The sequence below is a fragment of the Eschrichtius robustus genome, chromosome 4 (genome assembly GCF_028021215.1).
Source record: "Eschrichtius robustus isolate mEscRob2 chromosome 4, mEscRob2.pri, whole genome shotgun sequence".
Classification (NCBI taxonomy): Eukaryota; Metazoa; Chordata; class Mammalia; order Artiodactyla; family Eschrichtiidae; genus Eschrichtius; species Eschrichtius robustus.
In genome coordinates, this window is record NC_090827.1 from 28,336,695 (window position 1) to 28,449,147 (window position 112,453).

The following is a 112,453-nucleotide window of genomic DNA, read 5'->3' on the forward strand; positions in this document are numbered from 1 at the left end:
CAACTTTCCTGGGAGAATACATGGCATGCCTCAGGCTGTTGCAACGTCACACTGGCCTCTGCCGCTGCAGGCTCGCCCCATATTCCAATTATAATTACCATACCCCTCCCTCCCCCCTGCCTGAATGAGCAAGAGCCCCCTAATCAGCCGCTGCTTTAACCCCGTCCTGTGTGGGTGGGAACAGATGCCTGAGAGCGACCTACATGCAGAGGTTGGGCCCAAACCAAAGCTGAACTCCAGGAGCTGTGCGAACAAGAGAAAGGGAAATTTCTCAGTGCAGCCTCAGGAGCAGCAGATTAAATCCCCACAATTGACTTGATAAACCCTGCATCTGTGGAATACCTGGATAGACCGCGAATGTTCCCAAATTGAGGTGGTGGATTTGGGAGCAACTGTAGACTTGGGGTTTGCTTTCTGCTTCTGATTTGTTTTGGGTTTTATGTTTATCTTAGTTTAGTTTTTAGTGCTTGTTATCATTGGTGGATTTGTTTTTTGGTTTGGTTGCTCTCTTCCTTTTTGTTTTTCTTTTTTCTCTTTTTGTGAGTGTGTGGGTGTATGTTTCTTTGTGTGATTTTGTCTGTTTAGGTTTGCTCTTACCATTTGTCCTAGGGTTCTGTCTGTTCGTTTTTTTTGTTTTGTTTTTTTCTTTTTATGAGTGTGTGTGTGTATGTTTCTTTGTCTGATTTTGTCTCTTCAGTTTTGCTTTTACCATCTGTTTTGAGGTTCTATCTGTTTGTGTTTGTTTTCTTTTCTTTTTTTCTTCTTTTTCTTCCAAGCCATGTGGCTGGCAGGGTCTTGGTGCTCAGGCGGGGTGTCAGGCCTGAGCCTCCGAGGTGGGAGAGCTGAGTCCAGGACATTGGACCACCAGAGGCCTCCCAGCCCCACGTAACATTAATCAGTGAGAGGTCTCCCAGAGATCTCCGTCTCACACTATGACCCAGCTCCACCCAATGGCCAGCAAGCTCCAGTGCTGGACGCCCCATGCCAAACAACTAGCAAGACAGGAACACAGCCCCACCCATTAGCAGAGAGGCTGCCTAAAGTCATACTAAGTTCACAGACACCCCAAAACACACCACCGGAAGTGGCCCTGCCCACCAGAAGGACAAGATCCAGCCCCAGCCACCAGAACACAGGCACCAGTCCCCTCCACCAGGAAGCCTACACAGGCCACTGACCCAACCTCACCCACTGAGGGCAGACGCCAAAAATAACAGAAACTACGAACATGCAGCCTGCCAAAAGGAGACCCCAAACACAGTAAGTTAAACAAAATCAGAAGACAGAGAAATTAGCAGCAGATGAAGGAGCAAGGTAAAAACCCACCAGACCAAACAAACGAAGAGGAAATAGGCAGTCTACCTGAAAAAGAATTCAGAGTAATGATAGTAAAGATGATCCAAAATCTCGGAAGTAGAATGGAGAAAATACAAGAAACGTTTAATAAGGACCTAGAAGAACTAAAGAGCAAACAAACAATGATGAACAACACAATAAATGAAATTAAAAATTCTCTAGAAGGAATCAATAGCAGAATAACTGAGGCAGAAGAACGGATAAGTGACCTGGAAGATAGAATAAGAGGAGATAACTGCTGCAGAGCAGAATAAAGAAAAAAGAAGGAAAAGAATGGAGGACAGTCTCAGAGACATCTGGGACAACATCAAACACACCAACATTCGAATTATAGGGGTCCCAGAAGAAGAAGAGAAAAAGAATGGCTGTGAGAAAATATTTGAAGAGATTATAGTTGAAAACTTCCCTAACATGGGAAAAGAAATAATCAACTCCAGGAAGTGCAGAGAGTCCCATAAAGGGTATCTCCAAGGAGAAACAAGCCAAGACACATATTAATCAAACTATCAAAAATTAAATACGAAGAAAAAATATTAAAAGCAGCAAGGGAAAAGCAATAAATAACATACAAGGGAATCCCTATAAGATTAACAGCTGATCTTTCAGGAGAAACTCTGCAAACCAGAAGGGAGTGGCAGGATATACTTTCAGTGTTGAAAGGGAAAGACCTACAACCAAGATTACTCTACCCAGCAAGGATCTCATTCAGACTTGATGGACAAATTAAAACCTTTACAGATAATCAGAAGTTAAGAGAATTCAGCACCACCAAACCAGCTTTACAACAAATGCTAAAGGAACCTCTCTAGGCAGGAAACATGAGAGAAGGAGAAGACCTACAAAAACAAACCCAAAACAATTAAGAAAATGGTCATAGGAACATACATATCAATAATTACCTTAAATGTAAATGGATTAAATGCTCCAACCAAAAGACATAGACTGGCTGAATGGATACAGAAACAAGACCCATATATATGCTGTCTACAAGAGACCCACTTCAGACCTAGGGACACATACAGACTGAAAGTGAGGGGATGAAAAAGATATTCCATGCAAATGGAAATCAAAACTGGAGTAGCAATACTCATATCAGACAAAATAGACTTTAAAATAAAGACTACTACAAGAGACAAAGAAGGACAGTACATACTGATCAAGGGATCAATCCAAGAAGATATAACAATTGTAAATACTTATGCACCCAACATAGGAGTGCCTCAATACATAAGGCAAATGCTATCAGCCATAAAAGGGGAAATCGACAGTAACACAATCATAGTAGGGGACTTTAACACCCCACTTTCACCAACGGACAGGTCATCCAAAATGAAAATAAATAAGGAAACACAAGCTTTAAATGACACATTAGACCAGATGGACTTAATTGATATTTATAGGACATTCCATACAAAAACAACATAATACATTCTTCTCAAGTGCACATGGAATATTCTCCAGGATAGATCATATCTTGGGTCACAAATCAAGCCTCGGTAAATTTAAGAAAATTGAAATCATATCAAGTATCTTTTCCAAGCACAGTGCTATGAGACTAGATATCAATTACAGGAAAAAAACTGTAAAAAATACAAACACATGGAGGCTAAACAATATGCTACTAAACAACCAAGAGATCATGGAAGAAATCAAAGAGGAAATAAAAAAATATCTAGAAGCAAATGACAATGAAAACATGACGACCCAGTTCTAAGAGGCAAGTTTATAGCAATACAATCCTGCCTCAACAAACAAGAAAAATCGCAAATAAACAACCTAACCTTGCACCTAAAGCAATTAGAGAAAGAAGAACAAAAAAATCCCCAAAGTTAGCAGAAGGAAAGGAATCATAAAGATCAGATCAGAATAAGTGAAAAAGAAATGAAGGAAACACTAGTAAAGATCAATAAAGCTAAAAGCTTGTTCTTTGAGAAGATAAATGAAATTGATAAACCATTAGCCAGACTCATCAAGAAAAAAAAGGAGAAGATTCAAATCAACAGAATTAGAAATGAAAAAGGAGACGTAACAACTGACACTGCAGAAGTACAAAGGATCTACAAGCTACTATATGCCAATAAAATGGACAACCTGGAAGAAATGGACAAATTCTTAGAAAAGTACAACCTTCCAAGCCTGAACCAGGAAGAAATAGAAAATATGAACAGATCAGTCACAAGCACTGAAATTGAAACTGTGATTAAAAATCTTCCAACAAACAAAAGCTCAGGACCAGATGCCTTCACAGGTGAATTCTATCAAGCACTTAGAGAAGAGCTAACACCTATCCTTCTCAAACTCTTCCAAAATATAGCAGAGGGAGGAACACTCCCAAACTCATTCTACGAGGCAACCATCACCCTGATACCAAAACCAAACAAAGACATCACAAAAAAAGAAAACTACAGGCCAATATCACTGATGAACATAGATGCAAAATTCCTCAACAAAATACTAGCAAACAGAATCCAACAGCACATTAAAAGGATCAAACAGCATGATCAAGTGGGGTTTATCCCAGGAATGCAAGGATTCTTCAATATATGCAAATCAATCAATGTGATACACCATGTTAATAAATTGAAGGATAAAAACAGAATGATCATCTCAATAGATGCAGAAAGAGCTTTTGACAAAATTCAACACCCAGTTATGATAACAACTCTCCAGAAAGTGGGCATACAGGGAACCTACCTCAACATGATAAAAGCCGTTTATGACAAACCCACAGCCAACATCGTTCTCAATGGTGAAAAACTGAAACCATTTCCTCTAAGATCAAGAACAAGACAAGGGTGCCTATTCTCACCACTATTATTCAACATAGTTTTTGAAGTTTTAGCCACGGCAATCAGAGAAGAAAAAGAAATAAAAGGAATCCAAATCAGAAAAGTAGAAGTTAAACTGTCACTGTTGGCAGATGACATGATAGTATATATAGAGAATCCTAAAGATGCTACCAGAAAACTACTAGAGCTAATCAATTTGGTAAAGTAGCAGGATACAAAATTAATGCTGAGAAATCACTTGCATTCCTATACACTAACAATGAAAAATCTGAAAGAGAAATTGAGGAAAAACTCCATTTACCTTTGCAACAAAAAGAATAAAATACCTAGGGATAAACCTACCTAAGGAGACAAAAGACCTGTATGCAGAAAACTATAAGACACTGATGAAAGAAATTAAAGACAATACAAACAGATGGAGAGATATACCATGTTCTTGGATTGGAAGAATCAACATTGTGAAAATGACTATACTACCCAAAGCAATCTATAGATTCAATGCAATCCCTATCAAACTACCAATGGCATTTTTCACAGAACTACAACAAAACATTTTACAATTTGTATGGAAACAGAAAAGACCCCAAAGAGCCAAAGCAATCTTGGGAAAGAAAAATGGAGCTGGAGGAATCAGGATCCTTGACTTCAGACTATACTACAAAGCTCCAGTAACCAAGCAATATGGTACTGGCACAAAAGCAGAAATATAGATTAATGGAAGAGGATAGAAAGCCCAGAGATAAACCCACGCACATATCGTCACCTTATCTTTGATAAAGGAGGCAAGAATATACAATGGAGAAAAGACAGTCTCTTCAAAATGTGGTGCTTGGAAAATTGGACAGCTACATGTAAAAGAATGAAATTAGCACACTCCCTAACACCATACACAAAAATAAACTCAAAATCGATTAAATACCTAAATGTAAGGCCAGACACTATAAAACTCTTAGAGGAATACATAGGCAGAACACTCTGTGACATAAATCACAGCAAGAACCTTTTTGACCCACCTCCTAGAGAAATGGAAATAAAAACAAAAATTAACAAATGGGACCTAATGAAACTTAAAAGCTTTTTCACAGCAAAGGAAACCATAAATAAGACGAACAGACAACCCTCAGAATGGGAGAAAATATTTGCAAATGAAGCAACTGACAAAGGATTAATCTCCAAAATACAGAGGCAGGTCATACAGCTCAATATCAAAAAAACAAACAACCCAATCCAAAAATGGGCAGAAGACCTAAATAGACATTTCTCCGAAAAAGACATACAGATTTCCAACAAACACATGAAAGGATGCTCCACATCACTAATCATTAGAGAAATGCAAATTGAAAGCACAATGAGGTGTCACCTCACACTGGTCAGAATGGCCATCATCAAAAAATCTACAAACAATAAATGCTGGAGAGGGTCTGGAGAAAAGGGAACCCTCTTGCAGTGTTGGTGGGAGTGTAAATTGATACAGCCACTATGGAGAACAGTATGGAGGTTCTTTAAAAACTAAAAATAGAACTACCATATTACCCAGCAATCCCACTACTGGGCATATACCCTGAGAAAACCTTAATTGAAAAAGAGACATGTACCACAATGTTCATTGCAGCACTATTTACAATAACCAGGACATGGAAGAAACCTAAGTGTCCATCGACTGATGAATGGATAAAGAAGATGTGGTATATATATATATATATATAATGGAATATTACTCAGCCATAAAAAGAAATGAAATTGAGTTATTTGTAGTGAGTTTGATGGACCTGGAGTGCATCATAAAGAGTGAAGTAAGTCAGAAAGAGGAAAACAAATACTGTATGCTAACACAGATATATGGACTCTAAAAAAAAAAATGGTTCTGATGAACCTAGGGGCAGGACAAGAATAAAGATGCAGAAGTAGAGAATGGACTTGAGGACTTGGGGAGGGGGAAGAGTAAGCTGGGATGAAATGAGAGAGTAGCATTGACATATATGCACAACCAAATGTAAAATAGCTAGTAGGAAGCAGCTGCATAGCACACGGAGATCAGCTTGGTGCTTTGTGACCACCTAGAGGGGTGGGATAGGGAGGGTGGGAGGGAGATGCAAGAGGGAGGGGATATGGGGATATATGTATATGTATAGCTGATTCACTTTGTTATACAGCAGAAACTAACCCACCATTGTAAAGCAATTATACTCCAGTAAAGATGTTAGAAAAAAGATAACAACAAAGAATATTAAAAAAAAATAATGACTGAGAATTTCCTCAAATGAATGTCTGACACCAAAATCACAACATCAAAACAGAGAGGAAAATATGAATAGTAAATAAACTATTTACTATTGAGTAAATCAATATCTCTCAGGAACATTGATGCAAAAATCCTTAATAAAATACTAACAAATCAAATCCAACAATGTTTTGAGAGAATTGTATATCATTACTTAGAGTGATTAATCCCAGACATGCAAGGTTGGTTCAGCAGTCTAAAATCAAATAATTATATCCATTAACAACACCCTAATGGAGACAATTTTTATCATATCAATAAATTCAGAAGACCTTTGAAAAAATCGGGGTCCTGCATATCTGCCTTGTTTTGAAGTCGTCTTCAATTACTTACCCCAAGACATATTTCTAGGCCAGCTGTCACTTATAGTCTCAAGGGCCTTGTTATTATGCAGTGCCTCTAAGCACAGGTTTTCAAATTGTAGTTTCAGGAAAGGGCCACAAGGCGACAGGATTTCTTCATGCCCCACTTGGGTTACTGGGGCAACCTGAGCCTTAGGGAAAGTCCTGCTCCTGATTGGAAATTAGAGTGAAATGTGCCTGTCCGAACACCCAAGGACTTGTGTCTCATTCCTTCTCCCCCCTTACCCTTCATCCCCCGGACGAATTGCAAGGCTTGCAAAACCGCCTGTTGAGTGTGCTGTCTTCTGGAGGTGAGGAGACTCTAAGGAAAGACGTTGGAAGTGGGAACCACACCACCAGGTGAGTGGAGATTAGGTGACTTTTCAAACCTCTTCCAGCCCAGAAGGTCCACCATACTTTGGGTGTCCGAGGCATGTTTTAGCTGTAGCGGGCCTTGCCTGGATCTGGAGATTGTGGCCCCATGCAGTGGGGAGCAGGCAGTACAAGTCCAAGGGGGCTGCATTTGGTGGAACATCTTCCCCGGCACCCCCAGCTCCACAACAGTCCAGCCTTTTGGACCCAAAACAGCTCTAGCTCTAGGGATGTGACACCAGCTTGGGTTACCATCCCTGAATAAATTTCGTAACCCTTCCTGTTTCTTTTTCTAATTTAATTTTAAATATATAATGGAGTATAGCTGTATATATGTATATGTATGTATGTATATGGAGTATATGTATATATATGTATATGTATAATTATATAATGGAGTATAGCTGACGTACAATGTTGTGTTTCTTTTTGGTGTACAACAATTTGATTCACTTATACAAAGACGTCTATATATTCTTTTTCGGATTCTTACATATTCTTATATATTCTTTTTTGGTTATTACAATGTGTTAAGTTCCGTGTGCTACAGGATGGGTCTTATTGATTATCTATTTTCTCTATATAAGGGTATGTGTGCTTATTCAACTGCCTAATTGATGCCTCACCCACACCTTTCCTTCTGGTAGCCATAAGTTTCTTTGCTAAGTCTGTGACTCTGTTTCTGATTTGTAAGTTAGTTCATTTGTATCAATTTTTATTCCACCTATAAATGATATTATATGATTTATCTTTCCCTGTCTGACTTATGTCACTTAGTATGATCGTATCTAGGTCCATCGGAGTTGTTGCAACTGGCCTTGTTTCATTCATTTCATGGCTAATATTCTATTGTATATATGTACCACATCTTCTTTATCCATTCATCCTTTGATGGACAATTTCGTTGCTTAAAAGTCTAGGCTCTTGTAAACATTGCGACAGTGACTGCTGGGGGTGCATGTGTCTTGTCGATTTATAGCTTTCCCCGTATATAAAACCAGGAGTGGAATTGCCGGATCCTCTGGTAGCTCTATTTTTAGATTCTTAAGCAACCTCCCTAGGGTTCTTCAGAGTGGCTGTTAGCAATCTACATTCCCAGCAAGCACGTAGCAGGGCTCCCTTTTCTCCACGCCCTCTCCTGCATTTCTTCTTTTGAGGCTTTGTGATGATGGCCATTCTGAATGGTAAGAGGTGATATCTCATTGTTGTGTTTTTTGCATTTCCCTCTAATTTGGGATCTTGAGCAGCTTTTCATAGACCTTTTTCTTTTCTTTAAAACAAAACGCAACACTGAGTGAAATTTACCCCTTGAAAGCTTGTTCCCGAAATTCCGCCTTGTTTCAAGTCATTTTCGATTACTAACCCCAAGACGCAGGTGTCATTTACAGCCTCCAGGGCCTTTTGATTACACAGTGCCCCCAAGCACCAGTTTTCAAGTTGTTGTTTGGGGAAACGGCCACAAGGGGGCAGGATTTCTTCAAGCCCCACTCTGGTTATTGGGGCCACCTGAGCCTTAGGGGAAATCCTCTTCCTGATTGGAAATGAGAGTGGAATGTGACTGTCCAAACACCAAAGAGCTTGTGTCTCATTCCTTCTCCCCGCTAACCCATCATGCCCCTGACGAATTCCAAGCCGTGCAAAACTGCCTTTTGAGGGTGATGTCTTCTGCAGGTGGGGCAACTCTCAGGAATAGAGGCCAGAGCTGGGAACCCCACTACCAGGAGTTGTGGAAACCATGTATCTTTTCAAATCTCTTCCAGCCCAGAGGTCCACCATCCTTTGGGTGTCCGAGGTATGTTTTAGCTGGTTGTGGAGGGGGCACCTGACCTGGAGATTTTGGACCCATGTAGTGGGACCAGGCAGTACAAGTCCAAAGGGGCTCCAATTGCTGGCACATCCTCCCCGGCTCGCTCAGCCCCATGACAGTGCAGCCTTGGGACCCAAGCCAGCTCTGGCTCCAGGGATGTATCGCCAAGTTGGGTCACTGCGCCACAAGCCATTTAGTAACCATCTCTCTCTTTTTTTGCAATTTAATTGTATAATGGAGTAAAGCTGATTTACAGTGTTGTGTGTCTTTTTGGTGCAGAGCAACTTGAATCACTTATACAGAGACGTCTATATATTCTTTTTCGGACTCTTTTTCCATTGTGGTTATTACAGTGTGTTGAGTCGAGTTCCCTGTTCTCTACACTAGGTCCTTATTGATTATCTATTTGCTCTATATAAGGGTATCGATACTAATTTAAACCTCCTAATTTATGCCTCCCCCAACCTTTCCCTTTGGTCCCATAAGTTTATTTTCTAAGTCTGTGACTCTGTTTCTGTGTTGCAAGTTAGTTCATTTGTATCAATTTTTAGATTCCACCTATAAGTGATATCATACGACATATCTTCCTCTGTGTGACTTGTGTCAGTTTGTATGATTGTATCTAGGTCCCTGCGAGTTGCAGCAAATGGACTTATTCATTTCATGGTTGAGTAATCTTCCTTTGTATGTATGTACAACGTCTTCTTTACACATTCATCCTTCGATGGACACTTTCGTTGCTTCCAAGTCTTCGCTCTTGGTAACAGCGCTACAATGAACGTTGGGGCGCATGTGTCTTGTTGATTTAAGGTTTTTCCTGGATATACACCCAGGAGTGGAATTGCTGGATCCTCCGGTAGCTCTATTTTTAGATTTTTACGGAACCTCCATACTGTCCCACAGGGGCTGTTAGCAATTTACATTCCCACCAACAGTGGAGCAGGGATCCTTTTTCTCCACGCCCTCTCCAGCATTGCTTGTCTTAGACTTCGTGAAGATGGCCATTCTGAATGGTGCGAGGTGATAGCTCCTTGCAGTGTTGATTTGCATCTTCCTAAGTATTAGCGATGTTGAGCACCTTTTCATGTGCTCTTTTTAAAACAGTGTGAGTAAACTTTACCTTTTGAAATTGGGTTCCTGAAACTCTGCCCTATTTTGAAGTCAGTTTTGATTACCTACCACAAGACATTTTTTGAGAGCAGGAATCATTTAGAGTGCTGCAGGCCCTGGGAATATTCAGCGCCCCTAAACACCGGTTTTCATGTTGTTGTTTTGGGAAACAGCCACAAGGGGGCAGTATTTCTTCAACCTGAGCCTTTTGGAAAGATTTGTTCTTGGGCTGTAAATTTCAGTGGAATGTGCGTGTCCAAAACCCAAGGGCTGGTGTCTCATTCCTTCTCACGACTTACCCATTATTCCCTGGACAAATCCCAGCTTTGCCAAACCGACTATTGAGGGTGCTGTCTTCCGGAGGTGGGGCAACTCCTAGGAAAAAGGCTGGAGGTGGGAACCGCACCACCAGAATATGTGGAGACCAGGTGACTTTTCAAAACTCAACCAGAGCAGGGGGCCACCATCCTTTGAGTGCCCCAAGCATGTTTTAGCTGTAGGGGGACTCACCTGTACGTGGAGACTGTGGCCCATGCAGTGGGGAGCAGGCAGTACAGGTCCCAGGGGGCTGCATTGGCTGGAACATCCTCTCCAGCTCCCCCAGCTCCACAGCAGTCCAGCCCTGGGACCCAAATGGGTCTGTCTCCAGGGATGTGACACCAGCCCTTTCACCACACCTGAACGAATTTATTGACCATTTCTCTCTCTCTTTTTTTAAATTGATTTTAATTTTATAACAGAGTATGGTTGATTTACAATGTTGTGTTTCTTTTTGGTGTACAGCAACTTGATTCACTTATACAGAGATGTCTATATATTCTTTTTCGAATTCCTTTCCCATTGAGGTTATTACAGTGTGTTGAGTTCCATGTGCTATACAGCAGATTCTTGACGATTATCTATTTTCTATATGTAAGTTTGTATATACCAATTCCAACCTCCTAATTTAAGCCACCCCCATACCTTTCCCCTTTGGTAACCATAACTTTGTTTTCTAGGTCTCTGACTCTGTTTCTGTTTTGTAAGTTTGTTCATTTGTATCAATTTTTAGATTCCACCTATTAGTGATATCATATGATATTTATCTTTCTCTGTCTGACTTATGTCACTTAGCATGATCATATCTAGGTCCATCCAAGTTGATGCAAATAGCCTTATTTCATTCATTTCATGGCTGAGTAATATTCCATTGTATATATGTACCACATCTTCTTTATCCATTCATCCTTCCATGGACACTTCGGTTGATTCAAAGTCTAGGCTCTTGTAAACAGTGCTACAACAAGCGTTGGGGTGCATGTGTCTTGTCGATTTATGGTTTTTCCCAGATATATGCCCAGGAGTGGAATTGCTGGATCCTCTGGTAGCTCTATTTATAGATATTTAAGGAACCTCCATAGTGTTCTCCAGAGTGGCTGTTAGCCATGTACATTCCCACCAACAGTGTAGCAGGGTTCCCTGTTCTCCACGCCCTCTCCAGCATTTCTTGTCTTAGACTGTGAAGATGGCCATTCTGACTGGTGACAGGTGATACCTCGTTGTAGTGTTGATTTGCATTTCCCTCATAATTTGCAATGTTGAGCACTTTTCCATGTTGTCATTTTTAAAACAGTGTGAGTAAAATTTACCTCTTCAAGTCCGGCTCATGAAATTCTGCCTTGTTTTGAAGTCGTTTTCCATTACTTAGCCCAAGACGCAGGTGCTATTTACAGGCTGGAGGGTCTTGCGAATATGCAGTGACCCTAAGCACTGGTTTTCAAGTTGTTGTCTGTGGAAATGGCCACAGAGTGGCAGGATTTCTTCCAAGCCCAGCTCTGGTTACTCTGGCAACCAGAGCCTTTGTGGAAGTCCTGTTTGGGGGTTGTAAATTAGAGTGGAATCTGCCAGAAAAAACTCCCAAAACTTGTGTCTCATCACTTCTTTTTTTTTATTTAATTTTTATTTTTTCTTGGGGTAACGGTGATATACAATGTTGTGTGTTTTGAAGGTGTACAGAATCTTTTTCATTTATACATATAGATGTATCTATTCATCTCCGGATTCTTTTCCCATGTAGGTTATTACAGAATGTTGAGTAGAACTACCTTGTTATACATAGGTCCTTGTTGATTATCTATTTTATATGTAATAGTTTCTATTTGTAAATCCCCACTTCCTAATTTATCCCTTCCCCGCATCTTTCCCCTTTGGTAACTGTAATTTTATTTTCTACTTTTGTGATTCTGTTTCTCTTTTGTCAATTGGTTCACTGGTATTAATTTTTAGATTCCACCTATAAGTGGTATCATACAATATTTGTCTTTTTCTTTCTGACTTACTTCACTTAGTATGATTACAACTAGGTTCATCTATGTTGCTGCAATTGGCATTATTTCATTCTTCTCATGCCTGAACAAATATTCCATTGTGGACATGTGCCACTTTTTCTTTATCCATTCATTGCTCAATGGACATTTTGGTTGCTTCCATGTCTTGGCTATTGTAAATCTTGCTGCAGTGCACGTTTGGGTGCATCTTTTCGAATTCTGGTCTTTAGATACACACCCAGCAATTGGACTGCCGGATCATATGGTAGCTCAATTTTTACCTTTTAAAGCCGCCTCCATTCTGTTCTCATTAGTGGCTGCTACCAGTTTACATCCCACCAGCAGCATAAGAGGGTACCAATTTCTCCACCACCCCTTCAGCATTTCTTGTTTGTAGATATTTTGCTGATGGCCATTCTAACTGGTGTGAGGTGATACCTCTTTGTATTTTGGATTTGCCTGACTCTAATAATTAGTGATGTTGAGCAGTTTTTCGTGTGCTTTAAGAAAAAAAAAAAACGGTGTGAGTAGAATTTACCTCTTGAAATTGTCTTCTTGAAAGTTTGCCCTGTGTTGAATTTTCTTGTCCATTCCTGACCGCAGGACATTTTTTGAGGGCAGGTGTCATTTACAGCCCTGCAGTCCTTGTGAATATTCTGTGACCATTAGCACTAGGTTTAAAGCTGCTGTTGTGGGAAACGGCCACAAGGCGGCAGGATTTCTCCATTCCCCACTCTGGTTACTAGGGCAACAGAGCCTTTCCTGGAAGTCCTGTTCCTTTGTTGTAAATTAGAGTGGAATGTGCCAGGACAAACCCCCAAAAGCTTATGTCTCATTACTTGTTTTTTTAATTTAATTTTTATTTTCTATCAGAGTAAATTGATTACAGTGTTGTGTTTGTTCTCAGTGTACAGAAACTGGTTCATTTATGCATATACATATCTCTATTCATCTACCGATCCTGTTCCCGTGTAGATTATTACAGACGGTTGAGTAGAACTCCCTTGCAATGAGGTAGGTCCTTTTTGATATATTTATTTTATCTGTATTAGTATATGTATGTTAACCCCAACATGCTAATTTACCCATTCCTCCCACCTTTCCATTTGGTTAACCATAAGTTTGTTTTCTGTGTCTTTCTCTGTGGAACTATGTTCATTGGTATCCATTTTTAGATAACACCTATAAATGACATCATAGGATATTTGTCTTTCTCTTTCTGACTTCACGTAGTATGATTATCTCTAGGCTCATCTATGGTTCTGCAAAGGGCACTGTTTCATTCTTTTTTTGTGGCTAATATTCCATTGTGTACATGTACCACTTCTGTCCATTCACGTGTCAGTTGACATTTTGGTTGCTTCCATTTCTTGGCTACTGTAAATCTTGCTGCAGTGGACGTTTGGGTGATAGTGTCTTTTAGATTCTGGTCTTCTCGGTTGATAGGCCCAGTAGTGGGTCGGCCAGATCATATGGTAGCTCAATTTTTACCTTTTAATGGCACCTCCATTCAGTTCTCGTTAGTGGCTGCCACCAGTATACATCCCACCAACAGCATAGAGGGTATGCATTTCTCCACAACCCCTTCAGCATTTATTGTCGACGTTTTGCTGATTGCCGTTCTAACTGGTGTGAGGTGATACCTCTTTGTCTTTTGGATATGCATGTCTCCAATTATTCATTATGTTGACCATTTTTCCATGTCTTTTTTTTTTTTTAATAAAAAAAAGAGTAAACTTTACCTTGTGAAATTTTCTTCTTGAAAATTTGCCCCGTGTTGAATTTTTTTGTCAATTTCAGACTGTCAGACATTTTTGGAGGGCAGGTGTCATTTACAGCCCTGCAGTCCCTTGTGAATGTTAAGTGATCATTAGCCCTAGGTTTAAAGCTGCTGTTGCAGGAAATGGCCACAAGGCGGCACAATATCTACATCCCCAACTCTGGTTACTAGGGCAACAGAGCCTTCTCAGAAGACATGCTCCTAGGTTGTAAATCAGAGTGGAATGTGCCAGGACGAACCCCCAAAAGCTTATGTCTCATTACTTCTTGTTTTTTTAATTTAAATTTTATTTTCTATCGGAGTAAATTCCATTACAATGTTGTGTTTGTTGTAGGTGTACAGAATCTGGTTCATTTATGCATATACATATATCTATTCATCTTCGATCCTGCTCCCATATAGGTTATTACAGAGTGTTGAGTAGACCTCACTTGTATATGGTGGTCTTTGGTGATTATATATTTTATTTGTTTTAGTATATGTATGTTAACCCCCGTATCCTAATTTATCCGTTCCTCCCACCTTTCCTTTTGGTTAACCATAAGTTTGTTTTCTAAGTCTGTGAGTATCTTTCTCTGTGGAAATATATTCATTGGTATCAATTTTTAGATAACGTCTATACATGATATCATAGGATATTTGTCTTTCTCGTTCTTACTTCACATATGATTATCTCTAGGCTCATCTACGGTGCTGAAAACAGCATTGTTTCATTCTTTTCCGTGGCTAATATTCCATTGGCTACATGTACCACTTCTTGTTTGTCCATTCATCTGTTGATGGCCATTTTGGTTGCTTCCATATCTATCTTGGCTATTGTAAATCTTGCTGTAGTGGACGTTTGGGTGCCTATGTCTCTTCCATTCTGGTCTTCTCAGGTTATAGGCCCAGTAGTGGGTCTGCAGGATCATATGGAATTTTTACTTTTTAAAGGCACCTCCGTTCTGTTCTCCTTAGTGGCTGTTACCAGTTTACATCTCTCCGACAGCATAGCAGGGTATGCATTTCTCCACCACCCCTTCAGCATTTCTTGTTTGTAGACTTTTTGCTGATGGCCATTCTGACTGGTGAGAGGTGATGCCTCTTTGTTGTTTGTATTTGCATGTCTCTAATTATTCGTGATTTTGAGCATTTTTCCATGTCCTTTTTTTTTGTTTTTGTTTTTTTAAAGAGTAACAAATTCTGTTGTTTTAAACCACTGGTTTGCAACAGTTTGTTATGGCAGCCCTAGGAAACAATTACAGGGCTTTTATAATCGGTGAAAATTAAACGGTGTAGTGCTTGTAATGATCTTTCTCCACCTTTCAATATTAAAATGTGCCTTATTCCATATGGAGTAATTTAAGGAAAAGGCATAATGTTCCATGCCACCAACTACATTTACTCAGAAAAACCTGGAACTTTGAAAAATACAACTTAAGACATTAAGCTTTGTTCTCCTACCATTGCGGGGGCTTTTCTTTGTTTACATACATTGCTCACAGACCTTAGATGGATAACTATAATAGATCACTAAGAATAAAGCAACGTAAGAGACAGTGAACATCAATGTTAAATTCAATGAACTTTCTACCAAATATATATATAATCTGAGATGCCAATGAGTAAAAAGAATAGAAACTTAATTTATGCAAACTCAGAAAAGGCTTCTGAAATGTTACTTTAGCTGTGACAGAGAATAATCACTTTAAATGTAATTGCTCTACATTTACTGATAGGAACTAAAATATCTCTTTCGAGCCCCATCTTCCCTTGCCAATGCCCTCATACAAATGTTGAGTTATGGATTTTTGCACTTTATGAAATTGAAATTCCTTAGTGATTTTCAGCACAATCATTAACACAAATAAAACAGATGTATGGCAACTCAATCCTATTATCATTGATTAACAACTGAGAATCATACATGATATGGACAAATAGATGTATATACAATTACATGCATATTTTCATATATGCTTACATTATTTATAGAAACATACATTTACATTAGCTTGAATATTATTATATGATAGTAGACAGATGCACATATAAAGTTAACCTTATTTGCTTAAGAACCAACATATTTTATTGTAAAGAAGTATATATGGAAGGAAAAGAATAGCTGCTAAGAGCTACTTTTTTTTTTTTTTAAGAACTGTTTCTTTTTAAATTTGGGTAATGACAAAATTGATCCTTCAACAGCCTTTTAAAATAATATAGCCTGAAAAATTAAATTTTGTAATTGAAATAATTTACCATCATTATTGAAATTAAGAAAGTATATATTAAAGAGAGTCTTAACTCTTCAGTGATTGCTTTAGAACCACAAAGGCATTACAAAGGAAGAACAGAGACGGGCTCCGTAGTCCAAAAGAAATCAATTCTTGAGTTTCTCAATCCAATACTTATTCCTAAAATCACTATATTCCTTTGAAGTAACTAAATTGAATATAAAAGCAGCAGATAGACGGTAACCACCCATACAGAACATTTTGGTAGACTTAAAGGAGTTTTAGGATATCTGCCTCCATAAATAAGTAGGCAATAAATCAGAAAGACATTGATATAAACATATAATAATAAAACTGAAAGGTCAGAAGGCACATTCTGAAGAATACAATCTTGTAAATAAAAGAGAATGAAGGTTTACTAATAAGGTAAAATTCTCAAGGAATGCTTATTTGAGGTTTAGAAAATTATTTTTTAAATTACACATTTAAATCTTATGCAAAAACAAAAGAATGCTTTTTTAGTGCTTTTTATCACTTAGTTCTAAAAAGTTTAAAAAATTCACAACAGAAATAAGAGAAAATGAAAGTTTCTTCCATTTCAAATATTCTATAAAATATTCTATGAAATTCTATATTCATTTTCTCCTAGTTTTTCTTAAACTTAAGGAAAAAAAAAAAGATGACATTAGTGTAGTATAGAGTTCACTGTAGATTCAGTGCTAGTTTCTTTATCCTGCTTTTCTTCCTTATGTGGTGAATCTAGTTCATTTCTATTTTCCTCCTCACTGGAATCACTGTTCAATCCACCTTCAACTCTGGCGAACTTCTTCTCATGTGAAGAACTTTCACAGGCTTTGTCTGTGGGAACAGCTCCTTTTCTTTGGGGTAAGATAGTGAAAAATGCTTCTTGCCAGTCTCTTGTTTCTAGGTATTCCAGAATAATCTCAAACACTGCAACAAAGACAAACTCCATGTGTTTCTTAACCTAGTCCATCACAATGGTGCATACTTTAAAACACATTGCTTTTGTGTTAAGAGTGCTAGTATGTCCTAATAACTACTTTGTTCTTATTACTTCTTTCTCCTGTATTAGCTGTCAGAGCCAATATGCCTAAGGTTCTCAAGGCTGCTACCTCTTTTGTAGCTTTTTCTCATTTCAGTTCTTAAGCACTCAGAGGTTTACCATTATCTGTTGTCAATTATAATAGACAGAGGACCTTTTTTGTTTCCTTCCTATACTTTGTTCCCTTCCACTTCTTTATCCTTTATTGTGCTAACATAAAACTAGGGAAAAAAAAGGGTTAGCGTTAACCTAAATTTCTTCTATCTTTCCTATATAGTGCCACTCACTCTGGGGAGTGTCTTGCCTGCTGTTTTTTAAAAATACTGTCTCCAGGGCTTCCCTGGTGGTGCAGTGGTTGAGAATCTGCCTGCCAATGCAGGGGACACGGGTTCGAGCCCTGGTCTGGGAGGATCCCACGTGCCGTGGAGCAACTGGGCCCGTGAGCCACGACTACTGAGCCTGCGCGTCTGGAGCCTGTGCTCCGCAACAAGAGAGGCTGCGATAATGAGAGGCCCGCACACCGCGATGAAGAGTGGCCCCCGCTCGCCACAACTAGAGAAAGCCCTCACACAGAAATGAAGACCCAACACAGCCAAAAATAAATAAATAAATAAATAAATTAGTTAATTAATTAATTAAAAAAAAATACTGTCTCCAATGTCCTTTCACTTTAATACACTGCTGGGGGGAAATTTGGATTACTTTATGAGAGAAAAGTAATTTCCACTAATTTAGCAAAAGTCTTAGAAGAAGTCCATTCCTTGAATCAATAAGTTTGTTTCTATAACTCCCTAGAGCCTGCTATAGAGAAATTTTAAAAGCCCAATTAGTAGTTGTGTACTAACAAAAATCTCTACTAAAAAAATTTTAAAAAGCAAAACTCCAGGCAAAGACTTAAGTCTGAGGATGTCTATTACAATGATATTTACAATAGTAAAAAGAAAAAAAATAACAACAGGAGAATGGTTACATTATTGTGTACTTAGATGATGGAAAATTACATAATAGCCACTAACAATGATTCAATAAATATAATAATAAATGAGGGGGAAACACCCCGGATTTATAACATTTTATGCAATAGAGTAAGAATCCAATTATGTAATAAATAATATTATATATGCATAGGAAAAGAACTGGAAGAAAACAGACCAAAAGGTTTCTACAAAGTATTTCTGCGTAGTGAAATTACACCTATTTATTTTTCTTTATACTCGTGTATATTTTCAAAATTTTCTAAAGTATGCATGTATTATTCAAACAAATCATAAATGATTACATTTTATAATTTTGTACCCCAAATTGTGTGTTTTCCAAAGGTGTGTATTTTCTACTTGTCCAAAATGTAAATGTAATGTTATTTTTTCACAGTGTTCACTCAGGTACATTTTCAGTTTATCCCCTTATAGCTTACCATGATTAATTGCCAAAACTTTTCTACTATTCATCTTCACGAAATTTCCAAGGGGGAGCTGTGCATGATCAATTCCATGTTCTGATGCTTGTTTATACGTGAGTCCCTAAAACAAAGATACTGTAACTTGGGCTAGAACATTACATTAAACTTAAAGTCTATGAAAGAATAAATAATTTTTAGGAAAGCCTTTAGTTCAGAGAATATAATCTGAAAAAGTGTGCATACGTTTAACCACTAATTTGGAAACATTCTCTTGACAATAAGTATAGTTAGAATGTTGCTGGCATTTGTCTTAACCAATTTACAAATGAGGAAACCAAAGACATTATGCTCTCTGTCCCATCACAAAGTTCCTCAGTGGCAGAACCAAAGGAAAAACCTGGCTCATGCCTCCTGACTCAAATAGCTTCTCATCACTCCACACTGCCTTTCTCTCTTAAAGTACACAAACTGAATTCCTAGAGAAGCATCATCATTCTTCCCATGGATTTAAAGGATAAAACTATGTTTCAATTACATAACACTAAGAGGCACAAATGGCAAACACAAATTAAATAAAAACCTGAATTGAAAAAAATGTTCAACTGCCTATAAATTTTATTTTTCCCGTTCTGTCAATTAAAAGAATGCTGAATATAAATTTTCTCTCTTCTCAAAATTAAAATCCTTAAAGCCTGGGTCTAATCAGGACTGAAAGAGCCAAAAGACAGAGTGAAGGAGGAAGAAGAGCTAAACTTCTCAACCAATAGGTTGCATGATTTTTAAAATTTTTATAGCACTGACCTCACTGGGTTGCAGTGAGGATAAAGCAAACTACTATATGCAAAATGCTTTGCTTAGCTAGAAAGGTGACTGAAATAGTGTAGGCAGTCAAACATCAACTATCAAAGTATTTACTATCAAGAAAATTGATATTACTATCAAGAAAACTGATATGTCAATTTTAAGTATGAGCAAAAGCAAAAATAAAAACTTAATAGTACCTTGTGATGGTTGTGATCTACTAATCCTCCAATCACATAGGCCTTTGATTCATCTAATTCCTTTAGTACATTAGGTGAATCTGATGTAAGATAAATCAGTTCTTCTTTCTGTATGAATTCACTATAGTGCTCTGGTTTGATGTGGATATCCTTTAAAACACAAGGGGAAAGATGTTATTAATAGGATTTTGTGAAAATTGGCTAAAAATGATTATTTTCTTTTCCCTAGACAAACCCATCCAAAAAATATATGAAAGGAAGTTTGAAAGAATATTATAACAATGTATTATTTATTTAGAATCTACTACCCCAGCATCTTTTCACCTCACATCTCAATTATTTAAGTAGCCTCCTGATGTTATTTCCCTGTCTCTAGCCTCAGATCTCTCCAATTTACTTCCACACACGGATGGTGCACTCATTTTCTGAAAACACTACTCTCATGTTTTATCTTTATCTGTAGAATAAAATTCAAACTCCTTAACTTAGTAATTCTTTCCTGAATATAGCACTAACCTATCTAACTTTCTCTGTTCCAACAAAACAAACGCATTTTTGTCATGTATTTGCTCACACTGTTCTCCAGCCAAAGAATGCCTTCTCCAATTACTTCCTTCTCCATCTACATGAGTCATCTAAAGGAAAGGGCTTACAGATTTAATAAATTCCGTGCATCTGCTTCCACAAAGATACACATTTGAAATCTTCTTCACCAAAACTGTCAGTTCAGAGGTACAAGACTGAACAACAGTTGGCAGTCAGAATTTTGCAAATTGCACCAAAAGAATAAAGGAAGATGCATCACCAGGCTCAGATGGCATTTCTCAATATTTTTTGTGGAAATCAAAAATGAAGCAGGAGACCTCTCACCTAAGATGTATACCTTACTGATTAATAAACAGCCATTTTTCTGGAAAATGGTATATTATAAACTTGGTCCCTATGTTTAACAAGGGCCCCAAGAGGAATATGCATAATTAGAGACCAGCGAACTCACATCTCTCTGGAAAACTGGTGGTATGAAATAATAAATTTAACAAGCCACAAAATAACTGAAAGTATGCCTATTCTAACTTATTATTTCTTAGGAAAATAGGCATGAACATAAAACTTGGTAAATGTACTGTACTTTAAAACTTAAAAAACCTTTGAAAATGTTTTATACTATGGACTATTAATAAAATAAATGCAGTCATGGGATTAGTGAGTGAGAGAGGGAAAGTCTGTCACGCTGAGAACTGGCTTGGAGAAAGGAAAAAAGTGTAGGAATAACCCACTACTTCTCTGAGTAGAATAGGGTTAAGGTTCCTTAGGGACTGGTACTAAAGCCAATCTATTAGTCATCTTTGCAAATGACTGAGAGTAGTTTAGTCCAAAAGAAAAAAAAAATGTGAACCACATATGTAATTTGAAATCTTCTAATAGCCACATTAAAAAAAAGTGAAAAGAAATAGAGGAAATTAATTTTAATAATACATTGTATTCAACACAATATACCTGAAATGTTATCATTTCAACTTATAATAACTGTGGGTTTTTTTTTTTAATTTTAAGGAGATACTTTACATTCTCTCTTTTTTTTTTGGTACTAAGTCTTTGAAATGCAATGTCTATTTGACATTTATAGTACATCTCAACTCAGACCAGTCACATTTCAAGAGTTCAATAGCCACATGTGGAAGTGGACACCATATGGTATAGTACAGATTTAGAAGAAAGAGAATGCAAGTACATTTCCAAATTTTAGAGTGACTTCACTCTTATAAATAATGTATAGCCAGTTTGCCAGGTAGAGACTGCATACAGACCTTTAAATTTTTTCCTTTTTTAAAAAATATGTTCTAAAGTTGGCAGTAAAATAGGGAGATTTCATGAAAGCAAGTACAGATTATATCTCAAGGCTCTTGCTTCTCCCACTGGTAAACTTAGGTACAGTGATACGCAGGGTTTGTAGCTGCTGACTCTTATATTTATTAGTATTGTGTAGAACTTAGGTAAAAAACGTAGACCTTTAAGCATAAAAATACCTTGAATTATGTGAGAGTTAATCTAGTTTAGTTACCTTCCAGTTGACCCATCCTTTGTCATTTTCATCCATGTTCTTTTTCAACTGGCCTCCATGGCTTGTCAAGTAAAACTGATAAAGAGATTGGCAGGTATAGAAAGAGAGAGCAAATGACTATTAAAGTCAATATTTTATGCCCTCATACACTCATCTGATTATCAATGAAACACAAAATATTTTCATTCTGGAAAAAAATAAATTTATGGCACGCTTTAAACATGCAAGAATAAATTTGTGGTACAAGCGACGTGTATTTTTGTGTATCTCCTAACCCACTAACTTCTGTATTCCATCTACATTTTCATCCTGTTTTCTAAGCAGTTATAATCTGCCTCTTGTTTAATGATCACTTTTCTATAAACTTCCTGCTTCCATGTGAAGTTTCCCTTCCCCTTCTTTTGCCACTACAGTTATTTTTTACCAGTCCAAAATCTTCATAATTTTGCTTTGACTCTAAACCCTGAAACCTATTTCAAATCTAATCAAGGGTGAGATGAATATAGAATGTAAAAATATAATATTACTATCACTTGATAAGAAGAAAATATCTAACCAAAAGTATATTAAGATTTTCTGGTTTTTAACATCAGTGAGCCAGAGTTAATTTTTAGGTCACCTAGAATTCAAACAAATTCAGTAAGAAAAATGACCCTACTCTTAAGGGCAGCCAACTAGTCTCACAAATCACTTCCTCATTCTAGCTAATAAAGTACCTTTCAAAATTATTAGTGACTCAAAATCCTTTAAGTAGAAAAAATCTAGCCAACAGACACAATGGCACATATCAGCCAGGGGCAGTTACCCTATTCCACAGAAAGGAAGGAATTGAGAGCTGAGAAACTGGTATGAAAATATGCATATGTCCTTTAATGAAGATGTTCAACTACACAGCAATGAACAGGTCAGTGTGTACAAGACTAATGATGAATGGGCACAATGTGTTTGAGAATGAGGTGAAAAAATGTTTAAAATATTTTATTTTTGTAGAAAAATAAAACATATTTACAAATAGGCATTTCGTTCTCTAAGAAAGATTACCTGTAAGACTCTTTCTTGTAAAAGCAATGAGGATTATCTACACCTTTTCTGAAATAAGATATAAAAGGAAACTGGAAGTTTGTTTTAAATTCCCCAAACATACCTGCACAGGATGCAGTGCTCGTCGATTTTCTGCATAACATCGTTGAATCTGCTTATGAAGTTTCTTAATGTCCTATAAAAGAGTGCAATTTTTAAAGCAATATTTTCAAAATTATCTATGGCCATTACACAATCCGAGTGGAATAGAATAAGCAGAAGGTATGACTAGATAGGGACATTCTTTCTTTTGAAATACAAGTCCTTTCTGATAATTTCCATTCAGTTTTCTTACATACTAATAAAATAATTACCATAAGTCAATACTCTATAAGTGACCCATTATTTCACATTTTGTAGCCACTTAAAATGCAAGTTCAGGAAAACTTTCACTCTTCTTAAGAGACAACAAAAGAAAAAAAGAACTCTCTTATAGTCATGCTATTACAATTTTTATAACTACCAAAGGTTATAAACATATTCCTTTTAGTAGCATTGTTTAAACAACCAGATTTCTCAAACTATTAAATAAGAAATAATTCTATTAAGCCAATCATATTTCTTATTTTCTTCCTTTTGATTAGGATAAATAACAACCCCCCCACAGCTCTTTATGATTAATATGCAGTTACTGAGTTTCATAATCTATTATGGTATCTGTCTTTCCCTCTGTCTATACATATACATATAAATAAAAGCAACTTATTAGCTACTTTAATTTAGGGTCACAGATTTTGAAAAACTTTATTTAAGATGCATTTTAAAGCTGATTTGGTGGTGTTGAATTCCCTTAGCTTTTGCTTGTCTATAAAGCTTTTGATTTCTCCATCTAATATGAATGAGAGCTTTGCTGGGTGGAGTACACATTCCTGCACACTAACAACAGAAGATCAGAAAGAGAAATCAAGGAAACAATCCCATTTACCATCACATCAAAAAGAATAAAAATACTTAGGAATAAACCTATCTAAGGAGGCAAAAGACCTGTACTCAGAAAACTGTAAGATACTGATAAAAGAAATCAAACATATGGAGAGAGATCTAAGATATTCCATATTCTTGGATTGGAAGAATCAATATTGTCAAAATTACTATAGTACCTAAAGCAATCTACAGATTCAATGCAATCCCTATCAAATTACCAATGGCATTTTTCACAGAATAGGAACAAAAAATTTTAAAATTTGTATGGAAACACAAAAGACTGAATAGCCAAAGCAATCCTGAGAAAGAAAAACGCAGCTGGAGGAATCAGGCTCCCTGACTTCAGACTATACTACAAAGCTACAGTCATGAAAACAGTATGGTACTAGCACAAAAACAGAAATATAGATCAATGGAACAGGATAGAAAGTCCAGAGATAAACCCATGCACCTATGGTTACCTAAAGGAGGCAAGAATATACAACGGAGAAAAGACAGTCTCTTTAATAAGTGGTGCTGGGAAAACTGGACAGCTATATGTAAAAGGAAACCATAAACAAAATGAAAAGACAACCCTCAGAATGGGAGAAAATATTTGTAAATGAAGCAACTGACAAGGAATTAATCTCTAATATATACAAACAGCTCATGCAGCTCAATATCAGAAAAACAAACAACCCAATCAAAAAATTGGTAAGAAGACCTAAATAGACATTTCTCCAAAGACATACAGATGACTAAAAAGCACGTGAAAAGATGCTCAACATCACTAATTATTAGAGGAATTCAAATCAAAACTATACTGAGGTATCATCTTACACCAGTCAGAATGGCCATCATTAAAAAATCTACAAACAATGCATCCTGGAGAGGATGTGGAGAAAAGGGAATCCTCCTGCACTGTTGGTGGGGATGTAAACTGGTATAGCCACTATGGAGAACAGTAGGGAGGTTCCTTAAAAAACTAAAAATAGAGCTACCATATGATCCAGCAATCCCATTCCTGGGCATATATCTGGAGAAAACCATAATTCAAAAAGATACAGGGGGGAGGAGAGAAGATGGCGGAAGAGTAAGACGCGGAGATCACCTTCCTTCCCACAGATACAGTAGAAATACATCTACACGTGGAACTGCTCCTACAGAACACCCGCTGAACGCTGGCAGAAAACGTCCGACCTCCAAAAAGGCAAGAAACTCCCCCCGTACTTGGGTAGGGCAAAAGAAAAAAGAAATAACAGAGACAAAAGAATAGGGACGGCACCTGCACCAGTGGGAGGGAGCTGTGAAGGAGGAAAGATTTCCACGCACTAGGAAGCCCCTTCGCGGGCAGAGACTGCGGGTGGCAGAGGGGGGACGCTTCGGAGCCACGGAGGAGAGCGCAGCCACAGGGGTGCGGAGGGCAAAGCGGAGAGGCTCCCGCACGGAGGAGCGGCGCCAACCAGCACTCACCAGCCCGAGAGGCTTGTCTGCTCCCCCGCCGGGGCAGGCGGGGGCTGGGAGCTGAGGCTCGGGCTTCGGTCGGATCGCAGGGAGAGGACTGGGGCTGGCGGCGTGAACACAGCCTGAAGGGGTTAGCGCACCACAGCTGGCTGGGAGGGAGACCGGGAAAAAGTCTGCAGCTGCCGAAGAGGCAAGAGACTTTTTCTTCCCTCTTTGTTTCCTGGTGCGCGCGGAGAGGGGATTCAGAGCGCCGCCTAAACGAACTTCAGAGACGGGCGCGAGCCGCAGCTAACAGCGCGGATCCCACAGCAACAGGGGCGCAGAGGAAAAAGCGGAGAGACTCCCGCACAGAGGCTCGGCACCGAGCAGCGCTCACCAGCCCGAGAGGCTTGTCTGCTCCCCCGCCGGGGCAGGCGGGGCTGGGAGCTGAGGCTCGGGCTTCAGTTGGATCGCAGGGAGAGGACTGGGGCTGGCGGCGTGAACACAGCCTGAAGGGGTTAGCGCACCACAGCTGGCTGGGAGGGAGACCGGGAAAAAGTCTGCAGCTGCCGAAGAGGCAAGAGACTTTTTCTTGCCTCTTTGTTTCGCTGCGCGCAAGGAGAGGGGATTCAGAGCGCCGCGTAAACGAACTCCAGAGAAGGGCGCGAGCCGCGGCGATCAGCGCGGACCCCAGAGACGGGCGTGAGACGCTGGGGCTGCTGCTGCCGCCTCCAAAAAGCCTGTGTGTGAGCACAGGTCACTCTCCACACCGCCCCTCCCGGGAGCCAGTGCAGCCCGCCACTGCCAGGGTCCCGTGATCCCCGGACAAATTCCCCGGGAGAACGCACTGCGCACCTCAGGCTGGTGCAACGTCACGCCGGCCTCTGCTGCCGCAGGCTCGCCCCGCCTCCTCCGTACCCCTCCCTCCCCGCGGCCTGAGTGAGCCAGAGCCCCCGAAGCAGCTGCTCCTTTAACCCCGTTCTGTCTGGGCGGGGAATAGACGCCCTCAGGCGACCTACACGCAGAGGCGGGTCCAAATCCAAAGCTGAACCCCAGGAGCTGTGTGAACAGGGAAGAGAAGGGGAAATCTCTCCCAGCAGCCTCAGAAGCAGCGGATTAAAACTCCACAAACAACTTGATGTGCCTGCATCTGTTGAATACCTGAATAGACAACGAATCATCCCAAATTCAGGAGGTGGACTTTGGGAGCAGGATATCTTAATTTTTCCCCTGTTCCTTTTTTTTGTGAGTGTATATGTATATGCTTCTGGGTGAGATTTTGTCTGTATAGCTTTGCTTTACAATAGCTTTATTTTACTTCACTATATTATAGCCTCTTTCTTTCTTTCTTTCTTTCTATTTTTTCTCCCTTTTACTTTGAGCCGTGTGGACGAAAGGCTCTTGGTGCTCCAGCCAGGCATCAGGGCCGTGCCTCTGAGGTGGGAGAGCCAACTTCAGGACACTGGTCCACAAGAGACCTCCCAGCTCCACGTAATACCAAACGGTAAAAATCTCTCAGAGATCTCCATCTCAACATCAAGACCCAGCATCACTCAATGACCAGCAAGCTACAGTGCTGAACACCCTATGCCAAACAACTAGCAAGACAGGAACACAGCCCCATCCATTAGCAGAGAGGCTGCCTAAAATCATAATAAGGCCACAGACACCCCAAAATACACCACCAGACGTGGATGTGCCCACCAGAAAGACAAGATCCAGCCTCATCCACCAGAGCTCAGGCACTAGTTCCCTACACCAGGAAGCCTACACAACCCACTGAACCAACCTTAGCCACTGGGGACAGATACCAAAAACAACGGGAACTACAAACCTGCAGTCTGTGAAAAGGAGACCCCAAACACAGTAAGATAAGCAAAATGAGACGACATAAAAACACACAGCAGATGAAGGAGCAGGGTCAAAACACACCAGACTTAACAAATGAAGAGGAAATAGGTAGTCTACCTGAAAAAGAATTCAGAATAATGATAGTAAGGATGATCCAAAATCTTGGAAATAGAATAGACAAAATGCAAGAAACATTTAACAAGGACGTAGAAGAACTAAAGAGGAACCAAGCAATGATGAAAAACACAATAAATGAAATTAAAAATACTCTAGATGGGATCAATAGCAGAATAACTGAGGCAGAAGAAAGGATAAGTGACCTGGAAGATAAAATGGTGGAAATAACTACTACAGAGCAGGATAAAGAAAAAAGAATGAAAAGAACTGAGGACAGTCTCAGAGACCTCTGGGACAACATTAAACGCACCAACATTCGAATTATAGGGGTCCCAGAAGAAGAAGAGAAAAAGAAAGGGACTGAGAAAATATTTGAAGAGATTATAGTTGAAAACTTCCCTAATATGGGAAAGGAAATAGTTAATCAAGTCCTGGAAGCACAGAGAGTCCCATACAGGATAAACCCAAGGAGAAACACGCCAAGACACATATTAATCAAACTGTCAAAAATTAAATATAAGGAAAACATATTAAAGGCAGCAAGGGAAAAACAACAAATAACACAGAAGGGAATCCCCATAAGGTTAACATCTGATCTTTCAGCAGAAACTCTGCAAGCCAGAAGGGAGTGGCAGGATATACTTAAAGTGATGAAGGAGAAAAACCTACAACCAAGATTACTCTACCCAGCAAGGATCTCATTCAGATTCGATGGAGAAATTAAAACCTTTACAGACAAGCAAAAGCTGAGAGAGTTCAGCACCACCAAACCAGCTTTACAACAAATGCTAAAGGAACTTCTCTAGGCAAGAAACACAAGAGAAGGAAAACACCTACAATAACAAACCCAAAACATTTAAGAAAATGGGAATAGGAACATACATATCGATAATTACCTTGAATGTAAATGGATTAAATGCTCCCACCAAAAGACACAGGCTGGCTGAATGGATACAAAAACAAGACCCATATATATGCTGTCTACAAGAGACCCACTTCAGACCTAGAGACACATACAGACTGAAAGTGAGGGGATGGAAAAAGATATTCCATGCAAATGGAAATCAAAAGAAAGCTGGAGTAGCAATTCTCGTATCAGACAAAATAGACTTTAAAATAAAGACTATTACAAGAGACAAAGAAGGACACTATATAATGATCAAGGGATCGATCCAAGAGGAAGGTATAACAATTGTAAATATTTATGCACCCAACATAGGAGCACCTCAATACATAAGGCAAATACTAACAGCCATAAAAGGGGAAATCGACAGCAACACAATCATAGTAGGGGACTTTAACACCCCACTTTCACCAATGGACAGATCATCCAAAATGAAAATAAATAAGGAAACACAAGCTTTAAATGATACATTAAACAAGATGGACTTAATTGATATTTATAGGACATTCTACCCAAAAACAACAGAATACACATTTTTCTCAAGTGCTCATGGAACATTCTCCAGGATAGATCATATCTTGGGTCATAAATCAAGCCTTGGTAAATTTAAGAAAATTGAAATCGTATCAAGTACCTTTTCCAACCACAACGCTATGAGACTAGATATCAATTACAGGAAAAGATCTGTAAAAAATACAAACACATGGAGGCTACACAATACACTACTTAATAACGAAGTGATTACTGAAGAAATCAAAGGGGAAATCAAAAAATACCTAGAAACAAATGACAATGGAGATACGACGACCCAAAACCTATGGGACGCAGCAAAAGCAGAGCTAAGAGGGAAGTTTATAGCAATACAAGCCTACCTCAAGAAACAGGAAACATCTCGAATAAACAACCTAACCTTGCACCTGAAGCAATTAGAGAAAGAAGAACAAAAAAACCCCAAAGCCAGCAGAAGGAAAGAAATTATAAAGATCAGGTCAGAAATAAATGAAAAAGAAATGAAGGAAACAATAGCAAAAATCAATGAAACTAAAAGCTGGTTCTTTGAGAAGATAAACAAAATTGATAAACCATTAGCCAGACTCATCAAGAGAAAAAGGGAGCAGACTCAAATCAATAGAATTAGAAATGAAAAAGGAGAAGTAACCACTGACACTGCAGAAATACAAAAGATCATGAGAGATTACTACAAGCAACTCTATGCCAATAAAATGGACAACCTGGAAGAAATGGACAGATTCTTAGAAATGCACAAACTGCTGAGACTGAACCAGGAAGAAATAGAAAATATGAACAGACCAATCACAAGCACTGAAATTGAAACTGTGATTAAAAACCTTCCAACAAACAAAAGCCCAGGACCAGATGGCTTCACAGGTGAATTCTATCAAACATTTAGAGAAGAGCTAACACCTATCCTTCTCAAACTCTTCCAAAATATTGCAGAGGGAGGAACACTCCCAAACTCATTCTACGAGGCCACCATCACCCTGATACCAAAACCAGACAAAGATGTCACAAAGAAAGAAAACTACAGGCCAATATCACTGATGAACATAGATGCAAAAATCCTCAACAAAATACTAGCAAACAGAATCCAACAGCACATTAAAAGGATCATACACCACGATCAAGTGGGGTTTATCCCAGGAATGCAAGGATTCTTCAATATACGCAAATCAATCAATGTGATACACCATATTAACAAATTGAAGGAGAAAAACCATATGATCATCTCAATAGATGCAGAGAAAGCTTTCGACAAAATTCAACACCCATTTATGATAAAAGCCCTGCAGAAAGTAGGCATAGAGGGAACTTTCCTCAACATAATAAAGGCCATATATGACAAACCCACAGCCAACATTGTCCTCAATGGTGAAAAACTGAAACCATTTCCACTAAGATCAGGAACAAGACAAGGTTGCCCACTCTCACCACTATTATTCAACATAGTTTGGGAAGTGTTAGCCACAGCAATCAGAGAAGACAAAGAAATAAAAGGAATCCAAATCGGAAAAGAAGAAGTAAAGCTGTCACTATTTGCAGATGACATGATACTATACATAGAGAATCCTAAAGATGCTACCAGAAAACTCCTAGAGCTAATCAATGAATTTGGTAAAGTAGCAGGATACAAAATAAATGCACAGAAATCTCTTGCATTTCTATACACTAATGACGAAAAATCTGAAAGTGAAATTAAGAAAACACTCCCATTTACCATTGCAACAAAAAGAATAAAATATCTAGGAATAAACCTACCTAAGGAGACAAAAGACCTGTATGCAGAAAATTATAGGACACTGATGAAAGAAATTAAAGATGATACAAATAGATGGAGAGATATACCATGTTCTTGGATTGGAAGAATCAACATTGTGAAAATGACTCTACTACCCAAAGCAATCTACAGATTCAATGCAATCCCTATCAAACTACCACTGGCATTTTTCACAGAACTAGAACAAAAAATTTCACAATTTGTATGGAAACACAAAAGACCCCGAATAGCCAAAGCAATCTTGAGAACGAAAAATGGAGCTGGGGGAATCAGGCTCCCTGACTTCAGACTATATTACAAAGCTTCAGTAATCAAGACAGTTTGGTACTGGCACAAAAACAGAAATATAGATCAATGGAACAGGATAGAAAGCCCAGAGATAAACCCACACACATATGGTCACCTTATCTTTGATAAAGGAGGCAAGCATATACAGTGGAGAAAAGACAGCCTCTTCAATAAGTGGTGCTGGGAAAATTGGACAGGTACATGTAAAAGTATGAAATTAGAACACTCCCTGATACCATGCACAAAAATAAACTCAAAATGGATTAAAGACCTAAGTGTAAGGGCAGACACTATCAAACTCTTAGAGGAAAACATAGGCAGAACACTCTATGACATACATCACAGCAAGATTCTTTTTGACCCAGCTCCCAGAGAAATGGAAATAAGAACACAAATAAACAAATGGGACCTAATGAAACTTAAAAGCTTTTGCACAGCAAAGGAAACCATAAACAAGACCAAAAGACAACCATCAGAATGGGAGAAAATATTTGCAAATGAAGCAACTGACAAAGGATTAATCTCCAAGATTTACAAGCAGCTCATGCAGCTCAATAACAAAAAAACCAACAACCCAATCCAAAAATGGACAGAAGACCTAAATAGACATTTCTCCAAAGAAGATATACAGATGGCCTAAAGACACATGAAAGAATGCTCAACATCATTAATCATTAGAGAAATGCAAATCAAAACTACAATGAGATATCATCTCACACCGGTCAGAATGGTCATCATCAAAAAATCTAGAAACAATAAATGCTGGAGAGGGTGTGGAGGAAAGGGAACACTCTTGCACTGTTGGTGGGAATGTAAATTGATACAGCCACTATGGAGAACAGTATGGAGGTTCCTGAAAAAACTACAAATAGAACTACCATACGACCCAGCAATCCCAATACTGGGCATATACCCTGAGAAAACCATAGGTCAAAAAGAGTCATGTACCAAAATGTTCATTGCAGCTCTATTTACAATAGCCAGGACATGGAAGCAACCTAAATGTCCATCGACAGATGAATGGATAAAGAAGATGTGGCACATATATACAATGGAATATTACTCAGCCATAAAAAGAAATGAAATGGAGGTATTTGTAATGAGGTGGATGGAGTTAGTGTCTGTCATACAGAGTGAAGTAAGTCAGAAAGAGAAAAACAAATACAGTATGCTAACACATATATACGGAATCTAAGGAAAAAAAAAAAAAGGCCATGAAGAACCTAGTGGCAAGAGGGGAGTAAAGACACAGACCTACTAGAGAATGGACTTGAGGATATGGGGAGGGGGTGGGGTGAGATGTGACAGGGTAAGAGAGTGTCATGGACATATATACACTACCAAATGTAAAATAGATAACTAGTGGGAAGCAGCCGCATAGCACAGGGAGATCAGCTCGGTGCTTTGTGACCACCTAGAGGGGTGGGATGGGGAGGGTGGGAGGGAGGGAGATGCAAGAGGGAAGAGAAATGGGAACATATTGTATATGTATAACTGATTCACTTTGTTATAAAGCAGAAGCTAACACACCATTGTCAGGCAATTATACTTCAATAAAGATGTTTAAAAAAAAAAAAAAAAAAAGATACATGCACCCCAATGTTCATTGCATCACTATTTACAATAGCCAGGACGTGGAAGCAACCTAAATGTCCACTGACAGAGGAATGAATAAAGAAGATGTGGTACATATATACAATAAAATAATACTGAGCCATAAAAAAGAATAAAATAATGCCATTTGCAGCAACATGGATGCACCTAGAGTTTGTCATACTGAGTGAAGTAAGTCAGACAGAGAAAGATAAATATCATATGATATCGCTTATATGTGGAATCTGAAAAAAGGGTACAAATGAACTTATCTACAAAACACAAATAGAGTTACAGATGTAGAAAACAAACTTATGGTTACCAGAGGGTAAGGTGGGGGAGGGATAAATTGGAAGACTGAGACTGACATATACACACTACTATACATAAAATAGATAACTAATAAGGATCTACTGTATAGCACAGAGAACTCTAGTCAATACTGTGTAATGGCTTATATGGGAAAAGAATCTGAAAAAGAGTGGATATACGTATATGTATAACTGATTTACTTTGCTGTACACTCGAAACTAACACAACATTATAAATCAACTATACTCCAACAAAAATTTTAAAAAGATGCATTTTAGAGGGCTCCAATCAAGATCGCGGAGTAGAAGGACGCAGAGCTCACCTCCTCCCACAAATACATCAAAAATACATCTACATGTGGAACAATTCTCACAGAATACCTGCTGAACACCGGCAGATCTCAGACACCCAAAACTGCAGGAAAGATCTCCATGTAACTGGGTAGGATGAAAGAAAAAAAGGAATCGTGACAAGACTTGAGCCCCTGGGTGGGAACAGTGAAAGAGGAAAGGTTCCTGCACCCTGGGAAGCCCCTTCACTGGCAGGGAGATCAGCTGGGACAGAAAGGGAGCTTCAGAGGCTTGGAGGAGAGCGCAGCAGCTGGTTTGCAGCAGGCAGAACAGATGGAGACCTGCACAAATGGTCCCTGCCACCGCCCTGCACTCCCCAGTCTGAGATGTGCTTTTGCTTTTGTGTATGGTGGCTGGGTGCTAAAGCTCGGGCTTCAGAGGACAGACCCAGGGAAAGGACGGGGGTTGGCTGCACGGAGACAGCCTGAAGGGGCTGGACTGTGGCTCAGGCCTGCCACAGAAGTGAAGCACCATCATTAAGGGGTGCACAAAGGGAAGGGCAGGGGCCGCCATAGCAGCCTCACTCTTGGTGCACTCACAGCAGGTGTGCTGCTGCCACTGAAACCCCACTGTTAAGGGGCAGTGCCTGCCAAAGCTGCGTCTTTCTCAGTGAGCTCAGCAGGCTCAGCGCTGCCTCTACGAGCTCTGGGAGCACGCAAGTGCCAGCGAATTGCCCACACACAGAGGCGGGGCTGAAATCAGAGGTGATCCCCAGGGACCGTGTGACTTACGAAGCAGGGCTGATATCTGAGCCCTCTCCCTGTGGCTGTGCGATCTGTGGGTTTAGGCCACTGCTGCCAGCTTTGTAAACTCAGTGCCTGCAGAACATCCAAGTGGGCTACAGGTGCTCCCATGGCTGGGGCGGGTCTGGCCTTAGCAGCTGTGGGCTTTGTGGGTGCGTGCATATGGAGTTGGGCCAGGGTCTGGGCTCCATCCATAGCTCCCACGGCAGGTCCAGGTGTGCAACTACTGCAGTCCTGTTACCTGACTTCAGTGGATCTGCACCAGCGGATTTGCGCTGGTGGCTTTGTGAACCCAGCACCTGAGGAACAACAGGGCCAATTGCCTGCATTCCCATGGTTGAGGTGAGGCTGAGGGCAGTGCCAACAACAGTGTACTTTGTGAGCCTGCACAATGGGTGACAGATGACATGACGGAGCACACTTCTCAGCGGACAGCTCTGGCAGAGGAATACTCAGTGGCTCCTCTCCCAGTGGGAGTGCTCCAATACTGCTTACCTCACACTACAGCTCAGAAATGGATCTGGGGGCTTCTACTCCAACAACTGGGGAAGAGACCTTGCCTCCAAAAGGGCTGTGACAACCACAGAGCAAAGAGGAGGCCCTGCTCAATATTCAGTGCAGGCTCTGGCCACCACAACCCCAGTCACACCCCCTATCGAGGAGATAACGGCAGGCATCCATACAAAAAACAGCTCTCTCACCAAAAATATTAAACCCATGCAGGCTACACAAGGACATTCCCACATAAAAATATCTCCAACTATTTAGGAAATAATTGTTTCTCCTAAACTCATAGAGTAAGAGAACTATAAGTAAAATGAAGAAAACAGAGGAACCACTCCCAATGAAAAGATCAAGAGATTGCCAGTCAAAGACAATGAAACAGATTCCTTCAGTCTAATAGACATCAAGTTCAAAAAGGAGATAATGAAAATACTGAAGGAAGTAAGGAAGGCTATTGACAGAAATGCAGATTACCAGGAAAAGGAACTAGAAAATATAAACAGGAGACAAGAAAAATTAGAAAACTCATTTGCTGAGACAAAAGCTGAGCTAAAGTCAACGAACAGCAAATTGAATAATGCAGAAGAACAAATAAGCGATATGGAAGACAGACTAATGGAAATCACGCAATCAGAACAGCAAACAGAAAGCCAAGTGAAAAAAATTAAAGCAATATAAGACGTATGGGGTAATATAAAGCACGCCAATCTACACATAATAGAGATCCCAGAAGGAGAAGAAAGAGAAAAGGGAATCGAAAATATATTTGAAGGCATTACGGCTGAAAACTCCCCAAACCTAAAGAAGTAAACAGTTATACAGGTACAGGAAGCACAGAGTGTCCCAAACAAGATGAACCCAAACAGACTTACACCAAGATGTATTATAATTAAAAAATGGCAAAAGTAAAAGATAGAGTATTCTAAAGGCAGCAAGAGAAAAACAAAGAGTTAATTACAAGGGAACCCCCCATTAGGCTATCAGCTGACTTCTCTACAGATATGTTCCAGGCCAGAAGGGAATGGCAAGATACATTCAAAGTCCTGAAAGGGAAAAGTCTGCAACCTAGGATACTCTACCCAGCAAGATTATCATTCAGAATAAAAGGAGAGAGAAAGAATTTCTCAGACAAGCAAAAACTAAAAGAAAACAGCAATACTAAACATATCCTAAAAGAAATATTAAAAGGTCTTGTCTAAATAGAGAAGTAAGAATCTATACGAAAGAGAAAAATCACAATTGGAAAGTAAATCACTTAAATAAGCCAGTATACAGATTAAAAAAAAAAAAGAAAGAAAGAAAAAATTTCTGTGAAAGCAAGAGAACCACAATGAACAGCAAAAGGATGAACATGAATATGTAAGAGGACATCGAAATCATAAAATGTGGGGAAGGAGAGTAACAAAATGTAGGGGTTTTTTTTTGGAATGTGTTTTAGCCTATATGACTACCAGTTTAAAGGCAGTAGATATAGGAAGAGGTTAACATACTTGAAAAACAGGGTAACCACAAATCAAAAACATATAACAGATTCACAAGAAAACAAAAAGAACACAAGCATAATACAAAAAAAATCATCACATCACAAAAGGAAATACAAAAAGGAAAAATAAACAAAGAAGAAATACAAAATCAAGTGGAAAACAAGGTTTAAAATGGCAATAAATACATACCTATCAATAATTACCTTAAATGTCAATGTACTCCAATCAAAAGACCTAGAGTGGCAGACTAGATAAAAAAGCAAGCGCCTACAATATGCTGCGTACAAGAGACCCACTTTAGGGCAAAGGACACACAAAGACTGAACGTGAGGGGATGAAAAAAGATATTTCATGCAAACGGAAATGACAAGAAAGCGGGGGTTGCAATACTCATATCAGACAAAATAGACTTTAAAACAAAGGCCATAAAGAAAGATAAAGGAGAACACTATACAATGATGAGAGGATCAATACAAGAAGATGATATTACACTCAACATATATGCACCCAATATAGGAGCACCCAAATACATAAAATAAATACTAACGGACATTAAGGGAGAAACTGATGGGAAAACAGTAATAGCAGGAGACTTTAACACCCTACTCACAGCAATGGACAGATCTTCTAGACAGAAAATCAGTAAGGCAACAGATATCGTAAATGATAAAATAGAGCAGTTAGACTTAAATAACAACCAAACATACAAGGAAGAACTTATATCAGTCCTTCTCAAACTCTTTCAAAAGCCTGAAGAGGAGGGAACATTCCCAAAGACACTTTATGAAGCCATTATCACCCTGATACCAAAACCAGACAAACCATAACAAAAAAGAAAATTACAGGCCAATATCTCTGATGAAAATAGATGCAACAATTCTCAACAAAATATTAGCAAACTGAATCCAAGAACACATAAAAAAGATCATACACCATAACGAAGTGGGATTCATCCCAGGGTCACAAGGATGGTTCAACATATGCAAATCAGTCAATGTGATACACCACACCAACAAAAGAAAAGACAAAAACCACATGATATCTCAATAAATGCAGAAAAAGCATTTGATAAAATTCAACATCCATTATGATAAAAACTCTTACGAAAGTGAGTATAGAGGGAAAATATTTCAACATAATAAAAGCTATTTATGACAAACCCACAGCCAGTATAATACTCACTGGTGAAAAACTGAAAGCTTTCCTGCTATAAACTGGAAGAAGACAAGGATGCCCACTCTCATCACTTCTACTCAACATAGTATTGGAAATCCTAGCCACAGCAATCAGACAAGAAAAAAAAAAAATAAAAGGTATCCAAATTGGAAAGGAGGAGGTAAAATTGTCATTATATTCAGATGACATGATACTGTATATAGAAAACCCTAAAGACTCCACACAAAAACTACTAGAACTGATAAATGAATTCAGCAAGGTAGCGGGATACAAGATTAACATACAGAAATCAGTTGCATTTCTTTACACTAACCATAAATTTCAGAAAGGGAATGTAAAAAAAGAATCCCTTTTAAAATTGCATCCAAAAAAAAAAAAATACTTAGGAATAAACCTGACCAAGGAAGTAAAAAACTTATATGCTGAGAACTATAAAACATCAATAAAGGAAACTGAAGATGATTCAAAGAAATGGAGAGATATCCCATGCTCTTGGATTGGAAGAATTAATATTGTTAAAACGGCCATACTACCCAAAGCAATCTACAGACTTAATGTGATCCCTATCAAATCACCCATGATATTTTTCACAGAACTAGAACAAATAATCCTAAAATGTATATGGAACCATAAAAGACCCAGAATTTGCAAAGCAATCCTGAGGAAAAGAACAAAACTGGAAGCATAACCCTCCCAGACTTCAGACAATACTACAAAACTACAGTAATCAAAACAGTGTGGTACTGGCACAAAAACAGACATATGGGTCACTGGAACAGAATAGAGAGCCCAGAAATAAACCCACGCACCTATGGTCAATTAATCTTCAACAAAGGAGGCAAAAATATACAATGGGAAAACAAAGTCTCTTCACCAAGTGGTGTTGGGAAAGTTGGATAGCCACATGTAAACCAATGAAGTTATAACACACCCTCTCACCATACACAAAAATAAACTCAAAATGTCTTAGAGACTTAAATACAATACATGACATCATAAAACTCTTAGAAGAGAATATAGGCAAAACATTCTGTGACATAAATCCTACTAATGTTTTCTTAGGTCAGTTTCCCAAGGCAATAGAAATAAAAGCAAAAATAAACAATTGGGACCTAATCAAACTTATAACCTTTTGCACAGCAAAGGATGCCATGAAGAAAATTAAAATACAACGTATGGACTGGGAGAAAATATTTGCAAATGATGCGACCAACCAGGGCTTAATTTCCAAAATAAACAAAAAGCTCATACACCTTAATATAAAAAAAAAAAATAACCCAATCAGAAAATGGGCAGAAGACCTAAACAGACATTTCTCCAAAGACATACAGATGGCTAAAAAGCACATGAAAAGATGCTCAATATCGCTAATTATTAGAGAAATGCAAATCAAAACTACAGTGAGATATCACCTCACATCAGTCAGAATGGCCATCATCAAAAAATCTACAAATAATAAATGCTGGAGAGGGTGTGGAGAAAAGGGAACCCTCCTACACTGTTGGTGGGAATGTAAATTGGTACAGCCACTATGGAGAACAGTATGGAGGTTCCTCAAAAAACTAAAAATAGAGTTGCCATATGATCCAGCAGTCCCATTCCTGGGCATATATCCAGAGAAAACTATAATTCGAAACAAAACATGCACCCCTATGTTCATAGCAGCACTATTTACAATAGCCAAGACATGGAAGCAACCTAAATGTCCATCAACAGGTGAATAGATAAAGATGTGGTATATTTATACAATGGAATACTACTCAGCCATAAAAAATAATGAAATAATGCCATTTGCAGCAACATGGATGGACTTAGAGATTATCATACTAAGTGAAGTGAGTCAGAGAAAGACAAATACCGTATGATGTCGCTTACATGTAGAATATAAAAATATGACATAAATGAACTTATCCAGGAAACAGAAACAGACTCACAGACACAGAGAACAGACTTGTGGTTGCCAAAGGGGAGGAGAGGTGGGGGAGAGATGGATTGGGAGTCTGGGATTAGCAGATGCAAACTATTATACATAGAATGGATAAACAACAAGGTCCTACTGTATAGCACAGGGAACAATATTCAATATCCTGTAATAAACCATAATGGAAAAGAATATGAAAAAGAATATATATAAATGTATAACCGAGTCACTTTACTGCCCAACAGAAACTAAGACAGCATTGTAAATCAACTATATTTCAATAAAATAAATTTAAAACACACACAAAAAAACAACAAAATATCCAAGAGGTGGAAGCAACACAAATGTCCATCGACACCAGATGAATGAATAAACAAAACGTGGTCTATACATACACTAGAATATTATTCTGCCTTAAAACATAAGGGAATTCTGACACACGCTACAATGCGGGTGAACCTTGAAGACATAATGCTCAGTGAAATAAACCAGTCACAAAAGGACAAATACTGGAGGATTCCACTTACATAAGGTACACAGAGTAGTCAAATTCATAGAGACAGAAAGTAGAATGGTGGTGCCAAGGGCTGAGGGAGGGGGAATGGAAATGGTTGTTCATTCAGTGGGGATAGAGTTTTAGTTTTTCAAGATGAAAAGACTTCTGGAGACTGGCTGCACAACAACATGAATGTACGTAGCACTACTGAACTGTCCACTTAAAAATGGTTAAGATGGTAAATTTTACATTACGTATATTTTACCACAATTAAAAAGAAAAAAAATGCATTTTAGTACATAAAGTTACATCAAAGTTATATTACATATTAAAGCAAAAATTATTCAGCCTAGTTCAGTTACAGGATTTTTCTGACAATGATTCATGATACCTTTAATACCATCAGGCTATCAAAACTGCAGTCAATGATAAGGCGGAGTGGGCTGTAAACAACATCTCTTCGAATACGTTTTCTGTCACTTCCTTCTGAGTTTGATTCCAGTTGACACTGTCGCTCTAATTGCTTTCTCTTGCGTTTTTCCTTCCTCTTTTGTCTAAAATTAGTAATTGAAAATAACTTTCCATTATTTGTATATTCATACATTTACAATACTTTTCTAAATAGACAAAGAAACAATTACTTTTTAAAATTAGCAGACTAAACCATAACAAAATTGCCACTTCCATGGATCAAAAATTGTCAGATATCAGCAATTTTATATAATCTATCTAAAAGCTTTATATAATAAATGAGTTTGCAAAAACAGTATAGTACTTTTTACACAAATTCGAACTATACTAATAATTTTATTTACTATTGGTAGCATGTTAGACGTACTTACAAAACTTTTAAAATACTGAGTTTGAGAGTCATGATAAATTTTACTTTTATCATTCTTCTCCTACATGATTTTTGAGTTACATTTATAACCATATAAAAAAAGTAAAATTTTTATTCAATATAGTTTTGTTAAGTCCAAGCTACAGCAGGCAGAAAGAAAAAGAAATAAAAGGAATCCAAATTGGAAAAGAAAAAGTAAAACTGTCACTCTATGCAGATGACATAATTCTGTATACATAGAAAATCCTAAAGTGCTACCAGAAAACTACTAGAGCTCAACAATGAATTCAGTAAAGTTGCAGGATACAAAATTAATACATAGAAATCTGTTGCATTTCTATACACTAAGAATGAAATATCAGAAAGAGATATTAAGGAAACAATCCCATTTACCATCTCATCAAAAAGAATAAAATACCTAGGAATAAACCTACCTAAGGAGGCAAAAGACCTGTACTCTGAAAACTCTAAGACACTGATGAAAGAAACTGAAGATGACACAACAGATGCAAAGATACCTCATTCTTGGATTGCAAGAATCAATACTGTTAAAATGACTATACTACCCAAGCAATCTACAGATTCAGTGCAATCGTTATCAAATTATCAATGGCATTTTTCACAGAACTAGAAAATTTTTTTTTTAATTTGTATGGAAACACAAAAGACCCTGAATAGCCAAAATAATCTTGAGAAAAAAGAATAAAGCTGGAGGAACCATCCTCCCTGACTTCAGACTATACTACAAAACTACAGTCATGAAAACAGTATGGTACTGGCACAAAAACAGAAATATAGATTAATGGAACAGGATAGAAAGTCCAGAGATAAACCCATGCACCTATTGTCACCTAATCTATGACAAAGATGGCAAGACTATACAATGGAGAAAAGATGGTCTCTTCAATAAGTGGTGCTGGGAAAACTGGACAGCTACATGTAAAAGAATGAAATTAGAACATTCTCTAACACCATATACAAAAATAAATTCAAAATGGATTAAATACCTAAATGTAAGACCAGATACTATAAAACTCCCAGAGGAAAATATAGGCAAAACACTCTTTGATATAAATAGAAGGAATATTTTTTTGACTCCATCTCCTAAAGTAATTGAAATAAAAACAAAAATAAACAAATGGGACCTAACTTTTGCACAGCAAAGGAAACCATCAACGAAATAAAAAGACAACTTATGGAGTGGGAGAAAATATTTGCAAACGATGCGACTGACAAGGGATTAACTTCCAAAATAAACAAAAAGCTCATACAGCTTAATATCAAAAAAACCAAACAACCCAATCAAAAAATGGACAGAAGACCTAAATAGACATTTCTCCAAAGAAGACATACAGATGGTCAAGAAGCACAGGAAAAGAAGCTCAATACCGCTAATTATTAGAGAAATGCAAATCAAAACTACAATGAGGTATCACCCTACACCAGTTAGAATGGCCATCATTAAGAAGTCTACAAAAAACAAATGCTGGAGAGGGTGTGGAGAAAAGGAAACCCTCTTACACTGTTGGTGGGAATGTAAATTGGTGCAGCTACTATGGAAAACAGTATGGAGGTTCCTTAAAAAACTAAAAACAGAGTTACCATAAGGTCCAGCAATCCCATTCCTGGGCACATATCCAGAGGAAACTCTAATTCAAAAAGATACATGCACCTCAATGTTCACAGCAGCACTATTTACAATAGCCAAGACATAGAAGCAACCTAAATGTTCATCGACAGATGAATGGATAAAGAAGATGTGGTATATATATACAATGGAATATTACTCAGCTATAAACAAGAATGAAATATTGCCATTTGCAGCAACATGGATGGACCTAGAGATTATCATATTAAATGAAGTGAGTAAGAGAAAGGCAAATATCTTATGATACCACTTATATGTGGAATCTAAAAAAATGATATAAATGAACTTATTCACAAACCAGAAGTAGACTCAGAGACATAGAAAACAAACTTATGGTTATAAGAGTGGATAGCAGGGGAGTGGGGAGATAAATTAGGAGTTTGGGATTAACATATACATACTACTTATGTATAAAATAAACAAGGACCTACTGTATAGCGTAGGGAACTATAGTCTATGTCTTGTAATAACCTATAATGGAAAAGAATCTGAAAAAGAATATATATACATGTATATACTTATACATATACATATAACTGAATCACTTTGCTGTATACCTTGAAGCTAACACGACATTGTAAATTAACTATACCTCAATAAAAATAACATGTGTTTTTAAAAACTATTCTCATTTTAAAAAAAGTAAAATTGTTTGTGAAAAAAAAAGCCATATTTTTTTCTCTCATCTGCATCAACAATAATTTATTTTCTTCTAGTAAATTTTGTCTTTATACAGTGACAGCTTCAGCCTCACCAAAACCTGCAATAGTTCTTCTAGCAAAATCAATGTTAGTTCTGCTCTCACCAAAACCTGCAATCGTTCTTCTAGCAAAATCAATGTTAGGCCCAAATTTGATCTTTCTGAGGTGGTTATTTTTGTTCCATATCTAGGACATGGATGCTAACTATATCCCTTTTGTAAATCAGTTATTTTAGAAATTGTGCTGCTACTCACAATAGGTTCTGAGTGAGAAAAGTGTACGGTGTAAATTCATCAACACCGCTAAAAAAATAATTTAAAACACATACAATTTTAGTAGCCAATTGACAATGTTAGCTAACAATATGTATAGCCCGAATTTTAATTAACACAATTATTTTTAATGTGTCAAAGGGCTATTTCAAGGTCCAACATTCCAATAGGGGTATATTGGAATATACCGCTGTGAATAGGGGTAGAATACATGCATTTTGATACATACTTGCGGAGTTCTCTTTGTTCTTCCCATTGTTTCTGTTTCATTAGTTTCTTCATTTGCCGTTTAGATATTGGTTCAAACCCTTCACCTAATCCTGGTTTCTGATTCTCCTCTTGGTCTTCATTTAAGTCTTGCTTTCTTTCAACATTAGAAGTCTCACTAAATGCTGGCAATATTTCAGATGACATTATTTGATGCCTCTGAAAAATTGAAAAGCAACTTTGACATGAACAGATGACTTACAAACACAAAAAAAGTAAAAAAAAAAAAAAAAAAGACTGAAGGATGTGATTAAAATAAAACCATATTAGTAATGAATAAAAATGCAAATTTGGTCAATTAATTGTCATTTACTGGCAAAGATCATTTGATGAAATGGGATATTTTCATATAGTACTGGTGGCCATCACACAATTTTTCCAGAAGACTACTCAGACCTGTATGTTTGAAGACCTTTAAAATGGTGATACTCTTTCACATAGTAATTTACTTCCTTAGAATAAATTCCTGTAAATTAATTAGAAATACACACAAAATTAATGCAAAAGGATATGTACTGTTGTTATTTTTAACAATAAAAAATTAGAAACTACTTGAATGTCAGCAAATGGGGACTAAATATAAATTAAAGTTCATCTGTAACACTGGCTTGGAATACTAAGCAGCCAAGAGAAATCATGTTTCCCAAAATTATTTAATGATAAAGGGAAATGGTTATGTTAAATAAGAAAATCAAAGCAAAAAACAATACATAATGTCCAATTTTGTTTTAAAAAAAAATACATACACACGTTTTAATTCTGACCCACCCATGGCTTTCTGCATTTTCTAAATTTTATATAATGAAAATATAGTTTTATAGAAAAATATATACTATTTTTTAAAAAGAGATGGAAGACACCTTTTTGTACTTGTCTTTAATGCTGTCTATACAAGAAAAATATTACTTTCACTATCTGGGCGTACCCTCAACAATTGGTTCTTGACAACAGACATGCTATATATTTCTATCTTTTGGCCAGTGCAGAGAACAAATTTGGTTGCCCCCACCCCAATATATTTCATTGTAAATATGTAACTGTAAATTTTCCACTTAAGTCACAGCTGAAAAACAAAATACATAAGTTGACTCTGTAATCAGCTGTGGAACACTTAGGGCCAACTCAAACATCTTTATTTGGATTTAAACACCCACATCTTCATATCCATTGCCTAGAACTGAACTTGCTTTCAGATTACGGAAAGGGCTAGAAATATGAGATATCTTTTCTCTTTAATTGATTCTTAACATCAAAGCTTAAGAATATACGTTATTTATCCCTACCAAAGACTAAGCATGAAGCTTGCAAATGTTCTATTGGCCTTATAGAAAAATATATGATTCTTCCCTCTTACAGAGGTAGCTAACAAGTCTGTGCAGAGAAGCTAGCATCTAAAAGAAAAAAGAACAATCCCCACAATTCAGATAGTGGAAGGAAAAAACCTTTGCAGAACATAATTTGAGCAGTAGGTTTATTATATGGTTCTTGCTTTCTTTAAAAATGCAATGATATAACAGGACATATGAGGATAACCAAAGCAAACTTAGAAAGTTTACCGAATTTTGACTGAAAGACAAGAAATTTTAAGATGCGTGCTTTAGGGGCTGGAGCAAAAGCCCTGGCATTTTACTAGGTCACAAAATTACTAAGAGGGGAAAAAAACCATTTAGTAATACAAGTAAGAATTCACAAGTTTTCCTAATGCCACCAACCAAACAGTTCTCCTTAGGGAGAACATCTCCTAGAAATGACAACTCAACTTTGACTCTACACTGGAAACTCCACTGGGTAAGGGATAAGTCTGATTTTGCCCAACATTATATTGCCAATACTAATACAGTGCTTGGCACTTCGTAGATGCTTATTATACACTGGTAGAATAAACAAACGAGTGAATATGATATTACAAAGGACTTTTTAAAGTAATGAAAATAGTAAGAGCAAACATTTATTAATTCTTATTATGTTTAATAAAAAACTTATTATCTAATTTACTCTTTATAAAAACCCTATGAAGTAGATAGTATATACCTACTTTGCAAAGGAAGAGGTACAAAGGTTAAATAACTTGCCCAAAGTTAGAAAGCTATTAAATAATTCCTAAGAAACAAGGCACCTAGAGCAAATGTCACACAAAGTAGGTCCTCAAAATACTTGAATGAATAGACAAATGAAGTGATGGAGCTAAGATTCCAACCCACATCTAACTCTACCATGTCCCAGAAATCCAAAGTCTTATTTAGAAAATGAGGATTTCCAAAGAATGTTAAAGAGCTGTGTTGCTTTAACCCTGCTGTTGGAGGGCTCTGAAAAGACCTGTGTCACTGAAACATACGGAGAAAAAAATAGCTCCAGTTCTATTCTTATGCTTCTGCACCAAAAAAGTTGGGACAGACTTCCTAGAGATCACTGCCAAAAGTTCATGTTTTGATGCACCCTGACTCCCAATCTAGATAAAATATAAAAAGGGGAAACAAAAAAGGTACAGCCTCTCTCAAAATCCAAGTTAAGAACTGGGTCTTCTGTGTAAAGGCAGATAGAAGTTTTCCTAGCTTTAAAGTAAAGAGAAGAAGAATAATACAAGACAGAGGATGGGAGAAAGATGGAAGACAGTTTAAGACAAACCCTTAAACTAGTGTTACGGGTGGGGCTCCTCCTTCCATGAAAAAAGCCTGAAAACACGTAAAATTATAGACTATAGCTTACACAAAACTGACTACTCGGGGGAAACCTGAAGGAAACAGACACAGCCTCTTGGCTACAACCTGGGTCGAGCATGAGGTGACATATGAACTTATATTATTACATGATTAGAATTCTGAACCACATATATAAGCTCTGCTGTGGGCTGAGGCACTGAAAAGGGTCATGGGTGAGAGAAACCACAAAATCAGTAGTACAGAGAGAAGTAGTTTGGAGAGGAAAGTTATAATTCCATTCAAGATGAGTCTGCAAAGCAAAATTACAAAAAGACAGAAATGAAAAAAAACCCCAGCTAAATCAACAAGCAGGAGATAAATTCACTCTATACAAATTGAATAGAGCAATGTGAAAATGACTTTAAAATAAGTTTGGTTGAAATCTTTCAGAGCTCATGAAGAGTAATAACCATAAAAACAAAACAGGAAATTGGGACACAAAAGCAGGCATAAAAATAGGAAAACAAGAATCTGTAAAAAAGAACCAATTTGGAAACCAGGAAATGAAGATATAAAAATTTCAACATATGAGACAAACTCCAGATTACCTGGAGTCCAAGAGGTAATTGATGAATTAGAAGACATCCTCAGAATCTAACTCAGAATTCAGACAGAAAAATAGAATGAAAAAATAGTATGTCCGAGCATTTAGACACAAATAACAGGATGAGAGAACTACAGGCCAAAAAGGTAACTGAGGATAAATGTATAACCTTGAGTGCATTCACTAATATTTTTTTTAATCTGGAAAATAAGGTTAGCATTCAATTTAAGAAACAGGAGACAGGAGAAACACAGTAAGCCTGAAAAGATCAGAAGAAAAAATTTAAATATATATTGTGACCCCTAGGATCACTTTTATTTCCTTTCCATAGATAGTACGTTAATAAAAATGGGCAATGAATGTATTCAAAACAATATAGGGTGAAGAAAACATAAGCTAAACCTGCCCATTAAGCTAAATGTGCAAACTTAAAGGCACAATTAAAATTCAGAGGAAACAAATTGCTTTCTTCATGAAACAGTGATTAATATTCTAAGAGAGAATATTTCTATTATCAGTGGCATTTTTTGTTAGTTCTCTACTCTGTTCCAAACTGCAAGTGTTGATTTGCTTTATCATGTGAAAATTTTAGAAAAGTATAGCAATGTTTTACAGCTCATGCACACCAGGGGGAGCTTTCGCCTTTCCTATCTAAGAAGTCTAAGTTAAATCTAATTTGCTTATCATTGCACACTAATGTTTTTAAACAGCCTATCAAATACAGAGAAAGGTCATGAGCTAGTCAACATCATTATCACTACTATTTTTAAAGTTATTCCCAATTAAGAAAATGCACTGTAGTAAGAGAATTTTTTTAAGCTTTGAATAAGCTAGATACATTGCACATTGCACAACAAAAATGATGCTAGCTTGAGATCCTGTAAATTATTGCTTGCAGCATACTTTACATACAAAGATACGTACCAACTCCTACTGCCTACAACATACAATAAGCATTTCACTATGTATTAGCTTAAATATAAACTCCATGGAGTTTTGCATTCCTCCCTCACATGCAGAATATAAACTCCATGGAGTTTTAAGCAAAATATAAACTCCATGGAGTTTTGCATTCCTCCCTCACATGCAGTGATACTCACAGCTCATTTTCATTCATTCACCACGTTCAACAAATTTTGTAGCAATTATAGAAATAACTGCGTGAAATTTAGTTTACCTGGGCATTGAATTTTTTAAAAATGTTTCATTTAGTTGCAGATCCAGGTTATCTGATGGTCTTATAAAATTAACAACTGGATAAGGATGACTAAGGCAATTTAGTATGGGATAAATACATTAAAAAAATAGTATCTCAATCGTCCTTGTATTCCCACTTCTTAGCACAAATGCCGGCAAGGAGGACATACATCATAATGAGTGACCGGCCAAAAGTTAAAAAAAAAAAAAAAAAATTTCATGGTTTTACTGATTGGGCTAAAGTCTTCATAATTTATGACACAGCCTCCCTTCCAGAAAGATCCAAATGAATGTCGGAATAACTGCAGAATGGAATTAAACGACCTCACGGTGATAGAGAAAGAATATCCTTTTTAAAACGCGCGGGCCAAATTTGCATAGCTCGGTTCAGCTATGAGGCCCTTAGGCAGAGGGCTGGGCTGGGCCGGGCTGGGGAGACGGGGCAAGATTTAAAACAAAGAAAAGTAAAGTGAGAAAGTCTTCTGTCGCTATCCTCTTTATATCTCTAGAAAAAGTCCCGAATTTTAACACAAAATATTTCAGTGAAATCCAGTAACACCACGGACTTCTTAAAATCGTCCTCAGCTCACCAATGTGGGGCTGACAGCACCTGCAGCAACTTCGCCCTGGGCTCTCCCCACATTGCAGAGCGCTCAGCGACGTCAGCCCTCTTTGGAAAACTGAGGTAAGGCAGGTTTAAACAGGTGAAGCGACTTGCTCACGCTCTCTAGCCACCAAGTGGCAGAACCACAACTCGTTTTCCGGCCCTTCAAAGTCCAGATTTCCCTCTCCCTTCATTCTTGGGAAGCGCACACCCTTCACACGCTAGAGACCGTATCGCTACCCCCAAGCAAACGTCGACAACCACAGCCCCGACGCTGGTGGGCAGAGCCGCGCCCTACTCTTCTCTCCAGGCCGCCCGCGGGCGGACGCATTCCAGAGGCGGGATTAAACTGTAGCCGACGAATCAAAAATCTGCTTGGCAAGGCGAGGGGGCGCGCTCTCTATGACGTCACTTCCTTCGGAAGCTGGATCTCGGCTGCTGCTTCCAGTGTCCCACTTCCCTCTCCCTCGGAAGCCCTATTGCTAGCGGAAGGCGGCAGTGGCACGCGCTCGGATTATGTCAAAGGGTAGGCGAGCGATAGTCTCCATGCCAAGAGACTTACCGAACGGAGGAGTTGTCGGGGAACCTGAGAGCCCGCACAGAAAGCTTTTTGTAGTGGTCTTTACCACTCCAGAAGGTCCTCTTTCGGAAACTTCAACTCCCAGAGGCAGACACGGTAGCTACGCGTAGGAGGCTACGGAGGTTACGTCTTACGTCAGCTAACTGCGCCAACTCCGTACCCGCAGTGGGAGAAAGGGGCGGGAGTTTATGTGGGGCGGGGTCTGGAGTTAGGGTTTCTGGAGTGGGAGGTAGTTGCGTGATGTCTGTTTTTCCACTTAAAGGCAAGGTTATACCTGCGGCATATATTCACTCATATTTCTGTGGGGATGGCGGGGGATGTTAAGACATTACTACTCTTAAAAATTACAAGTGCGAGATACTGATGAAGGGCTCTTAATTCTTCCGTGTTGGAGATGAAAGCATCTCTTGCCTAAACTATTTGTAACTAATACAGAAGAAGGTTGTCAGTAGCACATGATTTCACACAACTCAAATAGAAAATCAAATTTTAAAAGTGAGTCAAACTCCCAATAAGATGCGTGTAAACCTGGAATGTTTAAGGTTTTTCTTGCTTACAACCGCAAGTCTTACTCTCCATTCATTTCTTGAGCGGTTTTTCATATGCTGTTTTGCAAAACATCAGGTGACATTTCATTGTTTATAATACCTGACCTTATGAAATCTTTTTGCTATATATAGGTCAAGTCAACTGAGGGAGGGCTGAAACATAGTCCGGTATATTGTCATTTTCTATTTAGTTTTTAATTTGGTCCTCCTTTGTTTTGTTTTCTTTTGTTTATTTATTTTTTTGGCTGTGCCTTGCTGCATGTGGGAGCCTAGTTCCCCAACGAGGGATCGAACCCTCGGGCCCTGCAGTGGAAGGGCAGAGTCTTAGCCAGTGGACCACCGGGGAAGTCCCTGCACCTACTTCTACAAGGTGATTATTGCAGAATTTGAAGATAAGAATGTTGTTTGACTCAATGAATAGAAGACTGCCATCTCAGTATGGAAAGAACTCTGAAGTAAATTATTCTTGATATTTGAAAACATCTTAACATGTTTAAAGGTTTCAGTGAACAGAAAATTAAATTCTGAATTTGAGTTTTCTTAAAGAATTGAGGTTTCCCTAAATTTAGTTACAAAACGGAAGTCACTCTTGCTTTAAACCATCAAATTTTACTTGAAAAACTATGTCAGCTGTAACATGGTTGTAAGCCATGTCTGTTTCTTCATTATCTCCAGTCCAAAAGGTCTTTTAACTAAGCATTGGCAGAGAAGTCTGGATCCATTTCTGATCTGTTAGTAGGGCATCTTTTTTCAGCTGCCTCCATATCAGGCCAACGAGTAGCTGAGGGAGGATTAGTAATTGGATATGTAGCCCTTCACATGTAGGTCATTAAACTCAGGCTGGCCATAGTGATGTGCCAGAACCTTCAACAGCTGTTCAGTTGCCCCTCAGGGATCTGTTTTATGAATAATTATATATTTTTTTCAGCGTTAATACCTGATATCCTTAAATATTTAAAACAAAAATTTTAAGTTACTTTAAAAACCCTCATATTTTAACAGTGGGGTCAATGTTTTCTTTTGAGATAGCCATTTAACTTTATAATCATAGGGTGTGAAATTTAAAATGATTCTAGTATCAATCCAAACCAAGCACCAGCAAAAAATGGACAATTTAACCAAAGATATAGAAAGCATTCAGAAAATATAGGAAGGTAAAAATCATAATATGAAATAATCTTATTTTCATTGATTTGTAAAATTCATGTTTAATTTGACATATTCATTGAGTTCCATTTTTTTTGTTTGTTTTAGTACTGTTGATACAAAGATAACTAAATAATGATCTCTGTTCTTGAGGAATCCCTAGTCTAGTGGGAGAGCCAGTGTTACATATCATACAACATATAATGTACTTGAGATGCCTGTACATGGAAAGCAGCAACTAAATGTTCCTGGAGGTGGGGGACATAGTTTCAGAAATTGAATAATTTGCTCCATCTTGGAAAGTAAATAGGAGTTTTCCAGAGATCAAGAAGGGAAAATTTATATATTGGGAAATTAAATTAAATATTGGGAATAGTGAAAGCAAAGACATGTCATAGTTTGGTACATGACTGATAAGCTGTGGGTAGGATGAGAAAGAAAGAGGAAAGAATAACCCTAAGAGTTTTTCTAATTTGGACAACTGTAGGAATGTAGTTCTGTTAACTGGGTCATTTGGAGAATAGTGGAAGAAAATTAGGTTTTGGAAAAATTAGTTTGGTTTTGAATATGTGGGTTCTGGGGAGTCTGCAGAACATCTAGGAAGAAACAGATCTAGAAATTATCAGCACATATTTAGTACTTTAAGCCAACACAAGAGGTTGAGATCAGAGATGCTAGACCATGGGTTACAAACCTATCATATCAATTAGGACTAGAAGGTAAATGAGGGGAGCTATCTAGGAGAACAGTGTCACAAACCTGAGAGCATATTCTCTGTTTAATCAGGGTACAAGTTCCAAGTAGTAAGCCTAATGACATCAGATCTCAATTTTTTTAACAGCAGCCAGAAATCTGGATTTTTACGTGAAATCTGATTTTTAAGTGTTGGCAACTATTTTGTTTGTTTTTAAGTACTGAGCAGGCTAAACAAAACATGTCTTGGACCACAATCAGACAATTGGCAGCCAGTTTGTTAAATTGGACTGTAGATTGTAGTACAGATAAAAACAGAATTTTAGGACACAAAAATGTGGTAATAAATAAAATATGAGATCCTCTAAGATGCTTGGCCTGAAAACATAGGGCGGTCATCACAAGTTATTTTAAGCCGAGTTCTGATGTTTTATTAAGTCTGAGAGTACTCTTCAGCAGGTTGGGGAGGTCTGGAAATAGAGTTACACTTGTGGGTAATTAATCTGAGGCTAAGAAAGCCAAAAAGAACCTAATTTCTTTTAAATGATGTGAAAGGTATCTAAAATCAACCTATCATCTATAATCATTTCAACTTGCATTTGGATTGCCTTCAAAAATATAGAAAAAGTTTTTTTAAATGTTTTAAAAAATGCCTTATTCCCCCCTCTTAAGTTATTGAAGACTCTAGGAAGATGACTATGGAGACAGTGTAGTCTGAATCTCCTCATAAAACAGGTAGAACATCTAGGATAGCAAAACGACACTAATTACAAGAACAAATCATGGCTACAACAAGAAAGAATCCTTATAAAGCTCAAACTATGAACAGGTGGGAGCAAACCACCAACTTAGTATCAGCATCTGTGTAAGAGGAAATAGTGGGAAGACAACAGAGCAGCTGAAGGCCATGAGAATGGGAGGACTTCAAACTGCCAACAGGTATTCACTGAAAAGCAAGGGAGATCGATGTGAGATTAGCAGTAAAACTGACAGACTCTAATTTCAGAGTGAATACAAAAGTATGAACAGGAAGGTCTGGAAGTGCTTGTGGGGTGTGAGGGTCCAAGAACTCTCAAAACTTAACCTGAAAAAAAGCCCAACACTAAGAAGAAACTTCTGGGAGTAGAATCCAAATTGAACAGGACAGGGACAACAGAGGCAAAGAAAAAAGGTCCAGATAAAAGTGGGAGAAAAGAAGAGGAGACGGAGCTAAGAAATGACCAGGATATGTAGGTGTCATTTTATGAAAACATCAGAAAACGAAGCTCTGGAAGCTAGAAAAGCTATTCTAACCACTTCTGTCTCTTACACGTATAGAATAACTTATTTAGCCTAAAAACATGCCATGAAAAGAATCGTAATTGAATCCTATTTAAAGCTGTTATAATAAAAAAGAGAATATGAAGCAGAAAAAAAGATGAAAACTCTAACCCAATATTTCAAAATGAGAAATTTTTTAAATGCTAGGAGATAGAACAACATAAAACAGAAAAACTCAGAAATAAAGTGACTGGAAAAAAGATTTGGATAGCAGTAACAACTCAGAAAAGAATATGAAATATAAAAAGTACACATATATATTTAACATCATACTGGAAGTGTGAGCTAGTGCAATAAGAAGAAAAGGAAATAAAAGGAAGAAGTAAAACTGTTCTCAGGTGACATGATTGTCTATGAAAAACATCCCCCCAAAATCAACCAAAAAACCCCTCATGGAATTAATAAGTGATTATAGCAAGGTCACAGGTGACAAGGTTAACATACAAAAGTCAATTGATTTCCTATCTACTAGCAACGAACAATTGGAACTTAAAATTCAAGAAAACATTAGCACCAAAAAGAAAGGTATAAGTCTAACAAAATATGTACCAGTATCTATATGAGTGAAACTACAAAACTCTGATGAAGGAAATAAAGATCTAAATAAATAAAAGATACTCTGTGTTCATGGATTAAAAGACTCAATATTGTATGGACAAGCACACTTTGTGCTCAGATCTTGGTTTCTAATACCATTCTTCAGTAAAAGGAGCCACTTGGAGAAAGGGCTGATTCTAGGATTGGGGTGAAAACATACAAGATGAGCCTGGAGCATCTTGTAGTGCCAGAAATGAAGGAAATGCACACACACGGACACACACACACGGATGGGGTATGTCAAAGGAACACAGGAGCCAACTGAAAGAGCTCCCGATGGCTAAAGCTGGAAAAATTGTAAATTTAAAAGTAGTATTAGATTATAACCCCAAATATAAAATAAATAGTCATGTGCTTATACAGCTATAAATGATAAGTAAATGGGGGAGAAGAGACAAACCTCTCATGCAGAGAAATTCCAAATAATTTATATAGATGCTCCACCTTCAAGGAGGAGCAACATAATTCCCTACTCCGTAAGTACGGGCTGCTCCTAGTACTTTCTTCCAAAGAGTGCAGTATGGAAAAGAAGGTTAAAAAAAGAGTAAGTTTACAGTGGAGAAACCTGACGACACTTGTGAGCCAGGTGATCAAGGTCAACATCAACAATGATAAATCACATTGATAGTATGTACTTTTGATATAGTGTGATGAAAATGGGACCTCTGGGGTCTTCCTCCAAACCTACAAGCCCACTCAAATCCTGAGAAAAGCATTCCACAAACTCCAATAAAGGAGCATACTGCAAAACACCTGACCTGATCCTGCAGAACACTTCGAAGCTGTCAGTGTCATCAAAAATGAGGGAAATCTTTATATGTGGAATCTTAAAAGAACAAAAAAAGGAGTACAAATGAACTTACCTACAAAACAGAAATAGAGTTGCAGATATAGAAAACAAACTTATGGTTATCAGGGGGTAAGGGGCAGGGAGGGATAAACTGGAAGATTGGGATTGGCATATATACACTACTATATATAAAATAGATAACCAATAAGGGCCTACTGTATAGCACAGGGAACTCTACTCAGTACTCTGTAATAGCCTATATGGGAAAACAATCTAAAAAAGAGTGGATATATGTATGCGTATAACAGATTCACTTTGCTGTACACCTGAAATTAAGACAACATTGTAAATCAACTATACTCCAATAAAAAAATTTTTTTTTAAATGAGGAAAATCAGAGAAACTGTCATGACAACTAATTTTAATGTAACCTGGGTGGGATCTTGGAACAGGAAAAAAAAAGCATTAGATTAAAACTAAGGAAATCTAAATAAAGTAAGGATTTTAGTTACTATGTGAATTATTAATAAATATACCACACTAATGTAAGATATTAATAACGAGGACAACTGGGTGCAGTCTATATGGGAAACCTCTGGAATGTCTTAGTAAATAAAATGATTCTGATCAAAATTTAAGTTTGTTTTCTTTACAGTAGTTCATTGAAAGAAAGCCATCAATTTTCTCCTTTAAATGCTAGAAATTCGGTTTTATGCTGCCAAAATTAGTGTAAAGTTAGACTCCTCTTAGGGTGACTATTATTGACCCATAAGGATTTTTTTTGTTGTTGTCAAATACATGTGTGTGGAGGGGTGGGAGGTGGAGGTAAAGTTTGGTTAATAACTCCATTATGGAAAATGACTATCCTTTTTGGAGAGTCTTAGATTCCATACTTTTCAAACCTAAGTCTTGTTTACTCTTTCTAAGGAAAGGCACTTAGTGCATTTGTATTTTCTCAAAGTGAATTCTTAAACAATACCTTAAAAAATAGTATATGTATTCTATAATTTTTGCCTTGGCATGAAAGAGAGCATCACATCATAAGAATACAGTCCCATAAATTGGGAGATTGGGATTGACATATACACATTATTATATATAAAATAGATAACTAATAAAGACCTACTGCATAGCACAGGGAACTCTATGCAATACTCTGTAATGACCTATATGGGAAAAGGATGTAAAAAAGAGTGGATATATGTGTATGTGTAACTGATTCACTTTGCTGTACACCTGAAACTAACACAACATTGTAAATCAACTATACTCCAATGAAAATTAAGAAAAAACCAAACAAACAAATAAATTGAGAAAATGTTAACTGACAAAAGGCAAAAAAAAAAAAAAAAATACAGCCCTCTCTCAGTATCCATGTGGGACTGGTTCCAGGACCCCTGCTGTTACCAAACTGCGGATGCTCAAGTCCCTTACAGTTGCCCCTCCTGGGTGTCCCCTGGTTCCGCATCTGCTGATACAGAAGGCTGACTGTATTCTTAACCTACCAAAAATATTTTTTCAGGATTCCTTGAAAATGCTAACTCCCTCATTGAATTGAAAACACTATTAGACTTTATTATGACCGCTTAGGGATAACTTGAAGAGTCCCTCTAAGAATTTTTTTTTCATCAATGTGCTTCTTTCTGGAACAGAGTAAAGTGTTCTTATGTTATAAAGACTTTTTTTTTGTCTATAGCTATCATACATTCTGACTTACTATATATAATAGGTTAATACCTTTCCTTCTAACCTTTAGTGGGGTGAAGTTCATTTATCTTCTAATCTAGGAAATGAGTTAACTCCTAACAACCTCTGATACTCAACAGAAACACTACTGTACTTTGGAATCAGTCAGCCGTCTTTATTTCGTAGTCTCTTATTATTACTGCAAAATAGTAGTATAGCAAATATTCCACAGTGTCATGTACTTACCAACGGAATTTCATTGCAATAGCATTGTTTTAAAATCTGTTATTTGATTTTGACCTGGCTAGCACAGATCAATTTTTTCCCCTGGAACAATCTGTTCAGCATGGAACATCTAACCACAGCAATCAAGTGCTCTTTTAGCCTCCATACAAAAGTGTGATGAACCTTCTAAAAGAGAGCCCCAATTAATAATTCTATGTCATCCATAAGAAATCAATTTTCTCTACCTCCTATCTCTAATATTTTTTAAGGAGAATATTGGATCTAGGTCTCAAGGCTTGTTTTTCTATGGTCCCTAAATCATTTTACTAAATAAATCTGAATATCATTTTGCTAACATGTGAAATGATTGTTGTTAGGATATACTACAAAATGTTCAGTGCTTAGCATAGTGTATTGTACATAGCAATTGTTCCATAGATGGCAGCTCTTATTTTTGTATTGCGCTGTTCTTCTGTCCTGCTTCACATGCCATGTAAATAGCTGATTTACTTGTGATGAGATTTGGAGGTATCTCCCCCATATATTGTACAATGTTTGCTCTGCTTGATTAACAGAGCAACCGAGGAGAATGCCTCTCCTTTGGTACCCAGAATTCACTGAATATGAAGACTTTGACATTCTTATTTCAGCTCTGTGAAACAATCTTAAGAAGTCTTTCAAATGTCTTTGTAAAAAGTTACAAGCAAAATATAAAAGGATGATGGTTTTTATTACCAAGAGAAGCAGCCATATTTGAACACCCTATGTTGAAATGACTACTTAATACAGTGACTCATAGGAGCTTTCTAGTGAAAAGCAAATGCTCAATGAAACAGATTTTGTTAGGCAATAGTGATATGCCTTTTACTGGTTGGATTCTGGTAAACACCTGACAACGAACAGTCCTTTACCCAAATAGACATGTATCATGCACCACATGGTCTAACCACAAACATGTAGCTGTGAGCCTCAAATGGAAATACAAAGTTCTCATAAGATTCAAACTAGTCCTTAATTTAAATAAATAAGTATGTAAAGTTTAAGTGACTATAGTGGCTTCATGTCACTATGTATGTAATGCAGAAATTGTGGGAATACATAGAAATCTATTCAAATGTAAAGCAATAAAGCACTTTTACATTATCTTGTATTTATAATACCTACTATTCATAAAAACTTATATTTCTTCAACTGTTATTTTTCTAAGAATAGCCTTTTCTATTTACCCCAGGATAACTTATTATATATAACTTTAAAGTGATTGTCATAACCAACTATTTTATTTTTGTATAGGTATTTTAGCCATGATTTATATATAAAACATGATAAGAAATGAAGTTCTAATCTCAATAGATGATAAAGACAAACAATTTTCACATTTCAGTTCTTTATACAAAAATATATTTCAAGAGGAAATATGCTTAACTGTGAGATTTTTAAATTTTAGATTTCATCTTGTGGCCCTGTCTATAAAGTTGACTGTCTTTTACCTGGGTTGTCTAGAATATTTAAGCTTAAGGTTAGGATTCTAGAAAAGGGTTTGGAGAGAGATGAGGGTAGATTTAGGAACCCATTTTATGCTTAAACACGGCCATAAGTATTTTCAAGTTCATTCAAAAAAGCCCTCCCCAGCACTTTATTCCTTCCCTTGCCAAAACATCCCCACGTGCCCCCGCAAACCACCTCATTTTAGTAGGTTTTATTCATATCAGGTTTATCTTGCACAAGTTTACAAGGACAGAGTTGGTTTAGTTAGTGTGGCCTTAGCCATACTAGGGTATTCACTTTAACTCTAGAGAAGCCTCGTAATTAATTTTCTGTAGCAAAAGTGTTAAGGGCTAGAATCCCCCCTCTGAGTTTCTTCTTAGAAATGGGATTCAGAAAGCACAGGGGACTCCATCCCACCAGTCTGGGGACTCAGACAAATGTTTCTTGTCATAGATATAGCTAGAGGTCTATTATGATAAACTCAGTTGCCTGCTAGTATGTTAATGGTAGACAATGCTGACTCACACATAAGGAGAACCATCTAGGTTTCAGAACTGAATGTTTTATCTAACATTATTTTGAAGTGATTGGTGGTGGTACAAGTTAAAATTTTAAAATTTAAATTCTAAAATTCAGAGTGATTTTTTAATAATAGCATACACATGGTATAAAAATATTCAGATGACCATACAAGACAATAAAATTCAAATTTATCTGAGTTTGCAAATCCTCACCACCGTCCCACATAAAGTGGTAAATGTGAAGACAGGCATTTAATGTTATAGGCATGATGATAATTATGTACTGAGCAGAAAAGTATCACCACCAGTTTTCCTTGAATGCCCCTCAGTACTTCTAAATTTATAGGATGGTAGACTGGTTTAGTTTAGCTCTCAAAAGTGAAAATTTTCTTGATTTTTCTTATTGAGTAAAAAATAAATAAAAAGAGTGAGAGACTGAAAACTACAGCCCACCTAAGTTTAATCATTAATAGTGAGCCCTTCTGTGAACTTAGGTCCTGATTTCGGAGTTTGGAATCTGACCTTTCCCCCAAAGATAACCATTATTGTTGCAGGTTCTGAGGAGGGTCACTCCCTCGCTGCCACTGGAAGAGTCCACTTCTCAGTGACTCCTAACTGGGAACTGGATGCATTAGAGGGTAGCTAGTCAATATGATTCTTCTTGCTGTGTTTTTTCTCTGCTTCATTTCATCATATTCAGCTTCTGTTAAAGGTAAGTTTGTGTTGCTTTCTGCTAAACTTTAATTTTAATCGTTGAGGGAGAAAAGTGTGTGTGTGTGTGCGTGTGTGTGTAGTGAAAGAATTCCTAACTAAGCGATCTTCAAAACCATGTAACTTTGGAATGTTGGTGAAGGCATGACTGGGTTGGAATGAAAAGCAAATTCAAATTCCTACATAAAGAAAACAGAGGTTCCTTTTAGTTTCAGTCCCTCAGACTAGCATGCTTCTTGCTTCATTCTCTCATTCATGGTTTATTTTTAAAAGGGAGAAAAAAGACGCCAACTATTGTTACCTGCTGCTGTTGGTCACTCAATGAATGCAGCGCCTTCATTTGAATTGTAAAAGTAGATTTTAAAAAACCAGTTCTTAAATTTCCTTCTAGTTGCCTAGCAATGTGGTATCAAGAAGAATTAGACCCAATGAAAAAGGCATTTGACTTACCAAAGGATTATGAATGAAATGGTAAAGGCTGTATTTAATTCCATTACCATTCAGAAGTGATAGGACTATCAGACTTGGTGAATTACAGAAAATAAAACTATATGACATAGATTTAAGAAGTAACACTTATCTTTGGAAAAATAGCATTGCTCATTATAGTTTCTATTTTAAGATAAAATTGATTAAAAAACACATGAATTGATAACCTTCAGAGCAAACATTTTGAGTAATGATTTTAAAAAGCTGTATGAAATGTATGAATATGGAATCTTGTTTTAAATCAGCTAGTTTATGCATGCCTTGAATTTCTAGATGTTGCACCTGTAGAATCATCACTTTTTAGAATCTCGTAAGAGGACTCACTGTCAAAGCCAGTTGGCCTAAGAAAAAACTTAGCATGATAGGGTCCAATTTTAATAACTGTGTGCTCTTAGTAAGTGATAAAAAGTAATTCACCTGTAAACTTTTAAAAGGCTTTTGGGATAACTGGCTTTTTTTCGTAAGGTAAAGTTTGTCTCAAGATTTTTTGCACAGAAAATTTCCACATGAGGAAAAGAGACAATCTTTGCTATTGGAGCAATAAAAGGGGCGGGGGGGGGGGTGGTTAAATTATTTCACCTAAGCAAATCACACTTTAGGTTCTTGAACTAAAGATAATATATATTTTTTTACCAGATTCTAAAATGTTCAGTATTTAAAGATACAGTCCTTACTTGGATGAAAAGAAATTTTAATGAGAAAAAAGTAAAGGTTTGTAAATCATATCTGACAGAGAATTGCTATATAGAGAGCTTACATTTTATTATCTGTCAAATAAACTGTTGAATATTGGAAATATGAATGATTCATACACCATGAGATCAAACCAATACCATGATTATTTTGAGAAAAATAATTGAGATATAGTAGTTATTGTGAGCTTCTCTTTTTTCCTCCCATCCTACAAATGAGAACATTGGATAACTTGATGTTTTCAAATACAAATGAGAACATTGGATAATGATGTTTTCAAATACAAATGAGAACATTGGATAATGATGTTTTCAAATACATGCACTTATAAAGATTTAAACACACACACACAGAGCAATGACATACAGGGAAATATGACTTAGAACATAACAGATAGCTACAGTTTTTTGTGTGTAAGTTCAGTGGCAAATCCAGAATTTTAGAACCTGAAGCTTATGCAATTTAGGCTCCATCTTTGAGAAAAGAATACCTACTTTTTTACAAAAATATCCTACTTTTGCAAATGTTACTGAAAAAAAGATATGGCATGTGTACACAACGCTAGGGTCCCCTTCCAAGATCTTGGAAGAAGCCTGGGTAAGTGAGGGCTCCAATGCTTAAGCGTTATTAGCATCATGGTATAAGCTGCTTATGCCACATACCATGAATAAAAAGTACAGGACTTGACAGCTCTCTCTTACCCAGATGGAGTAACTTTTTGTATTATAGTACCATGGTTTAATTATAGATTCCTTGCCCTTTGCAATGATTGACATTTAATAAGCGAACTACATGTGAAGAGTTTACTTTAAAATCAGGCCATTATAAATTTTGAGATATTATGCATCACTTCAAAACTCATCTCAAATTTAATTCTCAATGCAACTATTTAGCAAATCCCCAGATCTGGGTGCATGTTGAGAGAGGTTGGACCATTAAGAGGATGGAGGAGGGGTTTAGAATTAGAATGGAAAAGGGTCTATTTAGAAGAGATATGCTGATATGCTGACTGAATGTTTGGAAGACTCAGGTTTCCCCTACTTTTTCTGAATCACATTTTGTAATGGTGGGTCCATTCTCAGTGCCTTCTTTGGGTTTTCTTTATAGTGATTTTCCTTTTGATAACCTGCCCATACACTTTCTATTTAACCTTGTTACCTCTAAACCTGAACTGCTCCTTCACTCCCAGTCTTTCTCTCAGTCTCTGGCCCTACCATGCTTTTCAGTTCATTCACAATAATCATCTTCCATATTTTCTCCCTTATCCTTCATCCTACTCGTTTACTTCCGGCCTTCTAGTCTTCTGTTGGATTCGTAAATCCCATTACCTATCTTCCTTATCACCAACGCAGGTCTCTTCAAGCCTCACCTTTATTAACTTATCTCTATTTTGTCTTTTTGCTTAAGTCAATGAACTATTATATTGATCTAAGTTTAATTAAAGAATATTTGAAGATATTTCTTAAAAAGTTCAAAATTAAGAGTTTTGTTCCTTTTACATGACTAAAAATTTCACTTGAAGGGGCACCTTGAAGAGGTACTGACTCCTTTTGGGGCTAAAATTGATTTCTCGTTTAATCTACCATCAGTTCCAGTTGCCATTCTGCATACTCTACAGAGCAACACCCTAAGACAGAAATTCAGTCACCAATATAAATGGGACATGCCCCCACTGCCCAGTATTGCCGGATGTCTGAATAACAGAAACAGAAATATCAATAATTATCAAAGAGGAAAGGATAAAAGGGACAACACTTCAGCACCGTCAGCACTTATTTAAACCAGTTTAGGCTTTATCTCCTGTTGAAAGAGGTAGGAAAAAGTTCTAGGAGAACAAAACCCAGTCTTTCCTGTGCTTTATCACTTCCAAATCATAGTCAGGAACTGATATATATTGTCGCTTTTCACATTCTTCTGACCAGTCAAGTAAAAGAAAAAAGAAAAAAAAAAGAACAACATGATAGTTTGGAAAGCTTTGGAATTAAAGAGAGGCTACTTAACTGCAAACTTTTCATAGCTATTTTAATCAGAAGACACCTTCAGGTAGTCCACAAAACTTGAATTTTAGCATATTCCAACATCAAATTCTGCATTATATCTGCTATGTTGGATTAAACGTGGAGTCAGCTTTTTTCAGCTGCCATATACTGCTTACCTTTCAGACTTGCTGTGAGGATTAGATAAGACAACATGTATTTCCTTTTTGCCCTACGTGGAATTTGATAGGTGTCATAAAAAGAAGGCCTCTTTGACAAAAATATCTTCCTGGTCGGAAAGCCAGTGTTTGACCCTGCAGCAGTGTCGCTAGTTAAAATGCAGAAGAGGTGGAGATCGGGGAGGCTAGAGGGAGTCCCAGACTTCATCTCCTGCAAGGTTTCTCCTGACTTTGTCTGCCTTATGTATGTCATACCTGAGGTTCTGCCTGACTTGGTGTTTGGACACAGCCTGCTTTTGTGTACACACTTGGAGACCCCTCCTACACTTCCTTCTCCTGGCTTTTCTTGATTCCTATTAAACTCCTTATTCCCTTTCTTTGAAGGTTTGTCAGATCATGTATAACTTCACCACGCGAAACTCTCCAGTGGCTCCCCATCTCACTCAATCAAATTCTAAATCTATGCAAATGTCCCCCCAAGTCTCCCAGCCACCCATGGGTACCTATTTGACCTCATCTCCTTCTGCTATGTCTTTCACTTAGCCAATCCCAGCCTCTTTGGCCTCCTTGCTGTTTCTCCATTACACCTGCACGAACTCTCCTCAGGGCCTTTGAACTTGTTACTCCCTCTGTGGAGGGGCGGGGGGTGGGTAGGAATGCAGGGAAAGAGGGTAGGGGGATGCTCTTTCCACAGATATCCATGTGGCTAGCCTAAAGTATTTGCCCGGAATATTACCTTCTCACAAAGCTCTTTCCCTTAGCTTCCCAGTTCCCTTTCCTGTTTCATTTGTCTTCATTAGCACTTCTAACATACTTTATAATTTGTTTATGTACTTGCTTTTTTAATCTCCCATCCCTTCCTCATTTAAAGGTGAACTCCACAAAGGTAGAAATTTTGTCTGCTTGTTAACTGGTATAGCCCCAGAGCCTAGAAAAGTGCCTACTACCCAGTAGGTGCTCAGTACATCCTTGGTGAATGAAAGAATGAATGAATGAATTCCTAGCTCACTCCCCAGGAATGGAAGAGTTCAACTTAAAGGTTTATATGTGTATAGTATAGGTAAGAGCATGGTCTCTAGATCCAGACAGGGTGTTAGAGGCTCCGCCACTGATTTCCTGGGTGATCTGGGTAAATTGTATAATCTCTGTGTCCCTCGATTTCTTCATCTATAAAATCAGGCTAATAATAGTACCTACCCCATTAGGTTTTTGTGAAGATTAAATAAGTTAATGTGTATAAAACACTTAGAACAGTTTATTAGAGACAATGTATTTGACCTTTTTTTCCTCTGGACAGTAGGCGCCATAGTAGATGATAGAGACAGTAAATAGTAAAGACTTTTCAGAGGTTTTCTAATTTCTGGCTTTCCAAGTAATTTCACTTCCTTTCTCAGCTGCCTCACTTCTGTCCTAGTCATCTCAACCTCCTTTCCTGTCCCTCTCCCACGTGCATAAGTCCTGAGGGAAAAAAAGTTATGGTTCCCAATTATAGTTAACTAGGCAATGCTACCCTATTAGCACTGAGGAAAAATGTATACTGAAATCGTTTTTTTACTATCTCCTGAGAGCTATGGATAGAAAACATACAAAGACTTTGTATGACCATAAACTGCAAGTCATCTCTGGGAAAGCCTTGATCCTACTCTTTTACATTTCTTTGGGTTAAGATAAACTGACTTGGAGAGTATGTGAACTCCTCCATATATCAATTTTTTTTTGTCATAATACTGACTTGTATATTATTTGACATTAAATTGTCCCTGCCAGGTTAAAGCCTGTGCTAGGATTTTATGTAGGAAAACATTGTTTTATTCAGGAATAGCTAATTTAAATTTACATATCTGTAGCCTTGAAATGTACATTCATACTAAAAGTTTACTAATTAAATTAATAGGATAAATTACGTTAGAGGGTTATTCTTTAAATACTCAAAATATCCAGTGTAAGGGACTGCTTTCTAACTACTAAAATTACTTTGGCTTTGATCTGTTGTATTTAAATGGTATGTTAATAACAAATGTTTTTTATTAAATTATAAAGCAATCTCTGGCTGAATCTCTACTTGAAATCATATTCATTATACCTCAGTAAAGCTGGGGTGGGGGGCAGGGAAGAAATCATATTCATATAATTTAAAGCAATACAATGGTATTTCTTTAAAAAATTTAGTTCAACCAGGGCAATATTTAGATAATCTGATTACTGATTAAGAATACAAACTAAGGTTTTCTGAAATGGAAGCTTATTTCTTTGTTAGTTGTGGTTTTTGTTGTTGTTCAAGCCAATAATTTCAGCAGATGGAGAAGTAGAACCATGTTTCACTTAGCAAAAATTTACTTCCATTAGCAAACGTAAGCTCCCACTGTGTACCACTGTGATAGATGGCACAGTCCCTGGCCTGATGGGTGCCTTACAACTAAGACTTGACTTGTGTCACTATCTTTATGCAGGTCACACAACTGGTCTCTCATTAAATAATGACCGACTATACAAACTCACATACTCCACTGAAGTTTTTCTTGATCGGGGCAAAGGAAACCTCCAAGACAGCGTGGGCTACCGAATTTCATCCAACGTGGATGTTGTCTTACTGTGGAGGAGTCCTGATGGTGATGACGACCAACTGATCCAGATTATGGTGGGCATTTTCTACCAGAGAGGTGCAAAGATTAGATGTCAGCAGTCTTTGAGAAGTGTACCATTCAACAGCACTTGTTTGTACTCTTGGTCATATAGTCATTGAATTTGTTATCCATCACTAAAATAAGTAGAGGTACAATTTTGAAGTTTTTGCTAACCAAAAGTGATCTGATCTTTCCAAATTGTTGATGCAGGCAAACGAAGGTGTATACGGGTGAGTAACTGAAGTATGATGTCCAGTTCTATATGCATATTAATAAGCACATTAAACTAGAATCCATTTGAAGTGTTCTGAAACTAAGGAGTCTAGAATCCATGTTATGTGTAAAGCAATCGAGACCACTCTAACTGAAGGAGGAGATAAATTGTGACCTTCCAATTTTTCTGAGTTCCTTGATCCAACAGGTAAAATTACCAATGAGGGAGTAAACCTATTCTGCATTCTTCTTGAGGACAGAACGAGGTGCTCCCCTGAATGGCAGTGTTTGGTCAGTTATGATGCTTTAGATTTATGTGTTGACAAAGAGGTTCAAATTATATGGCCTCTGGGGCCTGTTCCAGTTTCAATATATGGTGAGCACACACTTGCTTTTCAAGGACCTAAAGGCAATAGTTTCTCCAGTATAGTAAGTTCTCCTTCTACATGTCAGTGTGAAACAGGTACACAGGACCAAGATTTGCTTCATTGTCACTGATAAGTAGTTACTGATATACTTTATAATGAGGTGTCACTGCAATACGTTTATCAAGTGATCTTTGCTTCTTTGGTTGTCTCTAATAGCTGTGTGTGTTTTCCAAGTCGGATCAAAATTTTATCATCCACCTCACTAAGCCATTTCTCAGTAGAACAGTATTTTGCAGAAAACATTCTGTACCTCTTTGTTCAGTAATCAGACTGTTCATTTTAATTTTGTATGTACAAATAAAGTACAGTGGGCAGGATTCCTTTCAAACAAATTGTACAGAAAGTGAAGAGAGCAGGCAGACAGCAGCAGTTCAAAATAAATGGAGAGTGACAATGACATAAAAGAGCTATCTTCTAGCCACAATTATTGTAGACCTGAAGTCAAAGATTTCTTATTTTTTTTAATTTTTAAAAAATTTTATTGGAGTATAGTTGATTTAAAATGTTGTATTAGTTTCAGGTGTACAGCAAAGTGAATCAGTTATACATATATATATATCTACTCTTTTTTAAAAAAATTTTTCCCATATAGGCCATTACAGAGTATTGAGTAGAGCTGAAGTCACAGATTTCCTTGATGTCAGTATTTTTACCTAATTCAAAAATCTAATTTTTAATACCTTCTCCATTCTTTTAAAGTTGATAGTTAGGTCCTACGAATCATGAATTGAGAATGACAGAAGAAATTATGACCAACCTCGTTTATTGCTTTACCATTTTACTTTCTAGGAGACTCTGATGGAAACAGACATAGGAAGTTTTTCTAATAGGTTTCTTTCCATGATTCCAGATAAAAGATGTAAATGTCGAAAATGTGAATCAACAGAGAGGAGAGAAGAGCATTTTCAAAGGAAAAAAGCCATCCCAAATCATAAGAAAGGAAAACTTGGAAGCTCTGCAAAGACCTGTGCTCCTTCACCTAGTCCATGGAAAGGTAAAAGTGATTTTTGGAGTTCCACATTGTTTTTTCCAACTTCATATTTTTCTCTCCTTCAGTAGATATTATTTTAGGTGATCATGGTGTTGCTACTTTTATGGAAAATGGAATTTTTCAAGAACTAATAAACAGAAGTTGCAAATTAAATGTTTCAGAAGTAAATCAAGGCATTGGATTCACTTATATTTTATAATTAAAAGTACATTCATTATTAAATTAGGAAGAATTCAAAAGATATTGTAACACAATAGGTCATCAGAGATGATTGGATAAATTCAGGAAAGTAGACAAATTATGAGAATGAAATGATCTAACTTAGATAAGTGATATTAACTTGTCGTAAGAAATCAATAACTGGATTAAGTACAAAATTGAAGCTTTTGAAGGGGTATGGCATTTCTAAGATAGAGTTGATTCTTTAGAAAAGCATTTAGATTATTTTATAGCTACAACTGAAAAGCATTTTATATGTTAAAGTAATGAATGAACACTATAATATACATTGGAAGTTTGCTTTGAAAATTCTGTAACTGTGCATCTCTTACGGTTTGAGTCTAGTCTATTAAAATGGTCTTAGTATGTTTGGAATTGAAAAGCAATTTTGATCTGTGAATTATCAAGCATTACATATGTGGGTTTATGAAAAGTATAGATGTTATACTGACATGTATAAAAACATTAGTATAAGATGAAAGCTTACTTTTAGGAACTAAAGTAGAAAAACAGAAAGGGATCATTATAGTTAAAACTACAAATCTCTAAAATTTCTTTAGATCCAAAATTTCTAGATTCAAACTAAAAGTGAAAACAAATACTTTAAAATATATATTTCAGACATGAAATATTTTGCTATTCATGATGCTCATTTTTAATAAAGTACTAAAAAGGGACTCACAAGAAGGATTATTATATCATCACTCTCCTATAACCAAACATGAATCACCATTTCAAGAATCCTTCTCTTCCTTCTCCACTTGTTAGAATACTTACCATGCTTCAGGCTTTGCTTGCAGGCCCTTTCTTTTATAAATTTCACACCCTTCTAGCCAGCTAGAAATAACCATCCCTCTTCAGAACCCTCTTAGCACTTTATAGCTCACTCATGCCCCTCATTACTTTCCTTTTGGTCATTTGTGTTCATTGCTAGATTATGGGTTTTGGTGGAGAAAATTGCTGTTCCTCTTTATATTCCAGCCCTTTTACTCCCTTCCTCCCCAAAGCACCCAGAACCAAGCCTTGCACTGACCAACTTGGTGTTCTGAAAGCCTTTCCCAAACCCCATACTCCCCTGAGCTTATTTCTATCCAAGCATTTATCAGTGTGTTGTAATTCTCTCTTTACTTGTCTGCCATCCACATTCAGAGTAAGCTTCTCTTGGGTGGCAGTTGTGTCTTTATCTTGTATATTCAGCACCTCGTTCATAGTGGGAACTCAGTAAATGTTTGTAAATTAAAGGAATGAACAAATAAGGTTATATGGGGCTAAAATGAGTCAGACTGTGAGGAAGTCTGTGCCTATTGTTTGCTTAATAATAGCTAAAACATACTTAGTGCTTAATGCCTGCACTGACTGAAGGCATTACATGAATTCTCTCTTTTTCCTCATGACAGCCCTAGGAAGCAGGTGCTGCTTTTTCGTCCTCTTGTAATAGATGAGGAAACCAAAGTTAAGAGAAGTAAAGAAACTTGCCTAAGGTCACACAACTGGCAAGTGGTGGAGCTGGTATTTAAAACAGAGGGTCTGTGCCGGAAACCTCTATATTTTACTGTCTTTTCGAGCTGGAATGTATTTGGCGGAAAAAAAAAGTCTCTCTGGTTGCCTTGTAGTCTTCTTTTTATTCTTCACTGTATCTATAACTGACTTGATTTTCATATGGCACAACTTTATTAACAACATGAAATACTGTTATTTTCATCTCTGGCCTTCCAGTGTGGCAAGATGCTTGATTTAGAAAATATTAATTGCATTTATAATCTTAACGACAAACCAATCATCTTATAGCCCCTTGGGTAGCGGTTGAGTACAAAGTCTTTCGTTACACATACAAAAGGACTCCGTGCCCTCCCTGTTCAAAGGCTGGGATGGAGCTGCCACATCATTATTTCAGTGACTCCAACGTGCCATTTCTACAGGAGCTATTACTTGTGATGATTTACTGTAGCTACAGGTCAAAGTACATTGTGGTATCTTTCAATTACACAATAAAGTACTTGTTGGAAAAAACATGACCCTGGAGACTAAGAAGCCACTTGGACTTTTTAGCCACATCACTGTCAGAAAGATCATTACTTAAACTATCACTTCATTTTACTATGAGAGAAATTGTGAAAGGGAAGACTGTACTGCTGTTTTCTCAAAGAGTATTTTCTATCCCAGGCTCAATTTAAGAAATTTCTGTGATTTCAAAGATACTCATCAGCATGTATTTTTGTCCTCCCGGAGCCCCCTGTTTTAAGCTCCCACATTTACATTGTAAAAGATATCTCATGGAAATACTTAGATGCATATTTATTGCACATATTTTTTTCCATGCCTACTTATCTCCCCTACTTAAATGTTTGGGCATGACTCTAGTTTTATCTACAAATCATAGATGAAGTCGGAAATATGACAGTTTTCTGGTTAAGACTGACATGCAAAAGATGCCTCAAGTTACAGTACTGGATGCTAATCCAATTAACTAGAATATTACCAGACTTCTATTTCTGCTTTTTGCTCAGTATTGATTACATTAATCATGTGGCTGCCAAGTCTGTCCCTTATTTTGTGTTGTTCCTAGACATTGATTTGCTCTCCGAATCTGGCAGTGTGGCTCCTGTACACACACGGAACCTCCCAAAGAAATGTGGCACCTTGAAAACCTTCTAATTCTTTATATATTTCTTCACTTGTCTGTTTTCCAATGTATCATTTCTTAGCTATGCTCTGTCTTAGATACATATGAAGGAGACATAGCTTCAGCTAAGTAGACCAGATAAAATGACTAATCTCTGTTTGCTGTGATCCTTTTTGTTTATTTTTGCTCTTTGACCAGTTAATGAAAATTTGCTTTCTCTTATTCTTAACGAATGTGTAAATTAAGGGAATGTATAGAAGTAATTTTTTCCTAAGGAAAAGAAATATGTATAATCCCTACTGATTCCAAGGGGAGATTGGCCCTCAAAATTATCCCAGAAGGAGCACTGAGTCTCCTTCCCCACAACCCCCGCCCCCAACCATGTTTAGTTTCCTTGGGTTAAAGTCTTAGTTTGTGACTAGTCTACGATGCTGCCGGTCTCTGGAAGTTTTGGGGACTGTGAATTTAGATAAGAGTCCTGTGCTCTTGGATGTTCAGAGCTCATTTCAGAACTGAATGAAGTAATCAGCTTTATGGCCTGAATATAATAAAACTTACTTAGTTCCTGTTGTGAAATAATGAATTTAAGATTATGGTTGTGTCAGCCGTGTGGATTAAACTTCCAAGTTCTGATTTTTTATTTATTATTTTCTTAATTATCAAAACCCTACTCGATTCTAACAGTTTTGACATTTAGCTAATATGGATACCAGTGCTGTCTTCACTTTGGATCTCATTGCTCTGCACTAAAGGAAGAGAATTTAGGCCCCAAATGTAGCAGGCAGACAAAGGAAAAAGAGACTTGTCCACTTTCCTAGTTCTAGGGAAACAATAAAAGCTAATAGAAGGAATGAAAAAAATTTTTTCTGTCTCACAGTTTACGTTGCTCAGCCTTCCAGGAAAAAAATCAGCATACCATTTTCTTAGGTATCTAGCAGTCAAGATCAAAAGAAGTAGGAGTAACACGAGAGCATTTAACCTTATGCATAGTCTAAAGATTAAATCTGAGACCTGGGTTTCCTGAAATTTTAGGTAAAACTTTATAAATAGTTCAGGCATATTTTGTAGCTTGGAAGCAAAGTGAGGATACTGATGATAGTGTAAGCATTTTTCCCACTTAATGGCTCCTCTCACTTTCTGAAGTATTTAAGGCTCAGACCAAAAAAGTCACAGGCCTTAGGCATGTGTGTATTGCTACCAGTAAGCCCTTCTGACTGTGTATGGGCTCAAGCGATCCAGTTATAAAGCTCTATTAGTCCTGATATTTGCAGATTCCATACTCCCAAATATTTGAAAAGAAAGTTACACTATAATTCCTAAAAGGAAAGAAGACCTAGTTTACAAAATAGAACATCAGAAACTCAGCCTTGGTTCTGAGAAATTGTCAGTGATTTGTTTGAGAATATGATGCCATGGATTTTCAGACACTGAGATCACTATTCCAGTTCCTTTTTAAGCTGGACAAACACAATTCCAACATTTATAGGTTCATCCACTGTAATGACTAAAATTGATTGCCAGATAAAGTACCTAATAAATCTATCACTAGGCAGAGTATATGTAGAAAATAAAAATAGAAAACTTGAGGCACTTGTTAGGATAATTCAGGTAAAGTATTTTCTTCTTCTAAGGGATGAGGGAGTTTTCATGTACACTAAATTGTTCAGATTGGTATTAATTGAATTTATTGCATAATGACTGAGCTTTCAGTTTTACTTGAGAAGTCATGGTTGGTTTTAAAGAGAAATAAGAAGGCATTCAGGATATTTCTGGTAGAAATGCCAGCTATAATTATCATAGACCTTGGGAATTTTTACAGGGAAGCTATATCCAACCTCTCCATTTCTAAATCATGTGACATGTTTGGAGTCAATACAGAGTAAAAAATGACAGCCTGCTTTCCAGAAGATTCTTTGTATTTTTATCCTTGTTTCCTAAACATGAGCTAAATGTTCAAAATGGTATGAGACATCGTTATTACCTCTGTGCCTATAAATCTCGAGGAAGAAACAAAGCTAAGATAAGCCATTTATTTACTAGTGCAGCCAAATCACAGTCACCTTCCTCATTCCAACCTCTTTCCCGCCTTCTAAAGAGAAACTCAAAGCAGCACGTGGGGCAGGCCATGCGGGGTTAGCACCCTAAACCTCAAGTCTTCCAACCTTGTATGTCTCCTTATATCCAAGGCCAACATGAATGCTGTGGAGGGCAGAACATAAATCCTGTGGAATTTTGTCCATGGGCATTTTGGTCACATGTGGGCCCTTATCATAGCCCTTAGAGGCTATGCTGCCTCAGGAGTCTCAAGCATGGAGATTGCCATTCTCTTCCAAGAATCTATTTCTTTGATGTTATTTTAAACCTTGGTTAGTTTTTGTTTCAAGCAGAATCACAGGTAGAGAATGCATTGACATGTTGGAAGAGAATGTTCCTGATTTCTCTTCCTTGGGCAATCCTTCTTGTTTTCACAGAAATCCCACCCCGTATCGGTGCTCTCTTTCCTTCCCTATGTTACGCTCATCATATTCAGAGCCTTCATTAACAGTCTCCTGAAATGTCGTATTTGGACGGTCTAGCTTCTTAGAAATGTAAATAGCTTCTTTTCACAAAAAAAGAAGTCCCAGCTTTGGACTAACAAATCTCTTTCTCCCAGAATTGATAGGGGGTGAGAATCTAACCTTCCCTGCTATTTATTTAACCAAATCTGGTAAATGATGCATTTTTGCTCTATTTATGTTTGTCCTTTTTTTTTTTGCCTAGGTCAAAGAGTTCTACTCATATCAAAATGAACCAGTAGCCATAGAAAATCTCAAGAGAGGCCTGGCTAGTCTATTTCAGATGCAGTTAAGCTCTGGAACTACCAATGAGGTACTTAACTAGTATTATTAAGGATCCAGAAACGTATTTGTCAATAAAGTTACCAAAATTGTTTATATGGGTTTCTATCTGCAGAAATTCAGTAACAAAAGTTACTGCTGTGGTAATGCTTAGAAAAGGTGACTTGGGTGGTTATCTCATTTACATACGAAACGAATTGCCGGTTACCCCAATTTGTATTTGAATACAAGGTAGAAGGAATTAGAATCAGTCATACTAAGGAGACCTATAGAATGACTGAATGATAGAGATGCAAAAAACCTTGGAGAATATTCCAGTGGCATCCCTGTGCATCATTATCCCACGGGGAGCTTATTAAAAATATAGATTCCCTGGATTCACTGCAGAGATTCTGATTAAGTAGATTAGCATCTGTATTTTAACAGTTTCTCAGCTAATGTAGATGCATCGTCAGTTTGAGGAACCACTGGTCTATACAAACCCTCTTCATTTTATAGACGAAGAAACCGAGGTTGAACTAGGGAAGTTTAGTGACTCCTTCAGTACCATACCTGGAGTCAAAAGCAAAGCTGAGTCCAACTTTTCTTGTCTGAATTCAGCCAGTCCATCAGTGGGTGAGAAAATCTGATGGCAAGGCTGGGCCAAGGGAATGCTGGTTAGCTTTCTAGAATGAAGACTGGGGGTGGTGCTTGTAGAGGCCAGAGGGAAGACTCAGAGACACTAAACTGAGTCTGTATTGAGATACATTTGCCTACATTCAAATTGTTGATGTGACTTGTAATGAGTTGAATTAATCCCACAGGTTTTTAAGGATTTTGAATCATACTCATCAAAGCATGTGCACGCACGCACGCGCACACGCACACACAGCCTACATACAGCATTAAAAGTCAATTCCCCTTGCCACATAATTACCCATTTACGAGAGGTTTTGATTATGACCGGGCCATTTGTCCAATTCCTATTAGACATTAGAGAGAAGTAGGAAATCCTTTATTATTCCTGGGGCAATATGAAGGCACTCATAAGACTCAAACAAAGGGAATGGAAAAGAATCCACATGCTGCAGGAAACACTGAATTCTTCTGCCTTCTTAGCTTGTCAGCCTGGGCAGAAAGGCAGTCCCCCATGACATATTAGAACCCCAATTTTCAAGCCACTTCCCACTGGAATTCAAATGGTCCATGTGAGAATGCCAAACATTGTATTTTTGCTTTTCTTTTTAGGTAGATATCTCTGGAGATTGTAAAGTGACCTACCAGGCTCATCAGGACAAGGTGATCAAAATTAAGGCCTTGGATTCATGCAAAACAGAGAGGTCTGGATTTACAACCCTAAATCCGGTATGCTTGCTATCACTTTCTTTGAGGCAACCAAGTAATTACCTTTTGTAGAGATTATTTAAAAATAATAGGTGAATAAGGTAACAATATAATTTGGGAACACTTATAATTTTTAGTTTAGGGTATTAGTTTTATATAAATAGGTTTATCTTAATATATTGTAGGTTTGGGTGAGGGGGAAGTTCTTGTGAAGATTAAAAGATAATTCACTATTTGGCTTGATTCAAAGATAAAAAGCTAATTACTTGTTACAACCACGTATATTTATTTATTTAGGTCTTGGGTGTCACTTCGAAAGCCACATCTGTCACTACCTATAAGATAGAAGACAGCTTTGTTGTAGCTGTGTTCGCAGAAGAGATACATGCTTTGAAGCTGAATTTTCTACAAACAATTGCAGGCAAAATATTATCGAAGTAAGATAATGTTAGAATTTAAGTTTTCTTTACTGTTCTTTGATATATTATTATACTTGGTTTTAAAATATATATATGTGTATATATACATGCACATGTATATGTCGTGCTTCCTTATTTTGACTGAGTTCCTTTAAAACAGTGATTGTCTGTTCATCTTTATTTTTCATATTATCTACAATAATATATGGCATGTAATAAATACTTACTGTTTTAAAATAGAATTTCATTAAAAATAAATTGTTTATTGAATAGAATTTAAATTTTGAAAAGGCAAACTACTTGATTCATTCTCATATATTTTCTAATTTCTCTGTCAAATGTTTTTAATGTTAAGAGTTAAAAAATGGTGGCATTTGTGTGTTCTCGCCTCAGGATTATTTTTTGTTATTGTTGTTAATAAGCACAGAAAAGTTCCATAGTAAAATGATGTGACAGAATTTTTGATGTGATTTATAGTACTTACATATTCAAGCCTATTATTTCAATTGGAGAAAATTTCTCTGGTCAGAATAGTTCTCACAGGCTAAAGAACTAGAATTTCAAATCTAAGAGTATGTATTATTTTCAAATTTTAACTCAGAAGAACATCTCTAGCATTAAATGTAAATTTTATCTTACGTCACTGTTTCTCAAATGTTTCTTCTGAAGTAGCCCTAATGTCAGAGGTACATGGTTGCAAAATCTTGGGAGAAATGCTTCAAACCATAAATGCTTGAAATTTTATTGAAGTCTCCTCTGGATTAGAACCTTGCATTCTACTTTGTACTAGATCCATATTGTTTTCATATATTTTCATATAAAATTAATATTTTTAATTACTTAGGTTTATCAGGTTTCCATTGCTCTATAACACACCACTCCAAACTTAGTGGTATAAAAAAACAGCAATCGCTTGATTATTCTCGCTCATAATCCTGGCACTTGCCTTGGTCCTGCTGGGCATGACCAGAGCTGCTTCAAAGGCTGCTCCCTCACCTGTCTGGTGTCTGGTGTCTGGGCTGGGAGACTCACACTACTGAGGGTCCTTATGCATCTCTCTTTATTTCCATGTGGCCTCTCAACACGGCAGGTTTGGGTAGCCAGACTTCTTACATGGCAGCTCAGTTCTCTCGAGGTATGTGCTGCTAGCATGCCAGATGAAAGCTGAATTCCCTGTTATGACTTAGCCTTACAAGCCACATATTGAAACTTCTGCTGTTCTCTGTGAGTCAGGGCAGTCACAGAGTCCTGCCCATGTTCAGGGGGAGGGATGTAGATTCCACCTCTTGAAGGGAGAGAGGCAAGCTTCTGAAAGAGCATATCAGATAAAAATATTATTGAGGCCAGTTTTGGAAAACAAGATTTCCTAATTGTCTTAGTTAACAAGTGAAACGTGGTTGTACTGAAGACATCATTTTCAGAGAGCTGGGCTAAATCCAAAAGAGGTGACATCACATATCCAGGCAAATTTTCTTTCCTATAGTCTCTTGTCATAATGTTTTTAAATTCCAGACTTAAATTTTCAAATCTTTGAGTAAAATTGTTGCTCCAGAAAAATTTCATAATTATCTTGAGGTTTCTGTTACTGCCGAAGATAGCACAGTTTGAAAGACATGGCCTTACAGAATTTGAATAAATTAATATCTTGTTTGCCAAAAGAATGACAATTAGTAGCTTGTTCACTCAAAAGAATGCTGCTAATGTGATATTTCTCTTCCTTGGTTATGCAGGCAGAAATTAGAGCTGAAGACAACGGAAGCAGGCCCAAGACTGATGCCTGGGAAACAGGTTGCAGCCATCATTAAAGCACTTGATTCGAAATACACGGCCATTCCCATTGTGGGCCAGGTCTTTGAGAGCGAGTGCAAAGGATGCCCTTCTGTAAGTGTGAGCAACTGCGTTGTGTGGCCAGATCATGGAATAATCATGGCTTAAAGTTCTGTTTTCCTTTTGTCTCCAATGGAAGCTTCAGTTAATTTGTAAAGAAAGTTTACAAAGAACTACCAGCCACCACTGAGTTATACTGGCAGTAGCCTAATAATATGCACCTAAGGTGATGCATAATACAACAATAATTAACCAGTGATTACCATCCACTCATTTCAAATAAAAAATCTTATGACTTAAGGAGAGCTTCCTCAAAGCAGCACTTAGAATGCAGTGGGGATAAGGGCCTCATGAAGTTAAGGGGAAGCATGGCATCAAGAGCACAGACAGGGGTCTGAATCCTGAAAGTTCTGCCATTTGGTAGTAATATGTCCACAGGTGAAATGTTTTACTGACCTCAGTGTTCTGAGAATTGCTGTGAGGACTAAAAAAGGATCCCAAACTCTTTGCCTAAATTGGGAACACTTATTTACCATGCCCCAACCTCCCCTACAGTTACAGCCAGAAGTGAGATAGCACATCCCCAAGGCAAAGTGTAGATCATCTTGTAACATTTTTAATCCAACAAAGAGAAATTTCATTTATTGTATGAATCAGTTGTGATGTATGGCCACAGATATGACACTGGGTTCCAGCATTTCCTAATACTTCACCTCTTGTCAGGAGAGCAAACCCTTGGCTTCAGGCTCTGTTTGTAGCTACCAGAAGATGCTCTACCCTTGGCTATTATTAATGTTGAGAAAAGTAGACACATCAAGGACTAATACCATAATTTGCTTAAAGTGTGAGGCACTAATTCCTTGCTAGTTTCTCAAATATACCAAAATTGAATTAAGGGAAAAACAAAATGAGACCAAAAAATAATTGTTCTCACACTTGGTTTTTTCTTTTGTTTTTCTTCCATAAATCATCTCATGTTCTGGTGTAATTTTCTAATGTCATATGAGATGGAAATTATTTAGAAAGGTGACTAATGAAACCAATCATCTTTTCTTATGCTGTTAATTTCTCCCCCACACAGTTATCCAACATTATGAGCCATCTAAGATTTTTCATAACTATTTCTTCATTATTGTGGGAAAGGTTTATGTCTTTGAGGAATTTGTTTTCCAACTTCAGTATAATGTCACCAGTGCAACCCTTTAAAGAAAAAAAAAAAATCTGACTTCGCATTGGTATGCTCCCTGCCCTCAGAAATGACCCAGTAAATCTTTAGCTAAGTACAACTGGAATTTTGTTTTGGAATATCCTCTTAAGATTAGGTAACCAAAAGGGACTTGGAAAAAGAGCAAAATATATATATGTTGCTTATTGGAAGGAATGAGTAATTTAAAAACTGGCAGCATGGACATTATTCTACGAATAATAGAATAAACTATGAAAAATAAGTTTTTAGCTTATTTCTAAGCCAAAAGATGTCATTAATTAGAACTATTTACTATTTTTAAAACCACAGCAGCATAACAATGGTGTATGTGAGAATTACCTTTATCTAAATAATACTCTACTTAACATGGAAATATGAAATGAACAGTTCAGACCCCAGCAATATGTTTTACTATTGTTTGCAAACTATTTACTATTGTTTGCGTTTCATACAGCAGTAAAATAAAGAGAATAGGGAGCTCAAATTATTACAGAAACTGGTTTTCAGTAAGGTTCCAGTACGTAAGAAACCTGATACAATTCTTGAGCAGTTCTGATTTTTTTCCCCTCCAAAATATCCTGTTGTTAATGAAATTTTGGCATCATTTCACTATGGTAGTCAAAGTCTGGCCTCAGATAGAATTCCCTTGTTGTAACCATGGAATGACCCATATGCCCAGAAGTCTGAGGTCCTTTGAGCTAAGTGCTAATAGACAAAAACAGTCCTCCTACAGGGGAATTGTACACAGAGTCAGCAGGCCTCTGTGTTAGCCTCTGAGAGCCACAGGAGTGTGGTACGGACAGGGGGCGATCAGATATATTGAGGTAAGACACAAAAAGCTTCTTTGGCTTGTCAGATACAAAGGAAAGTTTATTTCCGGAAAGAACATCCTTTGTAAATGTGGATGTTCAGAATTATGAATGTGGTATGGGCCTGCGGCCATGTTTTGCAGCTCTCAGAGCACTGGCAGTCCATCAGAAAACACCTGCAGCCTGACAACCTCTCCAAGGCTGAGGCTGTCAGAAGCTTCCTGACCTTCATCAAGCGCCTCAGGACTGCAAAGAAAGAAGAGATCCTCCAAATCCTAAAGGCTGAAAACAAGGAAGTACTGTAAGTGCCCTGAACATTGTGTGGGGTTGTCTGTGGGAAAGCATTACTGGGTTATTGTTTATTAAGCAAGTAAGATCCCTTTTTAACCAACTGCCTCACCTTCCAATCAGTTGTTTTGTTGTTTTGCGTTTTCATTGAACAGTTATACCTCAGTGCGGTAATGCAGTGGTTAATTGACCAGACATGCAATAACAAGTTTTCAGTAGTGACTCAGAGTGAACATTGTTTTTTGAGTATTCATGAGTTTACATCAGGTCTGGATTGGTACATAGATGGGGGGGGCAGGGCTTCATTGTGACACCACGGTGCCTGTGCTGCCTCACTGTTGTGAAATTGTGTTCCCTAGCTATTTATTTACACTGGAAAAGATTTCAGAGTTGATTATAAAAACAAAAAACAAATATGATCTTTTCAGTTGAAAATGTGCTTTCATTTTTATGTGATCATCCCCATTGAAGCCGTGTTTTAAAAAGAAAATTGAGTACTGAGGTAAACAGCCAAAAGAATCCAGAGAAAAGAAATATGTACATCATTTGAATATTTGATGAGAGAGTGCTTTATTTGACATACACAGTAAAGAGAGCTGACTTAATTCCCAAATTTACTTTGTAAATACAAATACGCTTTCTAAGTAAAAGTGTTTTGGTCTTGTAATATAAAATTTGTCTATAACTACAAATTCAACCATATGACACTAATTATCCTAACTAACGATATAGAACATGGCTCAATTCATTTGACAAACAGTGGAAACTAGCCATTAAGATAATAAAAAATAGAAAGTGGCCAAGTTACACACGCGGATGTACACATACACACACACACACACACACACACACACACACACAGAGCAACAGTAGTCACTGAGTTCAAGGGACTCAATTACCCAAGAATAAGAGAATTTAGTTTTTTTTCTGAGAAGTCTGTTTATTCTAGACTGTATTTGTTATTTACTCACCTTGAAGACATTAAAAAAATTGATATGAATTCCATATGACAAACCACAAGTTAGTTGGGTACTATCTTCAAAAATAAATATTTAAACCAGAAGTTAAATATATGCAAAAATCATAAATTCTCAGACTGTTTTAATCATAGAACTTAGGAAAAATATATTTTAGAGTGACTTATCTTTTTATCAAAAACAAAAATATGACAAGACTAGTGCAAAAGTTAGCTATTTAGAACAGAGATTACACTAAGCCTTAGCCTATTTGTATCCTAAAAATTTTAAGGTGGCAATAATTTGTATGATTGCATGATGTAGTTTCTAAATCAGGTTATTTACACAATATTGTACCATATCATAGGTAACACACACGTAACGTAGTACAGTAGAAAAGATACTAGGATGCACTAATATCAGAAGACCTAGTTTTAAATTCTGACTTCCAACGGTATACAACCTTTAAGTAGGTCATTTACATTTAACTTCCCTGAGCCTCACTTTCAACATCCGTAAAATACAGAGAATAATTCCTTCTATTTAGTGTAGGATAGTGAAAGTCAGGGTGGTAGAATGTAACATTTCCTGAAGTTTTTATTATGTGTATCTTATAACTTATAGAATATTAACAAGTATGCCAAGAGGAAAGGCTTCTGTGAGCAACTGAGTTTGAAGAACACTGGGAGAAACCAAGTTAAACAGTTCTCTGCTACAGAAATATCCAGCATCTTTAATCTGATAATATTACGTATAAGTTTCCTTAAACATATTCCAAACTTACACGATTTTGAAAATCCCTTTTCTTAAAGCATTTGGTAGGACTAGTATTGCATGAAAAACACTTTAGGAAACACTGTAATTAAAGACCGTGTACTTCAGTCAGAAAAACCTGAGTTCCAATCCTAGCTATATTTTTACCAGCTATGGGACCTTGAACAAATGACTTGATATCTCTGTTTCTTTATATATAAGGGAGAATATTAGTATTAAACTGATAGAGATGTTCAGTGAGGTGATGGTATTAATACCAGCATATATTTATTGAACATTTACAATGTGCCAAGCACTATTCTAAGTGTTTTACATAGATCATGTAATTTAATCCTCCCAGCAATCCTAAAATAACTACTGTTTTTAGCCCCATGTTACGGATAAAGAAGTTAAAGCAAAAAGAGGTTGCACACCTAAAATTTCTAGTGCAATAATAGACACTTAATAAGTATTATCTCTCTCTCAGTTTGCTTCATTCACTAGGGTTTTTGTTAGGATCAAAATGATATAGTGCAAGAATATCTTTTTAAAAAAGTATAACATATTAAATACATGTATGGTATGTTATGTGAATGTGGAATAAAATATATATCAATACATACCTAATATGTTCATTTGTATGGCAACTAGTTTCAGAAATTTTACCATCCCAAGACTCAGCCAACCAAAGATTCTTGGAGTAGAATATGTAACTAGCACTTTCCTGCAGGAGTTTCCCTCTGCTCACAACTAATCATTGTGGTTGAACTTGAACTATACCATGGTGCTTTTTATTTTTTAAAAAATGAGCAAAAACTTCTCTCTTGGATATAAATGAAAGTTAAAAGAATGTCCCATCTTTCCATTATATGATACTGCCCTAGTTAAGTTATGCATTTGAGAAATGTGTATATTTGCAAAGCTAATTAGAGAAAGAATTGATTTGGGGGACCATAGCTTTTATATATGACCCATATAGAAAAGAGTTTGAACCTAATTTACAATATTATTTATATGATTTTATTTATAAATCTCCAAATTATATTTGGCTTAGGCTAATACAGTAAAATTAATTTGTATATTCTGAGTATACGTTGAGGAGAAAGAAGGGAGTTAAGGGAGAGATTTCAAATAAAATGGGGAAGGGTCTTTGGAGAAAGTCATTCATTTTTCTTTTGTTTAAATAAAAAATTTTTCACTTCTTTAGGAAACGTAAACCAATGGGGTCTATGAATGGTAGCGATTCAAAATAATTTCTTAAGCACCCTAAACCTTGATATCCATGACTATGCCTTTTCCGTAGACCCCAGCTGGTGGATGCTGTCACCTCCGCTCAGACCCCAGACTCGTTAGATGCCATTCTGGACTTTTTGGATTTCAAAAGTGACAGTAGTATTATCCTCCAGGAGAGGTTTCTCTATGCCTGTGGATTTGCCTCGCATCCTGATGAAGAACTCCTGAGAGCCCTCATTGTAAGTCAAATGGAAACTGCAAAAATAAAGGCTCTCGGCTGCTCTTAGGAACGTAGGCAGTAATTAAATTTGCTAGCATCAGAATACAGGCTGAAACTAGAGCCTTCTGATTATTCATATTCAAATTCCTTTGGACTATTTTCTTTCTGTTAATCATTAACTGTACAGTAGATTATTTCACATAGTGTCTTCTTTGTAATTCCTCTAAATAACTTGAACTATACTTTATGGAAATTTAAAGATTGTGTTCACCTATCATATAATGTAACATAGGACAAAATTTCAGAGGGGAGAAGTCTTGATTATGCTTCAAAATTTGATTTTAAAAGATTTATTTTGACTTCAAAAATCTTCATGGTATTTGACGTACAGTACATTGTATAATGTATAATCTTATGCATGTTATACATATATAAGCTATAATTCTTCTGATATTAAAAATTATATTGGAAGCAAAAGCTAGAGTTCTCTTGGATCCAAGGTTTAAAAACAAAAAATGCACTTATTCACTTATGATTTAGGGGAATAGTTCATAATCTTTTTAGAAAATGGGTTTGTTTGAAAAATCTGAAAAATGAGTGAAGCCCCTCATTACCCATACATAAAATTTTACAGACCATTTTTTGGATTCACTGACCCAATGAGCCCAGTCCATAAACCTCTCAGGACTTCACAGACCCATGTTAAAAATACCTGGAAGGACTCTAAGACTCTTCAACCCAAAGCTAGATAGTGAATTTGTAGGTGTCCCCAAAGCAAAATTCAGAGTTTGCAACCTAGGCACATAAAAACAATTTCCTCAGGCTTTGGCTACTTTGTTTCTTTCCTTAAAATATCCCTTGGAAATGTTTAAATGTTTTGGTAACCTATTTTATCCTTGTTTGGCTAATAGAGTAAGTTCAAAGGTTCCTTTGGGAGCAATGACATCAGAGAATCCGTTATGATCATCATTGGGGCCCTTGTCAGGAAGCTGTGTCAGAATGAAGGCTGCAAACTCAAAGTAAGTGCAAATCCAATCTCATTTACCGTATCTATAGTTCTGGACCAATCTATTTAACATTTACCGTGCTGCCCACCATTGGGGCAGAAATCAAATTTGTATGGTTTTTATGACATCAAAGGACTATGACTTCTTATATTTTTCAATTTCCATAATTATTTGAGTTGGCTGGTTTACTTCAGCAATCCTATATCAAATATCTTGGCTAAACACAAAACTCACATACAAAAACATCCATTCAGTAGTATTTAATGAGTGTTTACTCTGTGCTAGGCATGACGCTAATGCATTAATATAAAGATACATAAAACATTCCACCATCCTCAGAGAACTCCTAGTCTGTTTATCAAATGCAAACAGATAAATAATAATATTGAAATATAAAAAGAGTGCTCTGGGGCTTTCCTGGTGGTGCAGTGGTTAAGAATCTGCCTGCCAATGCAGGGGACACGGGTTCGAGCCCTGGTCTGGGAAGATCCCACATGCCCCAGAGCAACTAGGCTGAGCCTGCGCTCTAGAGCCCGCAAGCCACAACTACTGAGCCCGTGTGCCACAGCTACTGAAGCCTGCGTGCCTAGAGCCTGTGCTCTGCAACAAGAGAAGCCACCGCAATGAGAAGCACCGCAATAAAGAGTAGCCCCCACTAGCCGCAGCTAGAGAAAGCCCGCACGCAGCAACAAACACCCAACACAGCCAAAAATAAATTAAAAAAAAAAAAAAAAAGAGTGCTCTGCGAATACTACAGAAGATGCACCAAACTATTCTGTTTGGGAGTGCTGGCGAAGCTGTCACCAAAATGATAATATCAAATAGCTTAGCCTAGAAGAGCTTTTTAGGTGAAGAGATAGTTTTGTGGAATAAAGGACATTCTAGGAGAGATACAATAATGTATAAAAAAACCCGAACTCAAAATGAGCCTGGTATGCTTGAGAACAGTGAGAAATTCTGTGGGGCTGGAGCAAAAATATGTATGTTTGTGGGGCAGACAGGTGGGAGTGCTGATGAAGGAAAGAAGGGAAGAGAGAAGAGAGGTAGGCTGGATCTCTATTAATGGCAAGTTAAGGAGTCTCGACTTCATTCTGTAGAGAAAAGGGAGAATAATGCGGTTTTTAGGTGGTAAATGACACACGCCGATTTTCTTAACCTAGGAAGAAGCAAAATGGTATATAGGCTGGGTGTCAGCTGCATTAGGGCCAGTACGATCTGATCAGAAATGTTTGCAACAACCTGGGCACGAATTAATAAAGGTCTGAATTAACGTAGGTGCTGTACGGTGAGGGAAGGAGACAGATTCAAGAGCCCTTTAGGAGATAGAATTCATAGTATTTAGTGACTGATGGGATGTGGGGAATGAGAAAGAGGTGAGAATCCAGGTGACTGTTAAGCTTCCAGGTTAGGATACTAGATGTATGGTGATGTGAACCACTTAAGCAAAATTTATTATAGAACCTGGTTTGGGGGTGGGAGGAGGGTAGAGCTATTAATTTGTTTTGGCTATGTTTGAATCCTTTGGGACACCAGGTTGAGTTGTCCAATAGGCAGCTGGCCACATCCATCAGTAGCCCAGAAAAGGAGTTAGGACCAGGAATAGAGAGTGACTGAAACCTTAGGAGACAATGGGATTGCCCAAGGGAGGCATATAGAGTGAGAAGGAAGCAAAACAAAGGATTACATTTTTTTTTTTTCACACACACACACTGTATTTTATTTTTACAAGAGATAAATAGACTGACACCAAGCATTGTGCATGGATGACCACAACAAAAGCAACAATGATTGCAATTACCAAACATGAAACACACTCACACTATGTCATAATATTGACATTCAGTCCAGTAATCCTCCACTGTAACAGCTCCTTTACTTTGCGGTGAAAATTGATTTGTATATTCTTTGCCTCTGAGTCCTTGTGGGATTTTTTTCTTTTAATTCAAACAGAAAGTCACAAAAATTATACTCATCCTCATCAGTTCACTCAGTCCCATGTAATTAATATTTTTTTTCATCTTGATCTTTTGTTAGCACTTTTATGAGTTCATCAGTTTTTCATTAGAGTTCTGAAAATGCTTACTCATTCAGTTCAGCAGTACAGTCAGTTACCAGAAACCTGTACTTGTCAGAGTCTTTTCCATGAATTTCTTGAAGATGAAACCCAAAGGATTACATTTAAAGTTCTTCTGATAATGGGACAGCTTAGTTATCACATCTTTGAAGTTACCTTATGGGTAAAGCTGTAAACTATCCACTATCACTGTCATTCAGTTTTGTTAATGTTTTTGAGCAACTTTTAAAAAAATGCATCTTTGAAGGTAATGAGACTTGGCTACCAAATGGACCATAGCAAATGTTCAAATTTTCTTTTCAACTTTCTGCTGTGGAATACTTATCTACCTTTTGCCCATATCAAAGACATCTGGATAGAAAGAAAACGATGTATTCTAAATACAAATTTAAGGCATCTGCTGGGCACACAATCCGCAATACCTTACTGTCCAAAAGGTACCTGTGAAGCTATCGAGTGCTATAGCTTTTCAACATTTACTGGCATGAAAGCTACTGCCCTATGACAGTCTAAATGGCAGCTAGACAGGTCACAATGAGTACTAAACCTCTATTTCTTTTTTCTATTTGTTTTTGCTTACATTTTGATCTCCCTGCATCCTAATTTCTTTTTTCACCAAATTTATATTTGAAAAAATTCAAACCTATGGAAAAGTTGTAAGCATAGCACAATTCCATTAATATTTGTATACCTGCTTCATCTAGATTTGCCAATTGTTAATGTATTGTCATATTTGCATTATCTCATTCTGTTTTATTTCATTTTATATTATTCTGGTTGAACCCTTTGAGAGTAAGTTGCATGCATCTGACATTTTACCCCTAAAGACTTTTACTTCTTATTACTTGAGTGCCATTGCATCTAGGCTCTTATAATGGACAAAATACATATATTTACATTTATTAAATTACGAGTTCATACTGCTACCTCTAATTCTACAGGGTTCTTTCTCTCCTTCCATCATTCCATAATTATACCTTCCTTCTCCCACAGTGAGAACCCTGGTTCTCAAGAACATTAATATCATGATTCATTTGCTCAATCCTAAAACATGTACAAAATAATCTTGGAATTGTTACACCAATGTCATTACAAAAACCAAACTGACTTAAATAAAGTTCAAGACTTCATCACAGTCTTTTTGACCCTTGAATATATTTCACTAAAGGTATACAGTCAGAGGACTATGTTCAAACATTGTTTGGATTCTTTTTCATTCTCTTCTGTTTCGTTATGTTATTACTCTGATATACATTCATGTTCATTTGTTTCTGTTTGAAATCAATTTTAGCCACCTTTCATCCTTGTTGACTTCATTTTATTTCTTGAACATATGAAATAGTAACATGATTCAAAAGTTAAGACTTTATTTTAAAAGTATTCTCAAAGAGGTCTCACTCCCTTTCCTACCCTTCCACCCATTCTCACCTACCTTTTCTATGTAAGCGGTATCATTAGTTTTAGGTTCTCCTTTCTGTTTCTTTTTGCAACAGTAAGCAGATGTACACACACATTTTATTTCTTTTTTCTTGCACAAAATACAGCCTTCTATATACACTCTCTTGTATCTTCTTTTTTCCACTTAACAACATACCTCGGAAATCACCCCATACTGGTTCACAGAGATCTTCCTTCTTCCTTTTACAACTGCCTAGTACTCTATTGTGTGTTAAACTGAGGCACCACAGTTTGTTCTCCCATGTATGGTCATTAGGTAGTTTCCACTATTTTTACTATTACAAATAATGCTTAAACGAATAATCTTAGGCACACTTTCTCTTAATTTTGGAGATATAGCTTCAGGGCCAGGGTATTGGATCAAAATGCAGATTTGTTAGCTTTTGCCAAATTATCTTCCATGGGAATTGTAGCATTTTATGCTTCCACCTGAATGCCTATTTCCCTGTAGGCTCAATAACAACATATGTTATCAAACTTTTGTATTTTTAAAGATCAATCTGGTAGTTGAGAAATGGTATTTCTTTAATTACATTTGAAGTTTAGCATCTTCGTTCTCTTTGGGGGCCTTTTATATCTTCCCTACCCCCCCTCTCTCCCATGGTGTGTGTGTGTGTGTGTGTGCACGTGTGTGTGTACCTGCAGCCTGATTTCAGAGTTTATAAATCCTATAGATGAATTAGATCTTAGGAACCTTTATTTTACAGATGATACTGAAGCCCCTAAAACATACGTAGCAGCAAAGGTAAAATAAGAGCCTAGATGTCCCTATTTCTAATTTGCTTTTCCATTAAACTATTAACTTGCTAGTTCATAGTTTCTAGACCAGAAAACTAAAAGGCCTTTTTTGATTAAAGAATATGTTTGAAAAGTACCTAGCAAAGTACATGCTACATAAAAGGCATTCAAGGAATGTTTTCTGAACAGTATGTCAGCATTAATCAAATTTGGAATCAAGTGGAAACAAGCACTTTTTAAACATTTAGAACAAAACCTTACAGTTGAGTGCTAAGTGCTTTCACCAAAGTTGTTACTAAGGAAAAGGTGTGTGCCACCATTTAGGCACCATCTAACCATTATTTTAGAATTTCAATGAATGAGCAGTTTTAGGAATAATCGATCACAAGGGAATTTTAAAAATAACTTTATACATTCAGAATGTGTTTAAAAGTAAGTGTGCCCATTATTACACTCATTGCTTCTTAATATGTTAATGTATGTACTTTTTAAAAAAACAACAACAACACCTTTATCAAGCTTTACTTGTTCATTTTCATTGTGTGCCTCAGTCAGGCAACCAGTGTAAAACTTTCTAAAACTTTAGGCTGTTATCTTGGACACAAGAGTGAAGCTGATCTTACCCAAGCTTTGTTTAGTATATGGTTATGCATATGTCTGATGTAGAATGTGATTTTTTAGGGAGTGGTAGAAGCCAAAAAGTTAATCTTGGGAGGACTTGAAAAAGCAGAAAAAAAGGAGGACATAATGATGTACCTGCTGGCTCTGAAGAATGCCCGGCTTCCGGAAGGCATCCCACTCCTTCTGAAGTACGCAGAGACAGGAGAGGGGTCTATCAGCCACCTCGCCACCACCACTCTCCAGAGATATGATGCCCCTTTCATAACTGATGAGGTAAATTCTCCAAGAATATGTGCAACATTCACAAAAGGAAAAAAGCGTGCCTAATCACAAGTCAAATGCAAACTTCTCTGAAGTCACCCTATTTTTTTTTTTTCCAAACTAACAATCTCTCTTTCCTGTTAGAAATAACTCTTAAATTGGATTTAAGGCTATTCTGAAGCAGGCTCACATTTTGAATAGATAATGTCCTATATCCTGAAGCATAAATATTGAAGCACATTCTCTTGTTTTATCACCAAATGTAATAGATAATGCTAAGATATAGGAAGTCAAGAGTGTGAAAGGAAGATAAAGCAAGGAGAGCTGAATCTAAAGCTAAAAGATGAAAAACGGTCAGGCAGAAGAAAGGATATGTGTGTTGGATAGAATATGAGAAAGAAGTAGGAGTCTTTCAAGCAGGGGAAACATATGGGTGAAGACCCACAAGTGGGAAAGAGGGTGGAATATTCCAGGAAAAGAAATAAGTCCAGAATGACTGGTACATGAAAAGTTAGGGAAAACATCTCTGCAATATGGTTATGCAGGCTGTACTTGAATGTTTCTGGTGACTAGAAGTTCAGTATTTCATGAGACTTATTCATTATTGGACAACTCACACTGTCCGATTTTTTTGCTCATATCAAGGTGATATCTTCCTTCCCATGACTAACACTTATTTGTCTTAGTTTGGCTTCCCCTCCGGCAGGAGAATTCTACAAGTATTCGAATAGAGACAAAGTCCTCTCTCCTCTTGGGTACCAATGCCAGTTCCTTCAGCAATTCCCTGTTAAATATGATTTCAAAATATCTTCCCCAGGATGAATTCTTATCGTCAAGTGGTCTTCTTAAAATTAATATCAAAATTCAATAAAATACTCCAAATGATAATAACAAAAAAAGAAACAAATTCTTTTCTGAAATATCTTTACTTCCACAAGTTTTAAGATGCTCTTAAATTTTTTGACACTGGAATAACCTGGCTTAAGTATTACCATGTTGGTTCCTACAGCTGCATTATCAGGAAGCCATCCCAACTAAACTTTTTTTTAAGGCAGAGAATGTTTATAAAGTGTAAGATAAACTGCCTGCTGAGAATGATGTTCCCAGTTTGCAACTATGTTTTATGTCAAAGTTGATAAGCTGCAAAATGTGGTAATTAGGGTCATGAGTTTTTGAGATAGACAGACCTACATATGGATTCTGGCTCTGTCCCTTCCTGGTTGTTTTTGCTTAGGTGATTCTTAATTCCTATATACCTGAGAACAAGGTCAACATTTGCAGGAAATAGAAAAAGGCAGAGGAAAGTAGAACTGAAAGAAATATTTATAAATGCCTAGTACAGAACCCCAAGCACTGCATATTGTTAGGCAATGCTAGTGACCAATGAAATTATTTGTTGCACAGAATGTAATGATTTTGGCAAATTTTCTTTTGTGTTAATGTTTTGTTGAAAAAAGAAAATCCTCTAATATGACCTATGGACTTTGGGTGATAATGATGTATCAATATAGATTCATCAAATGTAACAAACGTACCACTGAGATGCAGGATGTTGATAGAGGAGGAGGTTGTATGTCAAGGGGAGAGGGGAGGGATGGAGAGCACGAGGTATATAGGAATTCTATGCTTTCAGCTTAATTTTGCTGTGAACCTAAAATTGCTCTAAAAAATAAAGTCTATTAATTTAAAAAAAGAAGGGAAGATTCTGAGGTACCTCATTGTAAGGAAATGTAGGTTCATATAGCCATCTCTCTCCAGAGCCCCTTTGCCATGTGGCAGTAACATCTTTGAAAATTCTGTGGTTGTTAGGGAATACCATGAGATGCTGCAATAACAAACAAGACTCAAAAATCTCAGCCTCTCATCCACTCTATGGCTAAAGCAGGTAAAGGAAAATGTGGCCCTGAGCTCACTACCGTAGTAGAAGAAAGAGAGGGATAAGATACACCAGTTCTTAACTGCGTTGGCCCAGAAGTTACCCACAGTGATTCTGTTCATGGTCCATTAGCCAGAACTATGACCCCAACATAATTGCAAAGGAATATGGGAATATTGGAACACATGTCTATTTTATGAGCGTTAACTCTTCTGCACGATATCAATTTTAAAAATCTAGATGCGCACTAACTAAGCCTGAACATCTTACGAACAGGTGAAGAAGACTATGAACAGGATATACCACCAGAATCATAAAGTTCACGAAAAGACCGTGCGCACTACTGCAGCTGCCATCATTTTAAATAACAATCCATCCTACATGGAGGTAAAAAACATCCTCCTCTCTATTGGGGAGCTTCCCAAAGAAATGAATAAATACATGCTCTCCATGGTCCAAGACATCCTACGTTTTGAAATGCCTGCAAGGTATGAAAGAGTGCCCCGTCTCTGCTTATCCGAGCTTATTTTTATTTTGATGTGGTGCGTGTGTGGCTAATAATAATGGTGTGGTCTTTATGCTGGGTTATGTTGCATAAAACCAAAGAGTTTGCCAAAACTCCTTGGAGGGCCAGATTAAACAACTTCACTTTGGCGCTGTGATTTGGAACTCTGGGTATGATTTTTTTACTCTAGGTCTCCCGTTCGGTCTGGTAACATCATATTGCCAAATGTTAGCAATGTTTTAAAATCCAACTGTATTTTCAAAAGGATTATTTTTATAACTAGCATCATAAAATGAGGTAGGTTCCCACCAAATGATCTTTCATCTCAACTTTCCAAATGTTAGGAATCTTTGAAGCCTCATTTATCACAGGTTAAATGAATTTACGATTTGAGTTTAAAACCTTAGACATGACCCATGTTTTAGGACTATTCAAAGTACGAAGAATGGAATCAGCAGACTTCACTGCTCTCAGTTACTTATTGGAATCCTCTTCCTTCCAGTTCCCAAGTCTCTTCTCCCAGATTCACTGCTGTCCGTTTTCCTCACTGAAATCAGAGGGCCAGGGAAGGAATCTCTATTTCCCCTGAGTTACATGCCGAGCATTGCCTTCAGGAAGGATCATGTTTGAGTGTTCCCAGTTGAAAAGGGAAACAGACATGGGGGAAGCGTGGGAAATAGGTAAGGAGAAAGGAAATGGGAAAAAAGGCAGTAAAGATCGAAGGAAAGAAACAAGGAGTAAGACTGAAGGGAAAAGAAACAGGAGGAATAAGTACAGACAAAGGAGCAGGGCAAGTAAGGAAGGAGGGGGAAGCAGATCAGAGATGCAGAAAAGAAACAAATTCTCTCTGCAGCCATGTGTGCCCCGGTCAAATGGATTTGATTTCTCCTTCTATTGCTTTGCTTTTGTGAGACTCTGTGGGGGAGATCCTGGGTGTATTTGCTGCCATTGTCTTGTGAACCTAGTGATTCAGGGGACAGTAAAGAGGAAGCAGTGGGGTAGAGAGCAGCCTGGGAAACATGAGGAAGCCATCGCGAACACTGCAGGTCAGATTCTCAAAACTGAAAGCATCAGAGTTGGAAGGGACGTGAAAGACCCCCTCGCTTGCTATCTCTCTCCAGTGTGGGGGTCTAGTCTCCTGGCAGGTGGTGTCCAGACTTTGCTTGCACCTCTCCAGTGGTGGGAGGTTCACCACCTCTGAGGGAACTTGTGTCATCATTTAGAGACGCTCTCCATTACTGCTTTGCATAACTGAAATCTTCTATTGGCCCAGATTTTATTCCTGAAGCAAAGTGGAAGAGATCTAATCATTCACCCACATGCAGGCCCTTTGAATATTTGAGGACTAATCTTCATCTTTCCTTTTTCAGGCTAAAATCTTATAATCTAGTGATACTGGGGGAAAAACCTATAAGATAACCATTCTTCCTCTCAGTGATGTTCTACCTCAGAACTAGGTCCAGATTTCTTGGGTTGATTTTTTGATTTCTTTTTTGCTGAGTTGTTATAATTTTATTATTACTGATATGATTAGTGTTAAGTAGTCAGGAATGGAAATATCTCAACACTAATTAGTTAAGTAGATAAAATAGAGGTATGGGGTCAGGTTTAAGACTTACTTTAGAGGAGACTATTGGGTTTTACTGAGATGTTTCTTTAATTGAAAACTACACAAATATAGAAGAAATTCCTGGGAATTTGCTGTTATATATCATTAGCCAGTGATAACATTAGAGGGTGTAGGAAAACATTTAAAGAAATATTGGGCAACCTCTCCAGTTTGGTACAACTTTCCTTAAAAGTATATACTATTTAACAGTAGAACCACGATGATTCAAAGAACATGTGTTTTCCACTCCTGAGGTGTGTCCATCAGTCAGCTTAAGCCATCTCATAGCTGGCTGTCCTCGCCTTGCTGTCATTTTGATACCAAACTGAATTTCAAATATCCGAGGAATGAAGGGGAGAGCCCTCATCCTGATGCTGACACTCCAGCTGGCACCTCCCCAGTTTTGGAGTGGCATGAGGAAAATTTGGCCCCCTCTTTTTTCCACTGAGGATTTGGGTTCTTTCCAAATCTGGCTTAGGAAACAGCCATTACCATGAATGTGCAGCTTTTTCCTTTTATGTGTTACAGAAAAATGGTCCGTCGAGTTCTGAAGGAAATGTTTGCTCATAATTATGACCGTTTCTCCAAGAGTGGATCCTCTTCTGCCTATACTGGCTACATAGAACGTACGTAACCCAAAAAGGGGTTCTCCCTCCCTGCTCCATCCCCTGCTCGGTATTGCTGGAACTGTTGTTAAATTACAGGTTGGTTTTTTTTTTGTCCTTAGGTAGTCCCCATTCGGCATCTACTTACAGCCTTGACATTCTTTACTCTGGTTCTGGCATTCTAAGGAGAAGTAACCTGAACATCTTTAAGTACGTTAGGAAAAATCCTCTTCATAGTATCCAGGTATCTCATTTTTCATTAATTTTGCTTATTAAAGTATGTAAGAGGTTAGTGTGCAGTAAAATAAAATATATACTAGTGATAACACTATAGAACGTGTAAATTAATGGTGGATCTATCATGTCGCCCATGATTCCATCATCTGCAAGAGGCTGTATGGTTTACAGTCCCAGAGAGAGTTTCAAACATGAACTTGAGGGCTTCCCTGGTGGCGCAGTGGTTGAGAGTCTGCCTGCCAATGCAGGGGACGCGGGTTCGAGCCCTGGTCTGGGAAGATCCCACATGCCACGGAGCAACTGGGCCCGTGAGCCGCAACTACTGAGCCTGCGCGTCTGGAGCCTGTGCTCCGCAGCAAGAGAGGCCGCGATAGTGAGAGGCCCGCGCACCGCCATGAAGAGTGGCCCCCGCTTGCCGCAACTGGAGAAAGCCCTCGCATAGAAACGAAGACCCAACACAGCCATAAAAAAAAAAAAAAAAAAGGGAAAAAAAAAACAAAACATGAACTTGAAACATAAGTTTTCATGTGTTTTGAGTCACTGAACTTGCCAAACATCCGTAGTTTTTTCAAAGGTACACATAGTCACAAAATTGAAGTCATGCCAGTATTTCTCATGTATGTTTTAAAAAATATTTTATTTTTATCCATAGATATATTCCTTGGAGCTCCAGATATTTATTTATAGAATATATTTCCTTCTTTTGGTGTTTCTATGAAGAGACTGATTCCCCATAATAGAAGCTTTCATAATAGAATATGGTTCTCCAAAGAGTCAATCTATATTTTTTCAATATTGCTAAGAGAGAAAAGAATAAAGTGTAGGCATTTGACAACTGGCTGACTTCCATCCCTTTAATTTTACCCCAAATGTGGTGACAATCTCTAAAGGCTTCCTAATTGTGAAATATACTTTCTTTTTAGTTTTTATGCATATCAAATTATAGCCTTCTCAATAAGCTCATTTAAGCTTTAAAAATGATGCAATGTATATAAACTTGAGTTCTTATCAATATTGTATTACTACACTTTGATAGGACTCTAGTTAGGATACCATGCTTTCTGTCCTGAGGAATCACCATCTGTTTTCTGATACGCATTCTGAAATGCCAAATGCCCAGTGGCTCAGGTGCTGGGTCTGGAGGACAGAGAGTATGCAGGACTCCTGAGTGCGGTAGAGATCAGGATGTGAGGCTCCTCATGGTGTTCATCATCTGTTCTTTTACTGGAGAAAGTTTCATGTGGAAAGGTGTGAGTCATGGCTTAGAGAGCTCCACACCCTCTCATAGGGCAGACTGTCCCAACACTTCTCCACCTCTTTTTAGGGGCTCTACAAGATAGCCGATCCACTGTGTATGACAGTTCTGCAGAGACTGAGTCTCTAGGATGACGCCATTAAATGGAAAGCTCATGGTCTTTGCGGTCAGACAGAAGGGGTTTGAGACTTACCTCTGCCATTTGAGCTTTTTTTTTGGCCTCATCTGCAAAATGGATACAATCATATGAACCTCAAAGGGTGGCTGTGAGGATTAAATGAAGAAAACAAACTCATATTCAGGCCTAGAGTTGTTTTTGTTTTGTTTTTGCCTAGCAACTGCAAATGTTTGAGTTTTTGACCCCCGGGAAAGTTCTAGTTGTAGCTCATCATCACGTACAGAACAGGCAGGGAGCTAATGTCATGAATGCTATATCCATTTTCTCTAGGTGGTCATTGAAGCCCAAGGACTGGAGACCTTAATTGCAGCCACTCCCGATGAAGGAGAGGAGAACCTTGACTCCTATGCTGGCTTGTCAGCCCTCCTCTTTGATGTTCAGCTCAGACCTGTCACTTTTTTCAACGGATACAGTGATTTGATGTCCAAAATGCTGTCAGCATCTAGCGACCCTATGAGTGTGGTGAAAGGACTTATTCTGCTAATAGATCATTCCCAGGTAATTCATTCTGCAACTGTTTACTGAATGTACCAGGCATGCTTTAAATGTACTCCATGCTTGGAGTATACAAGACAAAGTTCCACCCACCTTGGAACTCACATTCAAAGCATTTGACCCTCTTGGTATTATTGCCCTTTCTCTTCTTCTCTTTTGCTACAGGTAAATGTGTTTTCTTTTGTCTGTATTATCTGATTAAGACATCTTTTCACTGTTGAGGCAAAAGAAGGAATACTCAACATAATATGAGTATAATATAATGTCATTTATATCTCAATAAAACTAAAAGGCAGTGAGGGAACCGATGTGAACAGAGACAAGAAATTATGGAGAAAATAACCTAGGATTCAACAGAGAAGAGATGGCCTTATCTCTTCACTTGGCTTTCCTGGGCACAAGGGCTTAGATGATATTTTTTTCTGAAGGCAATAGCTAAACTACATGGCTTCACAAGTTACTGATGACATTCATCATGACAACAATGGTAAGATCCAACTAGTGCACCATCCCTGCCAAATTCTTAGAGACACAAGCAACCACTGACGCCAACCACACGTTTAATGGAGACTCTTTGCCCCAAATTCTCATGTTCACAGAACCTTACAAAGGTTCACTCATTGTTAAATAGGATTACTTTCATTCACTTGACCTGCATTCTTCAGAATAGTTTTCAGTTTGCTTCACCCCTAAATCTTACATTACTGTACTAAGGTACGACAATACTATATTCTGTGTGGTAAGATTTAGGTGACCAGGTTACTGTGAGATGGGAGTGGGCTGCCTCATGGAATTTTTTGAGAAACAGAAAAGGGTTAATCTGAATAGCCTTTGAGTTTGAGTGTTTGATGCTTAAAGTTTTTTTCTTTAGTGGCTTGACATTTTCTGCCTTACTAAGCATAGCAATATAAAAACGGAATATTTGCTAAAAAAGGATCTTACAGGAAATCCTTAAAGTGATCAGTTGCACTCTGATTTATATTTATGATATTGAAGATATATGAGGAGATTGGATTAAAATTTACAGACTATAGGACTTGCTTGGGAAGTTTGCTTTTGTGGTTTAATAAATTCATAAGTAATAGCCTAGTTTATTTTTTAACATCTTTATTGGAGTATAATTGCTTTACAATGGTGTGTTAGTTTCTGCTGTATAACAAAGTGAATCAGCTATACATATACATATGTTCCCATATCTCTTCCCTCTTGCATCTCCCTCCCTCCCGCCCTCCCTATCCCACACCTCTAGGTGGTCACAAAGCACAGAGCTGATCTCCCTGTGCTATACAGTTGCTTCCCACTAGCTATCTATTTTACATTTGGTAGTGAATATATGTCCATGCCACTCTCTCTCTTTGTCACATCTTACCCTTCCCCCTCCCCATATCCTCAAGTCCATTCTCTAGTAGGTCTTTGTCTTTATTCCCGTCTTGCCACTAGGTTCTTCATGACCGTTTTTTTTTTTTTCCCTTAGATTCCATATATATGTGTTAGCATACTGTATTTGTTTTTCTCTTTCTGACTTACTTCACTCTGTATGACAGACTCTAGGTCCATCCACCTCACTACAAATAACTCCATTTCATTTCTTTTTATGGCTGAGTAATATTCCATTGTATATATTTGCCACATCTTCTTTATCCATTCATCCGATGATGGACACTTTGGTTGCTTCCATGTCCTGGCTATTGTAAATAGAGCTGCAATGAACATTTTGGTACATGATTCTTTTTGAACTATGGTTTTCTCAGGGTATATGCCCAGTAGTGGGATTGCTGGGTCGTATGGTAGTTCTATTTGTAGTTTTTTAAGGAACCTCCATACTGTTCTCCATAGTGGCTGTATCAATTTACATTCCCACCAACAGTGCAAGAGGGTTCCCTTTTCTCCACACCCTCTCCAGCATTTATTGTTTCTAGATTTTTTGATGATGACCATTCTGACCGGTGTGAGGTGATACCTCATTGTAGTTTTGATTTGCATTTCTCTGATGATTAATGATGTTGAGCATTCTTTCATGTGTTTGTTGGCAATCTGTATATCTTCTCTGAAGAAATGTCTATTTAGGTCTTCTGCCCATTTTTGGATTGGGTTGTTTGCTTTTTTGTTATTGACCTGCATGAGCTGCTTGTAAATCTTGGAGATTAATCCTTTGTCAGTTGCTTCATTTGCAAATATTTTCTCCCATTCTGAGGGTTGTCTTTTAGTCTTGTTTATGGTTTCCTTTGCTGTGCAAAAGCTTTTAAATTTCATTAGGTCCCATTTGTTTATTTGTGTTTTTATTTCCATTTCTCTAGGAGCTGGGTCAAAAAGGATCTTGCTGTGATTTATGTCATAGAGTGTTCTGCCTATGTTTTCCTCTAAGAGTTTGATAGTGTCTGGCCTTACATTTAGGCCTTTAGTCCATTTTGAGTTTATTTTTGTGTATGGTGTTAGGGAGTGTTCTAATTTCATACTTTTACATGTACCTGTCCAGTTTTCCCAGCACCACTTATTGAAGAGGCTGTCTTTTCTCCACTGTATATGCTTGCCTCCTTTATCAAAGATAAGGTGACCATATGTGCATGGGTTTATCTCTAATAACCTAGTTTTGACTTTTGCCTTCACTAGTTACTTTCTGTGTGCTCTTGGGTGGTTACTTAATAGCTTTAAACCAGGATTTGCTACTCATAAAGTGAGGCATCTGGAACAGATGATTCACAGTTTTTATCAGCTTTGTTCTTTGCCGGATAATTTGAGGATCTTGATTTGTTGGATTCTGGTTTTGAAATCATAGATTTTAAGATCTGGGAGTGACCTTAAATATCAGATTTACTAAAACTCCACCAAAACATCATTGGTTGAAACTAGATGCTAATTCCCTATCTTTATTATTCCTCATAACAGTTCAGGATAGCTGTATATAACAAAAAATGCCAATTTGGGGTAGCTTAACCAAATAGTTTGATTTTTATCATGTAACAAGTATTTGGAAGTAGGTAGTCCAGGATTGATATGGAAACCCTAAGATATTGTTAGGATCCAGACTCTTTTTCCTCAGGTTGGCCATCTTTACTTGTGGTTTTTAACCTCATGCTTGTCACCTCATGATTATCAGATGGCTGCTGCACTTCCAGCACTAATTCCTCATTCCAGGAAGGAAGAGAGAAGGGTAAGGTGCAGCAGAGTCTGAGACTCTTTTTCAAGAACTGTCCTGCAAGTACTATCTATTTCTACAAAAGATAAGCATCTACAAAAAGAAGTCCTTTTTTATTGACCCAAACTGTGCCATATGGATATCTCTAGCTGCAAGAGAAGCTGGTAAATATAGTTTTTCAATGGTTGTATCGACACTCTGAACAAAACTGTGTTTCTGTTAATATGAATGAAAAGAAGGACAACCAGCAATGCGTTTCATGCCCCTTAATCCTCAAAGTCACAGAAGAAAAATTGTTCTCAAATTATATTAGAATTTTACACTGCATTTTTCCATTGAAGTATTACCTCTGGAGAGATGTATTCTTAATGAAAGAATCTCTGAAGAAAGCATAAGAGTGCTGAGAAAGTAGTCCACATTTTAAGATGCAGGAATAATAACAGTTCAGTACCACCTGTATGTACTCACCTACCCAACAGCAACGCCTAATAGTCTGAATCGGAGTATAAATCTTGATGCAAAGATAAGTAATAACCTAGGTCAGGGTTGGCAAACTTTTATGTAAAGGGCAGAAAGTAAATAGTTCAGGCTCTGTGAGACATATGGTCTCCTTTGCTACTCAACTCTGCCATTGTAGAGTGAAAATAGCCATAAGTGATATATTAACATATGAGCGTGGCAGTGTTCCAATAAAATTTTATTTACAAAAATAGCCAGTGGGCCAGATTTGCCTGCAGGCCATAGTTTGCCGACCCCTGATCTAGATTATCTTGTATGATTTTTGTCTTCATTAAGCTAGGGCACTGCAGGCATATTCTAAGAGGAAGATCTTCCCTTAGCTATTGAACATAGCCCAATGCCAGTGTAATTTAGAGTGCAGTATTTGGCAGATCTGGATTTATTATACAAATATGCTGTTTGAGTCTCCCTAGCTCTGCAGAGCACTCCAGTAATGCCATCCTAGCTTCAGGGGCACATACCACTCTAGGTCAAGTGCTGACATTGAAGGAAATTTTGGCAGTGGATGACCTGTCACAAACACCAGGGCAGATGGAATTACTCTGTGCTTACTCTCTCGCTCTCTTTTTGCAGCTAACTGGATTACTCTTCAGAGAAGGATGTCTGATAAAGTCAGATTAACAGGGGGATCCTCCTTAGCCAGCAAAGAACATATTTTCCTGAATGGGAGCAATGGGATGAGTTGTCAAAATATCAGTGTCTGAGCTCTAAGAAACACCTTTAGGACCAAAAGTAAAAGATCAAAGGGGTCACATTAGCTACAAATACAAAGCTCCAGTATCTTGTTCTTCTAGTTCATAGACAAGAATTTAAATAAATATGTCCTCTTGGTGAAACAAGGACATAAGCCTATGCTTTATCTTTTTTGCAATATTTCTCAGAACAGGCTTCCTTGCACACTAGGAGACAAATGACAGTTATGATTTCCTGCTAGCCGTGCATGTATGGTAGTAGAAAAGTCTCCCCACGAGAGACAGTCTGGATATTCATTCTAGCTCCACATGCAGCCTCCAAGCCTAATTTTTCTTTTCAGTCTTCAGATACAATGCCCACCATGGATGATTCGTATGGGAATTAAATGAGATACAAAATGTAGAGCTTTGGGGGCACAGTAGGTGCTCAAAAACTGTTAGTTCTACTTATTTTACACCCCTCAAAAATTAGAACCACTGCGCTATGTGGTTTAGTCCCTTTCACGAAGGAAAGAGTGGTTTGTCCTTCTACAGGGGTCAGTGGTCTGTCATTCTATTGGGGGGGCAAACAAATTCCTCTGTGACTATGCATAAGAATTCTTCCACGATCCCTTTGCAGAAGAGAAATGGAATATTCCCGGAAAGCCAAGGCACTCCTCAAAACCCACACTGCAGTGGAAATGCTTTCTCCCCACAAAAGCCACCTTGTTTAATAGCCGTGAAATGTTCTTTTCCATGGCAGTTGGTGTGTTTTGACATCCACGTAATGTATGGCCAGTGGGAAGGCTCAAGTCCGCATCACAGACCTCTGCCGAGTTAGGTGGACTAACAAGATTATAGTTTTCAAATGGGGAATAGAGAATATGATCCAAATAAGGAAGTACTTTTGAGGCAGGGCATACAATAGGGTCAATTTGGAAACAATGAGAATAACAGTGCAAACGCAGAACTCACATCTTGGTTCTGCAGTTCATGGGCATAGGTTACAATTGGGACATGATTATCGTGGTTTTCTCAGGATAATTTGTCTTCCTTCATATCAGTTATGATGCCTGAGGTAACCCCTGCATCCCACTACCACCACATTTTGTTCTGGACCTAATGTAGCAGTAAGTACCCTTAGGGCTGTCTCCTAATGCGGTCCGAGCTCTGTGTTGAGAATCTCATGCTTTCATCCAAGTGTCTTTCAGACTGAAGGTAGTTTCATGCCACAATCAGACTTTTCTAGTAAACCAAGTTCTATGATTGAGATTTCTTGCCACATTTTTTTGAAAGTTGGAGAAAATTCAGGGAGATCAATGATCAACACAATACTTTCTAGGAAGTGAAATTGCGGCATTAATAGTTGGTGAAAGCATGGCTTATTTGGTCTGAATAGGGCAGTTACGTAAAGAAGTTAGTCATGCTGCCAGTTGCTGTGGACCTAAGATCTTTGGAGGAATATCAAAATTAAAGGTACTGAGCCTTTTTCCCAGAACTGTTATCATTTCAAACACTGTCCCAAGGCATTCTGATTCCAATCCAGCTGGAGAATTTTTCAGCCAACATCACCCCACCTAATGTACAAAGAATTGCAAGACTTAAAGGGTAAATGCTGGCAAACAGCATAAAACAATGGGTTTCAGACAACTACAAAATTCCTGAGGAGGGACTACGTTTGTAAATGGGTACTGTCCCTCTGGAGTATGCCGTGGAGTTCATGTTGGTCTTGTTTGTTATTTTGATGTCATTCCAAATGTCAAACAATAGGGTATTATGGCTTAGTTAAGTTGCCTTGCCTTACTTTCCTAGCATTCCTTTCCTAGGCAATTCCTGGAAGTTGTATACTGCACCGGCAGTTTTTATCCTGCCTTTCATTTACCAGCAGGATGCAGTTTACTATATTTGACACAGCACATAACTACAGAAGTGGTAAAGGACTTCAAGAGATCATCTATCCCAAACCCTCACCCCCCATCCCAAAGCCACACTGGATTTCTGATGGATATGCTTTCATTTTCCCTAGTCTTGTGGTTCTAAAATTTAGGTGCATCAGAAGCACATGAGGGCTTATTAAAACACAGAGTTCTGGGCACCACCCTCAGAGTTTCTAATTCAGTAGGTATGGGGCTTCCATTCCTAACAAGTTCCCCGGATGCTCATGTTATTTGTCAGGGAAGCACACTTTGAGAATCATTGCCCCTCCCAAAGTGAGGCAAAGATTGAAAGAAAGCACCCTTGTCAATTGACACTTCACTTCTTTAGTATTTTAATTGACTAAATAATTTAGCAAATCAATAATCTACTTCCGTGATCAAGGTTAGAATGTGTTTCCAAGCCTAGGGAAAGACTTCAATGTTAACACAAGTCAAACGGTCTTACCTACAGCCGGAGGTTGAATGTGCCTTTGGAAAGGGGCTGGCTAAATTGTGCCCCTCCCCCTCCCCTCCTCCTCCTTCTTCTAATTCTTCTTCTTCTAACAATTATTCTATATTTTTGTTTCTAGGAGCTTCAGTTGCAATCTGGACTTAAGGCAAATATGGATGTCCAGGGTGGTCTGGCTATTGATATTTCAGGTTCAATGGAGTTTAGTCTGTGGTATCGTGAGTCTAAAACCCGAGTGAAAAATCGGTAAGCATATGTATAGTACTCTATGCAAAGAACCACAGAGATAAGGTTTTTAAAAAATTTTATCGAAATATAGTTGATTTACAATGTTGTGTTAATTTCTGCTGTACAGCAAAGTGATTCAGTTATACATATATATAGTTCTTTTCCGTATTCTTTTCCATTATGGTTTATCACAAGATATTGAATATACTGTGCTATGCAGTAGGGCGTTGTTGTTTATCCATCCTCTATATAATAGTCTGCATCTGCTAATCCCAAACTCCCAGTCCGTCCCTCCCCCACCCACTCTCCCTCTTGGCAACCACAAGTCTGTTCTCTATATGCAGAGATATGTTTTTGGAATTAACATTCCAACTTCTTGAAATCTATGCTTTCTGTTTGTAATCATTAAATCGTAGAGTAGGGAGTAACCATGGGAAGTCATTCTTTCCATAGCTTCTTATGAGCAGGTAGGTACCTAATATGACTCAGCCAAGGATCTTTTCGCTTTTAAAGACATCCCTGGACAGCTTGCACAGCGGATGAAATGTTCATCTTCTCTTGGTATTCCACTTTAGTAGCTGACAATGCTGTCAGAAGACTTTACTTTTAAGAAATTTTTTTTAGCTTATCCCTCTTGTTGGGATTTAAAATCTTTCTTCTTTTGCTGTCTTCAGTGGAGAAAAATAAAAAGATGATCACTTTTGTGAGAATCTAAGTCTTAAACATTGAGTCCTTAAGTGTTTTTATTAGTGTTCATTTTTCTAAACAGAATTTTCTCTGCTCCTTTAGTTTTTCTAATTGATGCATCACATCAAATGAAAGTGTTTTATTTTGAACTTAAAACAATGTCTTTGAACCAATGTGATAATCAGAAGAATTATTCTTCTGTTTGCTGTAATGCTGAAGAAAAGAACATGAAAATGCAATTGATTTTTACCTTTTGGGATATTTAAAAATACAGTGGGGCGGAAGTGAGATAGGAGTGCTACAATTAGATTTTTAGTTTATTCTGAACAATGGGTGAAGGAATTGAGAAAAATCAAAAGGTGGCACATTTAACATGAAAGGTGACCCTCAGTGTTACTAAAAGGAACCAAAGAATGAGAAATGGGAGAGGCTTTCAGAGTGATAAACAATATAATTTAGGGCTTCCCACTGCATCAGTCATCTTGGGCATCTTTTTGATGTATTTTCTAGACAGAAGTTTACCTAAATTAAACTGAACTGAATTATTTTCAGAAGGAAATCAACAACAGCTACAACAAAAATTTCTGGCTTTTTAAAAGAGACACGGTATCCCTAAGTATCTGCCAGTGTCCACATTATAGCCAATTCATCTTCAATTTTCCATTTGTTCATTTAAAAAGTATCTCTTAAGCGTTTGTTGAGTGTAAGATATGAGAAGGTATTCAGGGATTTAATGAATTCAGGGAAAAGGATTCAGGGATTTAAATGATACCACCTCTGACCTACTTTTACACTGGCAATAGCAGCAGGTGTGCTGTGAGAAGCACAGCAAAAATTAGTAGCCTATTAAAAGAGCACGAACGTACAACTCTGATTTCATCTAAAGCCTACAATTAAATTAGAGTAGTCCTAGAGGTAAGTCTTCTACTAGGATTGTTATCCTCTTCATCTTCATCCAAGCCTCTATCTTAGTCAATCCAATCTGTCTAGGTGATCACTGGAGAACCTACGATATCTGTCCTTTCTGGGGCACCCAATATACATGCTGTAGGAATGGTTCTTTGTGATACTGTATTTTTAAAATATCTTGGCAACCATAGACTTCTGTCATCAGAGACCCTTTGGAGAAAGTAATGAAATGGAATTGAGGTAGCTGCATAGAAGCCAACAGAGAGATAGTTACCAAGAAAATTGTTATAAACATCAACTGTCTTCTGGGTGAGCTTAGACTTTGTTTTAAGATAACACAGGTATTTCTGACTTCCTGATAGGACCAGGTCCCAGGCATGTTTTCATCATGGCTCTTGGTATGCCCATACCAAACATTAATGCCTGATAGACATTTCATTCCCACATCTAGAACTGAAGGCTGGGGGAGGACTCAGGAGTAGGGCAAAACTTCACTGCCCAGTTGCTGGGATAAACCAGTTCCTGGTTACCAACAGAATTCTAAGCACATTTAGGTCACCTATTAGTCCCTTAAGTGTTTCTTTCCATTTATCAGCATGAGAAATTCAGACCCTGTGGTCTGTTAGTTCAGCTCAGTTAAATGTGATTACAGCTTATTTTGCTCAATTCTTAGGGTAGCTGTGGTGATAACGGGTGACATCACAGTGGACTCCTCTTTTGTGAAAGCCGGCCTGGAAATTGGTGCGGAAATGGAAGGAGGCTTCGAGTTTATCTCCACGGTGCAGTTTTCTCAGTACCCTTTCTTAGTGTGCCTGCAGATGGACAGGGATGGAGTTCCGTACAGGTGAGAAGCAGTGCTTATGGAATGTTCCAGGGCCAGCCCCAGTTCACCAGGAACTTGCTCCCAGTTTTGAGCATTCCATTACAGAAATTAAAGGAAAATGGTAAAAACCCAGTGAAACATGACTTTTCTTTAAATGAGTAAAAGAATAATTGATAAGACTAAAAAAAAAAAAAGTTAGTTTCTAGGATACCAAGAAACTGTAATGACTAGTTCATTTGATTCTGGAGATAATATCATATTCTAGCCCAGAAATAATTTATCAAGGCAACAAAGGGATTTGATTTACCGTAAGAATTGCCACACAGTTTCAGCAAAAACACTAGTTGCATATTTACTATCAGCTATCTTCACAGTTGTCTCTTGGACAGAAAGTTCGAAACAGAACATCTGACAATCATTTACCATGGTTTAAGAGCCCAAATGAATCACAATTTTTAGGTAATCCATACAACAGCAACTTGACCTGGTTTAAGTTTTGGCTCAAGCTTAAGATTTTGGGATTTTGAATTTATAAAAAAAAGGCTTTTAGTAGAGTACTTAGTGTCCCAGAAACTAAATATAAAACTGTCCGTGTAGTTTTCCCAACACCTTATCCACTCCAGAGCTTTTCATTTACACTGTGCCCTTTGAATTTTGTAACAATTATTGTAATAATACTATAGTGAAGAAGTAGGGTGCTTCGGGTCTAGGGAGCACTGACTTTTCTGTAGTGGGTGTAGAGGTCGCCTTGACATGCACGCTTAACCATGAAGGGAATCTGTATACTTAAAACAGAGAGCCATGTTTTACATTATCTCCTTTGATAAGTAGGCCAGAGTTAAGCACCTTCTTTATTTATTTTTTAATTTCATGATCCATTGAAGGAATGCTAGATGATGTAAGTACAAATATGAGCAGGTTACGTTTTTACAGAAGAAAAGACTGTAGATTATAGTACATTAAGCTGTTGCTAATTTATTAACTCATGTCTAGAATAAACCTCCATTAATACATTTTAGAAAATCAACCTTCCAGTGGTCAAAATGCAGTGACCAGCAGCTCAGGCACAAGGCTAACTGGTTAGGTTCCACATTTCACTTGGGCCAGGGCTCTGGGGATGTTTCTTTCCCTGTCAGCATTCTCAGCTTAAATCCAGTTGGATTTGCTCCTTTCTCAAAAGGGGAATACTCCAAAGGTGGGGCTTCTGGAATGAGGGTGGGGGACATAGCAAGGCCTACAAAGCTTAGCAGCATCTGCAGAAAGCTGAGAGACATTTGGTCCTTCATTCCAGAAGAATGAGTAGCAGCACTTCCATATCCCAGGCATGTGAAGTGTATCTGCTGGTGTAAAAAGAAACGCGAAGAAAAAAATCACCCCATTCGTGGGAACGAAAGCTAGTCGTCTTTGGTACTCACATCCTTTCTCAAATAGCTTTGAAACAGAAGCTTCAAGTGTTCGCTCAATAACTTGGCTCTGACGGGTGTGGGGTGACTTTAACATGTGTGTAATTTTGTTATTATTGTTCTTATGCAGGCAATTTGAGACAAAGTATGAAAGGCTGTCCACAGGCAGAGGTTATGTCTCTCGGAAGAGAAAAGAAAGCCTAGTAGCGGGATCTGAATACCCACTGCACCAGGAGAACTCTGAGATGTGCAAGGCGGTGTTTCCTCCTCAACCAGAGAGTAGTTCCAGCGGTTGGTTTTGAACCTGATGGCGCTGTTTCACTGGAATCCATCTCCCCGGCAGGGATACGATGTGACCTGCCTAAGTACTTGCCCTCTGAGAGCACAGTGTTTACATATTTACCTGTATTTAAGAGTTTTGTAAAAAGCAGTGAAAAACCTCACATAATTAAGCTTGGGCCTGAATCATTCAGTACTACCTACAGTGTCATTTTGAGCCAACCTATGTGACACTTTTAGTAGCATTCTTAGTTTTATTGTATCTCTCTCAAATCACAGTTAGTACTATGAAAATAGTTCTGCCCTAAGAAGAAACTGTTGTTTGTAAAAAACAAGACACAGAGACACACATTTGGGAGAGCACAATTTTGTTTCAACAATTTTCAATCAATGTATATGAAGCCCTTGGTAGAACCTTACACAGCTTGTTTCTACGAAACATGCCCAATCAGGAAAAAACAGACCTTTTTTTTTTGGAGGGGGGAGCATGGAGGAAAGGGATAAGACCTTTAATGGCTTTTGTCAGCCATCTTCAAGAATTAATATTTATCTCTTCTGTTAGTTGTATTGAGTATTGAGGTAGGAGGCACACAGAATGAACCGTACTGTCTCTTCTTTCTGCTGGCCGTGTAGTCAGATCGCTAGAAGAAAGCTAATCAGTCCTCTGCCTTCTGCCCTACAAAAATGTCGGACTCAGCATATCAGAATTAGAAATATTAATATCAGGAACTCCATTTGAGTTTTTCTTGTGCTGTATCTCTTTGAGACTATAATGTGGTCCACTGTCCTTTATAAGGGACATCCCCAAATGTTCATCATTTTATTTTTCACTCAATTGTTTTCTGGTGGAAGTTCCAGTCTGTTGGACTGCAGTCTACAAAAGCCAGAATGGCTGAGAGAATTCAATAATGCTTTGAGAACCTGATGGATTTGGACTTCTAAAAAATGAAACCAAGAAAAGAGTGTCTCTATTTGTACAAATTAAAAGAGCCATGTTAACCATTTTCAAATATTTACTAATAAAACAGATACATGTTTTGATAGCGACAGGCCCAAAACAGATAACAGGTGCTCACTTGTCCGTTACACACACACACACACACACACACACGCACACACGCACACACACACACACACACACGGGAAGTTTAGCTAGCCCGCCACTAGTTGTAAATTTAAAATGATGTGTGATGAAATAAATATGTGGAATTCCTATTGAATTGCTTTTGTCTTCCATTACTTCGAGCACCATATTTCTATGTTCCTGCCACTTTCTGAGCCCAGACACATATACAGCTAAGCCTCTGAAGCTCTATAGAACAGGCCAGATGCTCTAATAGGTGGTCAGAGCCCTTTGGAAAATACGCTATTGAAAATAGCAGCAGAAGCAGTCAGAAGCTCTTAAGGACCAGCAAGCTTAAAAACAAGCTCTAAGCCCAGTTTTTATAAAACTCTGGACCTGCACATGTATTGTTATGTTATTGAGAAGAGAAAAAGGAATAAAAACAGGAGGGTTTCGGGGGTCCTCTTGGTGGTGGTGGCATTGGCCTTGGAGGAAGTGTTCTGTAGAGATACTCATGCTGCAGCAAAAGCAAGTTGATCCAGGGCACTGAGCTGAAGATGCTGTAGGCTAAGGAACCTCATCCATGTGACACTTAGTAAATCTCAGCTGCTTCTGTGATAATAACTTACTTATTACGTAAGATAATAGCTTCCTTAAGAGTGATGAGTGCAGTGTCCTGGATATTACTATTATGCTATTTCCCAACTGCTTATCTGCCTGGCTGAGTCGAATGCGGCCACTTACTTGGAGAATGGATGGTACTTACCAACTCTAACATGCTCCAAAGAAAAAAGAAACCTGAAGCATAGAACAAACATTAACTCCTTTCTAGATAAATGAGACAGAAATTTAAGAGGAGTAGGGTGATATTTCACATTTTATATGACATATTGGAGCCAGAAAGGCTTACTTGGCATCCTTGTTGTTGACCTCTTCAACAGGTGTTGACCTGTTTCAAACACCAGTGTCCAGACAGCTGACTTTTGCAGAGATGGCTGTGTGGGAACTGCACGACCCTCTGGCATGATCCCCTGTGCTCAGTCAGCCTCTTCTTGCAGACCTGAAGGATTTAGCCTCGCTGGTCTTCTACAAAGCGCTACTGTCATGCCCTGTCTCTCACAGAGGCACTGCCCATGGCAAGTTGCTCTCTGCTTCTTTGAACCTGACCACCTTCAAATACATTTTTAAAGCTAACACTTATTTAGTGCTTGTAAGGGTCAGGTATTTTTAAGCATTTTAAGTATATTAAAAATTATTTAACTTTCACAACCACCACATTTAACGGGGAGCGTTATTACGTCCATGTTGTAGACTGGCACTGTCCAATAGAAATATAATGTAAACACAGATAATTTTGACTTCTGTTTATAAATATAAACCTGTTTAAAAATAACCATAAATACAAATGTAGGTTTGTAATATAAATGTTAATAAATATAAACATAAGCAACTTTAAATTGCTAGTGGCCATATTCAAAAAGTAAACAGAAACAGGTGACATGAACTTTAATAATTTATTTTTAACCCACTATATCCAAAGTATTATCATATCAAATGGGATATTCTATTTTGGGGGAGAGGATTAGGTCTTGGAAATGTGATATATAATTTGCACCTATAGCACATCTCAATTTGGATTAGCTCATTTCAAGTGTTCAATAGCCACATGTGGCTAATGGCTACTGAATTGGACAGCACAATTACAGATGGAGAAACCAGGGCACAGAAGACATTTAACTTACCCCACAGGAGACCTTTTCTCAGCTAGGAAATGGTAAAACTAGAATTCAAATATAAGCAGTCTTACCCCAGAATCTGCTCTCTGAATCCATTATATTTCCCAGATTGTTTGGGTTTTTTAAATTTGCTGCTAAAAGAATACAAATAGTAGTTATGAAAATGACAAGCCTGGAACAGTGGCTACAAAGCTTTAAGCTATGCTACAAAGTTCTGAGAGTCATTGCCCTTTCTCTGTAGTTCTAGGTCTCTTTCTCTGACAGCAACAGAAGTCCTTGTACACTCACAGGTCTCGACATTTTTCTTTGCCAAGGGTCCAGCTGATGGACATTTGGGTAGTTTTCACCTTTGGCTATTATGAATAATTCTGTTATGAACTTTTGTGTACAAATTTTTGTGTGGACATATGCTTTCATTTCTCTTGGGTATATACCCAGGAGTAGGATTGCTGGGTCAAATGGCAACTTTATGTTTAGCTGTTTAAGAATTGCCAGGTTGTTTTCTGAAGTGACTACACCATTTTATACTCCCATCAGCAGTATATGAAGGTTCTGATGTCTCCACATCCTCAACTACAATTTTATTATCTTTCTTTTTGATTATAACCAGCCTAGTGGATGTGAAGTTGTATCTCACTATGGTTTTGATCTGCATTTCCCTGATGACTAATGACGTTGAGCATCCTTCAATGTACTTATTAGCCATTACATATTATTACATCTTTTTTGGAGAAATGTTTATTCAGATCCTTTGCCCTTTTAAAAATTGGATTATTTGTTTTTATTATTGAGTGGTAAGGGTTCCTTATATACTTGGGGTGTAAGTCCCTTATCAGATATATGATTTGCGAATATTTTTTTTCATTCTGTGTGATGTCTTTTCACTTTCTTGATAATGTCCTCTGAAGCACAAGAGTTTTAAATTTTGGTGAAATCCAAGTAATCTATTTTTTCTTTTGTTGCTTGTACTTTTGGTCATATCCAAGCAACCACTGCCAAATCCAAGGTCACAAAGATTTACCCCTATGTTTTCTTCTAATAGTTTCATAGTTTTAGCTTTAAGTTAAGTATTTGGTCTATATTGAGTTAATCTTTTTATATGATGTGTGGTAGGGGCCCAAATTCATTCTTTTGTATGAGGATACCTGGCTGTCCCAGCAGCATTTGTTGAAAGATGATTTTTTTCCCCACTAAATTGTCTTGGCACCTTTGTTGAAAATCAGTTGACTATAAATGTAAATGCTCATTTCTGGATTGTCAGTTTTATTCCATTAATCTGCATGTTATCTTTATCCCAGTACTCCACTCTCTTGATTGTTGTTGCTTTGTAGTAAGTTTTGAAATTGGGACTTGTGAGTCTACCTACTTTGTTCTTTTTCAAGATTGTTGTGGCTATCCTGAGTCTCCTGAGTTACCATATGAATTTTAGGATCAGCTTGTCACTTTCTACAAAGCCAGCTGGGATTCTGACAAGGATTATATTCAACCTGTGCATCAGTTTCAGAACTATTACCATATTAACCATATTAAGTTTCCTGACCCATGAATGTGAGACACCCTTCCACTTACTTAAATCTTTTAAAATTTCTCTCAACATTTTGTAATTTTTAGAGTATAAGTTTTGCACTTCTTTTGTTAAATTTATTCCAAGTGTTTTATTATTTTTGATGCTATTATAAATGGAATCGTTTTCTTACTTTCAGTTTCAGATTGTTCATTGCAAGTATATAGAAATACTATTTTTTTTTTGTATTTGATCATGTATCCTGCAACCCTGCTGAACTCACTTATTCTAATATCTTATGATAGAAGGATTTTCCATGTAAAAGATCACATCAACTGTAAATAGAGATTGTTTTACTTTTTCCTTTCCAATCTGAATATCTTTAATTTCTTTTTATTTCTTAATTGCCCTGGTTCGAACTTGGAGGTTGAAGGTTGAATGGAAGTGGTAAGTGTGGACATAGCCAAGATGATGGTGCTAGTGAAGATGGTGGTGAGGGTGATAGTAATGAGGGATAATAATAACCCCCAAACCTGAAAGGAAGGCTCAAATCACTTGGCAATGATCTGGTTCTATTTTCACTAAGTAATATATTTTAAAATTCATAAAAACTTATTTGAAACCTTAAAACACATTCAAAATAGCCTAAATGCACTCCTGTACAGGGAGGAGGAACAGAATTCGAGATGTCTATCCCGACATTAAGAGTCTGTTCCAGACTCAGACTGATCACAGCTTTGTTGCTTCTTCTGCATTAATTTGGTTGTCAGCTGAGACAGTGGGTCCAGCAGGGGAATGGGGCAGGGAGGCCTGGCTTGGAATTCCAGTTCTACTACTTATTGGTGGAATGATTTTGGGTATATGACTCTATCTGTCATCTCTAAAATAGGTATGATAATCCCTATTTCACTGGGTTGGTTTAAGGATTCATTGAGATAATGCATGTAAAGTATAGTGTTGAGCACACAGTAGCATTTGATAAATGTTATTTTCCACTTTCATCAATGTTGTTTTTAATGTGAGAGATGTGGTGCGCAATGTTCTTATTTACCAATGATCGGTTTCAATAAAATGGGGCTTGTTTACGTGTTCTTTCTACCTCTACCTTCCAACTAGTCAGACAGCACAGTGGTCATGCTTCTCTAACTCTCAGGGCTTGGTGCAGTATGGCTGGGATATCTGAACCTCTCCCATGCAGCATCCAGGAAAGTGGGAAGCAGGAGAGGACAGTAGTGAGGGCGATTCTGAGTAAGACACTCCTGTATATCTGAAATCTCACCTCTTCCACATAGTCCTGCTATATAAACTGCCAAGCCTCTTGGCTTTCACATCTGTGAAATGAGCCTCTCCTCATGGGTTGTTGTGAGGATGAGGTGAGGTTATGCGCCAGCGCCTGGTACACAGCAAGAACTTAATAAGTGTTCACTAATATTCACTTTCAATATGTGGTCCGATAGAACTCCTGACAAAAAACAACGTGTTACGTTATGACTACTCCACGGAGTGAATCTATTTTCTGGACTTTCATCCATGAGGAAAATGGGTTTTAGGAAGATTACCAGACTTATTTATTTGCTTATCATGAAAACACTACTTTCACATTGTAAGATTATTCTCATATTTTGTAAAAACATGACTTTCATCCGTTTCTCTACTTGCCTAAATTGACTTCAGATTTCACCAATCCTTTCTTTACCAAATTCCTTTGCCTTTGTTCTCTGTGAATGTGATAATTACCAAGAAAAAAGAATAAGTATTTCCATGAGGAAGCATGGAATGAATCAAAAATTCAGCCTTAAAATAAGCAGGTTTCAGTAGAAAGTTCTTCTAGAAAATAGTAAGAAGGACTCCATATCATAAGTGACATGTACAACATTTTTGAGAACGAAGAAAATATGGGAAGAAGATTGCATCTCAACTCACTCATTATCCTTCTTCAGGACTTGAGCAGGATATCATCTCTGTGTCTAAACTTCTGCGTATTCTTAGTCACCTTCACCCTCACTGTCACTTTCTTTTTCTCTGTCAGGATCCCTGTAGGAAACAGGGTCACTGCATAAAACTGATGGCACATCCAAACTGGGTAACTTGAGAAGAGCTTAATAAACCTTAGAAAGATAAGGGCAGGATATAAGGAAACCTCAAGGGTGATACAGCACCTCCAGGCTCATAACAACAGGGAGCAGGAAAGGTCAAGGGAGATCACTGGAACCCAAAGAGCCTAAGCCATGCGGACCTATGGCCTTGGATTAAGGCACACAAGCAGCCGTCACCACCTCCACCGGAGGGAACCAGGGAAACAAACATCCTGACTTCACTTTCTTTTCTCCCTTGGATCTCCTGCCTATGGTACCCACTGGCTGAGACCAGCCACAAGGCAGGGGGCAAGAGTTTCTATGAACCCAGACTATCGACAAAGATGGAAAGGGTAGAGAGGGGTTTGGAGGAGAAAATGGAAGAAATCTAGCCCCAGTTTATATGACGGGTTCTCCTCTACAATTTATTAATTTCTTTAATTAATCATCTTACAACGTGGAGAGTCTATTAGGATCAAGAAATGTACTAGGTTAAAAAAATTTAGATGGGTTGCCTCAACTCAAGAAACTCAGTGAATTAGGGAAAACAATACAACTACAAATAATTTTAGTACAATGAATAAATGTTGTAAAAGAAACGTGTTCACAATCCTAAGAGAGCATAAAGAGGAGAAAGATAAAGAAAAAATCATCAAGGAGGTGAAATTTGAAGGAGGCCATATGATTCCTTTACCTCTCTTCATCTACCGCTTCACCAGAATTGGCTTCTTTGTGCATCCGCTTCCTTTACTCTCCAGGACATCTCAGACCCCCAAATGGAGTCAGGTCTGTTTGTCTTCAGCTTGAGTGTGCAGACAGTTCACATTCTCAGAGAGCCTACCGCACAATTGCATATGCTATTTGATGAGATTAGAGAAGAACATAAAAATTGATATCAATAAAAAGTCCACCATTGGAGGTACATTAGGTAATCATTTACCTTCCATAACGGGATTACAGTTAAGCTAGAATGAGTTAGTAATCCATTGCTACCCTCCTATTAATAAAAGTTTAATTTATTCACAGTTGACTTGGAACATCACATAAACCTGTATGCTATTTTCATCCTTCTATTTTTACTAGAAAGATTCCTGCCATAATCTTCTAGGATTACATGTAAAAGTTTGGATGTTCTCTTTTCAGAATAGGCTTTAGGTTTAAATTACCTGATTCTTTTGTTGGTGAAAGTGAGTCACCTTCATTCTGTTTTGAGGTACCTATCCCCACTTTTTTCTACTTCTTCCACTCAATCTGCCTGAAGATCAACCATGTAAACACAGTCGTGAGTAAGATTTCAGTGTGAGATGAATCATATTATTGAGAAACAAAGAGATGCTTAAAAGTGGACACGTTCTAACATATTCCCCAATTAGGGAAGAAGTCGTCAGCT

At 37.6% G+C, this 112,453-nt stretch overlaps 2 protein-coding genes across 10 annotated transcripts; one reads left to right on the plus strand and one right to left on the minus strand.

The window, feature by feature from the left end:
• Positions 1-16,858: 16,858 nt before the first annotated feature.
• Positions 16,859-48,800, minus strand: TRMT10A (tRNA methyltransferase 10A). Of its 5 annotated transcripts, none has more exons than XM_068542488.1 (8): positions 48,677-48,800; positions 43,033-43,229; positions 39,733-39,895; positions 23,025-23,096; positions 21,881-21,955; positions 19,819-19,968; positions 18,833-18,938; positions 16,861-17,306 (listed from the first exon to the last, which is right to left on the minus strand). In XM_068542488.1, the coding sequence occupies exons 2-8, from the start codon at positions 43,215-43,217 to the stop codon at positions 17,041-17,043; spliced, it is 1,017 nt and encodes a 338-aa protein (XP_068398589.1). In that variant the 5' UTR covers positions 43,218-43,229; positions 48,677-48,800; the 3' UTR covers positions 16,861-17,040. The 5 variants fall into 5 exon arrangements, with proteins under 5 accessions (XP_068398593.1, XP_068398589.1, XP_068398588.1 ...); XM_068542487.1 differs by lacking the exon at positions 48,677-48,800 and adding an exon at positions 48,101-48,439; XM_068542490.1 differs by lacking the exon at positions 48,677-48,800 and adding an exon at positions 47,491-48,094.
• On the plus strand, positions 48,546-105,905 carry MTTP (microsomal triglyceride transfer protein). Of its 5 annotated transcripts, none has more exons than XM_068542482.1 (20): positions 48,622-48,640; positions 49,516-49,612; positions 58,263-58,420; positions 64,207-64,394; positions 65,872-66,015; positions 71,615-71,722; positions 72,919-73,035; positions 73,312-73,451; positions 75,164-75,314; positions 77,420-77,577; positions 80,577-80,745; positions 81,638-81,745; positions 86,685-86,897; positions 89,038-89,249; positions 91,404-91,501; positions 91,603-91,724; positions 93,421-93,648; positions 100,478-100,602; positions 102,854-103,024; positions 104,537-105,905. In XM_068542482.1, exons 3-20 carry the CDS (start codon positions 58,360-58,362, stop codon positions 104,706-104,708), a joined length of 2,685 nt encoding a protein of 894 aa, XP_068398583.1. In that variant the 5' UTR covers positions 48,622-48,640; positions 49,516-49,612; positions 58,263-58,359; the 3' UTR covers positions 104,709-105,905. The 5 variants fall into 5 exon arrangements, with proteins under 5 accessions (XP_068398587.1, XP_068398585.1, XP_068398583.1 ...); XM_068542483.1 differs by having other exon boundaries at positions 48,635-48,790; XM_068542484.1 differs by lacking the exon at positions 49,516-49,612 and having other exon boundaries at positions 48,554-48,640.
• The last annotated feature ends 6,548 nt before the right edge of the window (positions 105,906-112,453 follow it).

What these genes read in the sequence shown, in the direction of transcription:
- MTTP (XM_068542484.1), top strand. Translation starts at nt 58,360, where the DNA reads ATGATTCTTCTTGCTGTGTTTTTTCTCTGCTTCATTTCATCATATTCA. An exon ending in ACCAACTGATCCAGATTATG is followed by an intron (nt 64,395 to 65,871) that starts GTGGGCATTTTC and finishes CCATGATTCCAG; the next exon opens with ATAAAAGATGTAAATGTCGA. An exon ending in TTCACCTAGTCCATGGAAAG is followed by an intron (nt 66,016 to 71,614) that starts GTAAAAGTGATT and finishes TTTTTTGCCTAG; the next exon opens with GTCAAAGAGTTCTACTCATA.
- TRMT10A (XM_068542488.1), bottom strand. Translation starts at nt 43,217, where the DNA reads ATGTCATCTGAAATATTGCCAGCATTTAGTGAGACTTCTAATGTTGAA. An exon ending in AAGGATGGGTCAACTGGAAG is followed by an intron (nt 19,969 to 21,880) that starts GTAACTAAACTA and finishes TGTGTTTTAAAG; the next exon opens with GATATCCACATCAAACCAGA. An exon ending in TAGATCACAACCATCACAAG is followed by an intron (nt 18,939 to 19,818) that starts GTACTATTAAGT and finishes TCTTTGTTTTAG; the next exon opens with GGACTCACGTATAAACAAGC.